This window comes from Oryctolagus cuniculus, chromosome 2, assembly GCF_051225735.1.
Source record: "Oryctolagus cuniculus isolate XC-2025 breed Fujian yellow rabbit chromosome 2, ASM5122573v1, whole genome shotgun sequence".
NCBI lineage: Eukaryota > Metazoa > Chordata > Mammalia > Lagomorpha > Leporidae > Oryctolagus > Oryctolagus cuniculus.
Genome location: NC_142868.1, coordinates 76364115 through 76508293, shown reverse-complemented (window position 1 = coordinate 76508293; position 144179 = coordinate 76364115). Strand labels below are relative to the sequence as shown.

General features: G+C 38.6%; 1 protein-coding gene, 1 long non-coding RNA gene and 1 pseudogene across 2 annotated transcripts; all 3 read right to left on the bottom strand.

Annotated features, from left to right (window-relative positions):
- Positions 1 to 15658: 15658 nt before the first annotated feature.
- On the bottom strand, positions 15659 to 45712 carry LOC149127843 (uncharacterized). The gene is made up of 2 exons (XR_016229944.1): positions 44536 to 45712; positions 15659 to 15878 (listed from the first exon to the last, which is right to left on the bottom strand). It is a non-coding gene; the product is annotated as an uncharacterized LOC149127843 (long non-coding RNA).
- Positions 45713 to 56506: 10794 nt separating this feature from the next.
- MSR1 (macrophage scavenger receptor 1) lies at positions 56507 to 140612 on the bottom strand (the record flags this gene model as incomplete). Its single annotated transcript, NM_001082248.1, is given in 10 exon segments — positions 56507 to 56859; positions 68932 to 69120; positions 86042 to 86095; positions 96653 to 96742; positions 100533 to 100613; positions 109800 to 109986; positions 115550 to 115962; positions 122004 to 122117; positions 126053 to 126159; positions 140601 to 140612. Coding segments are annotated over 9 exon segments (1365 nt in total). The 5' UTR covers positions 126156 to 126159; positions 140601 to 140612.
- LOC100340985 (mitochondrial import inner membrane translocase subunit TIM50 pseudogene) lies at positions 129775 to 130613 on the bottom strand (annotated as a pseudogene).
- Positions 140613 to 144179: the final 3567 nt, after the last annotated feature.

The following is a 144179-nucleotide window of genomic DNA, read 5'->3' as shown; positions in this document are numbered from 1 at the left end:
TAAAGCACTTTAGATAGATTTAACTTAAAGATGTACATATATGAGAGTAAGATATCTTACCCTTCTCCATGTCCCTCTCTTGATTATTTCATCATTGTGACACTATTTTTGCCAGTAATTTCTAAGATAGCTGAGATAAATGTTAATTCTCATTTTGATGGTCAGAGATACAAGTTGTTAGGATGTTACTTAAAATTGTTTATTTCCATATCAAAAATCAGTACATTTATTTTCAATAGTATGTGAAGGCAACTGTCTGGTTTTCAATATTTTAAACATTTTTATTTATTTGACAGGCAGAATGAGAGAGCATGCACACTGCCATCCACTGGTTCACTGCCCAAATGCCCACAACAGCCAAGGCTGTGTGGGGGCCAGGGACAAAGCTAAGAGCCAGGAACTCAATCCAGATCTCCCACATGGTTGGCAGGAACCCAGTTACTTGAGCCATTAGTGCCACATCCCAGGGTCTGCATTAGCAGGAAGCTAATTACTAACCAGGAGCCAGAGCTAGATACCAAACTCAGATACTCTGATGTGGGATGCAAGCAGCTTAATGGACATCTTAACTCTAGACTGAACATGTGCCTCTGATTTTCATTTTTATTCTAACAAAAGTAGATCAATGTTGACAAAAGCTCTTTCACTTCAGGAATCTTTGGAATGAGGTTTTGTAGTTTCAGTACCATATTTAGTGGCGAGGTATTACCAAACTTGATATTCATTCCAGATATTTAGTCACTACTTTGATTTAGCACTTCATAAATTAAAAGATGTTGAATTTTCAATCTGTTTTTGATAGTACATTTTTATTTTACATAGATGATTGGAGACTTATTTCAAAATTTATACACCTATCTTTCCATTCATTTCCTCTGGCTTCTTTGCCCATCTCTTCTCTTCTCACTTTACTTCCTCTCTTTCTTTCCTTCTCTGTTTTCTTATTTTTATGCTAATTTGTTTGCATTGGAAGACTCTGCCAGCTCATTCTAGACCATAAATTTTCTGATGAGTTTATTGCTAAAGTAATTCATTCCCAGGGAGACCTTGCCAGCATGGAACTAATTTTTCATACAACTGTTTGGGAACATTCAAAACAAAGAATCGAAAATCCTACTCCTCTAGCTCCTCTCTTTTGATTATTTCTTTCTATAAATATTTGATATATCAGTCACCAGGAATGGTTTCCTGCTCATGAACAAATCACATTGAAGTAGTGTTAATGTGACAACAGTAGTATACACTACGTACAAGTTACTGAGGGGGAAAACCACCAAAAGATGGGCAGCTACACGGAGGAATCACAGGAAGAATAGAGGAATTTTCCATTTTTAACTTTTTAAAAGTCTGTCAGAGAAGTTTGGAGGACATTTAACATAGAGGGGAAAATAAAATGAGTGTGCAGAGATATGAGAAGGCAGAGAAGCCAGCTGAAGCTCATGCATGAAACAAAGAAACAAGAGAAATATTAGGTACAGGGAAAGATTTTAAAGTTCCTTCCATCTCCTGGTAGGACTTGTGTATCTTGTAGGCAAAGAACTGCTCCAAGGGTTTTTAAGACAGTATATGAGAGCGACTTGGGGCGTGCACTGTGGCATAGTAGGCTAAGCTGCTCCTCCTCTGATCCAGCTCTCTGCTGTGGCCTGGGAAAGCAGTAGAAGATGACCCAAGTGCTTGGGCCTCTGCATCCACATGGGAGGCCCATTAGAAGCTCTTGGCTGCTGGCTTCGGATCAGCCCAGCTCCAGCTGTTGCTTCCATTTGGGGAGTAAACCAGTGGATGGAAAACCTTTTCCTCTGTTATTTCTACCTCTCAAATAAATAAAAAAATAATATCTTTATTAAAAAGTGGCTTATTCTCCTTGAAAAAAAGTTTTGAATATGAATTGATTAAAGATATTACAGAGAAATTTATAAATAAAAGAACCCCCTCTTTTATCTATGATCTTCTCTCAAAAACTTTTAAACAGATCTAGGTTATTTTGGGTTTTTGTAAAATTAACTAATTTTAGAAAGCACAAAAACAGAGGTCTTACATATGCTGGTTCACTCTCTAAAAGCCTGCAACAGCCAGGACTGGGCCAGCCAAAAACCAGGAGCTTAGAATTCAATCTGGGTCTCCCACATGGGTAGTAGAGACACAAGTACTTGAACCATCGACTGCTGCCTTCCAAGATATGCACCAACAGGAAACTGGATTGGAAGCAGAGTACCTGGGACGCCAATCACACACTTTGACATGGAATGGATTTCCCCCTCCCCCCGACCAATGGAAGATATCTGCCTCTGAAATAATTATCTGACATTGTTCCCAGGAACATCACCTGCCTGGGAGTGCTGCACACATGGCTGCAGTGGTTCAGAGACTCATGAATCAGGTTGTATGGATGCAGCACTATTTGAAGAGGAGGCCTATGGGGTTGTGTCACCAGGGACAATATTTGCATTCCATATCAGAGTGCCTGAGTTCAGGTCCTGGCTCTGCCCTCTATTCCAACTTCCTGCTAATGCACACCCTGGGATATACTTGAGCTCCAACCACCCAAGCAGAACACCCAGATTAAGTTCCAGCCACCTGGTTTTGTCCTGACCCTGGCACAGCTCCAACTGGTAAGGGCATTTGAGGACTGAACCAGGGGATGGGTGTGTTCTCACTCTGTTTCTTTCCTTCAAGAAAATAAAAATTAACAAAAATTTGAAGAAATGAGGAGATGCACACACACAGTGTGCAGAATCACTCTTGGCTGTTCCTGCCTGGGAGTTTCTCAGAGCTCAGTTCCACCCACTTCAGTGCACATTTTGAGCACATCCAATTTATGCTCTCAAAATCTAAATGACAGAGTGAATCCAAAATAATATCAGAATAAAGGTTTTCATTCACTGGAGTCTTCCCTTCACCCAAATGGTCTAATGACAGCACACTGCTTTTTGAGAAAGATTTCAGCACTCATGATGCTGATCCGTTTTCAAGTGAATGTTGGAACCAGTTCAAAACATTTGCCACTAAGTTTTAATCATTGCCATTGACAAATTGTAGAGCATCTCATATAAAATTGTGGTAATCTTCTTTGATAGTGTTAGCAGAAAAAGTAGAAAATTGCTGAAAATTGTAAAAAGAAATGCAGTTAAAATTATTTAGAGTTTCTGAAGACCTCTGTCTCTCTTCAACTCTGTTATCATTTATTTAATGTAATCTATTATTTTAGCTTTTAGGTTAAATTTCTCTTTCGATTTGCTTCCTTCTGTTTAGACTACCTGCCCGCTGCAAGGAGCGTTTACCCGTTTATGATTGTCAAGCACCTGGGCTTTTGCACATTCCAGTCTGTAGCAATAAGTGGTGATGAGCACTTATTGAAGACTGACATTTCATGCACATATTTTGTGATTACTCTATCTTCAATTGAGTTGCTAACATCTGAAACGTTTCCTTTCAGATATTTAGAAGTTTCCTTAAAGTTTAAAAATATTTTTTCAACAAATTATTTAGACTTCAATAGTATGTTCCTGTGGGGTATATACAACATGTAATGATAAAAACAGGGAGTCAAAATTTTCATATTTCTAAACAGTTAAAATATTTTGATTGACATGTAATAATGGTATGCATTTCTGAAGTAGAGTGTGATATTTGAATACAGATTTACAATGTAAACTGATCAAATCAAAATAGTGTACCTTTCAATCTCCATCTCATGACTTTACATTTGGTGACTTTGAAATTCTCTCTTGTATTTATTCATTAAATATGTGATAGGATATTGTGAACTACAGTCAATACACTGTGCTGAAAAATATCAGGACTTCTTTCCATCTGACAGTGTGTTCTTCTGCCCATTATACAACCTTTCCCTAATCCTATCCTACACAAAGCCAACTTGTTAGCAATAATTATTTTAAGTTCAAATAAACTTTTTTAGTTTCCATATGAGGAAGAAGAATATGAAGAATTTTCTTTCTGTGTCTGACTTACTCCACTTAACAATGTTCTCCACATCTACCCATTAGTGTGCAGATAAGGTAGTACCCCTGTTATGGCTGAATTATATATATCTTTATCACAGACACTCACTTAAGATGATCCCTTATCTGGCTATTGTGAATAGTGCTGCAACAAACAAGGGAAAGGGGAGAGGCTCTTCCATACGCTGATTTCACTTCCAGAGTCTCTTTTTAATTAACCATGTATGTTTGGTTTCGATGATCAATGTGCTATTAGCTTCAAAAAATGTATACTAACAGGGCATTGGGGAGCAACACTGTGGTACGGCAGGTAAAGTTGCCACCTACCACACCAGCAGACCATATGGGCTCCAGTTCCTGCCATGGCTGCTCCATTTATGGTCCAGCTTTCTGCTAATGGCCTGGGAAAAAGGAATAAGATGGCCTAAGTGCTTGGACCCCTACCATCCAGGTGAGAGACCTGGATGAAAACTGTTGACTCCTGGCTTTGAACTGGCCCAGCTCTGGCCATTGTAGCCATCTAGAGAATGAACCAACAGATGGAAGACCTCTGCCTCTCCCTCAACCTCTGTAACTCTGACTTTCAAATAAATAAATAAATCCTAAAAAATATTTATATACTGGAGTAGGTGCTGTGGTACAGCAGGTTAAGCTGCTAGTTGGGTTACCATTTCAAGTCCTACCTCCTCTGCTTCTGATCCAGCTGCTGGCAAGTGTATCTGGGAAGGCAGCACTTGATGGTCCAAGTACTTGCCATCCTTGTAGGAAACCTGGATGGAGTTGCAGGCTCCTGGCTTCTACCTGGCCCACCCTGGCTGCTGTAGGCATTTGGAGAATGAATTAACAGAAGATTTCTCTGTGTCTCTCTTTCTCTCTGTGCTTTTCATTCTGCCTTTCAATTAAATAAATAAATATTGTGTTTGCTTTGGCAGTGCATATACAAATAAATAAATAAATCTCTAAAACGATTATATACAAAAAGTGAAGAAATGTGGAGAAAAATGTGCATTATTTGGTAGAAAGATTTTTAAACCAATGATAATAGGATCTGGGGCTGGTGCTGTGGCATAGTAAGCTAAGCCTCTGCCTGTGGTGCCAGCATCCCATATGGAAGCCGGTTCATGTGCCAGCTGCTCCACTTCTAATCCAGCTCCCTGTTAATGGCCCAGGAAAGCAGTAGAAGATGGCTCAAGTCCTTGGGCCCCTGCGCCAACATGGGAGACCAGGAACAATTTCCTGGCTTCTGGCTTCAGATAGGCCCAGCTGCAGGCATTGCAGCCACTTGGGGAGTAAACCAGTGGATGGAAGACCTCTGTCTCTATCGCTCCGTCTGTCTGTAACTCTGTTTCTAAAAAATAAATAAATCTTTAAAAAATAGGATCAAGGCACTGATGTCAGTTAACAAAAACTCTTTGAATTTAGAGTTGCAAAGTTTTATTCCACTTATTTCCCTCTAAATCAAATATGACTTTGTATTACCTATAAATTACTTATCAGGTTATTTATGTTGTGCATATTACCCCTACAAGTAAACTCTGAGAATCATGAAGTGCATTTCATTATTTTCTAACTACTGAAACCCCCTGAAAAACCATACATACTGCTTGGCCTATTCTACTCTAGAATTACTCTTTCTGTGGTCCAGTGTTATAGTGCAGTGGGTTAAGCCGCTGCTTGTAACACCGGTATCCTATACCAGAGCAATGCTGTGAGTCCTGGCTGCTCTGCTTCCCATCCAGCATCCTGCTAGTTTGCCTGGGAAGGCAGCAGAAGACAGCCCGAGTGCTTGGGCTCTTGACACTCACGTTGGAGACCTGGATGAAGTTCCTGGTACCTGGCTTCAGCCTAGCAAAACCCTTGCTATTATGGCTATTTGGGGAGTGAACCAGTGGATTGAAGGCCTCTCTCTCTCTCTGTGTGTGTGTGTGTGTGTGTGTGTGTGTGTGTTTACCTTTCTGTCTGTTGCTTGGTTCTTCAAATAAATAAATAAATTGCTCAAAAAATTCCATCAGAAGTAAATATTTTGATAAGGAATTTACTTCCTCTTCTTTAGTAGATTTAATATTAAACTCAGGAAAGTAGATTTGCCTAGCATTGCTTAGAATCTTACCTGTTTAACTTATTTCCATTCATTCTCTTAATTTTCACATTCTCACTTGCTTTACATGTGTACTTTTGTTCTCTCAGTGTTCCAAATAGGCATTTATCTTTACTCACGTGTGTGTACTCCAGATTTCTTGCTTTATAAAAGTTTAACTTGATATTCAACTGACACATAATTTATATATACATATTTATGTTGTACAATATAATGTTTTGATTTTTGTATACCTTGAGTAATTATCAAATCAGGATAATTAGCATATCTACCACTTTAAACTCTTATAATTCTTTATGATAAGTACATTCAAAATGCTCTCTTCTAGTTTGAGATGAAAAATGTATTATTGTTAACTGTATTCACCCTGATGTGCCTTTGAACACCAGATCTTTCTCCTCTTATCTAACTGTAACATGGACACATTGACAACCTTTCCCCAGCCAACTCCTCACACAGAATTACTAAATTCAGAGCTGCCACCTCATATAGACTTTTCCATTTTGTGTTTCCTCCAAATGAAAGGGCAGGTAGAGAGATAAATTGTATTTTCAAATACATGAGGACAATAATTTGGCCTGAAGAGGTGAATACAACACAGACTTTAAATAATCACGGTGATACAGTGTAGGAAAGCAGGCAGAAACCCAGATAAATGAGAGGCAATAGAAAGGCTGGTATAAAACACTGAGTGAGAAGCCTAGTAAAAGACAGAAAGCCAACTAATTCAGTCTGGCCATAAATTTGAAAGAGTTCAAAGATTGACTTTTATAAGAAAGCAGCAAATTCAAAAAAAAATTTACAGGAAATGTAAAAGCAAGCTGCGCTCATATAGAGGGAAGAAGACAATGAATGTATTCTTCAAAGGAACTCATCATGGTTTAAAAAAAATTAACTCCTTAATCCTAAATGAAAAAAATCTGCAATTTACAAGCTATACATTAAAACTTATAAATCAGCCAAGGATGCTAGGGAAATAATGAAACCCTACTTATGCCCTAGAAAATAAACAGTAAAAAATATATACAGATATGCTGAAAAGGATCTGACGTAACTCCTAGGAAAAAACCTTTTTGAAAAAGAGGTAATTCTGAATCATGCCAACCAATGCTTATCAATTGTAATGGTACAGAAGCCACATTTCCCAACCTCTAAAAGGAGGAAGGTGATTCAACACCATTTAAACCAGTCAAGTAAACTTCAGTTCTTTTAATAGCTATTTTAGAGAAAAATGATAGCATTCTTAAACTTCATAAAATTTACAGATCATGTTCTATGTTGCCAGCTAAAATATTAGCACATTTAAACAGAGGGGGAAAGATTTTTAAGATTAAAATAGAGGGAAGGAACATGCTTCTGAAATGGAAGACTCTTCCAGCAAAATAGATCACCAATTTTTTTTACACAGTTACACTCATATATACACATAAATTGATACTATGTTAAAAATCAAATTTTAGTAACTTAAGCTCATGTTTTCCACTGAGTTGCCCAACATTTATTAATTGCATGCCCGTGTGCCACCTGGACACAGATGTATGAGTTGTTAAGGCTGCCTAGAAATCAAGTTTTGGAACCCACCATTGGTTACTGCACCTGGAACAGTAGCTAATATTGTCACCAATTGACTTGGGTATCAGGGGAGTGTGGCAATGTGATGCTCTATAAATACTTCATTGAAACTTTGAAGTGTAAGAGTCTCCCAAGTAATGAGGAATATTATGTACATTTCCCTTAGAGATTATCGAATAGAACCTATTTAGCACTTGAAACCATCATGAGTAGGAGTAGGAGTTAACGATTTTATTGGCTTGATATCAGTCATGAGTCTCCCTTAGCAGAGACACCAACATGATAGGATCTGTGATGCAGTGTTACTCCCAAGAAACTGCCTGGCCAGAAAGGCTATCTGGTTGTCACTGAAGGATGGTGTATCTAAGTGGGATGCCTTTGTCATGACTAAATTTCTTTTTCCATCAAACTAAGAGTTCTCCTGGACCAAATCTAAGCAGGACACCAAACACTGCCCCCTGCAGGCATACACATACTCTCCTTTCCTACATTGTGCTTACTTAGATTCTCTTTCATCAGTCGATTTTTTTTTCCAGGAATCTAAAATAATATTCCCTTCCAGGATCAGTTTGCATAATTCCATAAGAACCAAAGTTTCCTACGCTGTGTCAGTGAGGGAAAAGTTCATTTACTATTACCATGCAAAAATAACTAGGCTATTTTTCTTCTGTTTTTGGCCAATGTTTGGAATATGTAGCTCTATTTCCTGATGATTAGGGCAGTTTGTTATACCCCCATCTAATGTAAGGTCTTGGAGTCTGACAACCAGGTGATATGTGGGAGGTAATTTGGGTAAGTCAATAATTCTGTCCTTCATGCATTTCAAATTAATATGGAAAACAGAAAGGACATGTTCTTCCCCTTTATGATCTCTGGAAAAGTTTTACAGATTCTTTCCTCATAATTTTGAATGATTTTGCATTTGAAGCATACAGCCATGTATGTCAATATATCAGGACTTTTCTTTTCAAAGGGATATAGCTAACATCATTGTGAATGCTATTATAAAAATAAGATTAAAATGTCAAGAAATGCCAAAGCATCTTTGAAAACAATGGCTCTAAACAGGAAGATGTTGAAAACTCATTCCAGAAAATCAAGGGTCAACTGAACAAATGGGCTGAGGAGTGCTCACTGGAAAAGACTTAACTTGGGGGAGTGAGTATTTAGCTTAGTGGTTAAAATACTCATGTGCCTTATCACAGTACCACAGTGAAGTACCTGTTTGGTTCCCAGCTCTGGTTCCAGATTCCAGCTTTCTGCTAATGGAGGCCCTGGGAGTCAGCAGTGATGGTCCAAGAACTTGGGTTCCTGCCACTATGTGAGAGACCTGGATTCAGTTCCTGGATCCTGGCCTCAGCCCCTGCCTGGACAATCTGTTTCAGCATTTTGGTGATTAAATTAGCAGATGGGAGTGCATTCTTTCTGGCTCTCTGTATTCTGAAATTTAAAAAACAAGCAGATATAATTTTGAAATTCTTTGCATTTTTTGTGATGTCTGAACATGTAGGAAGAATCTTTCAATAGTTTCTTTTTATAATTTGATATATGTACTTTCAACTTTACATTGGAATGAAATGGGGGGCTTATGATGTTGCAACATTTAAATTTAACAAGACATTCAAAAGTACCATAAATAGAAACAAATAGTTTCTGTGTTAAAAAATAGTTATACAAGAAAGGTATTGTGAATTAGCTAGAAAGGAACTATTTTTTGAAAACATTTTAGCAGAAATGTTTACATATTTAATACAGGATTTTGCAACTGCAGATAGAATAAACTTTCTTTTTTATATTTATATTTTATTTAATGAACATAAATTTCCAAAGTACAGCTTATGGATTATAATAGCTTCCCCCCACCCCATAACTTCCCTCCCACCCACAACACTCCCATCTCCCACTACCTCTCCCCTCCCATTCACATCAAGATTAATTTTCAATTATCTTTATATACAGAAGATCAATTTAGCATATATTAAGTAAAGATTTCAACAGTTTGCACCCACACAGAAACACAAAGTGCAAAATACTATTTGAGTACTAGTTATAGCATTAATTAAACACCTAAGAGTAATTGTGTATTAATTACAGAGTTCAACCAATAGTTTTAAGTAGAACATAAAAAATACTAAAAGGGTAAAGTATTAAGTTCTTTTTTTTCTGTTTCTTTTTTTGTTTGTTATATAGTTATTTTTTTTAATAAATGATAATTTACAAAGTGCAGCTTTTGTATTGTTGTGGCGTCCCCACCCCCAACCTCCCTCCCTCCCGCGGCCCTCCCCTCTCCCACTCTCTCTCCCATCCCGCCCTTCATCGAGTTTCATTTTCAATTACCTTCATATACTGAAGATTAAGTTAGTATATACTAAGCAGGGATTTCAACAGGCTGCACTCACACAACTGCACAAGGTATAGGGTATTGTTCGACTAGCAGTGTTGTTTTTAAGTTTCATAGTAGAACACATTAAGGGCAGAGATCTTACGTGGGGAGCATGTACCCAGTGACTCCCGTTGTTGATTTAACTATTGGCACTCTTATTTATGATGTCAGCAATCACCTGAGACTCTTGCTATGCGCTGTCTAAGCTATGGAAGCCTCTTGAGTTCACCTGTGGGGAGCAACTTGGACTAGACTAAGTTACTGGAATTAAGACTTATTCTATGCATCTGCTCTCCCACAATACAGCGCTGGGAGAGGAGCAAACAACCTCTACGCAGCTGCCTCATCAGTTTGACTGATAAGCTGCAGGAGCTGATCCTGCTCCTGATTGAAGGAGAGCAGCGTACTCCGCGTGTGGGCAGCAGAGTTGGGATTGCTGGAAGAGGACTATAAAGGAGGAGAGAGACAACATGCACCAGGAACATCTGAGGAACATCTGAGCAACCCCTGAGAAACCCCTGAGAGAGCCGGCCGGCGGTGTGCCGCTCCTCCGCGGAAGCGGGGAAAGTGGCGGGGGGCGGGGGGGGGGGTGCTGCCCCTCCACAGAGGCGGGGGCGGGGCTGGCAGCTAACCTGGGACAGCATCATTCCTCCGCGAGTAGGGGAACAGCAGCTAACCTGGGAAAGAGCTGAGCAGATAAAAGAACAGCGCAGGATCCAGTGTTGTTCCTCTGTGAATGGGGGAACGACATCACCAACTCTGAACTTGTTTAGTCAAGGCCGTATCACAGTGGAGGTTCCTTCCTCCCTTCAGAGAAAGGCGCCTCTCTCCTTGACGGCCTGTTCCTTCTGCTGGGGTCTTGTTCACCAGGCTCTTTCATTTAGATTGTTTTTTGCCACCGTGTCATGGCTTTCCATGCCTGTGAGACTCTCATGGACCTTTTAGCCAGATCCGAATGTCCCAAGGGTTGACCATAATTATAATCCTGGAAGAAAATTGCAAACAAAGATACTTCAAATAGCTGGCTTTACTCTATCTTCTATAAAAGAGGATTATTTTTCTTCATAGTGCAGAGATATGTTAGCTATTTAAGAAATATGAGGGAAATTTGACTGGTGCTGCAGCTCACTAGGCTAATCCTCCGCCCGCAGCACCAGCACTCTGGATTCTAGTCCCGGTTGCTCCTCTTCCAGTCCAGCTCTCTGCTGTGGCCCAGGAGGGCAGTGGAGGATGGCCCAAGTGCTTGGGCCCTGCACCCACATGGGAGACCAGGAGGAAGCACCTGGCTCCTGGCTTCAGATCGACGCAGCGCTGGTCGTAGCGGCCATTTGCAGGGTGAACGAACAGAAGAAAGACCTTTCTCTCTGTCTCTTTCTCCCTAACTCTGCCTGTCAAAATAAATAAATAAAAAAATAAATAAAAAGAAATGAGGGAAATTGATAAAAATCATAGAAAACAGAATTATTATTAAATTTATTTTGGAAAACATAACTTTTAATTCCATTGTCCAGGACTGGTTTGACATATCGTCCTACTCTGATTATTACTCCATGAAGCAAAATCAGCAGAGTATGTGGTCCACAAGTCCTCACTCTGTGGAAGCCACTGTGTTCAGGTTTCTTCTGAGTATGAGCACTTGGGAGGCAATTTAAGGGAGTACAGTCCTCCCATCCATCACAGAATCTACAGAGAATTGCCCTTTCTCATGTTTCAGATTTCCACACTTTGGGACAGTGTATAGCCCAGGCTTAGTATATTCCTTTTTTAAAAAATTGAATTCTAAAACAAAATTAAATTCTAGAACTCAAAAATATATCTTAATATAAATACCGAAGACTGATTTAAAAAAAATTCTTCTTGGTTGACAAGAAATGTGCACCTCCTTGGTTTACAGGCTGGGGTCAAGCTTTTTATTCTGACTTGGACTCAGATGCAAGATAGCATAAGGTCGCCTAAGCAAACACTGAAAAGTAATCCCAAGGTTGCTGAGTCTCTGTTGGCCTGATCAGAAGTTCACTGTAACAGATGAAATCCTTGCTGCACATCTGTCTATCAGTTCTAGTCAGAGTATCCTTGCCTCCAAATCCCCTGGAAGAATATTCCTACTCATCTTCCCAGCTTTCTGTCCCATGCCAGGAAAAAATGGTTCCAACACAGCATCCAATAGAAATACACCTCTCATTCCCGTTTCAGATCTGTTAACTGTAGACCTATATGGCTTTATTCCTTTCCTTACCATCTTCTTTGACAACAATATAGAGATGAGTTTATGCTATATATGCATGCGTTTAATTTTTTATAAAATAATCTTTAGTTGTAAAACTGTATCCTTAAAACTTTCGCAGAACTTGGTAACTGGAGGTAGAGGTGTTAAAGATGTTGTGTGCAGATAAAGAAAAATGGGGGGTCAGCATGGTGGTGTAGCAGGTTAAGCCACTGCTTGTGATGCCAGCATCCCATGCAGGCACTGGTTTGAATCCTGACTGCTCCACTTCTGATCCTGCTAATGCTCCTGGGAGAGCAGTCTAGAGGAACCCATGTAGGAGATTTGAAAGAAGCTCCTGTCCATTGCAGACACGTGGCAGTGAACCAATGGATGGAAGCCTTCTCTCTGTGTGTCTCTCTCTTTCTGTAACTCTACCTTTCAAAAAAAAAAATCTTTTAAAAAAAGACAAATGAAAAAAAAGTATGGAGAGGAGTCTGGGGCTGAAGTTACACAAAATGTGTCGGTATTCTCTGATTTGGATAAAAAGATGGTCTTTGCAAGGGGACTGATAGAAAGAACAGAATGTATGCAAGCCAAGATAAAACAACAATGACATTTCAACTGTTGATTAGGATAGTGAAGAATGACAGAGAAGGACTCTGGAGTTTTCTTTATTCATTTGAAAGGCAGATAAGGGAGAGACAGGGCAGAGGCAGAGATCTTCCACCTGCTGCTTCACTCCCCAAACATCTACAACAGCCAGGACTGGGCCTGGTTAAAACCAGAAGTCCTGGAACTTGATCTGGATCTCCATGTAGGTGGTGGGGACCCAAGTGAACTCAGTGACACAAATGGTATGCAAATGTCTGAAGCTGTGTTAGCTGTTAAGCCAAACACTTACCCCCCCAGATAAGGACCATTATGTTATTCAAAGAAGAAGGTAAGGACATCTGTGGCCATCAGAATAATGTCAACAGGAATAGAAGAAAATTTGAGAAGAATATGCAATGGGATTTTGCTTCTGTATTTTGGACCTAAATAGCTTGAAGTTGGCATTAAGTGATGAATAATGAGGAGATATAAGAATATAACAGTTTGCAGAAAATGGAATTAAAGGATAGTTTATTTTTGGTGCAATTTTTTTAAATGCATGACATATAGGAAATATTCCAAAAGTTCATGGAAAACTATTAATAGACTTCATAGAAAAAGTCAATAGAGAGGCTGGAGCTGTGGCACAATGGGTTAATCCTCCACATGGGTGCCAGCATCCCATATGGGCACTGGATCAAGTCCCGGCTGCTCCTCTTCCAATCCAGCTTTCTGCTATGGCCTGGGAATGCAGTGGAAGATGGTCCAAACTCTTGGGCCCCTGACCTTGTGTGGGAGATCTGGAAGAAGCTCCTGGCTCCTAGCTTTGGATCAGCACAGCTCCAGACGTTGTGGCCATTTGGGGAGTGAACAAGCAGATGGAAGACCTTTCTCTCTGTCTCTCCCTCTCACTGGCTGTAACTCTACCTTTCAAATAAATAAATAGCCTAAAAAAAGAATTAGAACTACTTTGGCACTAATATTAAACAATATCTAGGATATAGAAAAACAAACAGCAACAGGCAAAACCATATTTTTTTTTAAAAAAGGAAAAGTCAATAGAAACATTAGCATGCTAATTCCTAAAACTTTATAATGTCCTCACTCTAATTTTAACAGAGCATTAATGTCATTAGAAACATGTTTCATCATAAACACTTTGTTTCTTGAATTTCTGTGTTTATTTTTAGGCATTTGCGTATATATTATTTTTCCCCTTGTGATGGATTTTGTCTTCAAAATTTCTCTGTGGCTTAGTGGAGTGTCTGCTCTTTCAGTGAATACACAGAGGCATGAGCTGAATGTGGCCAGGAAACTCTGTTCAGTGCTCCAGGGTAGGTAGAGTATCCAAGGCAACACCCAATTTTGGTAGATCTCTCTCCCTTTCTCTCTCTCTTATTTTTTAATCAGAGGGTAGGCTTTTATCAGCTTTGTTGGTATAGTGTCACCCACAGTTGCTCTCCTCCAAGGCAACCAAGGCCCAGGCGCTACCCCCTGTTGATGCAGTATTCATCTGTAGCACCACAAGAACCACACAAAGGATCTATGCAGTCCTCAGTGTGGGCATGGATCCTGCCACAGTGACCCACTCCAGGCAATCAGGGAGCCCGAGTGTGTGGAGCCATCCACAGCGACTGCACAGAAGACCCAGCCACGTATTGCATCCTCCCACACAGCCACTGTGTTTCCACAGTGTTTCTCTCTGCCCTTCCCCATGACAATGGTGCCATTCAACTGGCTGAGATAGAGTGGGAAATATCTTGGACATACATAACAGCTTCACCAGCTTGTGTCTGTGCAACCAGCTGAGAGAAGATACCTGAGTCTGGCTGGGAGGATTGACAGGGAGCTGGGCAACCATAAAGGATTGTGAGGTGCCTTCAGCCTCCCAGAACATCACAGCCATGGGCTCAGGCTGCCTAGACAGAGTACCCACAGGGGCTGGCTCTGGGAGAGTCTCTATCGCTTTGTGGACAGGATGGACTGGTAGGGTGAAGTGGATCCTCAGTGTCCCATGACTATGGGAGCCTTTTTTTCCCTCTAGGTTGGCACATACACTATCTGCCAGTGCGCTCCAGGCCAGACTCAAACCAGGCTCTCCCTGCAGCTCTGTCACCAGTGTCTCAGGCTGCTGAAATCTGGTCTCACCTCACTCTCCAAAGCTGGTTCTGAGGCTCTCGGCCGCTGGGGGTCCTATGTTGTGTCTGTGACCCTGACATGTGTAAGACTAACTTTTTGATTATCACTTATTTTACAAGTCTGAGACATGTATTAATTGACAATAAAAATGTTTCAGTGGTCAGGAAACAGGGAAAGGAAATGACATAGTATAACTTTTGGAGAAAATCATGCCTCTTGCTACTCTACAGAGTTTTTCTATTTGTTTCAAGAATGTTATTGTTCTCATATTTGAGAACAATCACAATTATTTATATATATTAATTGCATGGCCAATATCCACTAATAAATATTTTGAAACATTGTAACTAATACTCTGAAGCTCATGATTAGGAAAGAGCCTGATTACTATCCCCCTCTTACAGAGGAAAATATTAAAGCTAAACATTGGCTGAAATCACACAATTGTAGGAGAACTACACTTGAAAATACATAACCAAGCCAAGTTAAGAACTTTTTGTACTGTGCCACACTGATTTTACAAATTTTATACTCTTTTAACACTTTTTCACAAAAAAGCAGTTTTTTTATTTTTATATCCAAAGTTAAAGATAAGTAAAGTATTACACAGAGCTGCTGTTGAGCTAAACTGTAACAGACCTCATAATTATCTCTGAATACAGTCACCTCAGGCTACCTTATCTGCTATAGAATTTTCCAGGAGAGTAAAGTTTCTTTTCTTTTTTTTTAAAAGATTTATTTATTTATTTGAAAGTCAGACTTATACAGAGAGAGTAGGAGAGGCAGAGAGAGAGGTCTTCCTTCCGCTGGTTCACTCCCCAATTGGCTGCAACGGCTGGAGCTGCGCTGATCCGAAGCCAGGAGCCAGGAGCTTCTTCTGGGTCTCCTATGCAGGTGCAGGAACCCAAGGACTTGGGCCATCTTCTACTGCTATCCCAAGTCATAGAAGAGAGCTGTATTAGAAGTGGACTCAAACCAGCGCCCATATGGGATGCTAGCACTGCAGGTGGCAGCTTTACACGCTATGCCACAGTGCCAGCCCCAAGAGAGTAAAGTTTCAAGGACAGTATTGGCACCAGGCAAGCACAGTTGTTTCACTGACTCTGTTCATAATGTGGGTTATATCCACATCTACAAAGTGTGTGATGCTTTGTTCAGAGCTGGCTACAGGATTTCATGCCTCCCTCTTTGCACCAGGAACTAGTCAGGGTAGGAGGCTGATCCAGTTTCATCCATTCTGACTTCCTCATGTATATTGTCTTACCTTCCTGTCTGGGACTTTGAACCATTTTTATCTTCCTATTGACATTTCTTTCAAAAAAGAAATCAAAGGATACAAATTGGAAAGGGGAAGACAAACTATCCCTATTTGCAGATGACATGATTTGATATTTAGGGAACCCAAAAGACTAAGAGACTATTGGAACTCATAAAAGTTTGGTAAAGTGGCAGGATGTAAAATTAAGACACAGAAATCAATAGCCTTGTATATACATATAATTCCATGGTTGAGAAAGAATTTCTGAGATCAATACCATTTACAATAGGTACAAAAATTAATACCTTATAATAAATTTAGCCAAGAATGTCAACGATCTCTACAATGAAAGTTACAGACCATTAAAGAAAGAGAGAAGTCACAAAAAATGGAAAAAACTTCCATGTTCATGGATTGGAGGAATCAATATTATCAGATGCCCATAATAACAAAAGCAATGTACAGATTCAATGTGATTCCAAAGTTACCAAGGACATTTTTTCACAGTTCTAGAAAAAATGATGCTGAAATCCATATGGAAACACACAAGGTCTCAAATAGCTAATGCAATCTTATTCAACAAAAACAAAAACAAATATGTAGGCATCATAATACCAGATTTGAAGATATACTGCAGGTCAGTTATAAATAAAACAACCTGGTACTAGCAAAAAAAAAAAAAACAAAAAAAAAAAAAACAGATGGACAGACCAATGGAACATATTAGAAATATTAATCTACAACCAAATCATCTTTGACAAAGGAGCCAAAATCAATCCCTGGAGCAAGGACAGTCTCTTCTGGTGCTGGGAAAACTGGATCTCTGCATGCAAATTATAAAGCAAGACCTCTAACTTACACCAGACACAAAAATCCACTCTAAATGTATAACTCAATACCATCAAATTATTAGATAATACTGGAGAAACTCTGAAAGACATTGACATAGGCAAAGAATTCTTGGAAAAGACCCCAGAAGCACAGGCAATCAGAGTCAAAATTGACAATTGGGATTTAATCAAATTGAGAAACTTCTACAATTAAAAAAAAAAAAAACTCAGCAAAGGGAAGAGGCAACCAATAAAATGGGAGAAAAGATTTGAAAACTATGCAACTGATGAAGGACTAATATCCAGAATCTATAAAGAGCTCAAGAAACTCAACAACCATGAACAACCCAGTTGAGAAATGGGCAAAGGACTTGAACAGGCATTTTTCAAAAGAAGAAATTCAAATTGCCAACAGACATTTGAAAAAATTCTCTGTATTACTAGCCATCAGAGAAATGCAAATCAAAATCACAATGAGGTTTCACCACACTCCAGTTAGAATGGCTTTCACAGAAATCAACAAACTACAAATGTTGGTGAGGATGTGGGGGAAAAGGTACCCTAATACACTGTTGGTGTGAATGTAAACTGGTACAGCCACTGTGGAAGACAATATGGAGATATCTTAGAAATATGAATATAGACCTATCATACAACCCAGCATTCCTACTCATGAAAATTTACCCAACAGAAATTAAATTAGCATATGAAAGACTTATCTGTACCCCCATGTTTATTGCAACTCAATTCACAATAGCCAAGATATGGAATCAACCCAGATGTACTTCAACTGAAGACTGGATACAGAAATTATGGTATATGTACACTGTGGAATACCACACAGCAGTAAAAAAAAAAAAAAAGAAATCTTGTCTTTGCAACAAAATGGATGCAACTGGAAAACATTATACTTAGTGAAATAAGTCAGTCCTCAAAAGATAAACTTCATATAGTTTCCCTGATTTGTGCTAAGTAGTAGACGGTGTACAAAAAAAATGCAATGTGTATGAAGAAAGTTGGCATTGAGATTATTTACAGCCCTGCCTACACTCTTAAGGAACAGGGTTTTTTCTACTTAATATTTTTTCAATATTTATAGAAGGGTTAAGCTTGTAATTATAAAACAAACTGCAAGTGTGTCATTGTAAAAATTTAAAGAAAAAATAAGAAAGGAAAGAGGGAGGGTAGGAACATGAGTGGGAGTGAGGATAGCGTGGGAATTACTGTTATGCTCGTAATCCTGTGTATATGAAATGCATGAAATTCATTCACCGTTTATATATAATTTATTAAAAGAGATGAGAAGATCTGAATACATAGTAGATTCTATAGAAAACATTCTGCATAAGTAAATGAATTGTGTAAATCTTTGATTTGAATTAATTAGGAGGCATTCGTTTACTCCTATAAATACTTCAGATCTCAGTTTTTTAGATGTTTTTAGTAAATATATGATGGCTGCCAACCAAGAAATCAACCTGTGCTTATTCTGGTTTCTTTTGATTCAGACTATAATTAGATGATTCTCAGAAAACGCTTGTTGAATTACATTTGAAAACAAAAGTAACATGGAATGAAAAGAGAGGAGGTAATGTGACCACAAATGCTGCGATTAGACTGATGCAGCCACCACTCAAGGAATGCTGACAGCTACCTGTGCCGACAGAGCAACAAATAACCAGAAATTCAGTGGCTTAAAGCCTCACAGAAATAGTCAGAAGTTTGACATCTCTCTCATTGGGCTACAATTAAGGTTTTGGCAGGGCTACTTTTTCTTTTCTAGAGGCTGTAGGGTAAAATCTATTTCCTTGCTGTTTCCAGTTTCTAGAAGCTGCCTTCATTCCTGGATTGAGGGCTCTTTTCCTCTTCAAAGCCAGCAATTACACTTTGCATTTCTAGGAACCTTATAAAAATAAGGTTATAAAGATAATGCAAGATAATTTAAGGTCAACTGATAGAAACTTTATTCTATCTGCAGGGATAGGTGCTTGGTGCAGCAGAGTAAGCCACTTCCGGAGATACCTGTAACCCATATTGGAATGCCTGGTTTGACCCTGGCTCTGCTCTCCATTCCATCTTCCTGCTAATGCACACTTGGGGAGGTAGCAGGTGATGGCTCAAGTAGCTGGGTCCCTGGTACCCATGAGGAAGACCCAGATTGAGTTCCAGGCTTCTGGCTTCAGCCTGGCCCAGCCTTGGCTATTGGGAACATTGGGAATTGACACAACAGAGTGGAGTTTTTCACTTTTCTTTCTCCCTCTCCTGTGATCATTACAATGTAAATTAGAAATTCAACATATGAGTTTTGGGGGGCACAAACATTCAGTCTTAACAATGGCAGAGTTTCCGATTCCTATACTATGGCTTCTTTAGAGGTATCTTCTAGTCTGCAAATGGAGGAAGGAGGAGAGGGGAAGGAGACAGGTTCCCATACTGCTTTAGTCAGAACTTGGTAGCATGCTATACCCGTCTGCAATTGCATTCCTAGGAAGAAGGCAAAAAAAATTTGTCAAATGAAATCAATCTTTGCCACAAAGGGAAAAGTTATAGAGATCTGGTCTGATATCTACATCTTGGTTCTAAATAATTTATCATGTAAATGCTATCAGAAGGCCAGTTTCACAGAAAATACATCAGCTATGGACCTGGAGAAGCAATATTCTGCTAAGAACATACATTTTTTTTTCTATCCTTCACTTATGCATCTCACATTTTTTAAAAGATTGATGTATTTATTTATTTGAAAGGCAGAATGACACAGAGAAGGAGGGACACAAAAATCTCCATCCTCTGGTTCACTCCTCTAAATGCCTGCAACAGGCTGGGCCATGCCAAAGCTGGGAGTCAAGAACTCCATCTGGGTCTTCCACATGGGTGGCAGGGACGCAAGTGCTTGGGATTTGCTTCCTCCAAGTGTTCTTCATTGACAGCAGGCTAGATAAGAAGCAAAGGCTGGACTTAAACCCAAGCACTCTGATATGAGACGTGGTCATCCTAAGCAGTGGCTTAGCCAATTGTGCTATAATATCTGCACCCCTCGTATAAGGACAACATAAAGAAATTGAACAACTGAGACAGAGGAAGAAAATGGAAAGAGGCCTTATATTCCTAATGTATTTGTTTTCCATTCACAGCAAAGGGGTAAGGAGTCCTGGATGATTGTGAAAGTCCATATAATAAAAGTGAATGCTTCTTAAATGAAGAAGATGAGTCAGATGTAATAACCTCTTATTGAGGTCGGCGGCGTAGCTTGCTTGGCTAATCCTCCACCTCCGATGCCGGCACCCCAGGTTCTAGTCCCGGTTGGGGCGCCGGATTCTGTCCCGGTTGCTCCTCTTCCAGTGCAGCTCTCTGCTGTGGCCTGGGAGTGTAGTAGAGGATGGCCCAGGTCCTTGGGCCCTACACCTGTATGGGAGACCAGGAGAAGCACCTGGCTCCTGGCTTTGGATCGGCACAGCACACTCACCATAGCGGCCATTTGGGGGGTGAACCAACGGAAAAGGAAGACCTTTCTTTTTCTCTCTCTCTCTCTCTCTCACTGCCTAACTCTGCCTGTCAAAAATAAATAAATAAATAAATAAATAAATAAATGCTTAAAAAAAAACCTCTCATTGTTAAGTCCCACCATGAACACTTGGAATGAGCCAGACATTATGCTTTGCTTGCATTAGTGTTTTCTACTTTTATAATAACTTTGTAAGATACTTCTACTTAAATCATTTTCATAAAATTCAAAGTTGACATTCAACATTTAAGTGGCTTATGCATATGAAACCAGTGGCTTTAGGAATAAGTCCTAAGGCAATTTTGCTGAAACAACTTGTATGTCCTCTAATGATACTGGGCAGTGTGAAACCATCATACTTACACATAATCAATAATATGAATATATATCTCATTTAGAAAATAAAGGTTTTCATTTTCATAAGAAAGCTACTTATCTTACTAGAGAAATTTTAGTGTTAATAAGTTTGTTTCAGTAAGAAACAAATTGCTGTATAGTATTCTATAGAGTACATATCCCAATAAAATTCGGTCACTTGCAACAAAATGGAGGAATCTGGAAAACATCATGCTGAGTGAAATAAGCCAGTCCCAAAGGGACAAATGTCATATATTCTCCCTGATTGGTGACAACTAACCGAGCAACAACAAGGGAACCTGTTTAAGTGAAATGGACACAATGAGAAACAATAACTTGATCAGCCCTTGTCCTGACTGTCGAGGAACAACTCCATTCTTTATCCCTTTTAGTATTTTTTTTTGTTCTACTTAATACCATTGGTTGAACTCTTTAATTAACATACAATTATTCTTAGGTGTTTAAACTTAACTGAAAAGTGATCCCTGTTAAATATAAGAGTGGAAATAAGAGAGGGAGGAGATGCACAGTTTGGCACATGCTCAATCAGACTTGCCCCAAATGGCAGAGTTAGAAACGTGCCAGGGGATTCCAATTCAATCCCATCAAGGTGGCAAGTACCAATGCCATCTCATTAGTCCAAGTGATCAATTTCAGTTAACAATTGATCATAATGATAGATCTAAGAGTCAAAGGGATCACATAAACAAGACTAGTGTCTGCTAATACTAACTGATAGAATTAAAAAGGAAGAGAACCATCCAACATGGGAAGTGAGATGCACAGCAGACTCATAGAATGGCAGATGTCCAGCATCTATTGTTGGTAGATTTCTGAATGTGAGCCATTCTAACTGGGGTGAGGTGGAAATCTACCAACAATAGATGCTGGAGAGGATGTGGGGAAAAAGGGACACTAACCCACTGTTGGTGGGAATGCAAACTGGTTAAGCCACTATGGAAGTCAGTCTGGAGATTCCTCAAAAACCTGAATATAACCCTACCATTCAACCCAGCCATCCCACTCCTTGGAATTTACCCAAAGGAAATTAAATTGGCAAACAAAAAAGCAGTCTGCACATTAATGTTTATTGCAGCTCAATTCACAATAGCTAAGACCTGGAACCAACCCAAATGCCCATCAACAGTAGACTGGATAAAGAAATTATGGGACATGTACTCTATAGAATACTATACAGCAGTCAAAAACAACGAAACCCAGTCATTTGCAACAAGATGGAAGAATTTGGAAAACATCATGCTGAGTGAATTAAGCCAGTCCCAAAGGTACAAATATCATATGTTCTCCCTGATTGGCGACAACTAACTGAGCACCAAAGGGGAAACTTGTTGAAGTGAAATGGACACTATGAGAAACAGTGACTTGATCAGCTCTTGTCCTCATGGTTAATGTACAATGTAATACTTTATCCATTTTAGTACTTTTTTTTGTTCTAGTACCATTGGTTGAACTCTGTAATTAACACACAATTATTCTTAGGTGTTTAAATTTTAACTGAAAAGTGATCCCTGTTAGGAATTTGGAAAACATTATGTTGAGTGAAATAAGCCAATCCCAAAGGGACAAATACCACTTGTTCTCCTTGATAGGTGACAACTAACTGAGCACCAAAAAGGAAACCTGTTAAAGTGAAATGAACACTATGAGAAAAGGTGACTTGATCAGACCTCACCCTGACTGTTGATGAGCAGCTTAATATGTTATCCCTCTTAGTATTTTTGTTTGTTCTACTTAATACTTTTGGTTGAATACTATAATCAATACACAATTCTTCTTAAGTGTTGAAACTTAACTGAAAAGTGATTGTTATTAAATATAAGAGTGGGAATAAGAGAGGGAAGAGATGTGCAATCCGGGACATGCTCAAGCTGACTTACCTCAAACAGTAGAGTTAGAAACATACCAGGGGATTCGAATTCAATCCCATCGAGGTGGCATGTACCAATACCATCTCACTAGTCCCAGTGATCAATTTCTGTTCACAATTGATCCTAATGATAGGACTAAGAACCAAAGGGATCACATAAACAAGACTAGTGTCTGCAAATACTAGCTGATAGAATCAAAAAGGGAGAGAATGATCCAACATGGGAAGTGAGATACACAGCAGACCCATAGAATGTCAAATGTCCTAAGAGCACTCTGGCCTCATAATCAGCCCTTAAGGCATGCGGATCCGGCTGAAATGCCCATGAGAGTATTTCAGGCATGGAAAGCCAAGACACTCTGGGGGAAAAAAAACCTAAATGAAAGATCTCCACGAGTGAGATCCCAGTGGAAAGAATGGGTCATCAAAGAAGGAGGTACCTTTCTCTGAAGGGAGGAGAGAACTTCCACTTTGATCATGGCCTTGTCTAAATATGATCAGAGTCAATGAACTCAGGGGGCTTCCATAGCCTTGGCAACTCATGACAAGAGCCTAGGGTGATTACTGATGCCATAAACAAGAGTGTCAAGGAGTCACTGTGCACTTACTCCTCATGTAGGATCTTTGTCCTTAGTGTGCTGTACATTGAGATTTAATGCGATAACTAGTACTCAAACAGTATTTTTCACTTTATGTTCCTGTGTGGGAGCAAACTGTTGAAATCTTTACTTAATGTATGCTAAACTGATCTTCTGTATATAAAGAGAATCAAAAATGAATCTTGATATGAATGGAAGGTGAGAGGGAGTGGATAAGGGGAGGGTTGCGGGTTGGAGGGACGTTATGGGAGGGAAACCATTGTAATCAATATTCTGTACTTTGGAAATTTATATTCATTAAACAAAAGTTAAAAAAAAAAGAATGGCAGATGTCCTAAACAGCACTCTGGCCTCAGAATCAGCCCTTAAGGCATGCAGATCTGGCTGAAAAGCCCAGGAGAGTATTTTAGGCATGGAAAGCCAAGACACTCTCGCAAAAAAAAAAAAAAAAAAAAAAAAAAAAAAAAAAAAAATCTCTGCGAGTGAGATCCCAGTCCCAGTGGACAGAACAGGCCATCAAAGAAAGAGGTACCTTTCTCTGAAGGGAGGAGAGAACTTCCATTTTGACTATGACCTTGTCTAAATAAGATTGGAGTTGGCGAACTCAAAAGGCTTCCATAGCCTTGGCAACTCATGACAAGAGCCTAGGGTGATTACTGACTCCATAAACAAGAGTGTCAATTGTTAACAACAGGAGTCACTGTGTACTTACTCTGCATGTAGGATCTCTGTCCTTAATGTGTTGTCCAATGTGAAGTAATGCTATAAGTAGTACTCAAACAGTACTTTACAGTTTGTGTTTCTGTGTGGGTGCGAACTGTTGAAATCTTTACTTAATATATACTAAAAAATATATATATATATTAAGAAGAAACAAATTGCAAGTGCTTTGTTTCCCAGGGGTAGTTTCTAAGGAAATAAGGAAAGGATTTGAGGGGGGCCCGCACTGTGGCATAGGGGGCTAAGCCTCTGCCTGTGGCCCCGGCATCCCATTTGAGCACTGGTTCATGTCTCAACTGCTCATCTTCAGATCTAACTCTTTGCTACAGCCTGAGAAGGCAGTGGCAGAGCACCCAAGTGCATGGGCCCCTGCGGATACATGGGAGACCCAGAAGAAGGTCCTGGCTTTGGACTGGCCCAGCTCTGCCCATTGCAGCCATTTGGGGAGTGAGCCAGTGGGTGGATGGAAGACCTTTCTTTCTGTGTCTCCCTCTCTATCTGTAACTCTCTCAAATAAATAATAATAGTAAAAGGAGTTGAGAATAATAGTAAAGCAGAAGTTTTAGAAGATCCCACGTACTGAAACATTTTCTTCATATAACTAAGGAAAATTTAATGTATTTAAAGTTTACCATGAGAAATTCATTGGTCTGAAATAAATATTTTTTATCAATTTTATATGCTTATTATGAGGCAATATTAAATAGTGATGCTCGTATTTGGAGTAATGATGTTTCCTTAAATAAATATCTGTACACATTATTGCACCTCAATTATAGAAAGGATAGCTTGGTGGAAATTAGTATATAGTTTCATATGAGGCACATTTGAAACTTCATCTTTATTAACATATAAAGACATGCCTATTCCCCAGAGAAGATTTCAGAATAATTTTAAATTTTGTTGAAATTACTTGGTTGAATGTTGAAGGAAAAAATCTGGGGGTTAGGCATTTGGTGCAGTGGTTAAGCCACCTTTTGAGATACCCATATCCTGTATCAGAGTACCTGAATTCCAGTCCTAGCTACTTTGCTTCCCAATAATGTGCACCCTGGGAGGTAGCAGATGGCAGCTCAAATAGTTGGGTGCCTGACACCTGTGGAGAGCCCTGGATGTAGTTCCTGGCTCTTAGCTTCAACCTGATGACTCCTAGCTGTTTTGGGCATCTGGGAAGTGAACCAGTGGATTCAAGATTTCTGTCCATCTGCCTTTCTGTCTCTGTCTCTGTATCTTTATCTCTCTGCCTTTTAAATAAAATTAAAGAAAGAAAAGTTTTTAAAAAAATTTAAAAATTCATGATACTTGTTAAAAACATTAAGAAAGACTGTATTTGAGGAAACTATTACAATGTGGTTTTGAAATAGTGGAGAGTGATTGGGCTCAACTCTGAAAACAAAGAGCAGTGGGAATTTATTACCAAGGAATAGGGTCAGTGTGAGCACAGGGAGTTAGTGGGTGGAAAATCAAGAGGGAGCATTCTGGGTAAGGGGGGCAGGGATTCTTGCTAAACTGACCTAGTAGGATTACTGTTGAAGGTCATGCATGGGGTGGGGTGGGGGACAGTAGAGTACAGAAAACCAAAATAGATACCATGTGATCAGATATTGTGGATGGGGAACTCTGGCTAAATGACTTAGCAGGTTTCTTAGCAAAATTGGACAATGCAGAGGCAAACACAGAAGTTCAAAAGTTACCGTCTGAATTGTAACTAAAGCTCAGAGAACCTTGATTAGAATTTTGTTAAGGAGAAAAATCGTTTTTTTTACCATCAGGAAGATTGCATTTCTTGCTTTTCTAACATAAAGAATGGTAGTATATCTGTAGAGTGTTTTCCAGTTGAGTTTATTGAACAACAGAAACTAGAGGACAATAAAATCTAGGCCCAAGTCTCCTGATCAAAATTCATTTTAAGGAGCAATGGAATAGTAGTGAACTTTATTGCCAGAAATCATCAAACAAGGAATGACTAAATAACTCAGAGAGGTTCTAAGAAAGAAATTTAAAATATAAGATCTCAGATAAATGAAATCTCATTCAGTTTGTTCTCCAAAAGATGCATAATGTACAATAAAAGGGAAAGTATGACAGAGAAAATGAAAATAAAAATAAGTTAGAAAGAACAAAAATGTCTGATTCAGATTGAAAGACCTGTGGGAGCAGCTAAGAACAAGGATTGCCAGAAATATACAAGATATTGATTTAAAATTCAAGTTCATAGAAAGAAGAAATTAAGATTTTAATTTAAATATACCCTAAATATTGCAAGGAACATACTTATACTTATTAGAACTTTTTGTTATTTTAAGTTCAAATTGAAGTTTTCATATTCTGTTCTGACTTGTTAAATGTGGGGATCTTACTGAGAACAACTCATTGATTATATCTCAATAATAAATTTTATCTTCCATGTTTACATTTTAGCATGTCATTCTGACTTTACTTTCATTTGCGATCATTTATTTCTGACTTCAACTGGCGTACAGAATTTTCCAGATGTTGTTACCACAGGATTAACATTTTTGTAAGAATTTAGTTAAATACTGGAGCGTGGCTGCTTCTAGAAGACAGCACATACTTTTACAATGTGTTCTACACAGATAATGCATTTTTAATTGTGAATGTATTTATTGAAGGCAAAGGAAGTATTAAATGTGTTCTCATGGGTCAGTAATTGCAAATTGAGGGAGGCTTTTCCTAATCCTCGCTTCTCATGCTATTGCATTTCTTTGGTTTTTCCTCTTGTTTCTTTCTGAATACTGGATCCATCCTTTTTCCTCCAAACCCCTTAAGCTGAACAAACAATTGGAAATGTCCTCTCAGTTCATTCTTAGGTAAATTTTCTCCAAGGTAGCCACAACTGGGGCCTTTTTATTGCTGCTTCTCGTTTAGGTTAAGTGCGTTCAGTCCAAGTAAACAATGCCTGTAAAAATGCAAAATGCATCACTACAAGCACTGGCTGTGCCAAGCTCCTTCTCGGTAGAGGACCTGATTACAGTGTCTGTTGGATCAAAGTGAGGCAGGAGTCAACACAGAAAAGCACGCATGGTTCACTTCTTCATGAGAAATTTGATTTTGAAATGTGCCCAGGCCATCTTACGACAAATTGCATTTGGAATAAACCAATTTTTCATAAAATTGGTTTGTATTCTTTTCTGTGCCTCACAATTGCAATCTTTTCTCCAATTGAATTCCTAGTGTTCCCCTCAAACAATAATTGCAGAATATAATAGGGCCTTAAAATTCAAAAGACTATTTAATCCATATATATACAAACATATACACACATATGAAGATATAAAAGATCTACACATCATTTTATTTGAAAGGCAAAGTGAAACAAGAGCTATTGAGACAGAGAGGGAGAGGTCTTCCATTCAGTGTTTCACTCCCCAAATGACTACAATAATCAGAGCTGGGGAGCTTGAGGCAGGAGCCAGGAACACCACCCAGGTCTCCTCTTGGGTGGCAGGGGAGCCAGTATTTGAGTCACCATTGGCCGATTCGCGGGCAACGTAAGCAGGGACCTGGATCAGCTGAGACACAAAGCGGTGCTGTTATAGGATGGGTTCATTCAAGCAGCAGTTTAAACTGTTGCACCACAACACCTGCCCCCTTATTCTTAATATTTGAACCCTCCCTCTGCAGCTTTGAACACTATCACTAATGTCTCTGTTGTAGTCCATTTTTCTGTTTGCATAGCAAAACATTTGAGGTTGAGTAATATATAAAAACTAGAGATTTATTTAGCTCCTGAGGCTGGCAGCATAAGAGCATGGTGGAGGGTGTCACACTGTGAGTCAGAACAAGGGTGCCAGCCCCAGCTCCTTTCCTCTACTTAAAAGGCACTACTGGGGCCAGCGCCATGGCTCACTAGGTTAATCCTCCGCCTGCTGCGCCAGCACCTGATATGGCCACCTGGTTCTAGTCCCGGTTGCTCCTCTTCCAGTCCAGCTCTCTGCCTCTGCTGTGGCCTGGGAGGGCAGTGGAGAATGGCCCAAGTGCTTGGGCCCCTGCAGCCGCATGGGAAACCAGGAAGAAGCACTTGGCTCCTGGCTTCGGATTGGCGCAGCACTGTCCGTAGCAGCCATTGGGGAGTGAACCAACGGAAGGAAAACCTTTCTCTCTGTCTCTCTCACTGTCTGTAACTCTACCTAATAAAAAAAATTTTTTTCAAAAAAAAAAAAAAAAAGGCACTACTACCCTGACCTCCTCACCTCGTCTAATCCTAATTACCTCTCAAAGGGTCCACTTCCAAATACTACTGATAGATAAATATACTATTGGTAGATAAATCTGGTGATTAAATTTCTAATAGGGGCGGGCGCTGTGGCATAGTGGATAAAGACGCAGTTTGCAGTGCCAGCATCCCATATGCGCACCGGTTTGAGTCCTGGCTGCTCCACTTCCAATCCAGCTCTCTGCTATGGCATGTGGAGCAGTGGAAGATGGCCCAAGTCCTTGGGTCCCTGCACCTGTGTGGGAGCCCTGGCGGAAGCTCCTGGCTCCTGGCTTCGGATAGGCACAGCTCCAGTTGTTACGGCCAACTAGAGAGTGACCCAGTAGATGAAAGACCTCTCTCTCTCTCTGCCTCTCCTTCTCTCTCTGTGTAACTCTGATTTTCAAGTAAATAAATAAATCTTAAAAAAAAAGTTTCTAACAGGTGAACTTTGGAAAATACATACCACCATACTTCCATGATACTTTTTTTTCTATAATATTTAATGAAATAATTAAAATTGAAAAAGATTATATACTAACATGGTTTACACCCATGAGGCCACCACTGAACCCAGAAGTTAAATTATTAAAAAGAAATATAACTTCCTGTAAATCTCCTAACCATAATCCTATTTTTTGTTCCTTATTCTATGAGTTCTTAATTTGTGGTTGACAGTCTTTGGAGTATATATTCTCTACTTTCTCAATAATGATAATAATTTTATGTAGCATTGTTAGAATAAATTTATTTGAATTTTCATAAAGGTAACTAAACTGTAAATCTTTATTTCTATAGCACCTTTTGTTTTACTGTTATCAGTTCAAGCCTAATACTATGTTTAGGAAATTTATTTATATTGATTTATATGATGATTTAAATATAGGTTATCAGTTCTGAAATTCATGCAGATATTTAATACTCATTAGGAGAGGTTTAAGAGGTGGGAGCTGGTAGACCTTTAAGAGTTAATTAGGGCCGGCGCCGCGGCTCACTAGGCTAATCCTCCGCCTTGCGGCGCCGGCTCACCGGGTTCTAGTCCCGGTCGGGGCGCCGGATTCTGTCCCGGTTGCCCCTCTTCCAGGCCAGCTCTCTGCTGTGGCCAGGAAGTGCAGTGGAGGATGGCCCAGGTGCTTGGGCCCTGCACCCCATGGGAGACCAGGAAAAGCACCTGGCTCCTGGCTCCTGCCATCGGATCAGCACGGTGCGCCGGCCGCAGCGCGCTGGCCGCAGCGGCCATTGGAGGGTGAACCAACGGCAAAGGAAGACCTTTCTCTCTGTCTCTCTCTCTCTCACTGTCCACTCTGCCTGTCAAAAAAAAAAAAAAGTTAATTAGGACTCTTGCCCTCACGAATGGACTAATCCATTCATCCAGTTCGTTAATAAGAGTTATCTCAAGAGTGTCTACTACAAAAGCCAATTTGGCTAGGTTCTTTACATGTTCCCTGTCTCCAACTCTGGCTTACCATTTGCCATGCTGCACACTGCCAAACGGAGGAGTATAATCAGATGGGGTTCCTGGACCTTGGACCAGAATGTGGACCAAAATAAACCTCTTTCATTAATAATTCATTCAGTCTTTGGTATTCAGTTATAGTAGCAGAAAATGGACTAAGTACAGATAGTTCTAGATTATTTCTTTTCATAGTATACTTGTTTAAATATATTAATTTAAAAAAATATTTAAGGCAAACAAATTTCACTTATTTCATATATACAGATTTAAGAACATAGTGATACTTCCCACCATACGCTCCTTCCTGCCAAGCTCCCACACTTCTTGCTCCTCCCTATCCTATTCCCTCTCTCAATTTTCACAAAGATCTACTTTCAATTGACTTGATACTCATAAGATTAACCCTACACTAAGTAATAGTTCAATTTTTTAAATTGTATGAAGAAAATAACACTGTTCCTCAACAGTAGAGACAATGGCTGTAAACAATCACAAAACATCAAAATGTCAATTTCTCTCCAATAAATTACCTTTTAGGTACTCTATTAATTACTATAGATCAGGGAAAACATATGTATTTGTCTTTTTGGGACTGGCTTATTTCACTAAGTATAATGGTTTCCAGTTGCATCTATTTTGTGGCAAAAGAAATGATTTTATTTTTTTAATCACTGAGTAGTAATCCATACAATATTCAGGTAATGGACATCTGCGTTGATTCCATATCTTAGCTATTGTGAATTGAGCGGCAATAAACATGGGGGCACAGATAACTCTTTCATAAGCTGATTTCATTTTCCTTGGATAAATTCCCAAGAGTGGGATTGACTCTCAACATCCAACCCAGAAAATGTGTTGATCAAGTGAAGTTTATTAGATTCACCACAGTAAACTAATAAAAATGTTCTAGGAGGGGAGAAATACACATATCTAAATTTTTCCTCTCCCTTTTTTACATACTTAATTTCTATAAATATTTTAATGAGGTAAAATTTAATAACCTTTTCCTAATATTTTTGTCCCATTCACCGAAATATTTTCCTAGTAAGCAGTTATACAGATATCTCTGTTTTCTTTTTCTATCATTTTCACAGGTTCACTTGAAACATTTAGATCTATAATTGACCAGGAATTGATTTTTATGCATGGTGTAAGTTAAGAACTATTTCACTTCTTTCCATATGCGGATATGTATTTATTCTCTGTATATTAGTATCTTTCCTAAATTTCAATCATATATCAAATCTCCATGTATGTACTGATCTATCAGGTTCTACATTCTACTCCATTGCTCTATATACCTATTCAAGAATCAAAACTATTCTACTTTAATTAATTGTTATGAAATTTTGACACTTAGAGAGCCAAATTACTCATCTAGGTCTTTCTTGTTCAAAGATGTTTTGTGATTTTTTAATTTTTCTTTTTTATCATCCTTTTGTGATTTTCTTTTATCTTTTCCTATTCCATATAATTTTGAAGACAGACTGTCCAATTCAAATAAAACAAGTAAACAAAAACAAAGTCAAATTCTAAAATTTTTGATACCATCTTAACTATTATTGTATTGATTCTTAACTAGTCTGGAAAGGATTATGATTTTTTTAATGTATGAAATCTTGTCTTTCTAGTCATAAACATGGCATCATGCTTTTTGTCTTTAACTTGCCTTTGTTACTTGTTGTATTTTCTTATTTTTGTGGTGACCATGGAAATGGACTTTGCTGATCTTCTACTTTGAAGAGTACAGTTGATTGTTGAAAGCCCAGTTGCTGTCCCTCACCAGCTTTTGCCCTCACCAAATTTAGGGGAGCTGACCCTGAACGTCCCTTAGGATGCTCCCAGTCAATGATTGAGCACAGTAGGGTATTAATGAGCCACTTCCTTTTCTGTTTAATTCACATTCTCTCTGACAGCTAACTTTGGCTTCAAGATCACCCCTTGCCTTGGCAGAGAATTTTAAAACTGCTCCATGTCTTAAGACTCTTCCCATCCCACCCTCCTACCTTCTCCTTTCCTTTCACAGGCATAGATATGCAGCAAGCCTCCCACTTCTTCTTTTTATCTTTCAGATGTTTCTCCAAATAAATGTATTGCATTTCTAATTATATTTTGGTGTTCACCTCTTGGAACACCAAAATACAAACACTGTCTTGCAAAAAGTTTTATAATTTCCTTCAAAAGTTGTTTTCAGATTTTTTAGAGATTTTTCATAGGTATACAAAATTACAAAAACATACTTGTTGATTATTATTGGAGGATAATTTTAAAGATGGATCATATCATTGGCTCTTACTTAATTCATGCCACTCCCTACCTAGAACATGTAGAAAAGCAGAAAGAAAGATGATCATAACCATACTGGTGAGACTCTCTGGATATATGGAACCACACTGCAACCTTCTACCACCCTCACATAGCTAAGACATATGTTATAGAGATAATAAAGGAAAAATTGAGAGTTATCCGATTCCTGCTCACATAAATAAACAATGGAACAAGTTCAGTAGAATCATACATTGGGTGAGCTCAAGGGTAGCAAAAACCAGGGCTTGAAAAAATACACTTCTGAAGCAAATCTCTTGCCTTTGCAAAATCCTCTGTTTGAGGATTGTTTTTCATAATAAAAAAGATCCTATGGGCCATACTTCTGAATTGTTAGAGGTGGCAATACAATGACTCCAAGACTCTGAGTTGAAGAACCACTGCAGGGTAAGAGAGCCCTATAAGTAACAATGATCATTTTTAAGGAGTTGGTGAAGAAATATTCAATGAGTTTATTTTCTAAGTCTATGAAAGACATCAAGAATGAGTCACATAATCCTCTTCTGGAAAAACAAGTCTTTAATTTGAGTAACAATCTAACCTTGAAGTAGGATGTTCTGGGTCAACCTTAAGGAATAGAACAATTTATGGATTCATTCACTGCCTCTGTTACAGCTTAAACTGGGACACAGCAGTTGTGCCAACTCCTTGGCTCCTGTGTAGAGCTTGCCCACTGTCTGATTCCCACCACTGACTCACATGGGTTCATTAGCTCATCCACTTCAATTCTGCCTCAACCTTACAGGCTCCTAGGGGATACAGACTCATCTGCTTTCATGCAATTTCTACATCATTTCAAGTTTTCAACAGGCTCTGTCTTCTTGCCAGTCCCCTCCCTCCTTATCCATTGGCCCAGAATTCTCCACCCGGGTGACAAAAGCCCAGAGACTGGTCAGGGTCTTTCCTGGTCTGGTCTTCCAAGGATTTGTCAGAATATTGTGGATAACATTTAGTGTCACTTCCAATGAGGGTTCAGATTACCATAGTTCCTTGGGATAATTATCGCATTAATTTTACAAACAAGGCAAGAGGGTCTGTGCGCCAGTGTTGGAAGGGGAGTGGATGTGACACAGATGACAAGCGGGGAGAGCAGGGATGCTCACGGCTCCGAGTCCACACATCTGCTCTGGAAGGGGAGGTGAGCTCAGTAACCCAAGACATTGGAGGGAAACGGCGGACAGAATCTAGAGGGAAGCAGGCTTTGAGGTGGGAAAGTTCACCAGAATGACTACAGGAGAGAAGGAAAAAAAAAAAAAAAAGGTGTGGGGGGGTACTGGTACAGGCGAGTTTCTCCCTCCGCCAACCTTGCAAAGGCAAGCAAGAGACAAAGAGAAGGCCCCACTCTGGATATACATTAAAAAAGGATAGAGCTAAGGAACCGAGGCACTACAATTCAGTAGCCTAGGGAACCCAGTGGGAGTCCGCAGGAGAAACTGAGCCCGCACAGACTCTTTGGGTAGAAGCCAGAGATCGGAAGCTAAATACCATCAATTCTGCTCAGCCATGCAGTATTACTTACCTCCTGAATAAAAAATAAATAAATAAATAAATAAATAAAAGAGATTTACCACGCAAAACCTGAGTGTGTTACCTTTGCACACCCATAACCCAGAAGAACCAAGCAGAGCTCTCAGGCCAACCCATCTCAAGCCTCCAAGGCTCCTCCAACAGCAGACAGTCCACTTAACACAGACATAGTATAAAACAAAAACAAAAACAAAAACCCTCACAGTGAGGGAAGAAGAATTAACAATGCCAAGAAACAAACACAAAAATCGAGGGAACAAGATCAACGAAGACACTATGATGACTTCAAATAAACAAAACACCACAAACCAAGACTGTGAAGATGATGAGATAGAGGAAATGCAAGATACGGATTTCAAAAAATTTATGATAAGAACATTTAGAAGTTTTCAAAAGCAAATCCTTGAACTACAGAAATCTTTATTGGAAAGGATTGAAATTCTCTCTTGTGAAAATGAAATTTTAAGGAAGAATCAAAATGAAATGCAGAAACTAGTAGAACAGGAAAGTGTGATAGTGAAGAGAAATCAAAATGAAACAAAGAGCTCAATGGATCAAATGACAAACACATTAGAGAGCCTTAAAAACAGAATGGGTGAAGCAGAAGAGAGAATATCGGACTTAGAAGACAGAGCACAGGAAAACATACAGTCAAACCAAAGAAAAGAAGAGGAAATTAGAAATCTAAAAAATATTGTTGGGAATCTACAGGATACTATTAAAAAAAAAACAACATTCGAGATCTAGGAGTTCCTGAAGGCATGGAGAGAGACAAAGGATTAGAAGGCCTTTTTACTGAGATACTAGCAGAGAAATTTCCAGGTTTGGAGAAGGACAGAGACATCCTAGTACAGGAAGCTCATAGAACCCCTAGTAAACATGACCAAAAGAGATCCTCACCACGACATGTTGTAATTAAACTCACCACAGTGAAACATAAAGAAAAGATCCTAAAATGTGCAAGAGAGAAATGTCAGATTACTCTCAGAGGATCTCCAATTAGACTCACAGCAGACTTCTCATCAGAAACCCTACTGGCTAGGAGGGAATGGCGAGACATAGCAGAGGTGCTAAGAGAGAAAAATTGCCAGCCCAGAATACTATATCCTGCTAAGCTCTCATTTGTGAATGAAGGTAAAATAAAGACCTTTCATAGCAAACAGAAATTGAAGGAGTTTGCCGCCACTCGTCCAGCCCTGCAAAAGATACTTAAAGATGTACTACACTCAGAAACACAGAAACACGGCCATCAATATGTAATAAGGTAAATGAAGAAAACCTACCAGTAAAAGAGCATAGGAAGCTCAAAGCATATACTAGAAAATATCTCCAGGAAAATGGCAGGCCAAAGTCACTATGTATCAATAGTCACAATAAACGTTAATGGATTGAACTCTTCAGTTAAAAGATACCGATTGGCTGATTGGCTTAAGGAACAAAACCCATCTATTTGCTGCCTAAAAGAAACACATCTCTCTAACAAAGATGCATGCAGACTGAAAGTGAAAGGTTGGAAAAAGATATTCCATGCCAACAGAAACCAAAAAAAAGCAGGTGTAGCCATATTAATATCAGACAAAATAAACTTTAATACAAAAACGGTTAAGAGAGAAAAAGAGGGACACTATATAATGATTAAGGGTTCAATTCAACAGGAAGATGTAACTATTATAAATGTATATGCACCTAATTATAGGGCACCGGTCTATTTAAAAGATATGTTAAGGGACTTAAAGGGAGACTTAGATTCCAATGCAATAGTACTGGGGGACTTCATACTCCACTCTCAGAAACAGACAGATCATCCGGACAGAAGATCAACAAGGATACAGTAGATTTAAATGACACTATTGCCCAAATGGATCTAACAGATATCTACAGAACTTTCAATCCTACATCTAAAGACTTTACATTCTTCTCAGCAGCGCATGGAACATTCTCTAGGATTGATCACATGCTAGGCCATAAAGCAAGTCTCAGCAAATTTAAAAGAATTAGAATCATATCATGCAGCTTCTCAGACCACAGCAGAATGAAGCCGGAAATTAGCAACTCAGGAAACCCCAGAAAGTATGCAAACACATGGAGACTGAACAACATGCTCCTGAATGAACACTGGATCATTCAAGAAATCAAAAGAGAAATCAAAAACTTTCTGGAAGTAAATGAGGATAACAACATTACGTATCAAAACTTATGGGATATGGCAAAAGCAGTATTGAGAGGCAAGTTTATAGCAATAGGTGCCTATATCAAGAAATTGGAAAGGTACCAAATAAATGAGCTTTCAGCACATCTCAAGGACCTAGAAAAACTGCAGCAAACCAAACCCAAATCTACTAGGAGAAGAGAAATAATTAAAATCAGAGAAGAAATCAACAGGATTGAATCCAAAAAAACATTACAAAAAATCAGCCAAGCGAAGAGCTGGTTTTTTGAAAAAATAAACAAAATTGACACCCCATTGGCCCAACTAACTACAAAAAGAAGAGAAAAGACCCAAATCAATAAAATCAGAGATGAAAAAGGAAACATAACAACAGACACCACAGAAATAAAAAGAATCATCAGAAATTACTACAAGGACTTGTATGCCAGCAAACAGGGAAACCTATCAGAAATGGATAGATTCATGGACACATGCAACCTACCTAAATTGAACCAGGAACACATCGAAAACCTAAATAGACCCATAACTGAAACAGAAATTGAAACAGTAATTAAGGCCCTCCCAACAAAGAAAAGCCCAGGACCAGATGGATTCACTGCTGAATTCTACCAGACATTTAAAGAAGAACTAATCCCATTTCTTCTCAAACTATTCAGAACAATCGAAGAAGAGGGAATCCTCCCAAATTCTTTCTATGAAGCCAGCATCACCTTAATCCCTAAGCCAGAGAAAGATGCAGCACTGAAAGAAAATTACAGACCACTATCCCTGATGAACATAGATGCAAAAATTCTCAATAAAATTCTTGCCAATAGAATACAACAACATATCAGAAAAATCATCCACCCAGACCAAGTGAGATTTATCCCTGGTATGCAGGGATGTTTCAACATTCGCAAATCAATCAATGTGATTCACCACATTAACAGACTGCAGAAGAAGAACCATATGATTATCTCAATAGATGCAGAGGAAGCATTCAATAAAATTCAACACCCTTTCATGATGAAAACTCTAAGCAAATTGGGTATAGAAGGAACATTCCTCAATACAATCAAAGCAATTTATGAAAAATGCATGGCCAGCATCCTATTGAATGGGGAAAAGTTGGAAGCATTTCCACTGAGATCTGGCACCAAACAGGGATGCCCACTCTCACCACTGCTATTTAACATAGTAATGGAAGTTTTAGCCAGAGCCATCAGACAAGAAAAAGAAATTAAAGGAATACAAATTGAGAAGGAAGAAGTCAAACTATCCCTCTTTGCAGACAATATGATTCTTTGCTTAGGGGATCCAAAGAACTCTACTAAGAGACTATTGGAACTCATAGAAGAGTTTGGCAAAGTGGCAGGATATAAAATCAATGCACAAAAACCAACAGCCTTTGTATACACAAGCAATGCCAGGCTGAGAAAGAACTACTAAGATCAATCCCATTCACAATAGCTACAAAAACAATCAAATACCTTGGAATAAACTTAACCAAGGACGTTAAAGATCTCTACAAGGAGAATTACAAAACCTTAAAGAAAGAAATAGAAGAGGATACCAAAAAATGGAAAAATCTTCCATGCTCATGGATTGGAAGAATCAACATCATCAAAATGTCCATTCTCCCAAAAGCAATTTATAGATTCAATGCAATCCCAATCAAGATACCAAAGAAATTCTTCTCAGATCTAGAAAAAATGATTCTGAAATTCATATGGAGGCAAAAGAGACCTCGAATAGCTAAAGCAACCTTGTACAACAAAAACAAAGCCGGAGGCATCACAATACCAGATTTCAGGACATACTACAGGGCAGTTGTAATCAAAACAGCATGCTACTGGTACAGAAACAGATGGATAGACCAATGGAACAGAATAGAAACACCAGAAATCAACGCAAACATCTACAGCCAACATATATTTGGTCAAGGATCTAAAACCAATTCCTGGAGCAAGGACAGTCTATTCAATAAACGGTGCTGGGAAAACTGGATTTCCACGTGCAGAATCATGAAGCAAGACCCCTACCTTACACCTTACACAATAATCCACTCAACATGGATTGAAGACCTAAATCTACAACCTGACACCATCAAATTATTAGAGAACATTGGAGAAACCCTTCAAGATATTGGCACAGGCAAAGAGTTTCTGGAAAAGACCCGGGAGGCGCAGGCAGTCAAAGCCAAAATCAACTATTGGGATTGTATCAAATTGAGAAGTTTCTGTACTGTAAAATAAACAGGAGAGTGAAGAGACAACCGACAGAATGGGAAAAAATATTTGCAAACTATACAACAGATTAAGGGTTAATAACAAGAATCTACAAAGAGATCAAGAAACTCCACAAAAACAAACAAACCAACAACCCACTTAAGAGATGGGCCAAGGACCTCAATAGACATTTTTCAAAAGAGGAAATCCAAATGGCCAACAGGCACATGAAAAAATGCTCAAGATCACTAGCAATCAGGGAAATGCAAATCAAAACCACAATGAGGTTTCACCTCACCCCGGTTAGAATGGCTCACATGCAGAAATCTACCAACAACAGATGCTGGTGAGGATGTGGGGAAAAAGGGACACTAACCCACTGTTGGTGGGAATGCAAACTGGTCAAGCCACTGTGGAAGTCAGTCTGGAGATTCCTCAGAAACCTGAAGATAACCCTACCGTTCGACCCAGCCATCCCACTCCTTGGAATTTACCCAAAGGAATTTAAATTGTCAAACAAAAAAGCGGTCTGCACCCTAATGTTTATTGCAGCTCAATTCACAATAGCTAAGACCTGGAACCAACCTAAATGCCCATCAATGGTAGACTGGATAAAGAAATTATGGGATATGTACTCTTTAGAATATTATACCACATTAAAAAAAAAAAAAAACAATGAAATCCGGTCATTTGAAACAAAATGGAGATATCTGGAACACATCATGCTGAGTGAAATAAGCCAATCCTAAAGGGACAAATATCATATATTCTCCCTGATTGGTGAAACTGACTAAACACCAAAAAGGAAACCTGCTGAAGTGAAATGGACACTATGAGAAACGGTGACTTGATCAGCAATAGCTCTGACTGTTAATGAACAATTTAATACGTTATCTCTCTTAGTATTTTTTTGTCTGTTCTACTTAATACTACTGGTTTAATTCTGTAATTAATACACAGTTATTCTTAAGTGTTGAAATTAAACTGAAATGTGATCCCTGTTAAATATAAGAGTGGGAATAAGAGAGGGAAGAGAGGTACAATTTGGGACATGCTCAAGCTGACTTGCCCCAAAAGGTAGAGTTAGAAACATACCAGGGGAATCCAATTCAATCCCATCAAGGTGGAATGTACCAATGCCATCTCACTAGTCCAAGTGATCAATTTCTGTTCACAATTAATCATAATGAAAGGACTAAGAGTCAAAGGGATCACATAAACAAGTCTAGTGCCTGCTAATACTAACTGATAGAATAAAAAAAGGGGAGAGTGATCCAACATGGAAAGCGAGATGCATAGCAGACTCATAGAATGCGGCTGTCCTAAACAGCACTCTGGCCTCAGAATCAGCCCTAAAGGCATTCGGATCCGGCTGAAAAGCCCATGAGAGTATTTCAGGCATGGAAAGCCAAGACACTCTGGCAAAAAAAAAAAAAAAAAAGGACCTAAATGAGAGATCTCTATGAGTGAGATCCCAATGGAAAGAGCAGGTCTTCAAAGAAGGAGGTACCTTTCTCTGAAGGGAGGAGAGAACTTCCACTTTGACCATGGCCTTGTCTAAATAAGATAAGAGTCGGAGAACTCAAAAGGCTTCCATAGCCTTGGAAACTCATGACTGGAGCATAGGGAGATTACTGATGCCATAAACCGGAGTGTCAAGTTGTTAAGTCAACAACAGGAGTCACTGTGCACTTACTCCTCATGTAGGATCTCTGTCCTTAATGTGCTGTACATTGTGATTTAATCCTATAACGAGTACTCAAACAGTATTTTTCACTTTGTGTTTCTATGTAGGTACAAACTGTTGAAATCTTTACTTAATGTATACTAAACTGATCTTCTGTATATAAAGAAAATGGAAAATGAATCTTGATAAGAATGGAAGGAGAGAGAGAGCGGGAAAGGGGAGGGTTGTGGGTGGGAGGGAAGTCATTGAGGAGGGGGAAGGCAATGTAATCCATAAGCTGTACTTTGGAAATCTATATTCATTAAATAAAAGTTAAAAAAAAAAAAACAAAGCAAGTGAGTTTAAGGAAAGTTAAATAATTTGCCTATGGTTAGCCAGCTATTAAACCAGCAACATGCAGGGTCAGGATTTAAACCTGCATCTCCTTGACTTCAGATTCCATGGCCAGCCCATTGTGCTCTTTCACTACTATGGTATGTTTCAATTCTCCATTTCTACCTTCACATCACAGCCTGGAAAATCCTGCAGCTTTACTGCAGATGTCTCAGTGCAAAGTTTATGACTAAACATTGACAAGTCTCTGCCAACTGGCCTCTCCCATGTTTCATTCTGTGCAGACTTGGTGAGGGATGGTTGTCCTCCCTCCTTTCCTTCTACTCTGCCTTATTGATGAGTTCTTGACTTTTGCAAATGCTGGCAAAGCAACGGTTTTCTTCATTCTATGACCTTTCTTCTTGTTCTAGTTCCTCCTGTGCATTTTCATCATATAAAAACTGCCAGTTCAGTTCAGAGATGCCAGCATTTTTCATTTGTGGGACACTCAGTTACAAGTTTTAAAACTAAATTTATTATATTGCCAATCTGTCTGCTATTTAAGTTTTAAATTGTTTTACATAATCTTTAATTTATTAAAATGTGCTGTGAGAAGTCAGAAAATGTTCAGAGCCCAGTTAATATACCCTGGCACTAACACTTGGGAAGGCTATGCCTTCTTAGCTAAGCAGATGCTTAAGTAATTTCAAGGCTTATTTTAAAGTTCCAGAATGAAACTACTACTGCACAGGGACACCAACACAGTGCTTAGATAAAGGGTACAGTTGGAAAGCAATGAGTGATACTTTATCTGAACAAATACCTTTTTATGGTTGATTAGCAATCTTTGCTTGAACTGGTAGTTATTCACATTATCTTCTAAATGGAGCATTGTTAAGAAGCACTGGACTGTAAAATTATGTATTATATTACCAGTAGAATAAAGTAATAAAAGAGTTTAACTGTTTTTTAAATGATAGCTGGGAAGATACTATTGGATTCATGAGTTTTGCGCATAAGATGGATAGGGAGAGGGTAAAGGGAGCTCCATCTCTTCTGAATACTGAGTAAGATGTACAAAAACAGACATATCTTGGTGTGGTGTTGTGGCGCAGTGGTTTAAGTGACTATCTGCAATACCAGAATCCCATAGGAGCATTGTTTCAAGTTCTCACTGCTCTGTTTCCAATCTAGCTCCCTCTAAAGTGTCTGGAAAAATAACACACGATGGCCAAGGCACTTGGGTCCCTGCAACCCATTGGGGAGATCTGGGTGGAATTCCTGGCTCCTGCCTTCAGCCTGACTGTTGCAGTTATTTGGAAAGTGTACCAGCAGATGGGATGTCTCTTCCTGGATCTCTCCATATAACTTTTCCCGTCAAATAAATAGATAAATACATAAATAAATAAAACTTTAAAGATCTCAGTTCCAAATAATAAATTATAAGATCAGAAATTAGGCTAGAGGAGGTTCTAGTTTTTATGCTATGGCTTGATTTGAATATGGGTAAAATTAGGGTTTACAGAGCCAAAGGACAAAGGTATCAGGACAGACTCGATAGGACTGAATGACCCCATTCAGCTGGCCAGAGACCTGAGAAACTCCCCAGGCTAGCAGAAAATCCCCATGCTGACCAGCACAGAGGCAACATCCAGCAATTGGTCAGCCATTACAGTAGGGTACTAAGAGTGTGGGTTTTTTGAGTTCCAGGGACGCACAAGACTAGGAAATAGGATGAACCCCAGGATTATAGCTGCAGTAGTGACTTGGGGGTGCAGCTGCATTTGCTGAGTTCCTTCTTGCTACTTCGTGACACGGTCAGAGGCATCACTGATGTCAGAGCTGGAGCCTTCAAACTCATCTGTCTTTCTCTTCTCAGAAAGCCACTAATCTCACCATGGGGCCCTATCCAGGTGAAATCAGAAAACCCAGCTACCTCCCAAAGGTCCAACTTGCAAATCCCATCAACACATGAATTTGAGGACTGTTTCCAACACAGGAATCTGTAGGCAAAGGGAGGTACATTCAAACCATGACAATCATTAATATGCAATTAATTGGCATGTGGGTGCTCAGTTAGAGCCCAAGAAGAAAGCGGGGATAGAGGAGACAGGTAGCCAAGAAACAAAGAGGGATATAAGACAGACCAGAGAGACATTCTCAGTGGTGGGGGACTGCAACAACAGGCCAGCTTAACAGCCTGTTCTGACTTGGTCATGTTAGGGAGAACTTATTTTTCCCATTCTGAGTCATCAGGCTTTGTGTTTGTGATATTTTGAGCATAATGGAATCAGAGAGGTGTCCACAATGAGTCACTTCAGGATGACAAAAGTTCTCTTGGAATACTAAGATGAACCCTAAACTTAACTAATTCAGAAGCAGGAAAGAGGATCTCAGGGCAGCAAGTGGAACCTGAGTTCTGATTTCCACTCCAGGGAAATTCTGGAGGTAGACGGGACCCACATTTCCGTCTACAAGATGAGAGGAAAATTGATCAATTTAACGTCTTTTTTTTTTTTTTTTTTTTTTGTCAGGCAGAGTTAGACAGTGAGAGAGAGAGACAGAGAGAAAGGTCTTCCTTCCGGTGGTTTACCCCCCAAATGCCCACTACGGCTGGCGTGCTGCACCAATCCAAAGCCAGGAGCCAGGTGCTTCTTCCTGGTCTCCCATGGGGTGCAGGGCACAAGCACTTGGACCATCCTCCACTGCACTCCCGGGCCACAGCAGAGAGCTGGACTGGAAGAGGGGCAACCAGGACAGAATCTGGTGCCCCGACTGGGACTAGAACCCAGGGTGCCGGCACCGCAGGTGGAGGATCAGCCCAGTGAGCCGCAGCGCCGGACAATTTAATATCATTTTAAAAGGACTTGTTAATTTGACAAGAAATCCCAGTTCCTGTTGTAAGACAGCAAATAGAAATTCTCTGCATATCTTAATTTTCCACTTTGTAATTCACTATAGATTTGGACTTTAAAGAATTTCTGATAATTATAAAAAAATTTTATAATCCTTCAAGATGATGAATTCTTGAAATTAGCATTTTTCTGCATTTTTTCTTTCTATAAAAGTTTATTTTTAAAGAATCTAGCCAGTAGGGTAGCTATAATTTTAATACATAAGAATTAAGGTAAATATACAGAATTCTAATTTTCTTGTTACTAAAGCTTTAATAAAATCATTGTGAGTATGGTCTTTCACTAGAGAAATACTTTCTTCTAAATGACTTCATATGCATCACCACAACTTAAAAATTATCTTTAATTGCCTTCACATTTTATAATTTTAATAAGCCAATAAATACTTTTATTATCCCCACATATGCCTGTGAAAAAATTGCTACTTATGGATTTAGGGAGTTAAACATGTATGTGATAGGGGCTGATATTGTTGTGCAGTGAGCTAAGTTGCTGCTTACAACACTGGCATTTCATATCAGAGTGACTGTTAAAGACCTGGGTACTATGCTTCCAATCCAGCTTCCTGCTAATGTGCTTGGCAGGCAGCATATGATGGCTCAAGTACTTGGCCATCTGCCACCCACATGGGAGACCTGGATGGAGTTAGTTGGCTCCTGGCTTTGACCTAGCCAAGCCCTGGCTGTTGTAGACATTTGGGAAGTGACCCAGTGGATGGAAGATCTCTCTCTTGCTGTCTTTCCTTCTGTCTCTGTAACTATGTCTTTCAAATAAGTAAGGAAATGTTTTTAAAAAAGAAACTTGTTAATCCTCCGCCTGCAGCACCGGCACCCCGGGTTCTAGTCCCGGTCGGGGCGCCGGATTCTGTCCCGGTTGCCCCTCTTCCAGGCCAGTTCTCTGCTGTGGCCAGGGAGTGCAGTGGAGGATGGCCCAAGTGCTTGGGCCCTGCACCCCATGGGAGACCAGGAGAAGTACCTGGCTCCTGCCATCAGATCAGCGCAGCACGCCAGCCGCGGCGGCCATTGGAGAGTGAACCAACAGCAAAAGGAAGACCTTTCTCTCTGTCTCTCTCTCTCTGTCCACTCTGCCTGTCAAAAAAAAAAAAAAAAAAAAAAAAGAAACTTGTATGTCATGGAATCTATACCAACCTCCCGTTTGCTGCCATGAAACTGAAAGAACAGGAGGCATGTACCAAAAATTCTTTCCATAAAACTTTGCACAAAACCTTTCATAAACCAAAGGAATCTTGCTTAAGCTTTTATGTAAAACATAATTGAAACAGAGTCTACTACTAAGGATACTAGCACCTAGCAACGTCATCACGTGAATTATACCTCATCAAAATTACCAAGAAACTTAAAACATCATACATAAAAACTTCATCCTACACACATGTAAAATTCTGAGGGTAAGATTGCATGAAGCCAGATTCACTTGTTACGTGTATAATAAAGACAAATTTTCTCTGCCTCTCTAACCTCTGCTGAGATAGCAACAGCGGTAATATTGCTCATCTAAATGTTATCAAACTGTACATCTTACGGATTTTCAACTCTGAATCTAAATGTATCACAATAGCCACATGGTAAAATAGAGAGTCAAGGTGTAAAAATACCTTATTTTAAAGATGAAAAAAAAAAACCTGAAGCGCAGAAGGCATCACTGTCTTGCATAATTTCACACTACTTGTCAGGGCGTTGCTGAGGCTCCAACCAGATTCTCTGACCCGCTTTCAATTACTGTGGAGCAACAGTGAGCACTAAAACTTCCAGCTTAAAAAAAAGTGCCTTCCTTGGGCCGCCATTATGTCCAACCAGCTCCTCAAGCCCGCAGACAATCAGCTTTCCTTCCAGCCACAATCCCCATTAGCTGGTACATTCCCTTACGCAGCTGTGCAATGGTTCCCAAACCTCTTCAATCCAATTAAAAACTCCTGAGCTGGAGTCCTCATTCTAGCGCTCTGTTAGTTTGTTTTCAGCTGTTAAGTGTTGTCCGCTGGTTGTGAAAGTTTTATCCTGTCGTGGCATGGCTTATAGAAGTTCTTCTCCTTTAGATCACAGGCACTCCACAGAGGGGTCCAAGTTTCCGCCTTTTTTCCTTTCTTGGCACCTGCTTCTTTGTGACTTTCCACAGCCTGCCTGGGACGCTGGTGCTGTGTCAGATGCTGGCCGACTGACTGATGGAGCACAGGGTTTGGATGAAGACCTTGGCAGGCACTCTCTAGGGCTGGCCAGTTTTAGTTTAACAGCTTTTAAATTAAATCCCAGGCCTTTTCTTGAGTGAGCAAAGAAAGTCAAGCAGTGAAGACAAGCAAGGACTGAAATAAAGAGAGAAGTAAAGAGACTCAAACTTTGGAAGGCAGGAGAAGCAGCATCACCTGGGGAGCCTTTTGCCAGTGCTTCGTGATCAGAGGATTCGGCTGTGGCTCCATCTAGGATCAGTCTCTGAAAATCCCTCTTTCTGTCGGCTTTCTTTTCTTTCTCTGAATACCTATGGAGGCCTGGGGCTGGCTGTCCACACTAGAAGACTTGGAGATGCCCCCCTTACTTCCTTCACTAAGCAGAATGAGCATTCACACAGCATTTTCCCTCCCTAACCATCTGAGTAAATTAAGACATGCTAACTACTCAATCAGCTTTCTACTTTAACTTACAGAGCACCCTCACAATCTGCTATCTCAGCGGAGGTTAGAGAGGCAGAGAAAACTTGTCTTTATCATACACGTAACAAGTGAATCTGGCTTCATGTAATCTTATCCTTAGAATTTTACATGTGTGTAGGATGATTATTTATAATGTTTTAAGTTTCTTGGTAGTTTTGATGAGGTGTAATTCATAAAACTCAGACATGAGAGAGTCCTACAGTCATGCCAACATGTAGAGGACACAGTCTGGGAAACCAAAGTGACTTTAAAGTAATTCAATTTCTTGCATTGACACCATCAAATGTGAGGGGTCAGGACATGTCGTTGGGCACCGCATAATAGCATTGCTGTCAATGGTGGGTCAAATATACAATCGTGGTCCCACAACATCCGATCACCCAATGATGTCATAGCCAGCCTGGTTTGTGTGAGCACCATCTATGGTGTTCACTTAATGACAAAATTACCTAGTTGTCAACACAACTCCCTCGTTAAGTGGCTCATGATTATTTTGGGGGCACTTGAAAATGACTAATTTCTGTTCTGTTGTTACTCATGTTCACCACTTGTCCTCATAATCACACCCTGAATTACAAACAAGGTCATATGCAAAGTTCATGGAAAAATAATGATTGAAAGGTAATTTCATTTTGGAGCAAAAATTTCAAATCTAGGCACAGTGTTATCATAATATGCATTTTCCATGACCCTTTTGAAGTCACTCACATGAGCATTCCCACTTTTCATGTTAAAAATATAAGGACTAGGGCCGGCGCTGCGGCTCAATAGGCTAGTCCTCCACCTAGTGGCGCCGGCACACCGGGTTCTAGTCCTGGTCGGGGCGCCGGATTCTGTCCCAGTTGCCCCCCTTCCAGGCCAGCTCTCTGCTGTGGCCAGGGAGTGCAGTGGAGGATAGCCCAAGTCCTTGGGCCCTGCACCCCACGGGAGACCAGGAGAAGTACCTGGCTCCTGCCATCAGATCAGCACGGTGCACCAGCCGCAGCACACCAGCCATGGCGGCCATTGGAGGGTGAACCAACGGCAAAAGGAAGGCCTTTCTCTCTTTCTCTCTCTCACTGTCCACTCTGCCTGTCAAAAAATAAATAAATAAATAAATAAATATATATATATATATATAAGGACTAGAGCTTAAATGAGTTCCATAAGGAAATTGCAGCCAGTAAGAGGCAGAGCCAGTGCAGAAATGCAGGTCTGCCTCCTGTCCTGTACACTGGTCACATCACATCCTCTATAACAAGTATCAGTCACCTTCTCCTCAACTGGCATTGCTCTTCTCGCTCATGCAGAATGCATCTGATAAATACTAATGAACTGTTTTAAGTTTTTATTCTCTACAAGAACAACATAATTCACAGATAATGGAATGCATTCATACTTCTTTTTAATGGGATATAAATTTTCTCAGTGTTACCGATCAAAATATAACTAGTATTCTTTAAAGATTTATTTAGCTACTTGAAAGGCGGAATTACAGAGAGAAAGAGAAAGAGAAAGAGAAAGAAAGAGAAACAGAGAGACAGAGACAGAGAGAGGTCTTCCATCTGCTAATTGACTCCCCAGATGGCCACAGTGGCTGTAGGTGGGCTGAACTAAAGCCAGGAACCTGGACTTGGGCCATCTTATACTGCTTTTTCAGGCCATAGCAGAGAGCTGGATTGGAAGTGGAGCAGTCAGGACTTGAACTGGTACCTATATGGGATGCCAGCACTGCAGGCTGCAGCTTCATCTACTATGCCCCAGCATCAGCCCCAATATAATTAATGTTATCCTTTCATTTTAAAGTGATAAAGTATTGCAAATGACGTTCTAGCAAAGGAAAGTCTTGTTCTGTTGCCTACATGTGAACATAGCCAAGCTCTGAGGTGAGAATCTCCTTAACAGACACTGGTAGCAAATTTTTAGGCAAAAAAATATTGTTTTTCTTAAATTTCTTGACTTCCTTACAACCTGCAATGTGGGATGGGACTCCTGAAATTGACAAGGAATTTTAGAATTCAGATAGTAAGATAAAAATAATTGTCAAATATCTGGTCCTCTCAAAGGGCCTTCACTTTCAGAGCATTTCTTACCTTATTTTTTTCAACATCAGATGCTGAAAAAAAATCACAAATCAATCTACCTTCTATTTCAAAATTGTCATCATTAAGGAAGAGACAATTAGCGAATTTGCTGTTTCTTGGAGCTCTCATTCCTCTCTCGCCTCTGTTTTTCCTTTGTCCTAAGCCTTCTGTGAGGCCCTTCTACCCATCGGATCAGCCTGGCAGCTGACTGGGATGCAAGGCTTGTGAGAGCTCTGGGAATCCCTACTGGGCCCCTCTTCCACATAATAGCTCTGTTTTCACTTCATTCTGCCACTGAACCTTTAGAGGTGGATAATCTTCTGCAATTTAACAAAAAAAAAGAGCAATTTATGTGTCATTAATTTTCAAAAAGGATGTAAGCATAAATTTAGCATCAAAGACATTTTTGTGAAAAAAAATTGAAATGTTTTATAGTAGGTTTGATTGAACTTATTTGACCTGAGGGAGGTTCTTAATGGATAATTAACAATGCCTGAGCATGTCAGTCTTTTCTCTGCCTAAAGTTACTCTAAGAATATGATTCTACATTTTTTATTCAGGTAACTCAAACTAATGTAAAGGTCTTTAATTCTAGAGTTATTAAAATAATATAACAATTTGCATTTTTGAAATTCTTTGTATTTGACTTTTAAAAAAAAATCCTACAGAACAATCATCTGATAATTTAAAGCCTGGGCACATGTGTTTTGGTCTTAGCATAGTATTGCCTTCATGAAGCAAGGCTGAGTAGCCAAACTAATTAAAAATCTCTCTTATCTCTTTCATATGACTTATCAAGTTTATTTCTAAAATGCTAGCATACAACTGCAATTTTGAAATATCCTATAGTCACCTGAGAATTTTACCTTTTTTAAAAGTTCATAGAAAATGCATATTGTCTTTTAAACTTTTATTTATTAATTTTATTTATTTCAAAAGGCAGAGAGATAAGGTAGGGGGAGAGATAGACAGACATCTCTCATCTGCTGACTGACTCCTCAAATGCCCAGACAGGGTGAAACTGGGAGCTGAATTCAATAGACTTCCCACATGAGTGGCAGGCTTCCAACTACTAGATCCATCAGCTGCAGCCTCACAGGGTGTGCATTAGCAGAAAGCTGGAATTGGAAGCAGAGCCAAGACAGAAATCCCAGCACTCCAGTGTGGGATGTGGGCATCCCAAGAGATGTCTTAATCACTGCCATCAAACGTCCATCCCTCCTGTCCACTTTGGGAAAGACCACCATCTCCAAGTCCACACCAAGTCTTCCTTTGTCCCCAGTTCACATGAGGTTCTTTTTGCTTCTTTGTTTTTCTCTCCATTTTCTTGAACTGTAAATCAATTTAAGATCTGTCCTCTAGATATGAAAAAAAAAAAAAAACATAAACCTTTTATCTTTGCCTGGCTATAGTGGTTAGGGTTTGATCAGAGAAACACATAGAATAATGTAAGGGATTTGGTGTAGATATTTAGTCTCATACAGTTGTGGCGCCTGATTGCTGGGTAGGCAGTGTATATAAGCATTGTGTTTGTGATGGGTCTGCAATTAGCAGGATCAGCAATTTAAAAGCAAGATGGGCATGAGCTGGGGGAGAACAAAGACAAAATGAAATGTCACCTGACTGAGCTTCTCACTGCCTGCAACTTGATCACCCAGGCTGCCAGCAGGAGATGATGTAGAATGTGTCAGGGAACGTAACAGCGCTTTCCTAGGAGCAAGAGAAACGGAAGAACTGCAGAAGCAGCGCTATGAGCTGTGACAGCTGCTGCCCTTGGACACCAGGGGAAGCCAGCAGAGCAGCCACAATCCTGGGCTGCACCAGTGTCCTGCTGACCCTGCATGGCTTTCTGAGCATGAGCACACGGCCATGATAAACTGGAGCAATGAGGGAAAGGACATCCTGTCAAATGTAGTTCCCGCGTAGCTATTATGATAAAATACGGATCTATTACTACACATTGAAAAGGAACAAAGGAAGATTTGGCCCATCCATTCTAGAGTTTTTCTGTGTTAATGTTTGCTTTGTCGGATATTCAGCTCTTTTTGATTACTATTTGCATGGGATATCTTTTTGTTCATGCTTTCACTGAATGAGTCTTTGTAGTTAAAGTTAGTGTCCTATAGTTGTGTCATGTTTTTCTCCTTTTAGTCCATTCTGCCAATGGTTGCCTATTTACATTTGTTATAAACTGATAAGAAAGGAAGTACTAACTTCTGCCATTTGCCATTTTTCTGCATAGATTCTATCTTTAAAGTCCCTGGTTTCCTCCATTCTTTCTTTCTTTTTTGCTTAGCTGATTTTTTCTAGTCAAGAATTTTGATTTCCTTTTAAAGATATTCTCTTTATGATTACCATAGTGATTAACCAACATCCTAAATTGATAACATCTGGTTTAAATTAATACCAACTACTTTATACTGTTGTTACAAATGATAAATTTATATGTTATGTGCCTAATACAGTGTATAATTATTTTTAGTGCTTTCATATTCTAAGTCATGTAAGTAGAAAGCAAAAATATAACACTACTGGCTTTTATGTTTTCTCATATATTTGGCTTTACTGGATATCTTTATTCTTTCCTATGGCTGTAAATGAATGTCTAGTGTCCCTTCATTTCAGCTGGAAGGATTCTTTGGCATTTTGGCATTCCTTGTAGGGCAGGTGCAGGGGTAAGAAACCCCCTCAGTTTTTGTTTATATTGTTAAGTCATAATTTCTCCCTCATTTAAAAATGCTTAATTGATTAATTTAGGAAACAGAAACAGAAAGAAAGCACTCTCATTTTCGGGTTCACTCCTCAAATGCCTGCAATGGCTGGGGCTGGGCCAGGCCAAAGCCAGGAGCAAGGAATTCAATTGAGGCCTTGTATGTGGGTGGCAGGGATCCAACCACTTGGGCTATCACCTGTTGCCTCTCAAGAGGCACATTAGAAGGAAGCTGGAATTGGGAGAAGAGCCAAGACTTGAGCCTGAACCCGAGCACTTTGATACGGAATGTTCTGTCCCAATCAGCAGCTTAAACATTAAGTCAAATGCTCACCTCCCTCCTACAATTTTGGACAGTTTTTCTAATCATAGAATTCTTAGTGGGGGTGGGCAGTTTGGCACAGTGGCTTCAGCCAACACTGCAGACACTGCCATTGCATATCAGAGTACCTGGTTTGAGTCCCAGTCACTCTGATTTCAATCCAGCTCTCTGCTGGTATAATCCTGAGAGGCAGCCAGCGATGGCTCAAGTAGTGGGATCCCTGCCACGCGGGCAGGAGGTCTGGATGGAGTTCCAGGCTCCTGGTTTCAGCCGGGCCTAGTTCTGCTGCTGCAGGATTTGGAGGGTGAGCCAGTAGATTGAAGCTCTCTCTCTATGTTCCTGTCTCTCTGCCTTTAAAATAAAATTTAAAAAATTTTAAAAGAATTCTTATTGAGTGTAGCTTTCTTTCACTTAGCACTTTAAATATATGATCACAATATCTTCTAATCTCATAGTTTCTGATAAGACACAGATTGTTAATTTTTGTGAAATCCACTGTATACAGTGAGTGCTTCTCTCTGCTTCTGGAACTATTTTTCTTTTGTACAACATGTTTCAATGAGACGCTCTGAGTTTATCATATTCGGAGGTATGTTAGCTTCTCAGATTGTAAATTCATGGCATTCGTCAAATTTGGGACATTTCACCCATTATTTCTTCAGATAGTCTTTCTTCCATTTCTTCATCTTCTGCTGGTTCTAGGACTCTCATTATGTTTCCCTGGGTCCATTTGCTGGTATCTTGAAAACCCCTTAGGCTCTTTTTTTTTTTTCCTTCCCTCTTTTTCCTTTCTGCTTCTCATACTGAGTTTAGTTATCCTGCCTACAAATTAACTCATTCTTCCTCTACTTGTTCTGTTGTACCCCTTCAGTAAAGTTTAACATCTGACTTCCTCAGTGACCATTTCTTTACTTCTTTCTTTCTTTCTTTTTTTGGACAGGCAGAGTTAGACAGTGAGAGAGAGAGAGAGAGAGAGGTCTTCCTTCAGTTGGTTCACCTCCCAAATGGCCGCCACGGCTGGCAGCCATGGCAGATCCGAAGCCAGAAGCCAGGTGCTTCCTCCTAGTCTTCCATTCAGGTGCAGGGCCCAAGGACCTGGGCCATCCTCCACTGCACTCCTGGGCCACAGCAGAGAGCTGGACTGGAAGAGGGGCAACCAAGACAGAATCCAGTGCCCCGACTGGGACTAGAACCCGGGGTACCAGCGCTGCAGGTGGAGGATTAGCCTAGTGAGCTGCAGCACCGGCCCATTTCTTTACTTATTTCAATGAATCATACTTTCTTGTTTCTTTGTATGGTTTCTGATTTGTTGTTGTTGTTCAACACTGGACATTTGAATATTTAAATATAGTAACTCTAAAGAGCAGATTCTCCCCTTTCCCACAGTTAACTTTTTTGCTTGTCTTTGTTTAGTGACTCACCTGTCACTAATTTATTATATAAATAATATATTTATTTGGTACTGGGGCATGCCTTCAATTTTTATCGGGATTTACAATGAACATAGAGATCAACCTAAGGTGAAAGTATAGGTTCTTTATAGGTCTTTTCTTTACATGCATTTTGCCTTGTGCATGAGCATAACTTTCTAAATTTCCCTGTATGTATAGTTTTTAAAATTATTGTTGTTTTGTTTTTTAAAATTTCCCAATTTCTCATCAATGTTCTCCTTGGCTTTTGCCACCAATCCTTTCTCAGTCTAGTTTATGTTTCTTCTGTGAGTGCTCTAGGGAACTGAGTGTTGTTAGTTCAACTTGCCATTTTTTTTTTTTTTTTTTTGGACAGGCAGAGTGGACAGTGAGAGAGAGAGAGAGAGAGAGAGAGAGAGAAAGGTCTTCCTTTTCCGTTGGTTCACCCCGCAATGGCCGCTGCGGCCGGTGTGCTGCAACCAGCGCACCCCGCTGATCCGAAGCCAGGAGCCAGGTGCTTCTCCTGGTCTCCCATGCCTGTGCAGGGCCCAGTGACTTGTGCCATCTTCCACTGCCCTCCTTGGCAACAGCAGAGAGCTGGACTGGAAGAGGAGCAACTGGGACAGAATCCAGCACCCCGGCCGGGACTAGAACCCGGGGTGGCGGCGCCGCAGGTGGAGGATTAGCCTAGTGAGCCGTCCAACTTGCCATGTTTAAACAGTGCTTGCTCTTCTCTGGTCTGAGTTCCAAGTTAAGTGAAGCAAAGACGAATGGCTTATAGTAGTCTGCCGGGTAGTTTCTCTGATGGTTGGAACAGACATGTATAGTCATTTGTGAAGACAATCTTCTCTGCTTCGGGAACCAGCGACTGTGGTTCCAAGTCACCAAGCTCACCAATGATGCTGCATCCATGGGGTGATATGAGGGCAAGTAAAATGTCATAAAGCTTTCCTGCTCATGCCTGTCTCTTCACTCAATCTTCGCTTTGTTACTGTAAAAGCTGGAGTCTTCAGAGTCCTGACAGGTTGCTTTTACAGTTTCTACTTCTTTTTCAGCGTTTCTGTGGGGGAAACAAGTGCATGGAGCTGGCTACTCCATTTTGCAAATCTTGTACCCCCGCCTTTTTTTTTTTTTGCTTAAGTAGATGTACTCAGTAATAACCTATGCCTGAAACAGGTCTTTTGTTGAGGTTTTAAGGGTTTAAAGTGACATAAATAAAATTCTAAATATAAATTATACTGATAAACAAAATAGCTGATAAATAACAATAAGAAATGCAGTTTTCCATTATGTAATATGCAAAGAAAAGGGATTTGATGAAAGGAAAATCACTTATCATCTGTTAATATTTGCTATAGAAAAAATGGAAAATCTATAGTTTTTTAATGAGGCTATATTATGGTTATACACTAATCAAAAGTTGCATCTAGTGCCAAAAAGATATTTCTATAATTTTTATATTCTATTTAAAAGAATTTTAAAAATCTCAACATAACTGTCTCCTTAGTGACACTTTGTGAGGCAACCGTTAATTGTCTACCTGACATGCATGTACTTCTTTCTCCTCTTGGCCAGAGTTTTTATTTAATTTCATTTTCCTGGGCCTGTGAGCTTCATGGGTCTTGTGGTTCTCTACTGTGGGGTGCAAATAATGTTTATTAATATAAGCCAATGATAATTAGTTTCTTTCTCTTGACCATTATTGACTTGGGCATGCATACAATTGCTCATCTTGATCATACATAAATTAGGGGCTCTTAATGTTCCATTTATCCAATAATAGCAAAGATTATATGTGATTTGTAATAGGTTATGCTTCAATTCAATAGTTCACTATTATTCTTAAGTTTTGGAAAAATTGAAAATTTGATTTGATACTGTATTTTCAAATGATTAAGGTAAAATATGTTTGGTCTTTAAATATCATCTGTTATTCTTCATTTTATTTTTCCTTAAAGTTGAGGGATTTAATAAAAACATAGTATTTATTTATTTTCATCCATTTGAACAGCAGAGTTACACACACACACACACACACATACACACACACACACGACAGAGTCAGACGGAGAGACAGATAGACATGTCCTCTAACTGCTAGTTCACTCTCCAAATGCCCATAACAGCAGGGCAGGGCCAGGCTGGCGCCAGGAGCCTGGAACTCAACCTGGGTCTCCCACATGGGAGGCAAGAGTCCAAGCACTTGTCCCATCACCTGCTACCTTCTGGGATGCATTAACAGGAAGCTGTATCAGATGCAGCTTAGTCAGGACAAGAATTTGTATTCTGATTTGGGATACAGGAGTCCTAAACAGTAGCTTAACCCACTGGACCATAACACCCTGCCCTATTCTATATTTTCTACATCTCCTTTCTTTTTTTGCTCCTTTAAAAATGTTCACTTTATATTTTTTCATGCTAGTTAGCCAAATAGAATACATTGATTTTAGCCAGCTTTTTTTTTTTTTTTAAGACGAAATTAATGCTTCTTGAAGGGCTTCATTCAATGCACTATTTCAAACAAACCTAGCCTTCAAGTTATGCTGGCACTACTAAATTATTTTCTAAACTGGGGTGAGTTTGATATATTACCACACTCACCAAAAGTAGTTTTGGATTATTTACTAAAGATAAAACTTTCTATACATATAGAAAGTGTAGGAAATCCCCACATAAGTGGGAAATCAGAATGCATATACAAAATAGCAGTATAATATTTACCACTCACAGGCACTAATCTCTAACATCTCATGCAGGATGATAAAGCAAATGATTCCTTTTTATAAAATGTATTTATTTTTATTTTATTTGAAAGGAGAGGGAGGGAGAGAGACAGAGAGAGAGAGAGAGATCTTCCATAACTGGTTCACTCCCCCAATTCCCACAAAAATCAGGCTGGTTAGGCTGAAGCCAGGAGCCCAAAATTAAATCTTGGAACCCCATATGGTGGCAGGGATCTGAGTACTTGAGCACTCTTAGGGTGTACATTATCAGCAAACAGGATTGGAAGTAGAGGAAACTGGACTTGAACCATGTACTCTGATATGGGATGTGGGCATCCCAAGTGACTGCCACTGTGCCAAATGTCTGCTCTCAAATAATTCTTTTTAAAATCATCTTATGTACTTTTGAAGGAAATACCTAGACAGTGGGATTTTACAAAGAAAATTAAAAACTATCTGAAGATATAGCTAGGGTTTTAAACTGTCAGTCTAGATTCAGGATCCATTCGCTCAATCACACAATCACACTGCTTGAGAAAGCCATCTGTTTGTTCAACAAGTAGATGTAATATGATAAAAATACATTTTTAGAAAGACATTTCAAATAGTTCTGATTTCAAGATAACATTTTTGCCTTTTCGAGTGGAAGGGCAGTCCTTCTAAGACATGGTTACTATTTTTGTGGAAATACATCAGAATATAAAAAAAATTCTTTTACTTGTCTATACTTTGGCTTTTCATCAGTAAGTAAAGAACAGTAGAGCAATTCTATGATTGTGTTATTTTAATCACATGTTTCTATAAATTAAACATAGAAAACTTGAAAATTCTGTTCTTCTCGGGGCCAAAATTAGATTCAGTTGGGCTTTAACACAACTTCTGGTCTCTCTACTTTCACCCTTAGATCGTCACATTCAAGGTACACATTACTTGGTTCCAGGGTGGCCTTTCATGCTCTAGGACATGGCACTCAGGATGCGCTGACTATTCTTAGAAGGCTTTCACTTACATACGTAGAGTTATTGTCCTTTTGGGCTGAGGATGCCTCTAGAGTTGCAAATGTTTACTGTCTGAATGAAAGAGTCCAAAGATGGTCAGTTGAACTGCTTTCTGCACTCAAGACATTAATTCTATTTGGTAACATAAAATGATTAGGTTCAGCTACACTTTAAACATTCTTTTAGAACTATAACAAACAAATTATTCAGCTTAATCTTAATATCCAAAATGCATGTATATAGAGGATTTCCCACTCATCTTGACTTTGGGTGCTTTTAATGCTACTGCATTAAATCACTATGGTCTTTAGCCATGAACAGTCAACACAAAAAACTACTGTTTGTTCATGCATGCTCCATGATTGAGTAAAACAACCATCAATAAGTGACTATATTCAATACTCTCCCTGTCCCCTTATGATAAAGACAGGTTATTGTATATTCAGAGATCTTAAAATGTGGTAATATCCTTCCTTTAAAAATGTATATGTGTTGGAGATTCTGCAAACTAGGCACAAAAGAAGTCTTCTCAAGTATCCCATTATTCAGAAAGTAATTAAAATCAACTAAATAGGTTGCAAAGAAGACAAAAATGACAAAATTTACAATCTCATGAACACATCACAAACTGGAGTCCTTGATTTGTACTTTTCATTACTGCTGGTCTTCAGGATCCAAAAGCCTTAAATATATACAGTATAATGCATAAATCATCACATTTTAATTTTCAGGTAAGAACTTAAAGGGGTTAAATAGTCAACGTATATGTATGCAGTAAGTATGAAGGTGTTAAATATGCTTATTTAATGATTGATAAATATTTTCTTTGAACAGTAGTCTTTATATCTTAGATCTCCAGTTATGATTTTAGTGGAGCGATGTTATTAAAGTGATATGTCAAGAATGAGTAAATATATATCACAAAGTGCAGGTGACGCCAGCATCTTCCCCATGTGAACAGACTCTCACGCCCCACTGTCTGATTTTGCACTCTTCAATGGATGACTCCATCCCCAAACAGGGTACTTCATTCAGCCAAATGGGACCAGTACCTGGAATAATCAGATGCAACTGCATTAGTAAGTATGGTGTTCATGTTGGAGAGGGGCAAAACATTAATTCAATCTCTAAGCAGCAAAGTGTTGTAATATCTACAAACACATTCTATGCTCTCGGCTAGGATTCAAAAATTCTCTACCTCAGAAAACTTTCTCTGTCAACAAGAGAACAAGTGAAATACAAAGTAATAAAAGTTATAACAAAGCTAAGTACACTGTCCTATGGATGCTTGATTTATTTAAAATTTCAGAATGATTCTTTTTTTCTAAGAACTTCATGGATGTTTTATTATTAATCTAAAAATGAGGACTGAAATAATCTTTAATAATAGTGGGCATTTGTACAAATCTAGTGACCTAAAGTATCTGTATATCACCCAGTCTTGAGACATACACTAGCAAAAGGAGAACCTGAAATAACTTCTTTCCTTTCTGAGCTTCCAGTGCACTTCAATGTATACATGCCTGGGATCACTTTTCAGTTAAATTTAAACACCTAAGAATAATTGTGTTTCAATTAAAGAGTTCAACCAGTAGTATTAAGTAGAACAAAAAAATACTAAAAGGGATAAAGTATTAAGTTGTTCATCAACATTCAGGACAAGGGCTGATCAAGTCACTGTTTCTCATAGTGTCCATTTCACTTCAATGGGTTTCCTTTTCGGTGCTCAGTTAGTTGTCACCGATCAGGGAGAACATATGATATTTGTCCCTTTGGGACTGGATTATTTCACTTGATCCCTGTCAAATATAAGAGTGGGAATAAAAGAGGGAGGAGATGTACAGTTTGACACACGCTCAATCGGACTTGCCCCAAATGGCAGAGTTAGAAACGTGCCAGGGGATTCCAATTCAATCCCATCAAGGTGGCATGGACCAATGCCATCTCATTAGTCAAAGTGATCAATTTCTGTTCACAATTGATCATAATGATAGGATTAAGAGTCAAAGGGAACACATAAACAAGACTAGTGTCTGCTAATATTAACTGATAGAATTAAAAAGGAAGAGAACCATCCAACATGGGAAGCGGGATACACAGCAGACTCATAAAATGGCAGATGCCCTAAACAGCACTCTGGCCTCAGAATCAGCCTTTCAGGCATTTGGATCTGGCTAAAAAGCCCATGAGAGTATTTTAGGCATGGAAAGCCAAGATACTCTGGCAAAAAAAAAAAAAAATCCTAAATGAAAGATCTCTGCGAGTGAGATCCCAGTGGAAAGAACAGGCTGTCAAAGTAGGAGGTACCTTTCTCTGAAGGGAGGAGAGAACTTCCACTTTGACTATGGCCTTGTCTAAATAAGATCTGAGTTGGCGAACTCAAAAGTCTTCCATAGCCTTGGCAACTCATGACAAGAGCCTAGGGCCAGCGCTGCGCCTCAATAGGCTAATCCTCCACTTGCAGCGCCGGCACACCGGGTTCTAGTCCCAGTCGGGGTGCCAGATTCTGTCCCGGTTGCTCCTCTTCCAGGTCAGCTCTCTGCTATGGCCTGGGAGTGCAGTGTAGGATGGCCCAAGTCCTTGGGCCCTGCACTTGCACCAGCATGGGAGATTAGGAGAAGAACCTGGCTCCTGGCTTCGGATCAGCTCAGTGCGCCAGTCGCAGCGCGCTGGCCACAGCGGCCATTGGAGGGTGAACCAACAGCAAAAGGAAGACCTATCTCTCTGTCTCTTTCTCTCACTGTCCACTCTGCCTGTCAAAAAAAAAAAAAAAAAAAGAAAAGAAAAGAAAAGAAAAGAAAAGAGCCTAGGATGATTAGTGATGCCATAAACAAGAGTGTCAATTGTTAAATCAACAACAGGAGTCACTGTGCACTTACTCCGCATGTAGGATCTCTGTCCTTAATGTGTTGTCCAATGTGAAGTAATGCTATAACTAGTACTCAAACAGTACTTTACACTTTGTGTTTCTGTGTGGGTGCAAACTGTTGAAATCTTTTCTTAATATATACTAAATTGATCTTCTGTATATAAAGATAATTGAAAATGAATCTTGAAGTGAATGGAATGGGAGAGGGAGTGGGAGATGGGAGGGTTGCGAGTGGGAGGGAACTTATGGGGGGAGGAAACAGCCACTGTAATCTATAAGCTGTACTTTGGAAACATATTTGTTAAATAAATGTTAAAAAAATATATACATGCCTGGTTTATCAAATACATTATCCATGTAATGAAACTAACAGCAAGTTAGCAAAAGTCTTACAAACTGCCCTGTAAAGAAACCATGGTTGCTAATACTGCTAATTGCAAGCACAAGCAAACAACAAGAAAACTGCAGAACCACACATCACTCTGCCAAGCTCTTCCTCACACACGTCTAAGGGAAAGCAAAGCCAGTCAGCTGCGGGCCACTCTGCAGACAGCAACAAAATCAACAAATGGGACTGCTGTCTTCCAGACACAGAACTCTTTTCTCAATGAGAAAACAACTCTTTTTTGAAAGCAACTGCTTCTATGAAAAAATAATCTCTAAAAAAGAATGCCTGAAAATGTTCAGATATTCTTTAAGGATTTTCTAAGTGTACCATGAATAACATTCTCCTTTCCTTCCTTCCTTCCTTCCTTCCTTCCTTCCTTCCTTCCTTCCTTCCTTCCTTCCTTCCTTCCTTCCCTCCCTCCCTCCCTCCCTCCTTCCTTCCTTCCTTCCTTCCTTCCTTTCTTTTTTGACAGGCAGAGTGGACAGTGAGAGAGAGAGACAGAGAGAAAGGTCTTCCTTTTCCGTTGGTTCAGCCCTCAATGGCCACTGCAGCCGGCGCACCGCGCTGATCTGAAGCCAGGAGCCAGGTGCTTCTCCCGGTCTCCCATGCGGGTGCAGGGCCCAAGGACCTGGGCCATCCTCCGCTGCACTCCCTGGCCACAGCAGAGAGCTGGCCTGGAAGAGGGGCAACTGGGACAGAATCCGGCGCCCCGACCGGGACTAGAACCCCGTGTGCCGGTGCCGCAAGGTGGAGGATTAGCCTAGTGAGCCGCGGCGCCGGCCATTCTCCTTTTTTTCATACTTAAGACATTTGGACACAGAACCTTTGAATCATTAAGTGAATGATTTCATCAGATTTCAAACTGTAAACTTCCTGTTGAATTTTCAAGAACATTTCATCTCATACAAAAAAAAAGTGATGATTTAGGAGCTAAATTTCAACACATACCTTTTCCAAATTTGTCTAATACTATAAGCATAATTGGTGATGCATTTATTAAATTTGGGTTACTATGATATCGGAAGGTTCTCCCTTTCAATAATAAGAGGTACATAAAATATATTTTGAAATCATTTCCTCTTAGAAACAGACCTCTGTTGAGCAATAGAATATAGTATTAAATTAAAACTTGTTTTTTAGAGAGGCATATATAATGAGATTCATACACTTATTTTTCAAATGCTTTGCAAACTTAATAAATATAAAAATATGTACATAGTTAATAGGGTGCATACCTATATAGTAGAATGAACATATATAAATAAATTAGCAGATATTGATGATTTTACAAATTGCAATAACATTTGAACTAACCTTAAAAATTACAATTGATCTTAGCCAAAAGGCTAAGTAACCTTAAAATATTTAAGTAACCTTAAATTAAGTTACTTAAATAAAAATTTAAGTAATCTTAAAATATTTTTTTATTTGACAGGTAGAGTTATTGACAGTGAGAGAGAGAGAGACAGAGAGACAGGTCTTCCTTCCGCTGGTTCACCCCCCAAATGGCCGCCACAGCCGGCGTGCTGCGCCAATCCGAAGCCAGGAGCCAGGTGCTTCTTCCTGGTCTCTCATACGGGTGCAGGGCCCAAGCACTTGGGCCATCCTCCACTGCCCTCCCGGGCCACAGCAGAGAGCTGGACTGGAACAGGAACAACCAGGACTAGAACCCAGCACCCATATGGGATGCCAGAGCCACAGGAGGAGGATTAACCAAGTGAGCCACAGTGCCAGCCAACCTTAAAATATTGATAGAGGTTTTCCATATATCCAAAAAATGTCATTCGATGTGGTAGGGGTGACATGAAAGTGCTGGATATATTGTGACAGTTTCAGTCTCTTGGGACCTAGGCCAGACTACACATTAATTTAAGGAGAGAGATGCATCAGGAAGCCTCGATGGAAAGCTGGGGTCAGGGGTTGGGTGTTTTAGTGCAGTGGGGTAGGGGACACCGGAATCCCATCAGAATGCCAATCTGAGTCCTAGCTACTCCGCTCTGATCCAGCTACATGCTAAACCATCCTGGAAGGCAGCAGATCCCTGACACATGTGGGATACCCGGAGGAAGTCCCAGGCTCCTGTCTTCATCCAACAGCCCTGGCTGTTGCTGACATTTGGGAAGTGAACCAGCAGATAAAAAATCTCTCTCTTTCACAATCTTTGTGGCTCTCTCTCTTACTCTGCCTTTCACATAGATGAAAATAAATAAACATAAAACAAATAAACTGGGACCACGTAAAAACACGTCCTGTATTTTATGGTGTGGGTCACGTAAATAAATGACATAAGCAAATATCTATTGTATGTATATGAACTGTATGTCTGGCAGAAGTATGGAAGTTGGAGGGCCGGCACTGTGGTGCAGTGGGTTAAAGCTCCAGTCTGTAGTGCCCGCATCCCATATGGGTATTGGTTCAAGTCCCAGCTGCTCCACTTCCAATCCAGCTCTCTGCTGTGGCCTGGGACAGCAGTAGAAGATGGCCTGTGTTGAATGTGCAGCTCAACTAATCTGAGCTGATCTGAGCTTCCTGTCAATGCAGACTCCGGGAAGCAGCAATGATGGTTCAAGTCATTTGGCTCCTGCCACTCACATGGGAGACTGGGATTACATTTAAGCTCAGAGACCACTGTGGTCAAAACTCTACTATCTGCATCTCAAATAACTAATAATGATAAGAGTAGTAACAGTAATCTGAAGAGCTCAAATTGTTTTCAAAATGGTTAACAGTAATGAGCCTTCTCAACTGGAAATTTTAAGGCAGATGAGCTAAGAATAAGGGCATATGATCTCAACACAGAAGCTTTGCTAGAACACTTTTTGGTTCCCTTGTTGCTCTCTTAAAGTATGGAATGTTTCCTTCTGCGTTTGTGAGAGTTTGCAAGCGTGAGCATGTTGGTTGTGTTTCCTCTGAATTTTATGAAGTCTACAAAAAGTTTCTGAAAGTTCAAATGGAGCTTAATAATGCAGACAGATAATAACAATTGCGTAGATACATGACTACTCCCTTGCTGACACAAAAGGGAGCCAACATAGTGGGCTATTAAGAAATTATATTGATCACACTCATGGAGATTCACAAATTGTATAAAGAGAAGTGAACCTTTTAATGCAAACCACGGCTCTGTCACATTTTTGAATGCAGAGCTGTGGTGCAGCTCCGCACCCTGAGGACTGTGGCGCTTTACTTTGTATACTGTAGATCTTGTCACTGGATTAAGATCTCAGCAGGGCAGAGTTTTAATAAAGCAGAGAAAGAGAATTGGGAGCAAGAATCATCCCAGTGGCTCCCAACTGGAAGAGCACATGAATGAAAGTGTTCAGTTAATTACTGTGCTGACATGTGCACACATACTTCTAGAAACTACTGTAAAGGAATTCATGAATTCCCTGACTGTGGTAAGAATAATGGAAATCTAATTGTATCCTTTCAATAATGTTCCCTGTGGAAGAAAACATTTAATGTGCTTTTGGTCTATAATCTCATTGACTCTTCCAATAACCTTGAGCAATTAAGTACCATTATCATGCCATTTTACAGATGGGAAAATTGAAAATTAGAATAAGGAAATTTGCCCAAGGTCACACAGCATCCTCACCCTGTGTCTGCCCAGAATCAGTGCCTTCAATCAATGATTTATTGTAGTCCCCTGGATTATTAGATTCATTCATTCAATAAATCTGTTTGAGAGCCTAGGTGGGAGAGCAAAACCCAAATCCACAGTCTCCTGGGCTGACCTCTACCTAAGGCTCATGTTCTAGGTGGATGACGCAACTTAGGTCACACATGCAGTAGCAGAGCCTACACTTGAATGTAAAACCTCCGGTTCCCATTCAAGTTACTTTTTCTGCTGAGAACACACAGATGATATAAATATGATATATATCATACATTTATTATATATATATAATACACATATAGTATATACCATACACTCCCCACATATATATATAAGTATATATGTACGTATATATATATTATATATCATACCCCTAAGTGATTCTGTGTTTTGCTATGGGGGAAAGAATCAGACACAGTAAATATGTTTGAATGATAATGTACAAGCATGAGACAATATGCTAGGTCTTTTCACATAGGATTCTAAATTTACTTCTTATAATAGTCTTGTAATAACAGCAATTATCTCATTTTCTAGATAAATAAACTGAGATTTTGAAAGGCCATGTGACTTTCTCAAAATAATGGAAGAAAGAGCCATGAACAAGGCATGATGACACTCAACACTTAATACATTCATTGGCTACCTATATGCCCATAGATTTATAGAAAAAATTTCTAAAGATTTGCTATTTTATTTTCATGTTAATATATTCAGGACTATTGAGCCTAAGGGAAAAATTTATTTAATACATGTTTCCCATTTCATTCTGAATGTTTTCTGCATTAAAAAATTAATGCAAAGGTAGCATAAAATTCATAAAATGTTATCTTCATGTAAACCCTAAACATAAAATGCAAATTTTTTTTTATTTCTCTAGGTAATAATATCACTCAAAGATTTTATTGTTGCTTTCACCACTGGTTTTCTTTTGTATGTTTGTTGTTGTATTTTTTTTTGGGGGGGGGCTCTGAACAATTCTTTCTACTCAGTGGAAACTTATGCAAAATTGATGTGGATATTTTAGAATTTTTTAATTCTCTCTCTCTCACCCTTCTATCTATGCATCTGGGCATGTATGATTTCTTTTACAACTGGGAGGCTGAAGGGAGGACAAATTGATTTTGAGTTTCTAACAGCAATGCAGATGTTGTCTGTGGCTTCTGAGTTTTATGAGGATGGTTTGCAATATTGAGAGTATACATCACAGATAATATCATTTCCTCTTAACTTCTTTTTTAAAAAGACAGATATTGATATTTCTTTTGGGTGATTTGAATCTCTTTAATCTCATCTTTGTATTACCAACACTTTTATGGAAAATGTGGTAATCAGATTTCATACATGAGCCAGATATATAATAAAATGAGATTTGAGATTAGTTTCTGAATAGGTAAGTGAGAAAACAGAAATTACTAGTGGTTAAAAGTGTCTGAATATATTCTGATTATATCGAGTCATCCTGGGTGACATGAATTTGTATTACCTCTAAGACTTTTAGTTGGAAGGCACTTTGTGAACATCTTCTCTGTTAAGAAACACTTTGCATTCAAAGCTGAAGATACCTTAGGAATCCAGTCATAGAAGGATGGACTGTTGTGTGGGTATAGCTTTGTATTTCTAGATAAGCCACCTTCTCTCTCTCTCTCTATCTCTCTCCCTCTCTCTCTCAATCTTAACATATGCACAATAAGAATGAGGCTAAAATGGGTCTCAAATCTCATCAACCTTTGACATAGTCTGATTCTATGATTCTGGAGAGACAAGCTCTTCATAAAAGAAATTCTTGAGGATAAAGAACTTATCAGGACATTCTATCAAGTGGAAAATGTTTTATGAGAGCAGTCTAAGGCATGCACTCACACACACACCTTACTATCACCAACATCACTGCCATAATACTTATGTAGACTTGGCAAATTTTGTGACCCTTGCTATCCACACTTACTTTCTCCATGAATAACTGGGTTGTAATAGTATCTATTGTGATCATTAACTGAGATCATATAGACAGCACTTGACAAGTAATGCTTTTCCCTACTTAGTATTACCTTTGCTACCATGAATAACAAAATACATGCTATGAACTCTCCAGGTTCTAGACTTAACATCCATAATATCCAATATGCAAGTAATTACATTTCAAAACTTTCATTGTGCAGGGAGCAATATGTAAGAATTTAAGTTCTAACCTGTTGCTTTATTTTATTCATGTTTGGGATTCTTTTTTACTCTTGTTCACTAAAGGACAGCTCATAGGTACAGAGTTACATACTTTTTCATTACTTCTGTTTATTCTTGCAGTTTTCCAGAAATTCCACTTAGAAAACTGATGATGGAATGTGAAAGTGGTAGTAAAAACAAAGAAAAGTAAACTAAGAATGATTACACGGTGGCATCCATGCTTAGAATGTTCTTTTGTTTCTGTCTTTACATTTGGAGCTTCAGCATTATAATCTTAGGAGGTGAAGAAATGGCCACTTTAGGCTCAGATATTTCTGGAGCAAACTCCGTAAGTACCACCATGGTTGCTACAGAGAGCACACTAGAAGAAGAGGCTGGAAGGGCTGGATAGAGAGAGCGAAGTGATTCATTCAGCCTTTCCTGCCCCACCCAAATACAAACAACAGATAACTTTTCCTTCTACCTTAATTTATCTGGTTTCGTCTAGTCTGGAAAAAGAGCATTCCACTTTATGCAAAAGGTGCAACCACATGAAAGAACCTATTTAAAAGTGCATGTTTTAAGCTTTTTCCTATAAATCATTTTGCTTGCAGCTGTAAAGCTAATTGTTCTTAAAGCTAACAAGGATTATCTTTGTTAAGCCACGTTTGCTATTTTAAAACAAGAGAAAAAAGGAGAGGGAGGACTGTGTCTAGAAATTTATATTTTTCTGTAATGAGGGAATTACACAAAGATATAAATTTGTTTTTTTTTCTTTTTGACTCAATTTTGCTAATTACATACAAAATAATATTAATCTGACTCTTTATTTTCCTAGAGAATAATAATCAAAACTCTAATGCATGTCTGTTTCACAGGCTTACGCATCCCCAATCTACTCATAGTTTTGACAGAAGTTCCATTCATAATTGCTTTACTTCCCCTCCTGAGTGTACCTATAAATTTAAGGAGGAGAAGTGAAAAATAAGGAGACATTTAAACAGCTTTATATAAAACGATGGCTCACCATTTCTAATCCCAAATCAGCTTAAAATGTAAGCCTGTCTCTCAAAACAGTGTCCAGTGAAGCAGATCATGCAATTTATTTTAAAATGTTTTTTTTTTTCTTCAGCATAAGTAATTTTGGTTCTATCATTTCTTTCCCCAGCTCATCCTGCTTGATTTTTTTTAAACCGTCTTCATCAGTCTTCTCTAGCCAGAGATCTGAAACAAGCACTGGGTCAGTATTGAGTGGAGCCGGGAGATTATTATGAGAGTTCCTACAGCGTGTGCTGCTCTGAGCAGAGCTTTGTACAGTGGGAAAATCACACTTAATTTTCTGACCCTTGGAACATCACCAATGTCACTAGATGAGTACAAAATAACACTGATCTGACTTCTCTCTTTTTCAAAGAGAATGGCAAATAAACTTGTAATTACACAGTGTGCATTGCTGCTGGCAGTGACTTCCTTGTTTCCAGCAGCACAATGAGTCACACTTTGTAGTGGGCACTTTCCGTATGCTGGCTCACTCCCGATTCAAAACAAATCTGCTTGGTATTACTCTCATTTATCAGAAAGGAAACTGAAACTCTGAGACGCAAGGACCAGAGCTACGGTTGCAACTCACATCTTTGTCATGAGACACCTCATCTTTCCAATCTGCGTCACTGAATGCTTGACAATGTGAAAGGAAAAACCAAACTCCTTACACATTTTATCATTTTATAATAATAAAGCTATGGGGTAATGCATGGCATAACCAACCACCTCATGAAAATGCACAGCCTCATTTAAAAGAGACATTCATATTAGACAAGGAGTCAGCTATGTCCAGAAAACACCACATAGCACATTGTTTGTTTAAAAAAAATGTTTTCCTAACAAGGCTTTCTCTAGAAATCTCCAGAGATGAAAGCAAGAATGAATAAAAGCTTTGAGGAACAGAATATTCTACTTGGGAGACTAGGCCTTAAGGTTCATAGAGCCCTAAGACAATGGTCTCCAACTGTGTGCTTCCCAACTATGTTGGGTGTTTAAGTGGAAAACATATTTGAAGTTCATGGCAGGGCTTCATGTTCAGAGAAGAAATGCAACATATGCTTCACTTTCCCATCACAGGCAGTACTTTGCCAAAGGTTGTTAGTTTACCTAAATTAAAGTAAATTTATTACTGGTGTGGATCCAAATTTGGTCTTTTCTTTGTAATAGATGAGAGGTCTACCTCCAGACACAAGAGGTTAATAAACTATCCTGTAAGCTTGTTACTCAGAGAGACAAAGATAAATACAGCTACAAAAGAGCTCACTTTGATTTAAGGTATTTTAGGATTTTTTTGACTGATGTAGTTCACATTGATTAAATTATTGGAAGACTGGAAACTTCTGTATTTTACCGTGTCTGCAAAGACACAGGTTGAAAATCCAAGTCACCTCCGTGCTATTATTTCTAAAATTGAAGAGTTCTTAGTCATTTCCCTGGTAACACACCATGAATGAGAATTACACATCCTCTGTTGGAACTGCAGTTGTTCAACTCATAGATGCTAACAGTTACTTGAAATAGTTTTATACAATTCTGTGTTAAAAACAAACAACAATTCATTATAAAAATGGATCCTCTCTGCATACAACCTTGTGGAAATGCAGATGAGCAGCTCAGTCTGGCTAAATGATTGACTCCATCATTGGCTTTTCTGGAAAAAAAAAAAATCTAGCCAATCAACTTTGAGAACATTTCACACGGGGTTAAATTTTCTGGGCATAAGAAAGATTTTAGGCTCTTATTATTTTAACCTAGAACAAAGTTCTAAAGGTATGGTAGAATGGAAAATTTGGAGACTCCAAAGATCTATCTGATTGTGGCAAATTTTATTTCCTATGCATTTTGTTTCTTGTATTCAACCTTTTAAAGCAAACATTAAAGACTGGTGGCCAGGGGCTTAACCTAGGTACAGAAACTTCATATTACCACTCTATATTGCCTTATGTCTATTGTCTTTATGAAAACAAATGATTTTCTTGCCTCTGAAAAATTAAATGATTTTTCTTGTTTCTTTATGAGATTCATGCTTCAATCTATCTCTTAAATATGATATGGGAATTCATATAGTTAAAGTACACAATTGTGACAAATTGTCAATACTACTCAGGTTAAGTTTAGCATGATGCCTAGCCCAGAGTTGGTATTCAATAAATTGTACATATTACCACATAAGAATATCTTTTGGGTGTTTAAGAAATCTTTCTGGTCCTTCCAGTCTACATAGTATAGCAAATCCAGGCTTCTGGCTTCAGACTGGCCGAACTCTCACTTGAGTATACATACAACAGAAATGAAATCCATCTATAGAAGAGACATCTGTGCTCGCAGGGTTACTACAGCACTGTTCAGACTAGCCAGGAAATGGAAACAGCCTAAATGTCCATCCACTGATGAATGGATAAAGACGATGTGGCAAATATACTTAAGAGGGTATTACTCAGTCATAGAAAAGGATAAATATCTTGTTAGGTACAACAACAGGGACTGAACTAGAGATCATTATATTAACTGAAATAAGCCACGCCCAGAAAGCCAAATATCATTTGATCTCATTCATATGTGGAGTCTTAATGAAATTGACCTCATAAAACTTAAAAATAGAATTGTAGCTACCAGAGGCTGGGGAGGGAAGTGGGTAGGAGGGATTGGTGAAGGCTGTTTGACCAGTGCTGGGTTATAGCTGGAATTGAGTAAAAAGTTCTAGTGTTCTATTGAATAGTAGGATGCAGCTAGATATGTTAAAAAGCTATAATATACGACATTGGGATATTTCCAATATAAATAAATGTTAAATACTTGAAAAGATAAATATATTTACCCCGACTGGACATCACTTATGTGTACATGTAATGAACATCACATAATACCCTATAAATATGTATAATTTTTAACATATGTTAAAATTTTAACAAACTAAAAAATCAAAAGACAAATTTTACAAAATACTATAAAGAATTCTTTCCTTTTATCCCATATGTTCCTATTCCTTTGTCATTAGAGAATGCCTGCATTTCATTTTTTAAAAATTTTCTTCAAATTACCTTGTCCAAAATAAGCTTTCTTGTGCACACTCTTAACACCTCGGTATCCCAAGCTCCTGCAGACAACCTGCCCGGCACGCAGTTCCCAGTGATCATCACAAACTGTGCCCCACTGTCCATTGTGCAATATCTCCACTCTACCCTCATGAGGGCCACGGCCACCAACCAGTCGGACAGTCGCAGAAGGAGCTTGAAACAAAAACAAATTAGAGTCAATTATGTACGTATCATTTGATAATGCTTTGGTTTTTTTCAAAAAGACTTTTAGCACATTTTCCCAGTAAATTTCACTATTAGAATAAATATTAAACTTTCTGGCGCCACCTTTTGGTATAGAATTTAACTGCAACCATTGCACTTGTAAAAAGTGAAGAGTAAAATCCGTTCTAAGAGTTACCTGTTACATATGCGTTAATTAGAACTTCAAAGATTATGTTGCAATAGTTTAAAAAAAATCAACAGTCACTTGTTTATCAGTGTTATGTAGATTTTTAATAGTATTAGAATCACTTATAGCAAAATGACTCATTGTTTCCTTGATCCACTGACACATAAGCAGTGATTTTCAATAATATTGAAGGGCACCAGGCAGATACTTTATATTAACATAAATAGCAAAATGGGTCGGCAACCGTCACAGCTTTTACCAAGAGAAACGCGGTGACTACAGTGACAACATTCATTCAGGAACAGCAATGAGATTCCTTGTTATGAGGTCCCTGGATTATGTCTTTTTTTTTTGACAGGCAGAGTGGACAGTGAGAGAGAGAGACAGAGAGAAAGGTCTTCCTTTTGCTATTGGTTCACCCTCTAATGGCCGCCGCGGCCAGCGCACCGCGCTGATCCGATGGCAGGAGCTAGGAGCCAGGTGTTTTTCCTGGTTTCCCATGGGGTGCAGAGCCCAAGCACCTGGACCATCCTCCACTGCACTCCCTGGCCACAGCAGAGAGCTGGCCTGGAAGAGGGGCAACCGGGACAGAATCCGGCGCCCCAACCGGGACTAGAACCCGGTGTGCCGGCACCGCTAGGCGGAGGATTAGCCCAGTGAGCCGCAGCGCCGGCCCCTGGATTATGTCTTGAAAGTTTGTCTTTTTGGAAAAATAATGAGACGAAAAATAAGAATATTTTTGTTTATTTTGAGAAATTAGTAAAGCAGTAAGCTTTCAAAGAAATAAACTATGTTTATAAATTCAAAAGTAATTTTGCTGTGTAATGTCTAAGTAAGCAAACTTGCTTACATAATTCTAGTCACGTGACAAACATTTACATAAATACAGCATAAATATGAAATGGTCTTTTCTTATTTTTGAAATCAACATATATATTTTATTTAAGATTTATTTTATTTATGGAAAGATAGAGTTACAGAGAGAACAAGAGAGAGCAGGACAGAGATCTCTGATCCACTGGTTCACTCCCCAAATAGCTATAATGGCTGGGGCTGGGCCAATCCGAAGCCAGGAGTAAGGAGTTTCTTCCAGATCTCCCATGTGAGTACAGGGGCCCAAAGACTTGGGCCATCTTCTGCTGCTTTCCCAGGCACATTAGTAGGGGACTGGATCAGAAATGGAGCAGCTGGGACTTGAAATGGGACCCATATGATATGCTGATGCTACCGGCAGTGGCTTAACCCACCACGCCAAAACAATGGTCCCATCAACATATATATTTTAAATGTAGGAATAGATAAATAAAAGTGGACAATTAATACTATGAAAATAATCACTTGAGTGTCAAAGTTCTTAAACAGACTATTCTTTTTTTTATTTTATTTTTATTTTTTTAACAGGCAGAGTGGACAGTGAAAGACAGAGAGAAAGGTCTTCCTTTTGCCATTGGTTCACCCTCTAATGGCCGCCATGGCCGGCGCGCTGCCGCCGGCGCACCACACTGATCCGATGACAGGAGCCAGGTACTTGTCCTGGTCTCCCATGGCGTGCAGGGCCCAAGTACTTGGGCCATCCTCCACTGCACTCCCTTGCCACAGCAGAGAGCTGGCCTGGAAGAGGGGCAACCGGGACAGAATCTGGCGCCCTGACTGGGACTAGAACCCGGTGTGCCTGCACCGCAAGGCAGAGGATTAGCCTAGTGAGCCGCGGCGCCGGCCCAGACTATACTATTCTAACAAGCATTTGTTTAAGAAACTATTTCCTTCTTATAAAACTTTTTTTGGCTTATTTGAAAAAAAGAGGCACACAGAGACAGGCAAAGACAGATAGACAGATATTGTCCATCCTCTGATTCACTCCCCAAGGCCCACAGCATCCATGGTTGAGCTAGGCCAAAGTCAGGAGTTTATTTATTTGAAAGTCAGAGTTATGCAGAGAGAAGGGTGACAAAGAAAGAGATAGCTCTTCCATATGCTGGTCCACTCCCCTGCCGGCTGCCACAGCCAGGACTGGGCCAGGCTGAAGCCAGGAGCCAGGAATTTAATCAGGGTCTCCCACATGGGTGGCAGGGGCCCAAACACTTTGGCCATCTTCTGATGGCAGGGGATATTGGCTACACCATGAGTCCAGACTCAGTCAAAAACATTTTTTAAAGAGAAAATGATTTGCTATTACATATTTTTTTTTTTATTTAATGAGCATAAATTTCCAAAGTACAGCTTATGGACCACAATAGCCCCCCCCCCACCCCGTGTCTTCCCTCCCATCCACAACGCTCCCCTTCCCACTCCCTCTCCCCCTCCCCTTCACATCACAATTAATTTTCAATTATCTTTATATACAGAAGATCAATTTTTGCTATTACATATTAAAATGTTCAACTGCTGAGTAAATCACCTGGATGACCTAATCATTTATTGCAGTTGTCTAAGAAAACACAAGAATGGACTGTATAAAGTTTTAAAATGCTGTAACATTTAACATGTAAAATATTATAACAATTTAACATATTGTATTATTCAGTGTCATGCTCAAATTTTTATGCAAGTCAAACATATCCAAGCCTAACACATTTATTATGCATACAAAAGAAAAAAATCAGGCATATTCAAACATTGATTAAATGAGGTTGATTTTCTTGTTGCCCAAACAAGTGTGAGTAAGCATCCTTACTGTTCATTCTTTTCCCCCTACCTCTCCCAAAAGGTCATTAATAAGCCCTATATCTCCTGGTTCTCTTACTTTGGTATGAAGCAGAATCACATGTTACTGGACTTGCATCTGATCCACCAGTCTGAAATGGTACCAATAACTGTACTTGAACAGGTTTCCAGGTTATGCATATGCTGTTGTCCCAGAGACCACACTTTGAGAACTACTAACCTAAAAGTTTGCATTATTTATTTAAACAGCTGCAGATGTATAGAATCCTACGGTCAGTTATTGCAAAGAAAATGGTCACAGATTTCTTTCAAATTTCCCATGCAAGTGGGATTCTGAGCAAGGGTAAGTCTCTATTCACTCTTTAGGGCCAAATATGTATGGACTGGTCCATGCATATCTGTCACCTGAAATATCTAATGATTATAAGTAAATACTGACAGATGGCCACATGGTACTGACCCTCAGTTGTCTCTGAACTCACATGGAAGAAAGAGGCAGGTAAAAAATTTATTCCAGACTGGGTATCATGTATCACGCAACTGTTCTGTTTTGATGATGGAGAAAAGCTCATTTTGTCATCAGCATCAATCACAGCATTTTCTTAGGAAAAATACAGACTGGAATTTTCTTTGAATTTAGCTAACTCATCATTATATGATGTTCCAAGGTGAGAGGGCTTGCTGGGTAACTCTGAACAGCTTTCCCCAGACCAGAAGCGGGTTTTGCCAGCTCAGGGGCAGACACATATTACAGAGAACAGTTGGGACTAAGTGCCAACTCAATTTACATTTCTTCAAAAACTGTAGTATTTGAATCTGTTTGACAAGGCCATATTTCCCAATTGGCAATCCACCTGATAATGTGGATTATAACCAACGAAATATTTGTTCAATTAATTTATTAATTTACTATGAGACATGTGAGTTTTTGCTATAGAACTGTTTTTTGTTAATACATTTTTCATTATGTATGTTAATACCTTCAATCGAGTTGGATAATTTAACATAACTTTGCCCCAGTTTCTTATATGCTCCTTCTATAGCTTAAGTGTCAGTAGACAACCTCTTGCTTTGTAGTTCCTGAGGAATGTCTAGAACTGGTGGCTTTAGGTTTTTTAAAGTCTGAATATAAAATAGAATATGTATATAAAATAATTCTACACAAACAATTCATTTGTATTTATGACCAAAAGACACCACAAGAAAAATAAGAGTTGATAATTTTAAAAATGAATAAATTATTTTGTAATCTGAGGAAATAAATCCAAATATGGTAAACAGCAACAATTTCAGGAGTTTATTATAGTTTTATTGTAACCGTTGAAATCTTTACTTAACATATACTAAATTGATCTTCTGTATATAAAGATAATTGAAAATGAATCTTGATGTAAATGGGATGGGAGAGGGAGCGGGAGATGGGAGGGTTGCGGGTGGGAGGGAAGTTATGGGGGAGGGGAAAGCCACTATAATCCAAAAGCTGTACTTTGGAAATTTATATTTGTTAAATAAAAGTTAAAAAGTTTTATTGTAAAGGGTAGAGGTAAAGCAGAAATAGGATAAAGATAGAAGAATAGGTAAATTAATTATAGTATATATATAATTGGTAGATAGTTCCAGAAGCATTAAACATAATGTTAAAATGACTATGCAGAAAATGGGGGTGGTGGTGAAAAAATAACATTGAATTAATATACTGAGATTAAAAGCTTACATTATAATTACGCAAAAATTTTTTGCTATATTATAACACTGGAAGGAAGTTTCCAGAAATAGTAACTATAATTTATTATGATATAAAAAAATTGAATATGTGATCTTTCTCCTATTTTCTGTAACTGTAATATTTTTAAAACTGGTTAATTACATTAAAATAAATAGTAGGCTAGATACTAATATCTTTACTGTTGCAAAGGGTCTACGACACAAAGCTGAAATTCACTCATGAAATTGAAGTGAGAAAACATTTCAGAATGACAGCTAGAATATAATATCACTGATCTAAACATATGAAACAGTATCAGCTGTGTTTATGTGTACACACATATATTAAGTAAATGCATAAAAATGTCAATGGGAAGAACCAAATAGACACCAAGATAAAGGTTTATATTGGGAAGCAAGAAGAGGCATCCCTGGGGCTTTGATTGTATTCCGAACATTAAATTTCTTGAAAAACAAATAACTGTAGCCAATATGATAAATGATACCATCATGGAAATCCAGGTAGTATGTATATACCTATGTATTGGCTATTGACTATAAGCATCCTCTCTTCTTTCCTTCTGTCATGTGCCACATAATATTTCAATCAATGAACACAGTGGTCTCAAAATATTAGGACGGAAAAGAAAAAAATCCCATTACCTATTCTTATTACTATGCCTTTTCTGTGTTTGGGTATGGTTGGATGCACAATCACTTCCTGCTGTGTTACAGTTGCTTATAATACTCGGCACGGGAACATGTTACTCAGGTTTGAAACCAAGGAGCAACAGGTCATACTGCCATGTAGATTTATGCAAGTGTACTCTGTGATGCCTACACAGTGATGGAACTGCACAACGTCACATTTCTCTGAATATATCCCCATTGTTAAACAAGGCATGGCTGTGTGTTTGAGATATAACTGATCTAAAGAAGGAAATAACATATTGATGTTAGCATTGCATATTGATGCAACATTGATGGAGTCATACTTTGAGACCTAAATAAACTGCGAAAATGCTTCAAAAGCAGTCATTCCTTTAAAGTTAGAAAAATGATACTATTAGACAAACAAATTTCTAATTTGAAATGAAACATCATAGAAGATGTGAACTGTGGTGACTTTTGTGCCCGCCACCACCTCTGAGTGGAAAGAAAGAACTGAATTAAGATCTAACTTCGGAGTGGATGTTTGGCTTAGCAATGGATTGCTGCTTGGGATGCCTACATCCTATGTAGAAATCCCTGAGTGGGAGGCCTGGCTCTACTCTTAATTCCTGTTTCCTGCAGAATGCAGGATGTAGACCCTGGGAGAAAACAGGCAGAGAGTCAAGTACTTGGGTACCCAACACACACATGTGAGACCTTGACTGAATTCCATTTTCCTGGCTTTGGCTGACCTATCACCAGATATTCTGGGCAATTTAAGACCAAACCAGTAATTTTAAGAGTAAACTTAAGTTTACCTTTCAAATAAACAAATTCATAAAAATTAAATTCTCTGGAAAAATAATAGATTTTGAGTCTTACTTGAGAGGTTGGGGAGGATTTTTGAGATCTTGGGCCAGAAGAGAACAGAAAGGATTTCAGTAGAGAGGAGTGTGTATAATTGTGATGGCTGAAGTTTGATGAGAGAAGGCTCAGTGAGGAAAATCTGGCTTCTTGAAATTTGCTGCAGAAATTTCAAGAGAGTAGACTCTGAGATTCAACTTCAACTTGTAGACTCTGTTATTTCTATTTTCCTATTATGCCTAAGCCTTCAGGAAAATTCTTTTGGATTCCTCAAGGGGTAGCAGCCACAGAAACCTCCATGTGTTAGTGTCCCAGGCTGTGTCAGATGACCACACACTGAGGCTTAAAACAGTCATTTGTTGCTCACAGTTCTGGTTTCTAAAAGCAGAAGTTTCACCAGGAACCTGAAGAAGTCCTCCTCTCCCTTTAAGCTGTTGGCTCCAATAGGAGAACTTACCGCTTTAAGCCTACACTTGCCCATTTATAAAGTAAAAATAGCACCTACTTCTTAGATCAAAGTGAGGTTTCAGATGTGACAATATGTGAAAGAATGTATTTTAAACTGAAATACTATATAAACAATAGCAATAGAATTATTATTTATGTTTCCTTCTGAAACTTATTCTGGGAGCCTGTGAAATCATGAAATGAAGGGATTTGAGACATAAGTTTCACAGAGAAAAGGTCTTAAATTTGCCCCAATAATCTGTCCAGTTACTGGGAGAATTGACAGCTTGGTACAGAATTCTGCCTTTTTATGAAGAGAAAATAATTTCCCAAAATAACTGTGTTTGTAGCTTGAATTGGAGTGAAGGTAATTGAAACTCTACATTCTCCTGGGCATTGTGCATTGTATTTTGTTTATGCTCATAAGTAAGACTGACTTACTGGAATTGGTAGAAGAAAATAGAGTGTAATGTCTTCATTACGTCTGCACCTGACAAGAGAGACCAAAATTCATATCCAGCAGTGGAATCCAGAAATGTGTTAGAACAGGTAACTTCAAGTTTCAAAAATTCAGCCAAGAAGCTCTTTTCCTCTTCTAAGAAACATTCTCTTTGCTTAGCTTAAACCTTGACCATGTTAGAGTAATCAAGATAGATACTCTCTTAGAAAAACAAGAAAAACATGGAATGGCATATTTTGTTTGGGTAAACAGAAGGGAGAGACTCTGTTTAAATAAAAAAAAAAAAAAACTCTCTGAAATGCAAGTATTTGGCCTAGCAGTTAGATGCTGGTTGAGACATCTACACCCTACATCAGAGTACCTGGTTTCAATTTCTAGTTCTAGTTCCTGACTCTGGCTTTCTGTGATTGAAGACCCTGAGAGGCATCAGTGGTGGCTCAAATAATTCAATGGAACACCTGGACTGAGATCCTGGCTTCCTGCTTTGAGCCTGCCCAAACCTGGCCATTATGGGAATTTAGGGAAAGAACGATGTGATGGGAATGTTTGTTGTTTCTCTCTAATGAAAAATTTTAAAAGCGGTGTTTGATTTCAACATGTAGACTCAGTTGGGTTCTGAACTCAATTCGTTATTTCAAGAGAGGACCCCAGTTCTTATTTATCAGAGATGGGGCATGATCAGCATCATGAATCAGGATACTTTTCTCAGCTACAAGCTGGCAGTCCAGGTTTCTAGTCCCAGCTGTACTACACACTTTCTTCATCACTTCGGAGAGATGACCTCTTGCCACTTTCCACTTTGTACTTTGATGCCTTTACTTGTTATGCAATCTTTTGTATTGGGACTGTTGTAAGGATTAATTTAAGTCATGATTATATTTTAAAGAAGTTTGGAAGGAGTAGGGTTTTAAGTGGGGGAGAGTGTCAAGTTAAGGTGCCCTATCATGTTGCCCTTAAGTGATAGAAATTCAAATCAGATAAACCAAGATTCGCACTGTGGGCCTTCCATACATGGAATGATTTTGCATAGGTTTCTTAAGTGCTCTACATCCTCTTGGGCAAGCCAGCAGAGGACTCCACTCTTTGTAAGGGTTGCATGAAGGAGGTCCAGTATGCAAGGTGCTTTGCTTAGTTCTTTGCACAAAGAGGGTGACTTTACATATTAGAGGTATTATTATTACCATTGTTAAAAATTCAGATCTCTGGTCTAAAGAATGGAAATGAGTGAAGGCAGGAGCAAAGTACCATATGTTAAGCATATGCAACTACTTTGTGCTTCAGAATCGCAAGGAGAGATTTTAAAAATCACATGTATCAGTCCAAAGCAAGCAAGCAAACAAAAAACCCAAATCAGAATTTCTGTATGTCAAGCCCAGTCATCGTTATATGATAAAAACATCAGAGGTTATTCCATTGTTCTCCAGATCACGAGAGCAACTTCTAGAACAATGCTATAGTATGGTCACTTAGAGAGATGCAAATCTTTCCATTATAGGAGGACTGATGTGATACTAATACACTGCTGCCCAACAAGCAACTGGCAAGAATATTTCTAAGTGTCTCAGAAAAATGCAGAAAGGCTGGTTTACGCTTTCAGCACCCTGTACCTTGAATTATGAGACACTCTTGTTTTACCCACCATTCTGTGCTCATCTCATCTGTTTGGGCAGTGTGTACACCCTTCTCTAAACATGGTAGTTAGCAAGAGGAAACCCCAAGATCCAATTAGAACAACAACAACAAAAAAGAGTTCTTTTGGAGGAGAAAAAATGACCCTCTCTCAGATAATGCAGCATACTGAGGGCCTACATGACAATGATTATAACATATATAAAGAGAAATAAAGGAAGAAATGGAGAGAAACCAAGGCTGAGTCACATGTTTAGTTTGAACTCCTGGATCCTGCCATGCCTGAAACAAAACTCGTCTACTTCAGTTCTGAATTATGTAAAGCATTTCGTCCTATTAGTAAGTAATTTTCTATTACATTCCTATAAAAAAGTTCTTACAAACATGAGAGTACTTTACAAAGTTTGTGGAAAATGGAATCAAAAATTATTTTGGTACCAAAAACTTTTGGAATCCATTTGTGCAAGAAATCTCAGAGTTCATGGAAAATGAGTATTATGGGAAAATTTATACATGAATTTCAATCAATTTACCTTTTTATTTATTTTTTTTACTTTTATTTCTTTGAAAGGCAGTTATAGAGAGAGACAGAGAGGGATATTCCATCTGCTGGTTCACTGCCCAGATGAACCAACACAGCTAGGGCCAGGCCAGGACTAAACTAGGAGCCAAGAATTCATATCACGTCTCCTGGGTGGCAGGGACTGAAATATTTCCCTTCACCTGTTTCCTTAGAGTGAACAAATTAGTAGGATGCTGGAATTGGAAGCAGAGGGAGGACTCAAACCCAGGTACTTTGATATGGAATGCAAGCATGCCAAGTAGCATATTAACCACCCAAACATATCTTTAAATTCCATTTTTCTGTGAGCTTTTCAAATGAAGCTTGTACACCAAGGTCAATGGTGATCTTCTGACAAAGAATTAGAATGGTTGCCTAGGTCATTCTGTTAGCTGTTAATCTTGTTAATTATTGCCTACTTGAACAGCATTACCCTGGTGACTTGTATTAAATCATGAAACACCATAATGTAAAAGACATACTGGTAAGAAATGAAGCTGAAATGTTTCTTGTAACTGTAAAAACAAAAAAAATCCCTACATTTATGGTATGATTTAGGCCATATTTAAGAACAAACTTAGGGGCTGGCATTGTGGCTTAGTGGGTAAAGCCGCTGCCTGCAGTGCCAGCATCCCCTATGGGCGCTGGTTTGAGTTCTGGCGGCCCCACTTCCCATCCAGCTCTCTGCTGTGGCCTGGGAAAGCAGCAGCAGATGGCCCAAGTCCTTGGGCCCCTGCACTCACGTGGGAGACCTGGAACAAGCTCCTGGTTCCTGGCTTTGAATTGGTGCAGCTCCAGCCATTGCAGCCAAATGGGGAGTGAACCAGCAGATGGAAGGCCTCTCTCTCTCTCTCTCTCTCTCTCTCTCTCTCTGCCTCTCCTCTCTCTCTGTGTAACCCTGCCTTTCAAATAAATAAATAAATAAAGCCTTTTTTAAAAAAATGAACTTATAGAAAAACAAATAAATCTGAACTCATTCTGAAACGTTCCCCGTCCTGTGCTGCAAAGATTTTGACAGGAGATTGCCCACAGATAATCACCTTAAAGGGGACCAATGAAGAATGCTGTAAGCCACGTGGAATTTTTTTTGTGTGAAAATGCTGTACACAGAAACTGAATATTCATATTCAGTTAGGGGAGGTTACCAGCCTTTTCACATTTCTAGGAAATGGAAATGCAGAATTACACAAACTATCATTATGAAATAGGGCCATTTTTCAAAAAGAAGGCATACTGTCATTCCTTTTAATAGCTCCTCAAAATAGCTGGGGCCCAGGTACTCCACTGTGGCATGGATCAAGCAGAATGTGAGGAAGCATTTAAGGGAGGCCAGAAATGGGAATAATGGCGGCACTCAACAAAGGGTCAGGCGTCTGCAGGTGCAGCCGTAACAGGTGCCAGGACAGGGTGCAGGACAGATTCCTTGGAATTGTCACATACAAGCAAGTTATCCACACTGTTCTAGGGAAATTGAAGATGCAATTCTCTCTTTAAGGGCAATACATTCCCAAAGCTGCCAAGCTGAGTGGGTCGAATTTGTGATCCAATACCTGGGAAGTGCTTTAATGTGAGCTAAATAAATGATCCTGTGTTACTGTTAAGGTGCAATTTCTTACTGTAGAATAGGAAGCCAGAAAGTCAGAAAGACATTTGGTCTTCAGAGCTTGTAGAGGAATAGGAAGCTGCATGTTGGATCTGTCTACATCTGCATTCCTGCACATACTGGATGAACTGCATTTTTGGCTAGTGCAAAAGACCTGGCTGAAACTGTATTGATTTTTTTTTTTCCTTCTAATTGCTTCTGGGGAGACTTGAGCTGTGAGAGTCAGCTGGGATAGGCACTTAACAGGACAAGTGCTAACCCCTGGATCCATTACCAATTTAAATCTCTATTTCAATTTATAAGACATATTAAGGAATGCATCTAAGGTGTTAATGAAACACTGGGTATTTTTAGTATCAATTTGTGAAATCATAGACAGCTTTAACCACCACACTATCAAGAGTCAGCATTTATGTAGAGCCATCACTGCTCAGGCACACTCTGCTCTGTTCACTCACAGCTGGTGCTACTAAAAAGCTATATGGTAGAGTCAAAAAGGAGCCATGGTAAAAGCAGGGAGATTTCAAAGCAGGCAAATGATATTGGAAAATGTTAACACTGAGCCAGCTAGCGTAGTAAAGACAGAACGCTAATAGGAATCTCTTCCCCAGAGGACATAAGTGACTCTCATTAATGATAATAGAGGTACTGAAGGTATTATAGGCAGACTACATTTATGAATAATATACTTGGGGAAAAGACTGAAGGCAACAGCTGGTGTACTGAAGGTAGAAACATCAACAAATTAAAACTAACAAAGAACACTGTTTTGGAACTTGACCTACTACAAGAATTTTTATCACCTTAGTATTTTCAATTTATTAGGCGTCTTCTAGAAAACCAACCTACTAATTACCACTTTATTTTTCTTTTCTCTCTCTCTCTCTCTCACACACACACACTCTATCCATAGCACAAATGTATGTTATTTATAAAAATCCACAACTGGTGAAGGAATATTGATTGGAATCACAGGGACTGCTTTGAGTTTTTACTCTCTCATTTTTGACAATATCCTTCAATTTTTCATCCATCAAATAGGGATAAAACCAGTAATTATCCCAAGGGCTCTTCTGAGGATAAGATATGATAATGTATCAAATGTACCTTTTACTGATTGTCAACTGTATAGTTATCAGAGGTTTTACCTTGATCAAGAGAATGCTTTGAGAATAATCAGAAATCATTCATGACTGAACTGCATCTTCAGCAGAAGTCAAATCAAAGACAAATGAATTTTTCTTATCATTGTATGCATTTCAAAAACTCAAAACATGCATCCCAGTCATACTTTGATTGGACATAAGAAAAACACAGTAAAACATACTAACAAACCACACGTAGGAGTAACTGGAATATTCAGCACAAGCCTCACAAAGTGTTTAATTGTATGGCAGGAATTTTTCTGCATAGTGAAATGCTTACCTTCCTAGTTCAGGCAAGAACACAGCAGACAACGCATTAACAACCATTAAAGTTTGGTGCACACATCTTTGCATTTTATGGTATTAAAATTGGTATACTTTGTACATTTGAACTGGGCACTCAGCATCTATTTTTGTCTAAAGAGAGAAGCAAAGCCTGTCTCCACTAATTTGGGAAATTTGAGCTAGTATTATACACTTGACAATCCATATTTAGTCTGGGATATAAAATGACTTGTGAACTGAATCCTTGGGATTTCCACATGGGATTTCCAGTGTGGACCAAGGACTGCTGCCTTGAGAATCTGCCATACTCTACCTGCCTCCAGAAGAGTGAAACAGGAAGTCACACCAAATTTAACCAGGGATAAATTCTCCACTTATCTCTAGATGTTTACATTAAATTGCTATTCCTTGTTGCTAGTTTGCCAATATTGAGGACTCTCTGGCTGGCTGGCAGATTCCCTGCTATCTCCTCTTTATTTTTCCTTGCAGATTTTGATGTCATGCAGGCAGAGACTCAGAGAGTACCACTGACAACGCCAATTTGTTTCAACCCTTCTTGGAACTTGCTCATCAACAGCATCTTGGGCTCATGCTTTGTCCTTCAGAGTTTGCACTCTTGTTTTATTAGCCTGACATTTTGTTCTGACCTTTGTTGACAGCTTCTGGCCTCTGGTGTGCACTCTGTTTAGTCGCTCCTTTTATTTATAACTAATGCTCTTCTGCTTGGCTCAGACAAACTCATTGATTTGTGATCTGGTCACACTTGCATTGCTCTCTCCAATATAAAGTCTTATCTTATTCTCTAGCATCTCTCTCTTCATCCATGATGTTTATTTGGCTTCTTGCATTTTCATTTTCCTTTCACTTCTATTTTGATTACAGATTTAAAATATCTGTATTACACAAGTGAGAAATAGTAGTTGCAGTTCAGAGAAACTCCTGTGAATTGTACTGTGTGTCTTGAAAGCATTTTATGACATTACAGGGCATCTTGACATACACGTCTTAATTGATCCTCACAACAACCCTGTGAGGTAGGTGTTACGAGGTCCCTTTTGCAAGAAAGGTAATGGAAATGGTGAGATACACTTGGGCACACTGCTTACATTTCTACTAGAATCTTGATGCTGTGAGCCCGAGGCTCTGTGATGGAAAGAGTAGTTGTGAAAATGGAGTCTGATCATCAACCCAGAGACACTGAAAAGATGACAAGTAATCCTACATTTTTCCTATTCCATTTTTTTTTTTTTTGCCTAGCTTTTCCTGCCTTTTATCCTGCCTCATTTCCATCCCTTTCTTTACCTACACAAAATATTTTCAGCTCTAATGAAGTTTTTCTTTTCCTGCAGGGTCTACACTGGTCACTTAAACCACAAAATACAGAGTGTGTATTTAGAACAAAAAACTATCAGCATTACTTTTTCCTGATCAAAATATTTTGTGGGAAATGGCGAAGTAATATAAGGAAAGGAATTTTGTTTTTGGTTCAAATATGTTGAATTAATTGCCCAAAATCCACTGTACCTCACTTTCAAATTGAAAAAGAACACATGCTTAATTTGGGGACTATCAAGACAGGAAGGTAAATAAGCAAATCAAAATCAAATTTTTAAAAACATTGTAAGGAATAAAAAGTCATTATCCTCTCTAAGTACACTATAGCTTTGATTTTTCTCCAGTGTGAACTATGATGTGTCATAGTTGCCTATTTATTTATCTATGTCTCTCAGGGACTCTGCTCAGGCCAGAGGAAACATCTGTCATATTAGCTACTATGTTCAGCTCCAGGAAGTATGCAATGAACATATGCTAAATGAATGAGTGAATGAATGATTTAGTGGATGAATTTTAGTTTATGTCTTCCTTATACTTGGTTGAGAAAAATGTTTCACATGTAAAGAATCCCCATACAATCAAAACACATGAGATTTCTACCAGAACCCAATGGATTAAAATAAGTTCAGCAAAAGTGTAGGTGAGTGGCATTGGAGAGCTCCTGGCATGGCATCACAGGGCTGGTTGGCACAGCATGTCAGTCAGTTCTTGGGAGACACCCAGGCTAGAGGGCAGGGATGAGGGTGCAGTACTACAGTGGAAAGTGGTGTGAACATGGCAGCAGAGACCCAAACAGTACCAAGGCGGGGAGAGGAAGCCATGTGGAAGCAGGCTGGACACAGGAATCAAGGTCGTCTGGAGTCACAAAGGTATCTTGGAAGTCATTTGTGCTGATGACTCGTCCAGAGTTGAAAGGTCTTTTAATGAGATGTAGCAGGTGTCCTGCCCAAGCCATCTGATCTTAAAAGGGCCCTGCCCTAATTCGATCAGGGAGTTAGTTGTACTGGTCCTGACACACACATAAAAGAGGAAATCAATGATTATTTTATTGTATTTAAATCATGCCTGAAAAATAATTTTAAAGTATACTGAAATAATTCAATATAAATGTTCATGTATCAGAATTAAAGATGTGGGGAATCTGGCACTTTCCTACAGTATAACTTGGTACAACTTTCTGAGCCATTTGCAAGAATTCATTGAATTGTAAGACACATACAACCTAAAAATCATTTATTCCAGAATATTCACTATTAAAATTATTTCCACAAGATCATATATGAGGATGTTGAAAGTAATATTAGTTATTAAAGCCAAAACAAAGCAAACAAAAATTAAGTGTTCAAGACTAGGGCATTGAATGTATTATGGTAATTTTGGTACAGTTGTATGAAGATACTTTGAAAAGACCACGGAAATTAGAATGAAAAAATAGTATAATTCAAAGAATTTTAAAATCCATGCATAGCAGAGCCTTCAAAATGTGTAATAAAAATATATGTATAAATTTATACATATAGTTTATGTGTAAATTTCAAAAATTTTTGCACCAAAATAAACTTATTTTTACTTCCATTTTTCTACAAACTTTTTGAAGTTCCCTTCCATATTGGGATAATGTGTACTCACTGAAAGAAAAGAGGTAGAGTCATAAGTAATGATAGTGACAGATGGCAAGCACATTTAATTAAGTGAATAAAAAGTAATCCTATACAAGATGTGTATGTATAGAACTTGCTCTCTCTCTTTCTCTCCCGCCCTCTCTCTGTCTCTGACACAGTATGGGGTTGTTATATACTCTCCAAGCAGAAGGCATGGAGAAGAATCCAGAGGTTGTATACATTTACACACAGAAAAACTTCTACTAGTGCTTTCTCAAAGGAAACAGACATATAAATTTTTAAAACTATGAAAATATCAATAACTAAAAACCCTTTTAACTTTATCTGAACAAGATATTGAAACCTTTTGACAGCCTAAGGTAGCAGAAGACAGTATTGGTGCTCAGTTTACAAACTACAAAAGAAGAAGATCCCACCTTATCTGCCCAACTTGAGACTAGAATCAATGTTTAGAAGCCTTAGGAAAAGGAGATAAGGAAGAACAAAAGGTAAAATAAAGCTAGAGATAAAGATAAGCATAGAAAGAAGGAAGAGTTCCAAGAGGAGTTCAACTGAAACAAAGGGAGTAGACCCAGAAATGGGAGCAAGTGGAGCAAAAAAGCAACACCAGCCAGAAGTGAATACATTAATGGACAAATGGACACAAAGGAGAAGTGAGATGACAGACCATTCCAGTTATCGCAATATTAATAATAACAGAAACAGTCATTAAATAAAGTACTCAGAGAATCCACAACACTCTTCCATCCAACACTGAAAGCTCCATGGTCACGTTACACTCCCGCCACACTGGTAGTCATACCAGGTATCCCAACTTGTCTACCTGTAGTGTCCATCCATACTATTCGCTAAGGCATAGAAATCAATGCCTTGTGTTTTTAGATCAATGATTATAACTGAAACCTGTGAGATTTTGGTACATCAAAAGACAAGTCATAATTCATCTAAAACAGATTCCTGAATGAATAAAAATTATGATTGCTTTGATTGTATCAACTACTCCACAAAACAGGCACACAAAACATGGGGCTGCTAATGGGAATGGGGGGAGGAACACTTTGACTCCCAGTGGGGAGTCTTCATTGCACTTCCTAACCCTTCATCCTGTGAGTACAGATTTGGTTGAGACATACAACTTACAGATGTATGTATACAAATGACTTACAGAAGGGCAGCTGGAAGACACCTCATCCTCTATTTGTTAGGATACAATTTACAGATTCCAACATGAAGTCAACATTCTATTGACAAGGATTCCCATTGTAAAATCTATTCTGTTGTAGGTTTGAAAGCTTAGGACAAAGAATATCACTTTTAAGGCTTTAGTGAAACAAAACCAAAAATGTTACGTGTTTGAGGATAATCTCTCAGAGTTCTTGGGTTGTCTAAATTCCTATCTAGAAGATTCCAGTTAGCTCAGTTAGTAGGTAAGGAGGCTGTAATTGTTTTATTCATAAGCATGATTTTCCTTCAATGGATAGAAACTGACTTGAAAACTGAACAATTTTCTCTGTGGAATTTTTAGAAAATAGCCTTCATCACAAAAACAAAATACAAATGCTTGAAAGAATTGTGTAATTTAATCTGTTTTACTCCAGTTAGTATGCTCATAGAGAACTGTGGCTGATAGCCACAGAATTTTGTGGATTTGTGCTGGAATACAACATTTGTCTCAAGCCCACATCACTAACCTCACAATCTTATTAATTCACACAAAAATACACACAGAAGACGAGAAACTGTAAACTTACTCAGGATGCTTCCACTGCCTTTTTCTCCCTTTTGGCCTTTTGGTCCAGGATATCCTTGAGGGAAAAAAAAAGCACCAAAAATTGTTTTTAATCAGAGGAATTCACAATGCTTGCTTTCAATGGACACAAATCTAAAAATGCCAATGTGAAACAACCTACAGATATTGAAATATTATGATGTTGGCATTAATAGTATGAATGTAGGATTGTGCTGTCTCCAAGTTATTCATAAGGTAGGCACTGTCCTATTTTCCTGAAACAGCCAAAGTTGAAATAGAAGCAGTCTGCTTTGTGATACTCATCCTTCTTTTCCTCGCTTCATTCATTGTGTCTTCCTCCCATGCCCCAGTTTCTCTCACCTCATTCTAACCTTTCTTTTTCTATTCCCATGTCAATTTACTGAGCTCATTTTCTATTTCTTCAGGGCAGAACTCCCAAAGGTTGGCTGTGGGTGAAATTCTGGGAGAGCTAAGATTATCATGACCTCAGTCTTAGGGGAAGACAGAAAGTCTTGTGTCTGGATTTCACCCAACAGCTAAAAGGATTTAATTTAAAAATTATATACCTTGGGATGCACATTGAGGTGTAGGAGGGTAAAATGCCTGTGCTACTAGCATTAGAGTGGGTCCAAGTCTTGGCTGTTCTGCTTCCAATCTAGCTCTCTGCTAATGTATCTTAGAAAGCACTTGGGCCCATGCCACTTTATGAAAGACACTAAGATGAAATTCTTGGCTCTGGACTTCAGCCTGGCCCATACCTGGCTGTTGAGATCATCTGGAGGAATAAACAAGAGGATGGAAAATCTCTTCACTGCCCCATTCCCCACCTCCTTCTGTCCCTCCCTCTGTTGATTTGCCTTTCAAATAGATAAATTTTTAAAAACACAGACTTTGCAGTAATAATTTTCAAAACCCTTGTCTTATTTCTCTCTGCCAGTCACTAAGTTTGTGTATTCAAAAGCCTTTAAGCCTTTCTAAGCTGAATTTATTCTTCTATAAAATGAAAATATAAGACTTTCTTTTCAATGTTGCCTTGAAAATTACCAAGAATGTTTATAAAGCACCTGATCCATAAGAGATGGCAGCTCTCCCTAAGAACACTTCTATTACTCATATCCCAAAGCTTAGCTGGAACCCACTCTCTGAGATTTTATTCTCAATGAGTGATACAGAAATAATTTTTCACCTTTTATGGAACAATTATTTTAAATTTTATTTTAAAATGTTAATAATATTTATTTATTAACTTTTTGTTTCTCTAATTTACATAGTCTTCATCTGTGTTTTGTATTGAACTTTCATCCTCATATGCTTTTATAATTTTAATTTTAATTAGTTTTTAACAGATTCATTGAGATTTGTAGATACAATTCCAAGAACACAATGATACTCCTTCCTTCCTCCCTCCCTCCCTCCACTGCTTCCCCTCCTAACCTCTTTCTTTCTCCCTTTTTTTTTTTAATTTTTCAGATAACATGATTTTAAATTTGCATTTCAGTACAAAGGTTTAATATGTCACCAAATAAGAAATTTAACAAGTAAAAAGCAAAAACACCCTAGTTTAGTGGGAATATAGACAATGGCTATAAACAAAAATTGAATGGAAAAATGACCATTTCACCCATATAAGTAAATTTTAAAGCAATTACATATAATTGAAACTATAGTATAGATCCTTGAGGTGAATTGAAAGCTCATCTATTTGGTGTCTTTCCAATTTCTTGATGTAGGCACCTATTGATATAAACTTTCCTCTTAACACTGCTTTTGCTGTGTCCCATAAGTTTTGGTATGTTGTGCTGTTATCCTCATTTACTTCCAGAAAGTTTTTGATTTCTCTTTTGATTTCTTCTATGACCCATTGTTCATTCAGGAGCATGTTGTTCAATCTCCATGTGTTTGCGTATGCTCTAGGGATTCCTGAGTTACTAATTTCCAACTTCATTCCTTTATGGTCTGAGAAGCTGCATGGTATGATTCTAATTCTTTTGAATTTGCTGAGACTTGCTTTATGGCCTAGTATGTGGTCAATCCTAGAGAGGCTTCCATGTACTGCTGAGAAGAATGTAAAATCTTTAGCTGTAGGATGAAAAGTTCTGTATATATCTGTTAGATCCATTTGGGCTATAGTGTCGTTTAAGTCTACTGTATCCTTGTTGATCTTCTGACCGGATGATCTGTCTATTTCTGAGAGTGGAGTATTGAAGTCCCCCAGTACTACTGTATTGGGGTCTAAGTCTCCCTTTAAGTCCGTTAATAAATCTTTTAGATAAACTGGTGCCCTGTAGTTAGGTGCATATACATTGATAATTGTTATATCTTCCTGTTGAATTGATCCCTTAATCATGATATAGTGTCCCTCTTTGTCTCTCTTAACAGTTGTTGTGGTAAAGTTTATGTTGTCCGATATTAAGATGGCTACGCCCGCTCTTTTTTCATTTCTGTTGGCATGGTATATCTTTTTCCAGCCTTTCACTTTCAGTCTGTATGGATCTTTGTTGGAAAGATGTGTTTCTTGTAAGCAGCAAATAGATGGGTTTTGTTCCTTAACCCAATCAGCCAATCGGTGTCTTTCAACTGGACAGTTCAGGCCATTCACGTTCAAAGTGACTAATGATAAGTGGTAACTTTGCCCTGCCATTTACCAAAGATAAGTTCTAATATATGCTTTGAATTCCCTGTGATCTTTTGCTGTGAGGTTTCCTTCCTTGGTTTCCTTCCTTTACCTTCTTTCATATTGATGACCGTGTTTCTGTGTTTCTGTGTGTAACACATCTTTAAGCATCCTTTGCAGGGCTGGACGAGTGGCAACAAATTCTTTCAATTTCTGTTTGCAATGAAAAGTCTTTATTTCACCTTCATTCACAAATGATAGCTTTGCAGGATATAATATTCTGGGCTGGCAGTTGTTCTCTCTTAGTACCTGGGCTATATCTCGCCATTCCCTCCTAGCTTTTAGAGTTTCTGATGAGAAGTCAGCTGTGAGTCTGATTGGAGATCCTCTGAGAGTAATCTGACGTTTCTCTCTTGCACATTTTAGGATCTTTTCTTTATGTTTCACTGTGGAGAGTTTAATTACAACGTGTCGTGGTGAGGATCTCTTTTGGTCGTGTTTATTAGGGGTTCTGTGGGCTTCCTGTACTAGGATTTCTCTGTCCTTCTCCAAACCTGGGAAATTTTCTGCTAATATCTCACTAAAAAAGGCCTTCTAATCCTTTCTCCCTCTCCATGCCTTCAGGAACTCCTAGAACCCGAATGTTGGGTTTTTTAATAGTATCCTGAAGATTCCCGACAATATGTTTCAGATTTCTAATTTCCTCTTCTTTTCTTTGGTCTGACTGTATCCTTTCCTGTTCTCTGTCTTCTAAGTCCGATATTCTCTCTTCTGCTTCACCCATTCTGTTTTTAAGGCTCTCTATTGTGTTTTTCATTTGATCTATTGAATTCTTCACTTCAGTCACTATCACAGTTTCCTGTTGTACTAGTTGTTTCGTTTCATTTTGATTCCTCCTTAATATTTCATTTTCACGAGAGAGATTTTCTATCTTGTCCATTAAGGATTTGTGTAGTTCCAGAATTTGTTTTTGAGAACTTCTTAATGTTCTTATCAATTTTTTGAGATCTGCTTCTTGCATTTCTTCTATGTCATCATCTTCATAATCTTGAATTGGGGTGTCTTTTTCATTTGAGGGCGTCATGGTGACTTCCTTGTTTTTATTACCTCGGTTTTTGCGTTTGTTATTCACCTCAAGGATCTAGAAAACCTACAGCAAATCAGACCCAAATCTAGTAGGAGAAGAGAAATAATTAAAATCAGAGAAGAAATCAACAGGATTGAATCAAGAAAAACATTACAAAAAATCAGCCAAACGAAGAGCTGGTTTTTTGAAAAAATAAACAAAATTGACACCCCATTGGCCCAACTAACTAAAAGAAGAAGAGAAAAGACCCAAATCAATAAAATCAGAGATGAAAAAGGAAATGTAACAACAGACACCACAGAAATAAAAAGAATCATCAGAAATTACTACAAGGACTTGTATGCCAGCAAACAGGGAAACCTATCAGAAATGGATAGATTCCTGGACACATGCAACCTGCCTAAATTGAACCAGGAAGACATCGAAAACCTAAACAGACCCATAACTGAGACAGAAATTGAAACAGTAATAAAGGCCCTCCCAACAAAGAAAAGCCCAGGACCAGATGGATTCACTGCTGAATTCTACCAGACGTTTAAAGAAGAACTAACTCCAATTCTTCTCAAACTATTCAGAACAATCGAAGAAGAGGGAGTCCTCCCAAATTCTTTCTAGGAAGCCAGCATCACCTTAATTCCTAAGCCGGAAAAAGATGCAGCATTGAAAGAGAATTACAGACCAATATCCCTGATGAACATAGATGCAAAAATCCTCAATAAAATTCTCGCCAATAGAATGCAACAACACATCAGAAAGATCATCCACCCAGACCAAGTGGGATTTATCCCTGGTATGCAGGGATAGTTTAATGTGCGCAAGACAATCAATGTGATACACCACATTAACAGACTGCAGAAGAAAAACCATATGATTATCTCAATAGATGCCGAGAAAGCATTTGATAAAATTCAACACCCGTTCATGATGAAAACTCTAAGCAAACTGGGTTTGGAAGGAACATTCCTCAACACAATCAAAGCAATCTATGAAAAACCCACAGCCAACATCCTATTGAATGGGGAAAAGTTGGAAGCATTTCCACTGAGATCTGGAACCAGACAGGGATGCCCACTCTCACCACTGCTATTCAATATAGTTCTGGAGGTTCTAGCCAGAGCTATTAGGCAAGAAAAAGAAATTAAAGGGATACAAATTGGGAAGGAAGAACTCAAACTATCCCTCTTTGCAGATGACATGATTCTGTATTTAGGGGACCCAAAGAACTCCACTAAGAGACTATTGGAACTCATAGAACAGTTTGGCAAAGTAGCAGGGTATAAAATCAATGCACAAAAATCAACAGCCTTTGTATACACAGACAATGCCATGGCTGAGGAAGAACTTCTAAGATCAATCCCATTCACAATAGCTACAAAAACAATCAAATACCTTGGAATAAACTTAACCAAAGACGTTAAAGATCTCTACGATGAAAATTACAAAACCTTAAAGAAAGAAATAGAAGAGGATACCAAGAAATGGAAAAATCTTCCATGCTCATGGATTGGAAGAATCAATATCATCAAAATGTCCATTCTCCCAAAAGCAATTTACAGATTCAATGCAATACCAATCAAGATACCGAAGACCTTCTTCTCAGATCTGGAAAAAATGGTGCTGAAATTTATATGGAGGCACAAGAGACCTCGAATAGCTAAAGCAATCTTGTACAACAAAAACAAAGCCGGAGGCATCACAATACCAGATTTCAGGACATACTACAGGGCAGTTGTAATTAAAACAGCATGGTACTAGTACAGAAACAGATTGATAGACCAATGGAACAGAATTGAAACACCAGAAATCAATCCAAACATCTACAGCCAACTTATATTTGATCAAGGATCTAAAACTAATTCCTGGAGCAAGGACAGTCTATTCAATAAATGGTGCTGGGAAAATTGGATTTCCACGTGCAGAATCATGAAGCAAGACCCCTACCTTACACCTTACACAAAAATCCACTCAACATGGATTAAAGACCTAAATCTACAACCTGACACAATCAAGTTACTAGAGAACATTGGAGAAACCCTTCAAGATATTGGCACAGGCAAAGAATTTCTGGAAAAGACCCGGGAGGCACAGGCAGTCAAAGCCAAAATCAACTATTGGGATTTCATCAAATAGAGAAGTTTGTGTACTGCAAAAGAAACAGTCAGGAGAGTGAAGAGACAACCGACAGAATGGGAAAAAATATTTGCAAACTATGCAACAGATAAAGGGTTAATAACCAGAATCTACAAAGAGATCAAGAAACTCCACAAAAACAAAACCAACAACCCACTTAAGAGATGGGCCAAGGACCTCAATAGACATTTTTCAAAAGAGGAAATCCAAATGGCCAACAGGCACATGAAAAAATGTTCAAGGTCATTAGCAATCAGGGAAATGCAAATCAAAACCACAATGAGGTTTCACCTCACCCCGGTTAGAATGGCTCACATGCAGAAATCTACCAACAACAGATGCTGGCGAGGATGTGGGGAAAAAGGGACACTAACCCACTGTTGGGGGGAATGCAAACTGGTCAAGCCACTATGGAAGTCAGTCTGGAGATTCCTCAGAAACCTGAATATAACCCTACCGTTCGACCCAGCCATCCCACTCCTTGGAATTTACCCAAAGGAATTTAAATTGGCAAATAAAAAAGAGGTCTGCACCCTAATGTTTATTGCAGCTCAATTCACAATAGCTAAGACCTGGAACCAACCTAAATGCCCATCAACGATAGACTGGATAAAGAAATTATGGGATATGTACTCTTTAGAATACTATACCGCAGTAAGAAACAACGAAATCCAGTCATTTGCAACAAAATGGAGGAATCTGGAACACATCATGCTGAGTGAAATAAGCCAGTCCCAAAGGGACAAATACCATATGTTCTCCCTGATCAGTGACGACTGACTGAACACCAAGAGGGAAACCTGTTGGAGTGAGGTGGACACTATGGGAAATGGTGGCTTGATCAGTATAGCCCTGACTGTTAATGAACAACTTAATACATTATCCCTCTTAGTAGTTTTTTTATCTGTTCTACTTAATATGACTGGTTTAGATCTGTAATTGATGCACAGTTATTCTTAAGTGTTGAAAATTAACTGAAATGTGATCCCTGTTGAACATGGTGGTGGGAATGGGAGAGGGAAGAGATGTATAATTTGGGACATGCTCAGGCTGACTTGCCCCAAGTGGTGGAGTTGGAAGCATACCAGGGGATTCCAATTCAATCCCATCGAGGTGGCATGTACCAATGCCATCTCACTGTTCCAGGTGATCAGTTTCAGTTCACAGTTGGTCATGGTGAAGGGACTGGGAGTCAAAGGGAGCACATAGACAAGTCTAGTACCTGCTAACGCTAACTGATGGAGTAAATAAAGGGGAGAGTGATCCAACATGGGAAGTGAGATACTCAGCAGACTCATAGAATGGCAGATGTCCTAAATAGCACTCTGGCCTCAGAATCAGCCCTAAAGGCATTCGGAGCTGGCTGAAGAGCTCATGAGAGTATTTCAGGCATGGAAAGCCAAGACACTCTGGCAAAAGATCTCTGCGAGTGAGATCCCAGTGGAAAGAACAGGTCATCAAAGAAGGAGGTACCTTTCTCTGAAGGGAGGAGAGAACCTCCACTTTGACTATGACCTTGTCTAAACAAGATAAGAGTCGGAGAACTCAGAGGGCTTCCATAGCCTTGGAAACTCATGACTGGAGCATAGGGAGATTACTGATGCCATAGACAGGAGTGTCAATTTGTAAAGTCAACAACAGGAGTCACTGTGCACTTACTCCTCATGTAGGATCTCTATCCTTAATGTGCTGTGCATTGAGATTTAATGCTATAACGAGTACTCAAACAATATATTTCACTTTGTGTTTCTATGGGGGTGCAAACTGTTGAAATCCTTACTTAATGCATACTAAACTGATCCTCTGTAAAAAAAAAAAAAAAATTATCAATTCCCAACTTGACTCTCACTGGGATTAAACATGACAATAGGTCTGCTCTGATTTCATCATCATTTAAAAAAAATCATCTATTATTTTTCACTTTATGTTTCTGTGTGGGAGCAAACTGTTGAAATCCATACTTAATGTATACTAAGCTGATCTTCTGTATATTAAGATAATCGAAAATGAATCTTGATGTGAATGGAAGGGGAGAGGGAGTGGGAAAGGGGAGGGTTGTGGGTGGGAGGGACGGTATGGGGGGGAAGCCATTGTAATCCATAAGTCGTACTTTGGAAAATTATATGCATTAAATAAAAGTTTAAAAAAAATAAAAAAATAAAAAAAAATTATGAAGGTAAAAAAAAAAAAGAAACTATAGTATAGAGAATATTCTTTGAGATTAATTTACCAAATTTTAAAAATATAATATATAATGGGTAGCACAAGACTTGAGGCAGGAGGGAGTTAAAAAGTATTTTATCCCCAACTGTAACTTTACTTTGAAGATTTAATGAAATTATTATTATTATGAAGATATTTTCCAATATTCTGTTTCTAATTCAGAGAAGATAATGTGATCAATAAGCTTAATTTCATCATTTCAGCACCAATCTCACAATCAGAAAAGAGAAAGAAATCATGCATTATTCTTGAAAGTCTTTCCATACAGCAATTTGTCTTTGATACTTGGGAATAAAAATGCTCAAGCTCAAGCAATGACCCCGTGATGATTTCTTGTTAATTTGTAGCTTAATATAATAGAAAGCTACAAATACATTGGACCAAAAAGAATTTGAAGCAAAATCTTATCCTTATTTTCAAAGGATACTAAATGATAATTGCTATTTGAGATAGATTATAAGCTAACAGAGCATTTTAATTTTAAACCCAGAGTACATATAACATATTTTTCTTACTTGAAAGAATTATTGAGAATTCTCTTGGAATCTATAACTAACCTTGAAATTGTGTCAAATTTAAGGTTTTATATATGTTCATTTATTGAACACAAATTGTTCAGTCAATTCAGCAAACCCTGGGTGATGTAGACAATTTCAAACAAATTAACAAACAGTTCTCATATTTATTGCCCTCACAGGCCTGATTCAAGCTGGACTGTTTTAGAGTTGGTATCACATAAATGTAATTCATCTGCATCATCATGTTTCTAGTGGATGTGTGGCTTGCTGATTTTTCTCTAAGCCTAGTAGGCGTTGACAGCTCATGAAAACCGATATTGCCAGCAATTATGTAGTCTACCTGTTACAACTTTTAAAATCTCAAATATGGCAACATCAAATAAATCTGAGTATGTATAGTAACAGTGATTTTCATTCATTGCTGGTGAGTATGCAAAATGGCAGAATCACTTTGGAAAACAGGTTAACAGTTTTTTTCAAAGCAAAACATAGATCTGTCATGTGATCTAATAACTACATCCCTAGGTGATTTCTTGCCCATGCCAAGAAACTGCACGCAAAGACTTACAGCAGCTTCAGCCATAATGATTAAAACCAGAAAGCATCTAAGATGTCTTTCAATAGGTGAGAGGGATATTACTGAGTAATAAAAAGAAATGAGCAATCAGGCCATGAAAAGATAAGGAGAAACCTTACATACATACTGTTGCAAAGTGAAGAAGCTATTCTGAAGACTGTGCACTGTGATTTCAGCGATCGGACATTCACGACTAGACAAAGCTATGAAGATAGTAAAGGGATGAGTGATCATCAGGGATTTGTTGGAGAGTGAGTTTGGTGATGAGGAAGGTGATCTTTAGGGACAGTGAAACTATTCTGTACAAAACTGTAGTGATGAATATACAACAGTATATATTTGCCAAAATCTATGAAACATAGAATACAGAGTAGCCCCTAATGTAAATCAAGTGCTTAAGCTAATAATAACAACATATTAATATTGCTTCATTAATTGCTACAAATTAGCCAAACTACCATAACACGTTAATAATAGGAGGAACTGGCCGGCGCCGCGGCTCGGTAGCCTAATCTTCCGCCTAGCGGCACCGGCACACCAGGTTGTAGTCCCAGTTGGGGCCCGGATTCTGTCCCGGTTGCCCCTCTTCCAGGCCAGCTCTCTGCTGTGGCCAGGGAGTACAGTGGAGGATGGCCCAAGTGCTTGGGCCCTGCACCCCATGGGAGACCAGGAGAAGCACCTGGCTCCTGCCTTCGGATCAGCGCGCTGCGCCGGCCACAGTGCGCCGGCCACAGTGGCCATTGGAGGGTGAACGAACGGCAAAGGAAGACCTTTCTCTCTGTCTCTCTCGCTCTCACTGTCCACTCTGCCTGTCAAAAAAATAATAATAATAGGAGGAACTATATATAGATAGGTGATATGTGTGGAAGCTGTATTTTTTTGTACTAACCTAAACCACTGTTAAAAACAAAATCTATGTAAAATACCCTGGTGATAAGAATCCTTTTCTTTTGGTAATAATCTACCTTGAAATCCAATTTGCAATAATAAACCTACCCCTTTCTAAAACTGCTGCTCAGAGTTTACAATTTGAGCTTAGGGCATTGGCACAAGCAGTGAAGAAAAAAAAAAAACCATCAAGAGAGTGACTGTTAAAGTGTAGAACCATGTGGATTGCTACACATTAATAAATAATAGTGGGCAGTTTATTTTTCACAGCATAGAATTTCAGGCTTGTCTGTGTTGGGAAAACAGGAACTGAGCAGGCTTTGAAAACCAGTTGTGGTTTAAGGGGTATTTACATGTTGCTTCTTGGGTTTTCTTTGCCAGTCTTCCCACTATCTTTGTTCTAAGATACTCTAAGGTACTCTCATGGTACATGGGCAAATTAACTGGCATCTTTACTACTAGGCCAAATACCTAACTTGGTTATCATTTTTTTTATCCAAGAATTTTAAAAGCCTGTCTATGATTTGGTATTTCTTCTGTATCCTCAATAACAAGCAGGCAAAGTAACACAATACCTGTCCTCCCAGTCTTCCCTGATTGTCCTGGATATCCTCGACTTCCCGGAAAGCCAATAGATCCTCGATCACCCTTAAGACCTGGAGGACCTACATGGTTAATGGGGAAGAAAATGCAGGCACCAATTAATCTTTCATACATATCTGAGAGTACAATGAAGTCATGTAATTTCATTAATGAGTATGGAATAAGTGAATCTTCAAACAGAAGTGCTTTCCTAGAATTCCATCTATGTCACAGAAAGATAATGTATAAGTAATAAGTTCAAACATTAATGTATTTGGTATGCTGTAGAAATTCAATTAAAAACATTGCTAGTTGAAATTAAGTACATGCAAAAAAATAAATATTGAAGTTTTAATCAGAAAGCTTATGTAATCAGGAATCTGCAAGTGGTAGGATTTTGATAGACCTAAATCAAACAATGCAAATACACATACACATATACATACTACATATATTTATTTATAGGCATATATTTTATACTATACAAGTCCTGGGTTTTATATGCATATATGAAAACTGTAAACCACCACTTCTTTTTTTAATCATTTATCTCTATAGTGACTATGAAAACCGCATATAAAATAAATATTATGTTCATAGGAAATGAAATAGTTTATCTGATATTCAGTGTGCTTCTTCTGACTTTAAATGCCATTATTAGCTAAGTAAGATCCAACTAGTCAAATTTTCAATTGACTCCTTGGAGAGGAACATTGCAAGAAATAGAATATATGTTTTTCTATTGTTAAATTTTTAAAACATTGCCTGTAGTCTGCAAGTTATAGGAGGCAATGTTTATACATATTAATTTGTAAAAAAAATTCTTATGGATCATTTATAAAATGATCCATAAAATGATTATAAAATATAAGAAATGTTCAGTTTAAGAAGGATTATTTGAAAGAGTGAAGAAATATTATCAAGTCCAGTGTAAAACTTTAATTCCAACAGAAATTAAGCATATTGACAAATAATAAAACAACAAAGTATGTTTAGAAATATTAATAAAACATTAGTAATGTCAGGAGATAATTCCTCCAGAGGCATGATTCCTATGGTGCAAAGTTCAGGCTATGTAAGAAAAGTAAATAGTACTGGTTGATGATGGAAGTTTGCAGCCAGAAGCACATTCAGTTCTCTAAGAATCATGTGTAGGTAGCCCCTCTTATGCTCACTGGTCAAGTTAGCTTATTATTAATCCTTCCTGGGCAGAAATAGTTGATTAGATGGCCTGTAAAATGGTTTCTTCAGAAACCAAGGGGGTAATCCTTCTTTGCAGCATTTTGCAATGGGGTAATAACTTTAAATGTTCCCAAAGGACTTGCGATGAGATGAACCCTTCGTCATGACATACGCCTCCCTTCTATAATTACTTATCATACTGTATTAATTACTTATCATACTGTATGCTCTGTGAAGGCAGAGACTCTGAATTTGTCGTGAGTACTCCACAGGGTAGAGAACACCAGGTATGTGGAAAATGATCAGTACATATTTCCTGAATGAAAGGTCATTCTCCCCCAGCATGCTTGCAAGGAAATGGTACTCTGAAGTGAATTCCTCTGATGTTGTTTTCAGATAAGGCATAATGTGACATAATACCCAACCTGGGCCATGAGCAAGACTGTGATACATTTAATGTATTCATGATTGAAGACCACAAGGATAATCACTAAACTTTCTCAGATATTCATATCATCCTGTGAGTCTAGGTGAGTTTGAGTTGGTCAAGTTGAGTTTTGTGTGATCAACTGGATGTATACTTAAAGACTCAATGAATTTGCTCTGACCATAACATGCAATTACTTTGATTACCTATCATACACTCTTTATTTCCTGATGTCAGTACCAACTATGAAGCAATTAGGCAGTCTGGCAGAGAGGGAAACAATGCAGCAGTCAAACAGGGAAGAATCTGTTAGGATAGATGCTTTCTGCCTTGAACACTTTTGCTGCCATGCACCAACACAAATGGCAACCTGATAACCCGAGAGTCAATTTATCACCCCAGCAACTACATCTCTCTCCCTTTCATGAAAAATTGGATAGTGCCTATTTGTGTAAATCAGCAAGTAGCAAAAGTAACAAAGTAACCCTCACTAAAAGACTCAAAGAGCCTTTGTAATGGCGTCTCTTTCTAGCATTAACAAAAGCTGAAACTTTTAGATCCATTTTTCTACTTCATACATCCATAGTTTAGAAAGAGCTGCAGAAGATGCTCCCAAGATAAAGCTTTGTACAGCAAGTTGTAGCACAGACAGAACTGTTATGGTTGAGTTATAAAGCTTTGACAAGTGCAGTTTATAATGGAGGAGATGACAGACCCTTGACAATAGCAGCTCTGGCAGCTGATATAATACTGATTACTTCCCCTGCTTAGAACATTAATGTACCATCGCTAAGGTCTGCTGAGTGCAGTCAAATACAAGGGATTTTTTCTGAATGAAATTTTTACTTGATGGTACTTTCAAAGACACAAAAACAACCCATCTAGCATATCAGAGTCTTTTAAAATAGTTTCAAAAATGCTTCTTGATAAAAGTTTCATATATTGCTTTTTAAACATGATGATGTAAAGGTCAGGCAGGTGTCAAATTCATGCTTTTCATTTTCAAAAATTGTTTTTTTCTAATGTAACTCAATACATTGATTGGAAAGTAGAACATTTTATGAAATCAAAAGACAGAAAAATAAGATGTAATATATGTTTAGGCATTTTTGGCAGCACAAACCATTCTAATTATAATTAGACTATGTAATGCATTCCCTACTTTCAAACTGCACGAGAGTATCTGATTTCTAGCCAGTGTAATATGACAATCGAGTTACTGTTATCGTCTTTCTCAATTTATCTATTTATTTATTTATTATTTATTTATTTATTGACAGGCAGAGTGGACAGTGAGAGAGAGAGACAGAGAGAAAGGTCTTCCTTTGCCATTGGTTCACCCTCCAATGGCTGCCGCAGCCAGCGTACTGTGGCAGGCGCACCACATTGATCTGATGGCAGGAGCCAGGTGCTTATCCTGGTCTCCCATGGGGTGCAGGGCCCAAGTACTTGGGCCATCCTCCACTGCACTCCCGGGCCACAGCAGAGAGCTGGCCTGGAAGAGGGGCAACCAGGACAGAATCCGGTGCCCCGACCGGGACTAGAACCCGGTGTGCCGGGGCCGCAAGGCGGAGGATTAGCCTAGTGAGCCGCAGTGCCGGCCATCTTTCTCAATTTTTAAGAGCAAAGAAAGTTCACAGACTCTATCCTTTTCTGTGTATTCTATAACTTCTTTCAAAATATTGCTTTCAAGATTGCATCACAGAAGAAAATAATTTTAAACATTTTTTCTAGATAAAATACACGGAATGGCTCTGAAGCAATGGTAAAAAGTCTTGTACAATTTATCCAATATTTACATTCAAATTTTGTGAGTTTAAATATATATTCCAGTCAAGTGCTATATAAGAAATACTACCCAAACTTTCCCTGACTCACTTTTTTGTACTTATTCAATCTGAAGATGATTTTTAATTCTCTTTCATGTGGTACCTAAATTTAGTCTGCTCTATACTATTTGCAACCCACAATATAGTTGATGCTCCCTAGAGATAAGAACAATGCCATTTGGTACAATGGCTCACATATTGAATCGATTCAACAATCAAGATTCAATGCTTATCAGTAGGTGTAGTATACAATATTACTTGATTAGGCTTCACATCTCCCCCAACATACATGATGCCTACACGCACGCATGCACACACACACACACACACATACACATAGTAAACAAATAAGTCATCCTCACCCCACATACATGAGAACACGCATATGCATCTCCTAGACTCAAAGCATAGGATGAAGTAGTTCTGTTACCATACCTACTGGACCTGGAACGCCTGGTGGACCACTTTCTCCGGTTGGACCTCTATCTCCTTTTTCTCCTGGGGGTCCAGGAGGACCTTTAAAAAAATGTTACAATTACAGGTTACAGTTGTAAAGCATAGGTAAAATGGATTTGTCACCTGTCAAGACATTTACATTAAGAAATGTAAAGCTTTTTATTTTTTGTGCAGTAACATAGAATAAGTAAGACTGGCCTTCCCAAAACAGAGGAATACTTTGCTATTGACTACTCTAGTGTCTTATAATAATAAAGAGGACACAGTCCCAAATTAAACAGCCCAAAATGTATTAAAAGTGTATATGTGTATCTGACAAGTTTCCAGGTTCTCAGAATCTAAGGGGAAAAAAAGGCCCTAGAAGAGCACAAAGCTGTATTTTTAAGAGAGGTCTTCAAAGTGTTAAGAGGGAGCAGCATCGTGGCACCACTGCCTGCACATCTGGCGTCCTACAACAAAGTGAGTCCCAGCTGCTGTACTTCTGATGCAGCTTCCTGCTCATGTTCCTAGGAAGGTAGCAGACAACGCACCAAGAGCTTGGGACCCTGCTACCAATGTGGGAGGCCCCAATGGAATTCCTGGCTCCTGGGTTTGGTCTGGTCCAGACCCGGCTGTTGTGGCCGTTTGGGGAGTGAATCAGCAGATGGAAGACCTCTCTTTCTCTGCCCCTCACTCTGTCACACTCTTTCAGATAAATAAATAAATATGTAAATAAATCTATAATTTTTGAAGTAGTCATGGAGAACACATAGTCTTTTTACCAACATTTGTCAATGAAATTTTTCTAAGTATTTCATATTGTGTAAATACTGAGAAGATTTTACTGTACTGCAGAGATGCTATGTGGGAGAGACGTGCATGTGGACTTAACAACACATATGTGAGGGCTCTAAAGCAACACAATTCAAACATTGGAGACATCTAAAATGTCTGTTTGTAAACCTCACCAGAAACTCATATGTTTGTCAGGGAGATGGAAATTTTCATGAATGACAAAGGTTGAAAGGGAATTATTGAGGGACTAGAATTTAAAGGGGGCTCTTTGAAGAATGAGTACAATGAGAAAAGACATGTGAGGATGTGGGAGAGTCATAGAGAAAGGCAGCCAGGTCAAAATAAATACAGGGATATATTTTTAAATCAAATGCTAAGTAGAATACCCAGACCAATTTAGATACTATAAAATAAGATGAAGTGTTAGCAAGGAAATTTGCTTGCTTTCACAATTTACCACATGATTTCTGAAAACTGAGTTTGAATAATGATTTAATTATTTGATTTTGTGTCCAGCAAAACAGGTATCTGGTGATCACATCTTTAGAATGATTATACTGAATATCCTTAGAAATTAAAAATACTTCTGTCTGCATTCCCTTTTCACACGGAGTATATAAGACAAATATTCTTCCCTTCATCTAAACAGGACATTTAACTTTCTTTTTAGTTCCAAAAGGAAGAAACAAACGTGGATGTACCATAAAGTAATATGATAGCAATGTTTTCAAACAGGTATTCTCAGCACCCTGGAAAGCTGCAGATGATAGCTCAAGTAATTGGATTTCTGCCACTTACATGGGAGACCTGGACTTTGCTTGGTCCAGGCCGGCACCAGCTATTGTGGGTTTTTGAGGATGGGGCATTTTTCTCTGTCTGCTTAGCTCTCTTTCTGCCTTTCAAATAAAATAAATAAAAGTTTTTGAAGAGGCATTCTCAATTGCTGAGGTTTGGTTATTTGTAGATCGCAAAGACAATGCACAGCTATATTTAGCATGTTTGGTTAAAGAGTCTGTTGAAATCTTTGCTTAGTATATACTAAGTTGATCTTCTGTATATAAAGATAATTGAAAATGAATTGTGATGAGGAATAGGTTGGGAGAGGGAGTGGGAGATGGGATGGTTGCAGGTGGGAGGGAGGTTATGGGGGGGAAAGCCACTATAATTCCAAAGTTGTACTTTGGAAATTTATATTTATTAAATAAAAGTTAAAAAATTAAAAAAGAACATTTGTTACAAATTTAATAGGGTGGGGAGACAAAATACCTGAAGAATTCTAAGTAAGGGTCATACAAAGATTATCTCATGAATAAGTGTATCCTGTACATTTTCTTTTCTTCTTTTGACATCCTTGTCCCTATTTCTATTTATCTGATCTAATTTTCTAAGGTCCAATGTGGGCTTAATCAGTTCATGGCATCCTTGCTCTTCTCAATTCATAATCTCCCTTTCTCTTCCTATGTAATATTAAACAGCAATACTCTATTGTATTTTAGAAAAGGAATTCAATTATAGAAAATATAAAAGCCTAGAAAAAAGCAGGAGGAAAAATAATGTAAATATAATGTAAAATTTCATCATTCTAAGAGAATAACCATTGAAATTTCTTTCCTCTGGGTGTGTGTATGTATGTGAATTTTTGGCTTTTTTTTTTTTTTTTTTTTTTTTTTTTACATAATCTTCATGTAAACCCCATTCTGCAGGCATTAAGCAATTAACTAGTGAACCATCTCAAGCTCTAGCTTGATGTTGGCACACATATATTTAGGTGTTGCACCAAAGAAGTTCCTGATTCTCTATCGGTTGGAATCAGTGTGAATGTTTATTCTATGTGGAAGAATGTAGTTCTTCCCGAGACAGGGAGCAGAGTTTCCACAACCGTGAACACAGCTTCAGCCCATTCATCACAGCACAGTGGCAGTGAAGGGGCAAGCCTCAGTCTTCAGCTTGAGTTTGGTTGAACAAATTGAAAAGAAGCAAACCATCACACTCAAGAAAGGTGTCTGAAAAAAAAAAAAGGGCACTGATACTTCAGTTTAATAATCAGGGCTCTAAGCAAGACACAGATCTTATAGGAATAATTAAAATGTGTAAATCAAGAAACAGAGACACATGGACGAGGCCAAGGTATTAAGTCTCTGAGATTGAGTTTTCACTTTTTTTTTTTTTTTTTGGTAAATAAGAGATGAAACTCTTATTATCAATAATCCTTTCAATTATTTTGCATGGAACTTTGGGGATTGCACACAACACTCATTTTGGAATATTGGTTCTGTCACAATAAATACATCTATTTAATTTTATAAAGTTTAAAGAACCTTCCTTGTATTTTTATATCAAAATACTAATACCTGGTATCTAATCTAAAGTAAGAAAGCCAGGTAAATATCTCTAACTAGATATTAGAAATATCCATAACTGTATGTTGGAAATTATACTTGTTATTTTATGTTTTATGTAGCATTAATATACCTCTACTAGGGAACTTAAAGAAGTTTGTGGAAAATTGAATTAAAATATGAATTTATACTGGTGCAAAACTCTATGAAAGTCATAGTTTTTTATGATATGTTTTTTGTGAACTTTTTGAAGACTGTATGTAGGATTTCAGAGGGTTTTTTTTTTGTTTGCTTTGCACCCAAATAAGCAGATTCTTTAATTCCTCATACTATATTTTTTTTTTATATATTGTTATGCCTCTTTTACTACCACCAATAAAATGTAGAAAGAATCTCACTAACATGCTTTCAGTTTCTTTTAGATATTCTGGGGGAGAATGGAAATACACAAATCACATAGAAAGAAGCTATGCTGAGCTTCATGCATGGAACTTTTGAGAACCTTGTCAACATCATGCTGTCCCTGTAGTTTCCAAAGCTAGTCCCCCTCCTACCCTTCTACTGTAGCACACAACCTCATCCTCCTGCAGTTAGACTAGTGATAGAGGTGTTAATCTGGTGTTGAAATATTTTGTCTATCTCACACAGATATTTCCTTTGGTGCTGGCTTTTGTAATAGAAAGTGTGTTTGAAAACACAATTTTGAGTGGAGCCAAGAAGGAATGGAGGTATAGGAGAACAATATTTCAAACACACTCCATGAATTACAAAGAAATGCAGTCTTATATTCTATCAAAGAACAAAAGAATGAAAGACTTGGAGTTAAGAGACCTAAAGGCTATTGTTTGCTTGTTCTTCATTGTTCTTTATTGCTATTTAGCTTCTTCAAAATTCTGAACCATAAACATATCAATAACCAGGGGAAGAATGAAGCATTCAAAAAGAAAGAGATCTACCATAGAAGACTTCAAACACCGCAGAGAGGAATGCATGCCTTCTGAGGAGGCAGTGGCCTTTTTGCAATCTATAGTTTCCCTTTGGGAAGTCTGCAATCTAAAAATGGGTTTGTATATACAGTCTGGAACCCTGAGATATGAAATAATTACAATTGTCTGGTAGAATGGTGATAAGAAATTTTGCAAGAACATGCAGAGGGTAGAGAAATACATAAAATAAAAACAAATAGTAGCCTTGGGAGATATAAAAAAAAAAGTAATTAAAACATCTAGCTCTGAAACCTGGAAGAGCAATGCTGTTGCACTGATAAGAAGGAGGTGTTAGTTTCACTTATACAATACATATGTAATTGCTCACTCACTGTATTCAAGACACTCTAATAGATGATGGGTATGTACAGGTGGGCAAGAGAGACAAGACATGACTTTGTGGAGCTCACATTTGATTTGAGAAGATAGATTATTAAAAATAATCATATGAAATAATTTTATATACTGGTAAGTACTATGAGGTAGTCAAAGCAAATAATGATACAGATATTTGGGAGTGAGAATATGAATGAGGAGATGGAGGAGTCATCTCCAAAAATGCAATTTTGAGTGGAGCCAAAAAGGAGTGAATGTATAAGTGAAGAATGTTTCAACGGGAAGAGGAGTCTAGAGCTCATTACAGACCGCATAAAGTGAAACTAGCACTTCCTCCTTTTCTTTTTAAAGATTTACTTATTTGTTTGAAAATCAGAGTTACAGAGAAAGAGAGAGAGAGAAAGGGGAGGGGAGGGGAGAGATCTTCCATCTGCTAATTTACTCCCTAGATGACTACAACAGAGCCAGAAGCTTCATCTGGGTCTCCCACTTGGGTGGTAGGAGCCCAAACACTTGAGCCACCATCCATCCAATGCTTTTCTCAGGCCATCAGCAGGGAGTTGGACTGGAAGTGTGTGGAGAATCCCACAGGAATTTAAAAAAGAGTCACAGATCACCGCTTACTTGAAAAGGAGATGAACTGTGGAAACACGGTAAAACATTGAGTTGAAAAGTTACCATAAGCCACAAAAATAAAAGTAAAGTGGAGTTATAAGTCAGGAGCTGAGGCAATGCCTAATGGCTGTTAGGGAGACGCTCCTAATCATACCAAGCAGACATCTCTGGGCAGTCAGATTACAGTGCGCTATGGACAATACCCTCCTACCCACGCTGACTGGACAGTTCAAACATAAGTAAGACGGGAACAGTACTGACTGGACTGCTTGACTATAAGCAAGGAGGAACCGTCATTGATTGGACAAGCTGGAAGATGGCAAGCTGGAGAACTGCTGAAAATGAGGATAAAAAGGGAGCCCTCGCACCACTCTTCATCCTCTCAGGGATCGTGTGTGTGTGTGTGTGTGTGTGTGTGTGTGTGTGAACCTCTGGATCTCCACACATCCGGAGCTGAAGAGGCAGCCTACTGCTCTGCACGGAGCAGGTAGCGGCACAAGCCGACCTGCAGAGCTGTCCCTGAGCTGTAACCCCACTGTCTGTGTGTGAATGTGTGTGTGTGGCCCAGTGCGAACGAACCTCTGGATCTCCTGGCACTTGGAGCTAAAGCGCCAGCTCGCTAGCCCCCTTGCTAAGCAACACAAGCTGACTACGGGATCAAAACTCCAGCCGAGATGCTGCCTCATCGCCTGGCCTGGAGTCCTTATCAACCCTGCTGCCAAACCTGACCACAAAGCCGGACCAGGCCTCTCAGCAGGGGACCTCTCCAACTTCTTGCCTGGCCCTCCGCCTGGGAACTTTGAGCCTACTGCCCAGAGGGACAGCCTTCCCACGACTTTCTGCTTGTAAATGACTGATCCGAGATCCGTCTCTGCCGAGACGTGGAGCTTTGGACCTTGAACACTGACACTCTTTTTCATGACCGTGATACAAACCTTGAAAACACAGCTTTTACAAATAATGTTAGTCACGTGTAAAATAATATAACTATGTTTTGACCCTGTGCAAGGTATCTGTAAATAATGCTGGAGACCTTGATGTACACATGCTAATATAATTAGATAGCCCTCAAAATTACTTTAACACTGTATACTGTGATCTATGGATTAATGAATAAGTTCAAGTAGTATTATTGATATTGATATTAATGGTGTTGATTCCAGTAGTCCTCTAGTCATTAAGGAAATAGTGTTACTCTGATAGTTAAGTATTGTAGTGAGTAAGTTAAGTAGATGATAAGTAGTTATGTTAAACTAAGTAATTCAGTAAGTGTGTTAAGTTAGCTATAAATTATGATAAGTGATATTATTGATAGTGATATTAGTGATATTGATAAGTGTGTTAAGTAATTATGTTAAGTTAGGTGATTAGGCCAAGTAGTTAAGCTAAGTAGTTATGTTACGCTAAGTAGCTAAGTATTTAAGTCGCATTAAGTAGTGGTGTTAAGTTTATTGATAAGTGTATTAAATAGTATAGATTGATAAAGTATATTGGTACTGATAAGTGTATTGACCTCAATGAGCATGCCGATGAGTAGTGTGATAAAAAACCCCTGGTGTGTAAGCAATAAAATCTCTCATTGGAAAGACAGTCTTGTGTCCTGATATTCCTCTCTTCCCTGTGACAAGTCGTATGCCCCACTTGCTACTGTCGAGCTGCGTGACAGTAGGCACTCGCGACAAAGTAGAGCAGCTGGGACATGAACCAACCAATATGGGATGCTGGCATCCCAGGAGGTATCTTTACTCACAACGCCACAATGCTGGCCCTCGCATTTCCTCCTTTTCAACTTACATTTTCTGTCACTCATCCTCATTTCCATGCTAGGCAGAGGAATGTCAGAGGGGACATTAGAAAATGAAGGCATAGAAATAAAGGCTTGCCAGATCGCATAAGAATTTAGATTTTATTTCCACTACAGTGGGAAGATATTAGAGTGTCTTTACTATGAGGGAAGAAGGATAAAATAATATGTGTAGATTTTTTTAAGAATTCTTTTGTTGTACATATAGTGGGTTAAGAGAGAAGTTAAAAATAGTTTTCTGATATCTTAAGTGAACAACTAGTTGGACAGTGACACAACTGACAAGAAGAATGGGAAAGTATTAAATTTGGAATGGTAGATGATGTTGCCTGATCAAGTGTCAATGGTTTGGTTCTGGATTTGTAAAATTTTCAATATTTGAAATCCAATAGTGGAAGTATATAATTTTAGAGATAAAGCAGATTAAGTTGCAATTTTTCTTTATCAACTGTTTTAATGTAATGATTAAATATTTTTAACAAGTGTTTTACTTCAGTAATTTATTAAGTACAGTAATAAAGAGAATATCCCTGCAATGTCACAATCCAAGAAATACTCACCTAGGTTCTCCCTTATATATATATACATACTTACTTTCAAAGATAAACAATAATCTGAAGTTATTGTTTCTGTTTCTTACATTTTAAAAACAACCATTCTTATTACATTTGTGTCTCTAAATGTCCATTATTTACTTAATACTTGCTGAATTGCAAGATTATAAACAAAAATTATACTGTCTACTTGTTTTATATTAATTTATATCATATTATCTGACATGTTTTAAATTGTTTTATTCTTATCAATAACTTGTAATATATAAATAAATCTCATAGAGTTCTTAATTTCTATTCCTTTACTTACTGATGAGATAAAAAAGATTATAATCCTGAAATAGAGTTTAAAAGATATGGAAAGTAGAATGAGAAATTTTACAATGAATTTAATTAAGATTATGGAGAAAAGAAGAATTATGAAGACACAATATTCAAAGATGTTGAAGTTGATAACATTCTCAAATTGATGAAAGACTTTAAAATACAAATGTCAAATAGATATATTGTTAACACAAAAATGCGGATGAGTGAGACTTCTGATAATAAAGGCAAAAATGTTGGCAAGCAGATTGGTATCAGTCATATTTAAGAACAAGGAAAGCTGAAAGTCAAGGAATAGATTTCTTAAAATACTCACAGAAATATCCATAATAAGCGTTTACATTAAGAAACGTGAATATGGTAAAATAACATTAAAGATCAAGAACAAAACAGAGAAAGCGAAATCAAAGTGTTTCACCACCAATGTACTTTCACTAAATGAACTTCCAAAAGTATAGTTTAGGCATAAAAGGAAATGATTCCAGCATGGATGACTGAGGTGCCTTTACAAAGGGAACCAACTGGTAAGTTTATGGGCAAATTCAAATATACATTATCTCTTTTTAGTAAGAAAAATAATATTGACTAAGTTCTTGATTTAAAACATTATATAAAACTGAAATAAATTACACTTAAAAATGCAGGAACCTGGGGGAGGGGATGATCAGTCTAAGCATTTTGGGTTATTTCAGTCTTTTAGAATGATGGTGAATGTACTGATCAACTAGGATGGACATTGCCACAAAGCAGGCTAAGCCCCTGCTTGTAACGCTACATCCCATATTGGAGTCCTGGTTTAAGTATCAGCTATTCCACACTTTGAATTCTGTTTCCCACCTATGCACTTGGGTGGCAGCCTGTGATGGCCCATGTACTGGTTCCTACCACCCATATGGGAGACCTGGATTGGGTTTTTGGCTCTTTGGCTTTGGCCTGGCCCAGCCCTGGCTGTTGCAGGCATCTGGGGAGTGAATCAGCAGGTGAAAAATCTCTTTTTCTATCTATCTTTCTCTCTGCTGTTCAAATAAATAAGTAAATCACTTTTTATTTAATAAGATACTGATCACTTCAGACATTGTTAGGATGCCTTTCAAGGACAAAATTAAGAAAAAAGAAATTCAGTGAAAAATTTCCAAAATCTTTTTGGTAACGTTGGTAAAGAGAAAAATTCAGTGACAGAAAAATTTCGATCAATCCAAAAGCAGGCAAGAAAGGCAAGCATAAAACATAAAACAAAACGAATTAACTTGTACTTTTTGAAAATTTGTATTGCTTTTTGGGGACTTAGAAGTATTTTCAACAATGAGAGATTTCATTTGCTTACCCCTTTCTATTTAAAGGAGTCTAGTTTTACTATGTCTAGACATGATCTTAAGATTCTTATCTCTGTGCCTTTGTTGTTTATGTACCCTCAAAAACTATTTAGAATTAGTGAATTTGTAATACTAAATCCCTGAATTTATCAGGACATTATTAATTTGTCAATTTTCTGGAAGAAAGACAAGATATTTTACCTTGAATTAAAGTGATATTTCTCAACGTCTGAGAATGTTCCCAATCTTTCAGCCTGAGATCATTAGTGATGTTATTCAGGACTTTCACTTCTCTTTTTATTTCCTGTTCCAAATGCACTTGTTCTTCTTTCATAGACATAATTTCTGCTGATGCATTGTGCACACGCTCCTTTAATTTGCTGATTTCCTGTGAAAGTTAAGGAACCAACCACAACTGTTTTTGCACAGAATTACTAAGTATGTAAGTTCAAGCAGTCATGGAGAGACAAGATTTTTTTAAATACGTATTAAAGAGATTTTATGGAATAATAATACAATAATTTGGAAGCTTTTAAAATAACAATTCTTTAGTTCTGAAGCATTTCCTCTTTTGACTGAAAACCTGAATTTTCACATCACAGCACAGATGAGTTTATCTAAGGTATGCTTCTATTCCCAAATACATAGATGTCAAAACAAAAATAAATTAAAAGCTTATCACATGGTTTTAGATCTATGTGAAGTACAATTTCTTCATGGTGTACTTACAGTAGCAATATATTCTATGTCTGTGAATTTGACAGTTTCCTCTAAAAGTTATTTTATAGCAAAAGTCATAGTTTACTTCTTAATGGCAATGAATATTGACAGATTTTCATACTCAATAATACCTGAAACTAACAAATTAACAATATTTTAAATTTTATGGCTTCTGTATTTGATGTTTCCTAATTATCTGTATATGTATTTTATATATTTCTATATATACACATATATGCATCTATGTGAAAAATATCATACTTGTACTATGTTCTGAAATATACTTTTACTTTTTACTCAATAAAATATTAAGGGTACTTATCTATTAAGTACAGATGATCTTATTTTCAATAATGAAGTGGAATTGTATTATTTTTTCATAATCTAAGGGTTCCTATTGATTTGAATTTTCAGCTGTACACATTTTTACAGTTCTAAGCATTATTACAATTAACCTCATTTGGTATATACTTATGTATTCATAAATGTACTTCTATATGGCAGCTTCCTGGAAGTGGATTTGACCAATGGAACTACACATTAAAATTTTTGTTCAGTATTACCACACTGTCCTCCAATGATACTGTTCATTTTTTCCTATTACTAACTGCACGTCAGTGCCTGCAGCTTGCACCCTCATACTTATTACCCACAAATATATTTCATTTGAAGAGTAGTAAATAGAAAATCATTGTGACAATGTGCTCCTCAAATTGCAATGAGGTTAAAACACCCAGTCATCAAGTTTCTGAAAACATTTTTCTCGGGTAATTTTTCTCTCAGGTCATTTGCTTGGCTTTCTCTTTGAATGTAGGGCTTTGTCTTTTTGTTTCACAGACTCTTCTCATTTATTCTGATAAATTTTCTGTCTCTTTGTTCCATTTTTATCCCTTCTCATTTTGTGGGTTACTTTTTAAAGTTTATGTTCAACTACTGACAGATTGCTTCCCATTTTTATGTATAAATAAAACAGTGGTATATTATTCCTTAAATTGGGGGTGAAGAGAAAATTACACTCTCTTGGAGACATTGTGGTAAGGCAATCAAATCAGAATGTAAACCCTTTGTAAAAGAAGTGCATGCCTGAGTGTATGCCCTCTTCAATGACAGGACAATTATGCATAGAGACTTACTGCTCTAACTGTGCCCTTCTCCATGCGAAACCTTGCTCTAGAGCATATCCTGCCTTCCACCCCCTGCTCTGATGCTCATCACTTACTGCACAACATTATATGAAAAGAAAGGTGAGACGGTGAACATGGATGTTTGTAGGACTTCGCAATACGATAAACCCACTTGACTTAATTTATGGGGCTACCTTTTGTTGCCAGTATGTCAGGTAGTTTCAAACTTTGACAGAACAACCATCAGGGGATAGGCAAGCAATTTTACAACCTAGAAACCTGGAACTGCCCATATTTTTCATGCCTAAGGCTTAGACTACCTTTTTATTCCCTTTGAAAATTGCATATGATGTTTACACTGTCCACGTTTCCTCTGGAATTATTTTTACTAGGAGGAGGGAAACAGTGTTGGACTAAAAAAAATCCCATGCAACCTCCGGCACACCCTCCGCACTCCATTCTTTTTGCTGAAAACAAACACGATATTTTGCAATCTCAGTCTTTTCCATGAACCATGGAGAAGGTAAATTCCACCCCATCTGCCCTTTGGTTCTTCTTTTCTTTCAAATTACCACTTGAACTGCCCTGGATAAGCATTATACAGGTATCACATACAAATCTTGTTCAAGCAGCATTTGATGATTCAAGCATTCATTTAATTTACTTATATCCTGTACTGGGCTAAAGATCCAAAGATTCTTTTATTGAGAACAAGGAAGACCAAAGTCCCAATGTTGCTTTTCAGTGTCCACAGATGTGCACACATATGGAAGCATGCACACACAAACATATGCATACACACACATATATTTACTTAGCTTCTAAATCACTAGAAATGATTACTGTCTTTTAAAAAGTATGTAACTTTCAAAGTGCCACCATGAACTTGTGCCTCCTCTTATAATGCTAGAACTCCCTCCAATTATCCTAAGTGCAGTCTCTGCATACTCAAAACAGTCTAGTGATCATCAGATTTCTCTTATTTCCATTAAATATCACTTTTCATATACTCAAAATTTCTACTACCTTCCAAATGGTTTCCAGTGTGGTTTCACTTCCTCATTCATGTGCACTTAAAGACATTCTGTGATCCCTGCTGAATTTGGTGCATTATCAAATTTAAAGTCTTTATTGTACTTTGTCCACCCTCTCTCTCTCTCCTCACCCCATCTCAACTCTCCTCTTTTTCAACATAAAGTAAATTTCTTCTCCCTATCTTTTTCCTTTCAACTTAAGCAGTCTTCTGTAGCTGACTCTAACCCCTGTACCTCCCACATTCCTTAACACCATGGAATATTTCTTCTGAATGCATTTTATGTAAAAAAAAATTAAGTAGGATATTTTATTTAACTCAATATGTCCAAAATATATACATCAACGTGAACCAAATATGAAATTATTAATGATACATTTTATATTCTTTTCACACTAATGTCAAATCCTGGAGTGTATTTTATACTTAGAGCACATTCCAATTCTAAGTCATAGCTCAAGTGCTCAGTAGAAGGGTGTCCAAGAGCTACTCCACTGGACAGCCCATGTTTGGGTACTATTGTACTATGCAGCACAAGACAAGATTTTAACACTTGATGGAAAAATAGTAACAATGCAGATTAAGTTGAAAACTAGTTCTGAAGTTGAGAAGTTTCAGTCTAATTAACAGAATTTGAGGTTGAGAAATGAATTTGTCATGTACCATATTTAATGAAAATAAACTTATAGAGAAAAGAAAAGTGCAGTAGGTGAGGCAGTGGCCCCCAAAAGATACAGGGTCCCATTCACTGAAATCTTTATAAGTGTTATCTTTTAAATAAAAAGATCTTTGTGAAGTGATCATAGATCCTTACAAAGACAGATTACCTGGGTGGACATTAAATCCCATCACAGATACCCTGATAAGAGAGAAACAGAAGAATATGTGGTATACACAGAAGAGAAGGTACTGGGACTGGCTGCAGAGGCAGAGACTGGAGTTGTGACTATGAGTCAAAGAATTTCAGCAGCCATTGGAAGCAGATAGATGCTAATAACAGAATTTCTACTAGATCCTCTGGAGGGACCATGATCTAGCAAACTCCTTGATCTTTGTGTATTTTCTGGAACCCTCTCATATCCCAAGTCTTTGATATCTCATTTTGTATGCTTAGGTATTTATTAACAGTATGAGAAACACTGACAGATTTTAGAAGCAGGCATGTGGATCACCAGCAGAATGTCAAAGTTGGTGTCGGGATATGGTTCACCAACAAAGTCTCCTTATTTAAATTATTTAGTCATCGTCTTCTGACACCTTAAGATAAAGACCAGGTGAAAATTCAATAATTTTGAGTATTTAATTACTCAAATTATTGCAATATAAAATATTCCTTCTTACCCTGTTTAGGATATTCTCTCAACAATTTGGTTGGTTTTCATCTGATGGTACAACTTCAGAGGTTTATCTGTACTATAAGTGGCACTGATGTTTTAAAATCACTGTGTAATATTCTATCTATACAGAGCCGGCGCCGTGGCTCAATAGGCTAATCCTCCACCTTGCGGCGCCGGCACACCGGGTTCTAGTCCCGGTTGGGGCGCCGGATTCTGTCCCGGTTGCCCCTCTTCCAGGCCAGCTCTCTGCTATGGCCAGGGAGTGCAGTGGAGGATGGCCCAGGTGCTTGGGCCCTGCACCCCATGGGAGACCAGGAAAAAAGCACCTGGATCCTGGCTCCTGCCATCGGATCAGCGCGGTGCGCCGGCTGCAGCGGCGGCCATTGGAGGGTGATCCAACGGCAAAGGAAGACCTTTCTCTCTCTGTCTCTCTCTCTCACTGTCCACTCTGCCTGTCAAAAAAAAAAAAAAAAAAAAAAATATTCTATCTATACAGAAAAAAGCCTCATCAAAAAAGAATGAATTTTTTCATTTAAAAATAGTACAGTGATGCAAACATCACTTAGCAAATGATGGAAATTTTAGAAGCTTCACATGATTTATGATCCTAGGTCTTAGATATTTTATAACAGGAAGATTATCTTTCACAGAGGCAATGAGATTTTAGTCAAATATTTATTATTATGAAAAGAAAAATATATAATTATTCAATGAAATATGATTTTAAAATGAATGATTTACTTCTAATTTCTTTATCATCAGCACAAAGTAACCCAGATCTTAATCATGGTTGACCACAGTATAGTCAAGAGCAGAATTCTGAATTATGGTCTATGGGCCAAATTCAACCCATGACCTGCTTTTGTAGATAAATATTGTAATCACAGCTTGGCTCATTTGTCTACACATTATCTAGGTTGCTTTCAAGCTCCCGTTGTGGCCTTGAGTTGTTGAGGCAGAAGCAAATGATCCCAACAGCCTGCATTTCCATCTTATCCTTTACAAAGAAAACTTTGTAGATAGCTAGTTTCACTCTCTTGGCAGTAATATATGGGGATATTTGATTCTATATTCTACAGACTGATTGTAATAGTGCTTTTCTCATTGCTGTCTTTCCCAAAGTTTACGTAATATTATACTTTGCATCAAAGTAGAAAACTTAATGTTTAGTTGATCCTAAGATGGTAATAAGCATTATTCTATAATGATCCTATGCTCATAAGAAGTACACATTATTCAAAATGTAATTTTTTTGTGTATAGTCATCTGCACACACAAAAACTTGTACTTCCTAGGAGAGGAAAAATAAATTATTTCAAAATCTAGAGTGTGTGAGGTGTCCATGTAAATAAGGTTGCTTTCCTTTGACAATGAAGAAATACTGGGTCTGTTGTAAAATACACAAATACGCAATGTGTACCTCTTCAGACACATTAAGATAGTCTCAAAGTAACAACTGGTTTAGACAACCTAACAACGCACTTTGCTAGTATTTGCAAAAAAAAATATTAAGAAATTCTCTATCAAACAGAAAGAAGACTGCCCTTTTGCTGGGAATCCAAAGGAGGCACTGGGTAAATCCATTTGACACCTTCTGGTAAGATTTAGAGGGAAGAAAGTAAATAGAATGATGTTGAAACAGGCTTTTTCCACTATTGCTTTTTTGTACTGCCTGAAGAGACAGGACCTACATGGCTTCAATTCCATCATGTGACCTTCCAATATAACAATTCTTACCTCTTGCCCTTTAAGTGTATTCTCCTGGAATTTGACATTCAGTGTTTCTACATAGAGGTGCAAATCAAGCAGCGTGGTATTCAGACTTATTAAGGACCTGGTGATTTCATCTACGGCATTCCCATGTCCCTGGACTGTGGGAACCAAGGTACTTAGTTGGAGAAGAACATCAGCAAATCGTTGATCAGTTGTCACACTGAAATTTTGAAAATGCTCTGAATCTACGAGATTTTCTTCAGTATCTGAAATATATTGGATTCTTTTCTCCATCTTGCTAATGTGTTCCATAACAACTTCTCGAAATCTCACTTCATCTTCACTGTCATTTCCTCTTCCCAGGAGACTGGAGGATACACTGTTTGCATTAATTGAACCAACTGTGCAATTCTTCATTTCCCACTTCAGGAGTTGAGCTGCATATTTAAATAAAAATAAAGTAAGTCATGGCTCGTATCCTTAAATACATCCACCACACAATTCCATATGATTCCATTTTTATTCCATTCCATTACAACATTTCGAATGTCAGCTTAAATCAAGTATTTATTTTAAATACGCAATGTGTGAATCACACTAAATATATCACTGGGAAGCATACACTCTCCCTTTCTCACTTTATATTTGAATTTATTTGAGAATTATGTCATTATTTTTGAGCAGTTATTCATATGAATAACTTTCTTTGACAGTTGGTAAAAATATTCTGTATACTATGAAATATCTTGTAACCTAATCGATAGAACTGTTGTTAGGATAAAATAATGCTAAATATGGTTTCTAAAGTTATTGTGTCAAATGTCAAAGCAATGATGATGATAACCAAAACAATAGTTGGCCGTAGCATTATCACTCACTGTAAGAATAAATTGTTGGTGTGTGTTCCTCAGTTTATCACTTCAGCTGGAAAAGAACTATCATTTTCAGTTTATGCAGGCCTAACTCATACTGGGTAGAGCAGGAAATTGGGCAAATATTTGTTCTAAAATAGTTGTAAGACTTTTATTTATTAAAAGTATATAATAATAGTTGAAAATTTAGAAAATATAGATAACTATGAAATATTAATTTACATCTTATTAGCCTGATCAGACTAAAATTTGGTGTCAAATCTAGCTCTCTTTCTATTGGAACATTGATATTATATAAGAAGGGATTTTTTTTTCATTTTCAATTTTCTTTATATACAGAAGATCAATTTAGTATATATCAAGTAAAAATTTCAACAGTTTGCACCCACACAGAAACATAAAGTGTAAAATACTGTTTGAATACTAGTTATAGCAATAATTCACAATGAACAACACATTAAGGACAGAGATCCTACATGAGGAGTAAGTGCACAGTGACTCCTATTGTTGACTTAACAAATTGACACTCTTGTTTATGGCGTCAGTAATCTCCCTAGGCTCTTGTCATGAGTTGCCAAGGCTTTTGAGTTTGCTGACTCAGATCTTATTTAGACAAGGTCATAGTCAAAGTGGAAGTTCTCTCCTCCCTTCAGAGAAAGGTACCTCCTTTGATGGCCTGTTCTTTCCACTGGGATCTCACTTGCAGATCTTTCATTTAGGTGTTTTTGTTTTGTTTTGTTTTGGCCAGAGTGTCTTGGCTTTACATGCCTAAAATACTCTAACGGGCTCTTCAGCCAGATCCGAATGACTTAAGGGCTGATTCTGAGGCCAGAGTGCTATTTAGGACATCTGCCATTCTATGAGTCTGCTGTGTATCCCGCTTCCCTTTATATACAGTCTGGCAACTACTTTAATGCTAATCATAAATATTTTCCATAATAACATTATTCAACTAAATTAACTATATTGTATTCTACATATAGATATACTAAATGTATACAATAAAATCCCTACATTTAGTTTGCCTGTTTTCAATCATATATTCAGTGTTTTGATGAGCAACCTTGTGATTATCTATTTCCTGAAGAAGACAATTCTATTAAATGGCATTTGGAGAACATACTGAGCTGGTGATAAATATTTTCAAATGGGCATATGCTCTCAAAATAAGCTATTCTGAAATGGTCTAGAGCAATAGGTTCTATAGCTTTAAAAAAATTAAAGCTGTAAACACTAATTATGCAAATGAAAATATTACAAAATTATATGCAATAAAAAGTGTTAAGCACCATTTTGGCATGAATCAGTGATGATTAAAGCTATATTGCTTATCTGTATTTCTCTTAATCCTTTTGTATTTATAGCTTCCCTAAATATATATACATATATATATATGTGAGTGTGTGTATTAGTCACTTTCATATTAAGCTGACTACATGACATTTCCCATACATGACATGAACCAATACATAGAATAACCTTGTATGATTTAAAACATATCTATAATATCTATATATAAGTTACACTTGAATCTTTTGGTTTTTTGAGTAAAAATGTTAATGGGATTTCAGAGAGACGAATGAGGCAACATATGAAAACATTTATCCCTATCTTCAGGTACCTGTCACATAAATGACCAAAGTGCCTCATTCTAGAATCCAGCTGCACTGTTCACTTTACAGCTGGGTTACTTTCTGTCTTCTTGCTAAGATGTCCTCAATAAAGGCAATAAGATGCCTCCCTCAACATGGTGCTGAGCACAGATGGAATAAAGCTTGCAAATAATTCCCACCATAGACGAATTAGCAAATATGAAAATTCTATTCTATAAACTGCTTTATACATGAAAAATACTACCGTAGCTACAGAATCCACTCTAGTCACTCATTTGACTTAAAGCAGCTTTTTGATGGTAGCTGCTATTGTTGCTATTATTATACTGAGAAAAAGTAATACAATACATATGCAATTAAACTCCAATTTCAAACTGTGTTGTATCATATTCTTCCTAGTTACATTCCTTTGCTACTAACTTATTTTGATTAATAAATTATGGGTGACAACATTGTGATATTACCTACAATAGTTCTCCCATATTGACTGTGTGGTATTTTTTTCTACCCTTAATAACAAATTAGCAAGGTATATTTCGTCACTGAATCACTTTTATTAAACTTGGTAAAGGGAATAGGTTTTGAACTGATTCTTCATTCATGGCTGTAGTAATTTATGGCTTGTTGATGAAGTACCTGCTATGTATAAAGCACTGTTGGGGTAACTGAAAATAAATAAAAACTGGGAATAGAATTTAACATTAACTATCATAACACCAAACAAACAATTTTTTCAACATTATTTTAAAATTGATCCAGAAAAATTTTCCATTAGTGATGATTATTGCTTTTAGGTAACAGTTAAGATTCTAGATTCTGGGCTAATAATTGGATCTCAAGTTGTAATGCTGGACAAGTTACTCAATTGTCAGTGCTTCTATTGCTATAAATGAAACACTAAAGGTCGGTGTTTAAATAATTAAATGATTTTTTTTTTTTTTTGGACAGGCAGAGTGCTCAGTGAGAGAGAGAGACAGAGAGAAAGGTCTTCCTTTGCCGTTGGTTCACTCTCCAATGGCCGTGGCGGCCGGCACGCTGCGGCCGACGCATCGCGCTGATCCGAAGCCAGGAGCCAGGTGCTTCTCCTGGTCTCCAATGCAGGTGCTATGTAAAGTACCTAGATAACTTTCTGGCACATAATAACTATTAGAGATACTTAATTTTCAGAGTTTTTTGATATTATCATTTTGGATATAAGATCTATGAATTAAAAATCTACAGTGCCCAGTATTGATTAACTGTAGTGAATTAATACTGTATAATTTAAAAATTTTCTGGAGCTGGCTGCTTTATTTTTCTAGGCATATTGCTCTAATAACTCAAACATCTGGTTTTATTTCCACTGAAAACCAAGTGGAAAAGGAAGACCTGCTTTGACAAAAGGTCATATGAACCATAATTTTTAATTTGAAAACGAATCAAACTTAAGTTAATGGTACAGGCTACAGTTTGCTTACAGATTTAAATAAAGAAAATATTGCTTATTTCACCTATTAATTCATACTTGGCAAAACAGAGAAACTTCTACTTTTAGGAATATATATAGTCTACATTTGTAAGGTTTCAAAGGCAAATGTAGATAACTATGGTATTTTGGTTCCTTTTTGAAAAATATTCTGATCTATGACTTAAAGTTGTTAATGAATTGTTAATTCTTTATTAGTAAGGCGTAAGAAACACATGAGTTCTATCCCAAATTCTGTTGAATCTGGTACTGATGTGAACTAACAAAACTGGAACTCTTTCAGCTTTTCCTTAATCCTAGTAGGTATGCAGTATAGTTTTAAGAAACAGACTTCTTCAGATCACTCACTGTCAACTCTAGAACAAATGTCTTGACTCGGTAGTATTTTCTAGAAGGTTGGGGATTTTTAAGTTGGATAGAATCCTGACTTCCTTGCAGACTTCCGTCTGCATTCTGCATGGCCTTATTAGAGGCTGCAATCCCTGGGCCTGGCTCTGCAGTTCCTGGTTTGCCGAGTGATGAAATTTTCTCAAATTTTGCACAGGCTTATGACTAATAAGTCCAACAGAAAGGTATCTGTCCTGCATCTCTAACCATAGACAAGCATATACACAGATAACACAGAGAGCCTTCTTCCATCAGGAGATTGCTCAGTGCGGAACACATCAAATCCTTTTATTTACACAGCTACAGTTTGCATGGTTTGCTTGTTATTGTTAGGTTTCTGGTTCCTTTTTTAAAAAAATGTGATTTAAGTTGTACAAGTTTCATGTACTTCATATATACAGATTTAGGAACACTACCTTCTCTCCCGCCCACGCTCCAACCCTTCCTCCTCCTCCCTTTCACATTTCCACTCTTATTTTTTTACAAAGATCTATTTCCAATTTACTTAATTATCATATAGTTAATTGTACACTAAGCAAGAGTTCAAAAAATAGTATGAAAGAAAAAAACAAAACACTGTTCCTCAACAGCAGAGAGAAGGGCTGTAAATAATCGTGGGATTTCAAAATGTCTATTTCACTTCAATATGTTACTCTATTAGTTACCTCAGATTAGAGAAAATACGGTATCTGTCTTCTTGGGGCTGGTTTATTTCACCAAGTGTAATGGTTTCTTTCTTTTTAATAGCCAAAATTGGAGCTAATTTTCCCCTGTATAAAAAATTTTTCTGAACCAAATTATGATACCTTTGTTTTACTTTTTTACTAGCTCATCATATTTTGTTATAAAATCCCAATTATGCTGGGAGATAGTGGAGCACAGAGATTAGAATTCAAAATTTATAGTGAGAAGTCCGGTTCCAGTACTGAGCAAGTCTCAGTTTTTGTGTGTGGGAAAACTAAGGATAATGATTCCATGTACTTAGCGGGCAACTGTAAAACTTCTTTCAAATAATCTAGGAAAAGTTTATTGCCAAGTGCCTGAGGTAAATACTCACAAGATGATAGCTATTATTACAACTGTTTTCATTAGCATTTCTTTCTGAATGGACTGTTGGCTTTGCTTTGGAATATTCCCCTTACAGCACTCCTAGCCCCAGAAGTTTGGCCTTGTGCTTAGGGGCATTTTCTTGTTAAACAGTGTGCACTTAAAAATGTGTCTTATTCTCACCCTATCTCCTATTAGAGCACATGGCCAGACATTGTACCAGCCAAAGAGAAGGAGACTGCTACAAGGCATATAAATTCAAATGCCAATCAGGATTCATCAAACCCATAAAAAGTGATACTAGGAAAAGAATATTTGCATATTTGCTTGAGGTACATACAAAACACCTATCCTCGTGGAAGTACTCAAATCTATCCCAGTTCAAGTTAAATAAACTCTCCAAAGAAATGTGTACTGCAGACTATCACACTGAGCCCAAATTATATATTCTCATATTTTTTTTTCTTTGACAGGAAGCTACTGGGTTATCTTTATAGATGTTTTCAATAATAGCCCTATGAAACATGTAGCTGTGTAAACTGTGAGAATATTAATGAGATGTAGGCCAATATAGCTGTGTAAACTCTAAGAATATTAATGAGATGTAGGCCATTATTTTTCAAGGTCTTCTCTCTTCGAAGACTCTCGGGAATATCTCCTTCGGCTCTCAGTACTAGGAGTAGATTTTCAGAACAAAAGACTTTTTTATATTATAGGCATTGTTAATGCAAATGATCATGTTTGTCTTCACATTGACAGCTAGAATGCTTATCATGAAATTTGTGGCCCATCACTAGGAGTATATTGGACTTTAGAGGATAATACAGTTTTGAAATGATCTTACCTTTTTCTTCTTAGTTTCACATATCTACATTTCACTCTTACTCTTCTCAATTTGGTTTTTATTCTAATTTTTTTAAATGCATTTCCATTTAACATTGCAGATTTTTTTTAAAATTTCAGAAATACTCTGTGCTATGAAGTTTTTTCTTACCAATATCAAATACACAAGACGCTGAACACCTTGTTTGTGGTTTTACAGTAAGTAATTTGTGAGGTGAGCTGCCAAGTTCCACAGCTCTGGAACACTGTACCTGCCATTATTGCGATGATAGGAATGAGAACAGCAAACACAAGGAGATAAAGGGCAATCAGTGCAGCTTTGAAGGATTTCAGCTTTTCTTGAAGTGGAGGGCCATTTTTAGGATCTAAAATAAATAAAGAAAGAAAAATAAAGAAAAAAGCCCAATCTACCATTAGGAAACTTTTTCTTATTTAAGTTTTTTTTTTTTTTGGACAGGCAGAGTTAGACAGCGAGAGAGAGATAGAGAGAAAGGTCCTCCTTTTTCCATTGGTTCACCCTCTAAGTGGCTGGTACCGCCGGCGCCGATCCGAAGCCAGGAGCCAGGTGCTTCCTCCTGGTCTCCCGTGTGGCTACAGGGCCCAAGCACTTGGGCCATCCTCCACTGCCTTCCTGGGCCACAGCAGAGAGCTGGCCTGGAAGAGGAGCAACCAGGACAGAATCCGGCGCCCCGACCGGGACTAGAACCCGGGGTGCCGGCGCCACAGGCGGAGGATAAGCCTAGTGAGCCGCGGCGCCGGCCTATTTAAGTTTTTATAAAGGCATTATTTTATTTTATCTATTTTATTTATTTTATATCTTTTATTTATTTTATATATTTTAAAAAGCAGAGAGAAAAAAAGAGATCAGAGATTCACTGCTTCACTCCTCAAACGCTCACAAGAGCTGAAACTAGGCCAGGCTAAAACCAGAGACCAAGAACTCCATCTGGATCTCCCGAGGGTGGCAGGGAGTCAAGTGTGTGAAACATAGCCTACTGTAGCCAAAGGTGTGCACTAGCAGGAAGCTGGAGTTCTGAGTAGTGCTGAGCAATGAACCCAACAACTCTGATAGGAGATGCAGGCATCTTATCTGTTGTGCCAAATGTACACATCACTGATTAAAGTTTGCAATCATGCATTACATTTTTACAGTCAAGTCTATTGGAATAAAAAAGGGAGCAAACATACAGGCCTTCATTTATCCAATAGGAAGCAATGGCATAGTCACGAGAAAAGCCAATACATATATTATTATGGATATCTGATTTATTTTTTCTCTTTGCTAAACATCCACAGAAACATTCCTAGGGTCCTCTAGTTATATTTGTCTCATTTTGGGGTATTAGTTGGTAAATTTTACTATGATTCTGATAGATGCAAACATGAATTTCACTTTTCAGTGTATTTCTCACAAGAATATATTCTGGGTAAAAATCAGTTCCTAAATCAACTATAGTCATGCACTACAAAATGATGTTTCAGTCAAGTATAGACCTCACATATGGTGGTGGCCTTGCAAGATTACAATGGAGCTGAAAAACCCCCGTCACCTAGTAGTATGGGAGACAACCCGATGCACTGCCCTCGTTGGTGGTGATATGTGTGTAAACAAATGGGTTGCACTGCCAGTTGTATAAAAGTACAGCGTGTACAATTACATACAGAGCATCTTACATGGTAATCATAGATGAGTAGGCCACTCTCTTGTATGTTTCATATCGATTTTACCATTATTTAGGATATACTTATTATACTACATATTTTTAAATTTACTGTAAAAGAGTATACTGTGTTTTGCATGTTACAGCCACATCACACATAGTGACTGAGCTCCACCATCCAGGTTTGTGTAAGTAGATGGCATAATTTTCACACCTTTGTGAAATTGCCTAATGACGATCTCCCTGTTGTAAAGGGACACATGACTGAATATACCTATAGATTGGTTCCTATTTTTAAATCAGAAAACAGGGATATTTATTGTCCATGACTACTAGGTAATTTTTCCATTTTTTTAATTTTAATTAATTTTAACAAATTCAATATTAATTTTTAACTCTATCTCAATAGTGTTATATCTGGAGACCTCTTCAGAATGCAATGTAAAAGAATCAAATTGGTGACCTACAATGATTTATATGTTGTCTGAACTTTGGAATGGATGGATGAAGCCTATTCTCTAGATATTTTAGAATTTATTAATAACAGTAATCTTTTATTTTTACACATTCATATAGAATTGTGACTCATATAATAGGATGCTAATTGTAGGAGAGGTAAATTGATTTAGAGAAGAAACTTAGTAAATGAGCAAGACCGTTCTCTGACAATGTGTATAAAACATCCATTAAAAATGTCCTAGGCTGCCTGTTAAGATGCCAGTTAAGACTGTCCACGTCCCATATTGAAGTGATGCGATTTGATACCTGCCTTTGGCTCCTGATTCCAGCTTCCCACTAATGCACAAATTGGAGGTAACAGTGATGTCATAAGTAATTAGGTTCCTATCACTCATGTGGGAGAACTGGATTGAGTTCTGGCTCCTGGCTTCTGTTGGGCCAACATCCAGCTGTAGGGGTCATTTATCCAGTGAATCACCAGATGGGAGCTCTCACTGTCTGTCTCTGTCTCTCTCTTCTTTCTTTATGTCTCTCTGCCTCTCAACAAAAATATTCCAGGGCAGGTGTTTGGTACAATGGTTAAGAACATGTCTTCGGACTTCTGCGTCCTATAACGTTTGAGTCTTGGTTCTGCTTCCAGCTCCAGCTTCCTGCTAATGCAGATCCTGGGAGGCAGCAGGTGATGGGTCAGGTACTTGGGTCCCTGCCACTAACATGGGAGACCAAGATGTGGATCCTGGCTTCTGGCTTTCCTGGCTGAGCTTCAGCTGTTGTAGAAATTTAGAGAGTGAATCAGGGATTGGAAGATCTCTCCCTCTCTCTCTCTTCCTCAGGATGTCTGTCCCTCTCAAGTAAAAACAAAATATAAATAATTTTTTAAAATTAAAAATTTATTTCCTGTGCTCACTGCTTTTATCATGTAATGAAAAACAAGTAGAGTTTTCTTTCATATTATAAAATTCTAAATTTTAGATCTTCAATAATGTTATACAAAATATTGAAAGAAAATGAAGATAAATTGTTTTAAAAGTAAAGAAAGAAAAATATATTTAAGTAAAAAGACAGAGAACAAGATGACAAAATCTAGGTGACAGATTCTGCCTGCCAGTCTGACTAAGCCTGAAACCTGAGTCCTTGGAACCCTCTCAATGGCTCTCAAGCTTCTGTTGCCTTTTCCCTGCTCCCAGTGCCTCCCAGGCCCCCACCACCTCTGACTGTAACAGATTTTATGATTGTCTTTCCCTGTCACACTGCTGCTCTTCCTCTTGTTCATCCTTTGCACAGCACACAAGACCTGGGGCCATGGTCTGTTTTCCAGGTTTGCCTATGGAAGGACTCGTGCATGACCCCTTAGCTTCCTAAGTGCCTCCTCCCCTAACTGAATTTTCTCTCTGACTCTTCTCCAGCCATCACTCTGGTGCTGTGTATTCATCCTCCCACGTGCTGCAAAATTAGAAGCAATTCTGTCTTGCCAGCATAAAGGAGCCTGTCCAAATACAGCATGATACTGCTGCTTTATAACCCTAACTGTCATCTGTACAGATACCTACATCAGTGCTGTCTTGGGTTGAATCATGTGCTCCACAGAGATGTACTGAAGTCCCAATACCAACTAGCTGTAAGGTGACCTTCTCTGAAAGTGAGGTCTTTGCATATGTAATCAAGTTCAAGTGGCCTCATTTTAGAGTGAGCCCCAATACAAGGATTGTTGCCATCTCTGTCCTCAAGGGAGTAGTAGATCAATTTATCAAATAAACATTTTATTTATGTTTATGCATTTGAAAGGTAAAGAGAGATTGAGAAAGGAAGTGAGAGAGATCTTCCATCCGCTGGTTCACTCCATATATGCCTTCAACAGCTGGGACTGGGCAGGGAACTCAATCTGGATGACTCATGCGGGTGGCAGAGACCCAACAACAGAAATTATTTATCACCTGCTGCTTCCCAGAGTGCACAGCATCAGGAATCTGGAATCGCAAGCAGAACTGGGACTCAAACCCAGGCACTCTGCTGTAGGATGTGGGTGTTCCACAGGATGTACTAATCACTGACAAGTACCTGCCCCAAAATATTATTTTAATATCCATATACATTGAAGCAAGCCTAAGGCTATAATTTTATATACTGTCAATAACTCTAAGAACAATCAACTCCATAGCACCCTTTCCCCTTCTACTTACTTGGGGGAAGCAAAGCTGTATTGGAGCGAGCATCAAACTTCACAGATTCTGAACAGCTATCAGTGTCCTCCTGTTGATCAGTGAAGCTGTCCCACTGCGCCATGCTCCTGTCAACACATGGAAACTATATTAGTTCCAGATGAAACAGCTAAGGCTTTTTGCATAATGTCTCAATTGAAATTTATAATTAAAATTCGACATTAACAAGGAAAGTATACAGTTAATTAAATACATGCATCCATCATATATAATAATATATAATACTTATCAATTTTTTTTATTTTAACATAAAAAGACTTATTTGAAAATAGCTCTTATATCTTTGTATGTACAAATGTGTATTTGTGTTTGTGGCTATATGTTGAGTGTAACAAGAGATATTTAACTATTTTGCAAGTGACAGGCAATTTCTTTCAGAACAAAGTGATATGCACATTTGAAACAAATATTTTCTGTAATCTTTTATCAAAGGTTTTGAATTGAGTATGCTAAATATAACTTCAGGAGCCAATCTTTTCTTGCCATAGGATTTTTTTTTTCAAGATTTATTTATTTGAAAGGCAGAGCCACAGAGAGGCAGAGGCAAAGGCAGGGACGGAGAGAGAGGGAGGGAAGGAGGGAGGGAGAGAGAGGGAGGGAAGGTGGGAGGGAGAGAGAGGGAGAGAGAGAGAGGGAGAGAGAGAAGTCTTTCATCTGCTGGTTCACTCCCCAGATAGCCACACTGCCGGAATTGTGCCGATCTGAAGCCAGGAGCCAGGAGCTTCTTCTTCTGGGTCTCCCACCCAGGTGCAGGGGCCCAAGCACTTAGGCCATCTTCCACTGCTTTCCCAGGCCATAGCAGAGAGCTGGATCAGAAGCGGAATAGCTGGGACTGGAACCAGCCTTCACATGGAATGTGCAGGCAGTGCCCCACCTGCTATGGTCCATGTCTGGGCCCTGGCATTTGTATTGCATTTTAGAAAAAGTCTGGTAGTGAACTATAGAAATGATCCCTGAAAAAATCTGGTCATTTGCAACAAAATAGATGTATCTGGAAAATATCATACTTAGTGAAATAAGCCAGTTCCAAAGGGACAAATACCATATGTTCTTCTTGATCTATGAGAACTATTAGAGCACCAAAAACGAAATCTGCAGAAGCAAAATTGACACTTCCAGAAGGGATGACTTGAGTTGCCCTTGTCTTGACTGTAGTGAAACAGTTTTGTTTGTTTTTGCATTCTTTTTTCTTCATACTATTTGTTGAACTCTTAACATAGAGTTAATCATATGTGTATAAAGTCAATTGAGGATGGATCTCAGTAAGGTGACAACTAACTGAGCACCAAAAAGGAAACCTGTTAAAGTGAAATGAACACTGTGAGAAATGGTGACTTGATCAGCCCTCGCCCCGACTGTTGATGAACAACTTAATATGTTATCCCTCTTAGTATTTTTTTTTGTTTGTTCTACTTAATACTTTTGGTTGAATACTGTAATCAATACACAATTCTTCTTAAGTGCTGAAACTTAACTGAAAAGTGATCGCTGTTAAATATAAGAGTGGGAATAAGAGAGGGAAGAGGTGTGCAATTTGGGACATGCTCAAGCTGACATACCTCAAATGGTAGAGTTAGAAACATACCAGGGGATTCCAATTCAATCCCATCAAGGTGGCATGTACCAATTCCATCTCACTAGTCCCAGTGATCAATTCCTGTTCACAATTGATCATAATGATAGGACTAACAACCAAAGGGATCACATAAACAAGAATAGTGTCTGCAAATACTAGCTGATAGAACAAAAAAGGAGAGAACGATCCAACATGGGAAGTGAGATACACAGCAGACCCATAGAATGGCAGATGTCCTAAACAGCACTCTGGCCTCAGAATCAGCCCTTAAGGCATGCGGATCTGGCTGAAAAGCCCATGAGAGTATTTCAGGCATGGAAAGCCAAGACACTCTGGGGAAAAAAAAACAAAAACAAACAAACAAAAAAAACCTAAATGAAAGATCTCCGTGAGTGAGATCCCAGTGGTAAGAACAGGCCATCAAAGGAGGAGGTACCTTTCTCTGAAGGGAGGAGAGAACTTTCACTTTGATCATGGCCTTGTCTAAATATGATCAGAGTCGGTGAACTCAGGGGGCTTCCATAGCCTTGGCAGCTCATGACAAGAGCCTAGGGTGATTACTGATGCCATAAACAAGAATGTCAATTTGTTAAGTCAACAACAGGAGTCACTGTGCACTTACTCCTCATGTAGGATCTCTGTCCTTAGTGTGCTGTACATTGAGATTTAATGCTATAACTAGTACTCAAATAGTATTTTTCACTTTATGTTTCTGTGTGGGAGCAAACTGTTGAAATCTTTACTTAATGTATGCTAAACTGATCTTCTGTATAGAAAGAGAATCGAAAATGAATCTTGATGTGAATGGAAGGGGAGAGGGAGTGGGAAAGGGGAGGGTTGCGGGTGGGAGGGACGTTATGCGGGGAAGCCATTGTAATCCATAGGCTGTACTTTGGAAATTTATATTCATTAAATAAAAGTTATAAAAAAAAACAAATAAGAGTGGGAATAAGAGAGGGAGGAGGAAGTTTGTAACTGTAAATCTGTATACTTCTGCATATATTCCTAAGGACTTACTTCTAAGGGCACAGTTTAAAAACTTGTCATGGAACCCCAAATTCCATTGAGCTTGGTGATAAAAAATGTAATCTTAAGTGTTAAAGTGATCATATTAAGTTTTTAAGTGAACATATAGATAGGATTAAGTGTTAAAATGACCATATAAATAGGATCAAGTGTGGGGTAATTACAGTAGAGAGAATTAAAAAGGAGATAATGTTCCAACATGAGAAGCAGTCCACACAGCAGACTCACAGAATGACAATTGCTTTATGTAATTCTCTGACCACAGAATAAGCCTCTAAGGCTTCTTGGTCTGGCTGAAAAGTCCATGACAGCATTTCAGGCATGGAAAGCCAAGACACGATGGCAAAAAAATATTTTACATGAAGGATGTCTGTGAGTGAGATCCCAACCCAACAGAAAGAAGTAACCATCAAAGGAGGAGGTACTTTTCTCTAAAGGGAGGAGAGAACTTCCATTTTGCTAATGGACTTGTCTAAATATTGACGGAGTTTGTGGATTCAAAAGGCTTCCATAACCTAGGTTGCTCGTGTCAAGAGCCTTGGGTGGTTGCTGATGTCACACATAAGAGTATTAATTGTTAAATTAACAACAGGAGTCATTGTGCACTAACTTCCCATGGAAGACCTCTTTCCTCAATGAGTTGTATTATCAGAGTTAAATGTGATACTTGTTCCCAGTTCCTGTGTGTGTGTGTGTGTGTGTGCAAATTGTTGAAATCTTTACTTAGTACAGAGTTGGTCTTCTGTATACAAAGTTAATTGAAAATGAATCTTAATGGAGAATGGGACTAGGAAGGGGAAAGGGAGGAGAAGGAGGGGAGGGAGTGTGGGTGGGAGGGTAGCTATGGTGGGAAGAATAACTATATTCCTAAAGTTGTAAACATGAAGTTTGCATTCCTTAAAAAATGAATTAATTCAGTTTTTAAAAAAGTAATAAAAAAGAAAAAAAAAAGAAAAAGTCTAGTCACAAGATTAGGAATCACATGGGAAACTGAGTTTTCCTTGCAATTCTCATTCTTATTTCTTCCTCTTCCTCTTTTCTTTCTTTTCCTTTTTTTTTTTTTTTTTTTCCAGAATTTTTCTCATTGTACACTAGAGGCAACACTAGAGCCGAAGAAGAGGTTCTGCTTGTTGGACTTGGAGAGCTCGGCCATGCGCTGCTGTTCCTCCTGCTCTAGCCGGCTCTGGCGCTGTTTGAAAGCCTCCAGGGGGTCGTCCTCCAGGGCGTAGTGCTCCAGCACAGTGCGCACGTCCTCCACGCCGTTCAGGGCAATGGTCTTGAGAAAGGCAGACAAGTCCAACAAGACCCGGTCATCGGAGTTGCCATCCCAGGGCTGTTTTACGGCTGTAGGCGGAAGGCTTCCTTCTTGCAGTCCACAAGCACCACGCGGGCTGGGTCCCGATTCAGACAGGAAATGTCCTTCACGTGGTGCCCATCCATGTATCGTGTGGCATCCCGGAACAGGCGGTAGGAGATGAAGCCGTGGGGGTCCACGCTGTCGATGAGCGGGAACGCAGTCATGCCGGTCTCTGACGTGAAGATGACGATTTCATACAGAGGGGCGAGCTGCTGGAACAGCGTCTCGATGCCTGGGCGCTTCTTAAACCTCCAGCCTGTGGCCAGCGACCGCTCAGGGTGCAAGAGAACGCCAGTGAGCTCCAGGACGAGCGTGTAGGGCGGCTGGTAGTAGGGCTCCCGCAGGGGGTCTGGCAGGAGGCAGGGGCTGGTGGGCTGGATGATCATCTGTCTGTAGTCCTTGAAATATTTGTAGGTCCGGCGCAGCTGCTGTACCAGAATCGGATCATTGTCGAACTCATCAGGAATCTTGGCACCGTTTTCATCCACAGGGTTGTTTCCGAAGATGTAGACGATGCTCACGGTCCCGCCGGCCCCAAGCAGCCCAGCAAGCCAGGGCGCCTTTTTTTTTTTTTTTTTTTTTTCCACAGGCAAGAGTGGATAGTGAGAGAGAGAGACAGAGAGAGAGAAAGGTCTTCCTTTGCCGTTGGTTCACCCCACAATGGCCACCGCGGTGCGGCCGGCACACTGCACCGATCCGAAGGCAGGAGCCAGGTGCTTATTCTGGTCTCCCATGGGGTGCAGGGCCCAAGCACTTGGGCCATCCTCCACTGCCCTCCTGGGCCACAGCAGAGAGCTGGCCTGGAAGAGGGGCAACCGGGACAGAATCTGGTGCCCCGACCGGGACTAGAACCCGGTGTGCCGGCACCGCTAGGTGGAGGATTAGCCTAGTGAGCCGCGGCGCCAGCGTACTTGCTCCTTTTAAGCATAATTTATATTCTTTGACATAGTCTATGCCTAAGTCTCTTTGATATGGACTGGTGTTATTTGAAGGCTCAATAAAAAGAAATTGACAAGCGTCACCCCCAATTTTCTGGCAGTTGTGGTAGCAGTCACAAATTTACAATTCTTACAAATCCTAAAAGGATGGTGCTATTGTTAATCTGAAGGCCACATTTTGAGAACATTTTACATGAAAAGAAAGTGTATGACTTTTTTTGTTGAACACAGTTCAGTTCATTTGATTGATAGCGTTGGCATTACACCAACATCTTTTGATCATTTCTGATTTCCTCTAATGCTGAGTTATGGACTTAATCCAGCACTGGCAGCTCCAGGACACCACACTCAAATCCAGTCCAGGAAATGAAGGGCCATCATTTTTATGCAAATATCTATTCTGCTTTGAGGCATTGACAGGTAAGGATATGACTCAACTCCCGGCCATATATATTTTTTTAAATTACTAAGGGGATTCTTTACTTAGCATTGACATGCCAATATCTGTACATGCATCATTTCTGAATATTGCTTTCCATAAATTATTTGTTGATCTATGAGAGAAAGGGATATAGTTGAATAGATACAGGATCTAAGTCATCTCTTTATTCAGACACCGGCAAAGTGAAAGAAAAAATTGAGAAAACTATTGTGAAAATAAAAACTGAGTTATTTAAATCTAGACTCCAATTCTGTTTACTCATTTTTAATTTGTGCTATCATTTAGTGTTGAATAGCCATTTTCTTCAATAAGCAAAACAAATGAAAAAAACTAAGAAACTTTGAATGGTTTATAAATATGGCCTAATAAAGCACATGTCCGTGTATATTTGGGACATACCAAAAATATTTTCCTTTTAGACTGTCTGCTAGCTGTTTTCCCTTTTGTTTGCCTGTTTTCCCTTTTTGTTTGCCTTTGTCATCCCATTTGAGAAATTCTGACTCCATTTCCACTTAAATGTTAAGGAAACATCTCAGATAACTTACTCTGACTTACAGGAACAAATATTTTAGAAAAAAATGAAAACTTTTGAATTTAATTATCTGTAGACTGTGAACTACAGAAGGTCAGGAACTGTGTCTAGTTTCATTCTACCTTAAATCTCTAGAGACTAAAGCAACTGGAACATAGAACATAACAAATGTGTTTAATGAATGATCTGAACTGTCTTTGGTAAGAAATTAAGCTCATACCTTATCTGCCTTTTGTTTCTGAAATAAGATAGATATTTGGAAGACAGAAGGACCAAAGAGTTGTACTTGGTCTAACAGAAAAATTCTTAGCAAACAGATTTTTGTCCATGATTCAGATTTCTCTCTTCCTTTTTTTCTATTTTACGCTATTATCTGTTTTGACACATTCTTGGGTTCTGAGTTATACTGTTGAGACACTGCCTCAAGCTTGCTCATAACATGCTTTTGTTTTCATCTTGTCAGGCTGCTTTGGCAACTAGCTTTGGCCACATCCCCTTGCAGTTTTCATGGAAGCAATACCAATGTATTTGTTAGGACAATTCCTTTTTATTTGGAATAGTCCTAGTTGTGTAGGATGTTTATCAGCCCTGATTGGCAGCTTCCAAATATCAATAATGCCTTTTGGTCATTAATAATTAATAATGTCTGTTCCTCCTGGTGTGCCCCTCTCAAAGCCTCATCTCTGTTTTTCCAGATGCCCAGCTCTGAGAACCACTGCTTAACATGCATCTGAATGTGGATGGAAAGGCAAGAACTGGACAGTTTATCTGCAATATTTGCCTTGAGCCATTTGTGGACAAGACTTAACTGAACATTTGTTGTCACAAAAGCAATCTTCATGAGCTTCCACAACAATACAAATTCTTTGGGGTGGTGTCTCTCAAATCATTAGCTGTGTTTATATTTCTTTAAACATGCATTACAAACCTTTACTAAACACTGTATGAATGCTTCTAACAATAAAGCTTAAATGTTTTATTATTTTAAAGAGAGGAGAAAAATGGTAATTCCAGAATGATAATCCATTGATCTATCCTGGGTTCAATAAAGCAGCAAAAATATTTTTAACTGTGTATTTGCTCCATCATTGCATCAAGTCCTCTTATCAAGTCATTATATCAAGCACTGTGCAAAAAAGCAGGATGCCATGATCAATGTACATGGAATAATCTCATCCACCAAAGATCTTATGCACTAATGGGTAAGACTAAAATCTGTGTAAATATTCACTGACATTGAGATTTATGCTCAGAGGCAAAGGCATAATCAAAAGAGAATGATTAACTCTATTGGTAAAGTGGGTGTCCAAGGTAAGATCATAGAAAAGGTGTTAATTTATCAGGGCAGAACAAATAGCAGATATGTGGGGTGAGAAGATTATTTCAAGATGGAAAATTTGGTCAATGGCATGAAAGCATAAACAACATGGGACCGTAGAGTGGATTAGCATCAGTGAAGCAGGAACTCCAGACACAGGACCCAGCTGAAGAACCTGGACAGGCTTGTTACTGGTGTTACCCGACACATCACCCTCTTCTTACATTTTTCTGTTTCTGTGTATCAGTCTGGCTTTCACAAGCTATTCTAAGTACAACTTTGAAATTGCTGCCTATACAAATTAAAAATTATTTTTGCTTCAATATTACCAGTAACACTAATATATATTATATATAATACATATAATTATATTTATATATAAATGATCTACTAAATATTTTGTTTTTCTTCCTTCCACACTGATATAGAAATGGAGCTCTTTAAATTCTGATCTATGATCCCTTTTCCTTCTTTGTTTACAGAGATAATAAAATATAGATTACTATATTTTATAATAAACATACTGTAGATTACTATATTTTAAATAGTTGTTTCTTGGGCAGACCTCTTAACACACTTACAAACAAAACTCTCTAGCCAGTGACAATTGCTTTAGCTAACTGATTATATCTGGTCTTTAAGGGTACTTCAAAGAGTTCATTTGGGACCAGCATTGTGGAGTAGAGAGTAAAGCTGCTGTCTACAATGCTGGCATCCCATATAGGTGCCAGTTCATGTTCTGGCTGTTCCACTTCCAATCCAGATCCCTGCTGATGGCCTTGAAAAGGCATTGGATGGTCCAAGTGCTTGGGCTCTGATACCCACGTAGGAGACCTGGAGGAAGCTCCTGGCTTTAGCTTTGGCTTGGCCCAGTCCTGGTGGTTGCAGCCAAATAGGGAGCAAATCAGCAGACAAAGATCTCTCTGTCTCTCCTCTCTTTGCAATTCTAACTTTCAAATAAATAAATAAATGTAAAAATAAACAAAGGTTTCATTAAAAAATAAACAGAATTAAGAGATAAGTTTAATGAGAGAACATTGTGGCACACTGGGTTAAGCCACTACTTTTCAATCAAGCTTCCTGCTAAAGCACCCTGGGAGGCAGCAGATGATGGTTCAAGTTCTTGGACCTCTGCCACTTACATGGGAGACTTGGATGGTGTTCTAGGCTCCTGAATTTGGCTGGCCCAGCCCTGGGTATTGTAGGAATTGGGGAATGAACCAGCTGATGAAAGATCTCCCTCTCTCTCTCTCTCTCTGTCCTTCATGTAGATGAAAATAAACTACAAAAAAGAATAACTTTATGATTTTGTAAAAAGTTTTGAAGTCCATACACAGCTTTTTTCTTAATATGTATTTTCTGTGATCTTGATCTCACACACTACTCCTGAAAGGCTAAAGGATTTGGCAAGGAGACAAACACTAAAACTCAACAGGATGGAAAAATTAATGATTTTTTTCCCTTTGGCTGCCCTGGCATATCATCGGAAGAATTGTTTGTTTTCCGCAGCAATGAACAGGAGGAGCTGGTTCATCATGAACTGTATGAAACACTGATATAAAGAAGATTAGCTTAAATGTAAATACTGTTATAGGATTGTTGGCATTTTCTGTCATTACTTTCTTTTTTCTAGTCTTCATACTCTTTCTAGGAACATAATCTGCTTCAGTGATATGAACTAGTTCCTTTATGCTGACCAAGTTAATTTGTCCACTAGATCCCATATCTCAGAAAAGATTTAGATTTGATTATTGTGTACAGCCCTTGTCTATACACTTGAGGAATAGTGGTTTTGCTAGTTAATATTTGCGAGATTCTTTATTTAGTGGAGGGTTAAACTGGTGAATATAAAATAAACTGCAAGCAGATCATTGTAAAAATTAAAAGAAAAAATAAGGAAGGCGAAGGGGGATTGGGAGCATGGGCAGGAGGGAAGGTAGGGTGAGAAGTATCATTATGCTCTTAAACCTATATATATGAAATACATGAAATGTGTTCACTTCATACAAACAAAAAGTTTTAAAAATGTAGATAAAGACAACGATGAACTTTCCACATGAACTTAACTTTTCTTTCTCCAGGGTTCTTGGTGCCAGCATATCCTTTATTAATATTGTGGAATATGATAGTCAGGCATATAGTAAGATGGAGACAGGAGCTAGCAAAGTGCAGAATCCAGAAGTCAGTGATTTATTCCAGACCACTCACGTACAAGACCCTTCTTGGATCACCTGACAACTCCTGACTTCCAGAATCCAGTCCTTCCACTTTATCCCAATTTTGGGGGTTTCAGCTTATGTTTTATCTAACTCAGCCAGGCACCTTGAACAGTAGCAATGGAATAGGAAATTAAGGGGAAATCCAAGAGCATTAAAAAAAGAGGAGGAAACTAAAAGAATCAATAACAAATGTCAAAACACAGCACTTTAACAAAATATAAACAATAGGAAATATTTTTCAGGAAAAAATATGAGAGATATAAACAAGAGAACAAACATTTAGTCAGTGAGTGAGGGAAGAAGACTAGTACCAAAGGAAGTTTTGTGACACTTCAAGAGAAAATCAGGAGGCAGTCAAGGTCAGCAACTTTAACACCAAATAAATAGGGGGATTTCAAGGCATACCAGGACATCTACAACCTGCTATAGGGATTCTGAGCTGTTTCACTTGTGCAGTGGAGGCAGAAGCAGACCAGAGAGATAAGTAGGACATGTGTAAAAATGTAAGGCCTTGCTATCCCCCAGAGATCTAGTCCCGCTCATGTTTTTGTACTGAGAAGAGAGACACCGGTGCTGGACTAAGACAGTACAGTGAAGAGATTTTAGAGTTTCATAGGTATTCCTCTTCATCTCCCCAAACTTTTAACACCAGAGTATGCCAGGGTTCAGTTCTTCTCTTTTCTCTATCTGTATCCAATCTCTCAGTGATCTCATTACCCTTCTTGCTTAACATCATCTAGAAAGCTAATGACCCTTACATTCACATCTTCTGCACAAGACTTTTCAACCTCAGATTCATTGATGCACCTGCCAAATAACACTCGACTTAGATTTCTAAGTTGGGGGACAGGGGAGGGAACGGGGGAGGAAAGGGGAGAGAGAGAGATAGAGAGAGAGAGAGAGAGAGAGAGAAAGAGAGAGAGAGAGAATGAGAATATCTTTTATCCAGTGGTTCACTCCCTGAATGCCTGTAACAGTCAGTCTGAGCCAGGCTGAAGCCAGAAATTAGGAACTCCATGTGGGCGGTGGGTACCCAACTACCTTAGCCATCATCTGCTGCTTCCCAAGGAGCTCATTCAGCAAGAAGCTGCATTGGAAGCAGAGGTGCAGGGACTTGTGCTGGTACTCTGACTTGGGATCCAGGCATCCCATGTGGGCCTGAACACACTGTGCCACAATGCCCCCTGCTGGTTTGTTTTCAAACTCTATGAAAAAACTGACTCCTCATCACTGTCCAAGCCCAACATCCTGTCCAAGCCCCCTCATTTTTCCGCCCTTGGCTATTTTAATATCTCTCTCTCTGGCTTCCCACCTTCACCCTCACATCTTCTTGTGTGGATTTCATTGTGCACACACCTCCAGAGTGAGGCTCTGAGCACGTCACTCTCTTGCTCAACACTCCCCAACTGTTTCCCATCGCACTCAGGCCCTGACGAATCCAGGCCTCTTTCCGATCCATCTTAAATTAAAACCTGCTCCATTTTGTTTCCCTTCCCGGCTTGTTTTTCCACCCTAACACACGATATAGCCAACACACAATACATTTTCTTCCTTTGCCTCACCTATTGCACATCAGCTCTTAGTTAACTTAGATCCACAACACCGGATTTACATCTCTTTGTTTCAGTACTAGAGAGTCCCTGACACTTAGAAGATGCTCATTGCATACATAATATTAAAAACTACATGCACAACTATAAAGGGTCTTCAAAAAGTGCATATTATGAAAGTGTATATCATGAAATACTATTATTTATTATGTGTATTATGAAAAAACTATGCAGATCAAGGTCAGTGCTGTGGCACAGCATGCTAACACCCTGGACTGAAGTGCTGGCATCCCATATGGAATAACAAATGTCAAAACACAGCACTTTAACAAAATATAAACAATAGGAAATATTGTTTATATTTACATCTCCTGCTCCTCTTCCGATCCAGCTCTCTGCTATGGCCTGGGAAAGCAGTAGAAGATGGCCCAAGTCCTTGGGCCCCTGCACCAGATCTGGAAGAAGCTCCTGACTCCTGGCTTTGGATCAGTGCAGTGCAGATCTGGCTATTGCGGGCAATTGGGGAGTGAACCATTGGACAGAAGACCTCTCTCTCTCTCTCTCTCTCTCTCTCTGCCTCTCTTCTCTCAGTGTAACTCTGACTTTCAAATAAATAAACCTTTTTTAAAAAAAATAAAAAAACATGCATAATATCAAAAGTTTTTTCACACTAACATGAACTTTTCTTTTGATTCTATTCTTCCACAAACTTTTTCATGGCCCCTCATAAAAGATAAAATATTTAGCAAGATGACTGGATTCCATGCCTTGACTTATATCTCAAGAAAAGTTTGTATTTCACTCATGTGAAAATTTTAAAAAAAATATTTTACACATTTGAAGTCTCTTGATTGCATGTAATTAGCCAAATGAAACAAAAAAGTCTTTAATGTCCCTATTTTGTTTCAGAGCCACTTATTATTAGAATCAAATTATCTCAGCACTTTACTCAGGCTATCATAATTACAATGTTTTTTAGTAGTGTCAGAATACACCCACATGTGAGGTCTTTGAGAAGCCAATAAACAATTCATGTCCTTCTTGTGTTTACATGTCACTTCCAAATTTATGAGGAAAAAATAACTTCAAATAAAGTTACTTCTCTCACCAAATGTGAACACACTGGTAAAGGTTTATGTAATCTTTTGCATTTGTGTAATTCATTAAAAGTACATTCTCATGAGAAGTGAAACACATTTCTGCGATATCAGCATTTTATAAAGTGCATGAAGAGTTTACAGAAGATACAACAGGAAAACTCTAATGAAAGAATTTCAAGGTTAACTTGCTTGGAACTATACCAGTTATTTCCTTCAGTTTTTATAAAACAATATTAGAGTGAATTAATGAGAACTTAGGGTATAATTTGTCAGTCTACTGTGATAGCATAGAAAAAAATAATCATTTTCCATATTAAATTTGAGTCTTTTTATGTAGGTTCCATGTTACATATGTCACATTGCTGAGGGCATGGTATCCATGACATTTGTTTTCATGCATTTCCCTTAGATGTGTCTTAGTATTTTCATACTTTAAATGACTCTTTCAAATCTAAAATAATGAGCTACATAAAAATTCAACAAATATATGCTTCTCATCTATAAGCCATTATCCTGCAATGGAATTCTTTCTTTTTAAAATTTTTTCTCTTTCTTTTGGAAGGCAATATTTTACTAAAATAAGTAATGGTATTGGAAATATTTTCATAATTCATTATTTAAAAATGTTCCTTTAGGAGAAGTAACCATAGGTTGAGTCATCAGGTATCTACTGCCTAACTGCTCTTTAAAAAATATTGTGAAACTTATAAATATTTGTCATGTGTAAGTGTGACAATTTTAAAATCAATTAATTACTATAGGCTAATAATTCTTAGTTTAGAATACTTAGTTTAGATACCTGTGTAATTTTTTCTTTCTCTCTTTCTTGGGTTATTATCTAGACAGTTACCCTGCTCTTACATCCCCAGTGGAGCTTTCTTTTAATATATGTGTCCAAGTGTATGTAAATAAGCTCTTTACATGTAATATGTATTTACCCTTTGTCTGTTCATATTTGACATATATTCTTTATTCCAAAACTTGTCCCTGTTTAAATTTGTCATGTAATTCTTAAGGTCAGTTTGAACTTTAAGATTTTGAATAAGTAGTAACCTTGTAACATTACTTCTTTTTGAAGACAAAATTCTAATTTTTAAATACTATTAAAAATAAACATACATCTAACAAAAACAAAATTAACATACTTGTGAAACCAGCAGCTCTGCTCTTAAGCTATCTTTCTGTAAGAAGCATTCTATAAAGAAATGGAAACATTCACATTTTGTCTGATGCCACTGTAGTCTTCCTTGGTAGTAATGGACAAGCAGCATCAATTTTTGCATCTGAAATCTAGATTTGAATATTGGCTATGCTATTATCTATCCATGTGAACTTAGACAACATTTTTAACTTTTTTGAATTGCAGTTTCTTTATGAACATAAAATATTATTACAATATTAACAAATTATTGTGAGATAAACACAATCATCTAACACAGAAAAACATCAATAAGTGATTCACCATTATTTGAAAATCCCAAGTTTATATGATTTTCCGTATTTTATCCTCACAACCACTCCATGAAATATAGTAGCATTTTCTCTATTTTACAGCTTAGGAAACCAAGACTAGAATGTGTAAGTTACTGCTCAATATCACAATGCAAGGGAGTGGGGAGGAGGGATTTGAACACTAGGCAGTCTGTGTACTCCCAGAAAGAATATCGTCTCCGAACCACTGCATAGAAGTCATAGTCACTGCATAAACCATACATAGCCTCATGGCCAATGAGAATGTCAACCCCATTTTGTACTGTGTAAATCTAACTCATTGTTCAAGGTGAACCTAAATTCCAACATTCCCATGAAGAGATTGTGTTTGTTTTTTGGGTAGTCCGTTTCCTTCTTGAAGGATTTTCATCTTCTCCTATATCTTTATAATATTTATCTATAACACTTTCATGCCACTTAAGTGCAATTTGGATACATGATTTAGATCATCAAGTTGTGAAGACAAATTGTACTTTTTTAATCTCTTCCCTGCCTCTAGTTCAATGAAGTGTGTATAATAGATTTCCAGCCAATATTTGCTATATGAGCAAGTAAACAGAACAAAAGGCATTAGGTTAAAGCCAAAAATGTTACTCAAAAACTAAGGAAGGAAAGGAGAATGACTGAAATTTATTAAATTAGACTTTGAGTAAACCAGTATTTTAGTAAAATATGCATCATTACATAGCCAAAATCTTTTCCTAGTTCAAACACAAAATCTTTAGTGTATTTCACATAGATTTATATATATATATATACACATATATTTGTACTCATAGAAGTCTTAGCAGAATTATTTTTTTGTTTAAGACAGCCAAACCAAATTATTAGTAACAGAGTAAATTATCAGTACTAGAATTATTGATAATATATTATCTATCCTATATCACAAACACAGAGCACATACATACAATCAATAGAAATAATATTGGGAAAAACATTAAAATTAACCTCTTTTACCGTGAGTCCTAAGTAAGGCAGCACTGATTTATCCAGTTCCCTCTGTACAATTGAAACCTAAAATCTTTATCTCATAGTATTTCAGCGTCTGGTCCATGAAGAAAGGAAATGACACATTTGTGTGTTGAAAATTTTTCTTAGCAATGTATTTCAATAACACTTTCATCATTGTACAAGTTTGCAAAATCTAAAATTGTCAGATAATTCATTCCTCTTCCCATTTAGGATGTTAAAGAAAAAAGAGAAGTCACAAGGAAAAGAAAGAAGAGTTAGTAGGTTGATTTTTTTCCTTGTAATAAGTTATGCCTTCTATAAATTAATTATCCTAACAATCTCTCCTTTTACAACATAATGTTGAGGGTAGACCCCATGATCAACTGATTTAGTTTTATTCATCCTTTTTCCTGTACCTTTTACCCTTAACTTCAAACACAAAACCCCTAAAGATAGATTACATGACCTAATAAATAGAAGTGTCAACTAATAATGCTCACTCACTTCAACTCTCTCTATGCTGGCATTAGCATTGCCTATCTTTTGTGTACCCCAGGAGTTCAGTGGAAGGAAGTGGTCTAAGAATGGGATAAACAGAAAGGAATGTCCTTTCCTTCTGCCACTTCTGCTCAAGTACTGGGGTCTCTGTCACCCACATAGGAGACTAGGACTGAGTTCTGGGCTGCTGGCTTTGGACTGACCAAGACCCACATAGGAGACTAGGACTGAGTTCTGGGCTGCTGGCTTTGGACTGACCAAGACCCAGATGTTAAAGGCAGTGGGAGGATGGAAAATATAGCTCTCTCTCTCCATCTCCCCCTCCCTCTCTCTCTTTTGAATACATAAAAAATGAATAAAAATTATTTATGGGCCAGCACTGTGGCATAGTGGTGGGGCCACTGCCTGCAGTGCCAGCATCCCATGTGGGTGCTGGTTCGACCCCCAGCTGCACCTTTTCTGATACAGCTCACTGCTATGTCCTGAGAAAGTAGTGGAAAATGGCCAGAGTCCTTGGGCCCCTGCACCCATGTGGGATACCTGGAGGAAGCTCTTGGCTCCCGGCTTTGGATTGGCTCAGCTCCAGCCATTGTGGCCATTAGGCAGTGGGCCAGCAGATAGAAGACCTTTCTCTCTCTCTCTGCCTTTTTGTAACTCTGCCTTTAAAATAAAATAAATAAATCTTTTAAAAAGTAAGTATTATACCAGAACTGGTGTCATGGTGTAGTGGGTAAAGACAACTCCTACTATGTGTGGGGAGCAATCCGGACTGGACTGAGTTACTGGAATTAAGACTTATTCTATGCATCTGCTCTCCCACAATATGGCGCTGGGAGAGAAGTAAACAGCTTCCACACAGCTGCCTCCAGTTCAACCAATAAACTGTAGGACTTGCTCCTGATTGGAGAGCAGCGTACTCGGCGTGTGGGCAGCCGAGTTGGGATTGGCGGAGGAGGACTATAAAGGAGGAGAGAGACGGCATGCACCAGGAACATCTATGGGGAACATCTAAGGGAACCCGTGCAGCCCCCGAGAAAGCCGGCCGGCGGTGTGCCGCTCCCCTGCGGAAGTGGGGAATGTGGCCAGGGGGAACCGCCCTTCCACGGAGGTGGAAGGGATAGTAGCCAACCCGGGAAGAACCAGCAGCAAACCCGGGGAAGGCCGAGCAGACGAAAGAACAGCGCAGGGTCCTGTGTCGTTCCTCCACGAAGAGGGGGAGCGACATAATGGTGCCGTGACTCGGATTAGGAAACCTAGGACGGATATGAAACTTAGGAGGGAAGAAACGGGAAGAACTGGGAAATTACCGGAGAGAGAGACTAGCAAACAGCCTAGGGAAAAGCCGGACGAAAAGGGTGTCAGAAGAAGCTATTGAAAGCCTAGGCATAGACTCAGATACGGACTACGGGGGGAAGCTGGGAGAAATCTCTAAGGTTGAAAGCGAAAGTGAAAGCTAGAACAAATAGACTCAGATACGGACTACGGGGGGAAGCTGGGAGAAATCTCTAAGGTCGAAAGCGAAAGTGAAAGCTAGAACAAACAGACTCGGATGCGGACTGTGGGGAGAGGCCAGGAGAAATGAGGGAGGAATATTGTTGGAAGAAAACTTAGGGAAACATACCGGGTAGAGAAAAGTGTTAGGGAAATTGAAGCCGCAGGGGGCAGGCCGAGGCTGAAACGAAAGCCACTTTGGGATTCTCAAGTTAGCCCGGGAATGGGGGGCGAAAAGTTGAAACCAGAAGCTGAAACGTAAGCCAGATTGGGATCCGTCTGATTAGCCCGGGGAGCAAAGGACGGGAAGCCAAATCGTGGGGCGGAGACGTATGCTGGGTTGAATTCGCCAGGCTAGCCCGGGGAACTTAGATTGAATGCTAGTGGCGGACACGTAAGCTACGCTGTGTGACTCCTGTGGAGGCCGCCGCGTGCAGAGAGAGCACGGGGCGTGAATAGATAGGGAACGGGGCTGGCGCGAGGCCGTGGTGCAGACGCGAAGGGCGTGGAGACCACGGAGCGCGCGAAGCCAAGCCGCGCAAAGCCGGGAAGCTGCGCAGATGAGAGAGGCGCGGGCTGAAGCGGCTCAGCCGGGAAGCCGCCGAGAAGTAGCCTCGGGGCGGGCAGCGGGAAGCTGCGGGGATAAGAGAAACAGAAGTTTGGAAGTGGAGTGAGAGAAATGGGAATGTTGGCAGACAGAAGTAAAATGGGAGAAATAGGAATGCCCAGAGATAGAGAAATAGAGAAATAGAAAGGCCTCCCTACAACACTGCAATGTGAGAGCTTGGATTCGGTCTGCCTGATTAAGTGAGGCGATGAGCACGATGAGCACCTGCGGCGGCTAGCAGCTTATGCGCCGCAGGTCACCGAAGACAGGCACGAATCAACACCAATAAGCCTCCCCACAATACGGCAATGAGAAGGCTTGGATTCGGTTTGCCTGATAGGGCTTGTAAGCCCCTGCAGGCAGAGCAGAGCATGCGCTGCAGGGCACCGAACACAGGCACGCATCAGCGCCTAAAAACCTCCTCACAACATGGCGAAGAGAGGACCCGGATTCGGTTTGCCTGATTGATAGGACTTGTAAGAGCCTGTGGCAACTCTAGCAAGTAGAGCAGAGTGTGTGCCGCGGGACACCGAAGACAGGCGCGTATCAACGCCAAAAAATAAAAAGGGGGATCTGTGGGGAACAGCCCGGACTGGACTGAGTTACTGGAATTAAGACTTATTCTATGCATCTGCTCTCCCACAATATGGCGCTGGGAGAGAAGTAAACAGCTTCCGCACAGCTGCCTCCAGTTCAACCAATAAACTGTAGGACTTGCTCCTGATTGGAGAGCAGCGTACTTGGCGTGTGGGCAGCCGAGTTGGGATTGGCGGAGGAGGACTATAAAGGAGGAGAGAGACGGCATGCACCAGGAACATCTATGGGGAACATCTAAGGGAACCCGTGCAGCCCCCGAGAAAGCCGGCCGGCGGTGTGCAGCTCCCCTGCGGAAGTGGGGAATGTGGCCAGGGGGAACCGCCCTTCCACGGAGGTGGAAGGGATAGTAGCCAACCCGGGAAGAACCAGCAGCAAACCCGGGGAGGGCCGAG